The sequence below is a fragment of the Euleptes europaea genome, chromosome 3, assembly GCF_029931775.1.
Source record: "Euleptes europaea isolate rEulEur1 chromosome 3, rEulEur1.hap1, whole genome shotgun sequence".
NCBI classification, from domain to species: domain Eukaryota; kingdom Metazoa; phylum Chordata; class Lepidosauria; order Squamata; family Sphaerodactylidae; genus Euleptes; species Euleptes europaea.
This window is the reverse complement of record NC_079314.1, coordinates 25,649,405-25,793,163: the sequence shown is the minus strand read 5'-3', so window position 1 is coordinate 25,793,163 and position 143,759 is coordinate 25,649,405. Positions and strand designations below refer to the sequence as shown.

Here is a 143,759-nt window from a genome sequence, read left to right as displayed (position 1 = left end):
TGATTATGTGTAGACGCAAATCAAGATCTCCTTCCCCTCGAAGGCGCTCCTCCCCTGTGAGGAAAGAGAGGAAACGCAGCCATTCCCACTCCCCCCACCATAAAACGAAGAGTCGTAGTGTTACTCCTGCACCAGAAAAGAAAGAAGAGACTCCTGAGCCCGAGCCTTCAATCAAAGTAAAAGAAACATTGATCCAGGAGGCGACATCTACTAGGTATTCTTCTTTACTCTTGCTTTTTATCTGTCTTTCATACCACCGTTATTCTGAAATTCAATTTTCTAGTGTGTGGAGTCATTTTTTATCATAGTATGACTGGTCTCTTACTTTTGGGGCTTCACAAAATGTTGTTGGATGTTGTAGGGTTAATGCATGGTGGTATAGTACTGGGAGGGGCTGCTGCTTGGTGGTAGAGCAGCTGTTTGGAGTGCAGAAGATCCCAGGTTCAATCCTGGCACCTTCAGTTTAAATCAGGGGTGGGGAACCTTTTTTCTGCCAAGGGCCATTTGCATATTTATAACATCGTTCGGGGGCCATACCGGGCGTAGATCTCCTGGTGGTGGTGGGGGGAGAAGCTAGGGTTGCCAGGTCCTCTTCACCACTGGCGGGAGGATATGGGGGTGGAGCCTGAGGAGGAAGACTGCATAGCCATAGAGCCCATTGGCCAAAGTGGCCATTTTCTCCAGGGGAACTGATCTCTATTGACTGGAGATCAGTTGTAATAGCAGGAGATCTCCAGCCACCACCTGGAGGTTGGCAGCCCTAGGGGAGGCTATGCAGAGAAGGCTTGGAGGGTGCCTCTGCTTCCCCAGGTCTTCCCCCTCCTCCCAGGTGGGAGGGCAGCCAGCGGTGGGCCCGGGCAACTGAGGTGCCAGGGGGGCGCAGCTTGCAGCCTGCGATCGATCTGCAGGGAAGGAAAGAAGAAAAGAAAGGAAAGAAGGGAAGAAAGAACGAAAGAAAGAAGCAAGGAAGGAAAGGACAGAAGGAAGGAAGCAGGGAAAGAAAAGGGAAGGAGAGAAAAATAGAGAAAGAGGGGGAGAAAGAGACAGAAAAAGAGAAAGAATAGGAGAGAGTGACAGAAAAAGGAAGAAAAGAGAGAAAAGCCTCTACACACACACACAGAGGCGGCTCCATGAGACCAGGCTTCAGCCTTCCCCCCTCCCCCCCTCCCCAAAAATCCTCCACCTGATCGGCTCCCACGTGCATGCTCTGCTGCCGGGGGCGGCTGGCTTTTTCCTCTTCTTCCCCCCTCCCTCAGCTGCGAGAGAGGTTTAAACTGTTGACAGTCGACGAGAGGGGGTTTAAAGGGGCCACCGCATTCCTGCACTCTGCGGCTTCAGGGAAGGCCATGCTGCGCTGTGTTTCTGGCAGGTCCCTGGAGCTCATGGGGGCCACCGAAAATGGCCTCGGGGGCCGTAAATGGCCTGCGGGCCTGACGTTCCCCATCCCTGGTTTAAATGAACAGGCTGTAGGAGATGTGGAAGAACCTGGAGTGGTGCCAGAATAGACAGCACTGACCTTAATGGATCAGTGGCTTGGCTTGGTGTAAGGCTACTTCACTGATTGGTTCAAGCCATCTGTTTCACATAGTCTTGCCCAATTTCATCCCTTATAACAAGCCCCATCACTTTTGTCCGTGCAGGTCCCATGATCCTGTTGTAGTTTTCAACACACATAAGGTTAAAAAGAGTGAATATTGACAAAGTTCTGCATTGGATTAAATCTCTCTGATATTAACTTTGTGGTTAAACGGGAGGACAGCATCCGCGAGATCAGATTGCTTATAGAAAAAGAAAGCCAGGGAAGTATTTGATAAGACTCAGCTGTTAATCTCAGTTGGTTTTGCTGACACAGTAGTCTGGACAAGGAGCCAGCCTTTGAGATAGCAATGTTTACATTACAAGTAGAGAGACAGAAAACCTAGTAGGGGAAGTATGCTTTTAAAATCAGGTGTGTGTGTGTGTGGGGGATAATTCTCAGTCTTTGTGGTTTTCTAAGCATCTTTCTTGCTTTTTAAGTGCAAATATGTGCATTTGAATAATGATTGTTTATATTTGTGGTTAGCTAGTTCATTAACCTTATCATATTGCAACTTTGAAGAAGTTTGAATGTTGAGAACTTATTCTGAGATTGCATATAATCTTTTTCTTATGCCATCTATTCATGTTGCAAAAGACCACGGTTAAGGATAAATGTTTGTGGGGAAGAAAATTCTGTCAGATTTATATGTTTTGTGTCTTGATGTCTGAGAATACTTCAATAACAATATCTTACTGTTCTCATAACAATTGTACTCTGAAAAGCTATAAAAAGGGGATTGAGATTGTAAGGGGTTGAAGATTCTTAAAAAGAGGCTGTCTGTGGGAGTCTTTCTATATGGCATGCTGCAGGTAATGGGGTATGTAACTTCATATTTTTAATTACTGTATTCAGATCTGTATAATCTGTCATTTCTCATGTAATTTAGTTTTCATATACTCTATTGTGTTTTATACTTTTACATTAGTAATTTTGAAGCATTAACAATAAACAGAATTCTAGCACAATTCAAAGTTGTATCTTTACCTGAGGTGGCAACAGTTACCAAGATAGTGTATCTTTTAGTGAGATACAACTTCTAAAATCGTTGCCACTAAGCACGGTAAATGATCTGTTTCAATCCCCAATCGAACCCTTGCGGTGGTCAAGGGGGACCCCTCCTCTCTTTTTCAGCAGCGGGAAACCTCGTTGGATCAAACCCCATCCCCCACCCCCGTGTTCATATTTGTGTATTTGCACTGTTTGTTGCAGTTTTTGTGACAACAGTCACAAAACAATTAATCATTTTGGTTCCCATACAAAATTGGCTTGTGGGAAAATGTATCCCTTTTAATGTAGCATCTGTCTAGCTTGCTTAATTCAGTACTAGAATTAATTACTTAATACACATTGTATTTACTTAATACACATTGTAGATTAGCAGACAGTTTTTCGCACGACATTGGAGAACTTTGAAAACATTGGGTTGAAAAGGGAAGTCAAATAGCATTAGAGGATTTCTTCAGCTATCGTCGTCCAGTCGGCAGCTGGTCCAAGGGTTTATGCATGCAAACATCGCTATGAGTTCTTGCGTAAGATACAGGATGGAATTGAGCGACAGTGTATCTGTCAAGTTGTGCTTATGTCAGCCTTGTAGGAATTATTTTTGTTCTTAACCGAGTTGTAAATCATAAAATCGTTAAATTTCGATTTCCACAGTGATATATTGAAAGTACCTAAAATTGAGCCTGTGCCAGATACTAAGGAAATATCTCCAGAAAGAGTTTCAAAGAAGGAAAAAGAGAAAGAAAAGGACAAGAATCGTCAAAGGTCTCCATCTCGATCCAAGTCAAGGTCAAAATCTCGCTCACGCTCTCAGTCTCATACAAGACCAAGAAGGCGTCACAGATCACGATCCAGGTTAGAGAGTCTTAAAAAACTATTTTTCTTTTCTTTGAGCATATGCCATCTTCCTTAGTCACCTTGTGCTCTGATATGAAAACATGTGTGAAGCCGAATAAAAACAACATTCCCTTGAAGATGTTTGTTTTTCTCCATTGGTGTTATAATCCGTTAGTTACGCCTTCTTCCTCCAGCGATCCCATTGTAATGCCTGGGCTCGGTAAGGAACTGTATCTTGCTTTCTGTCTATGTGGTCTGGAGTAGAGATGATCCAAGTAACAAAGACAGCACACTGGCTATATAACGGAAATTAATCTTAGTGTGTTGAATAACACCAAGTAAATGACAACAAAAATACAGCTGGACTAACTCCAAGAATAAGCAAATGTACAATTAACAAAGCAGAAACCAAATTCAGGGATCCAGGTCTTCCACAACATACAATTTTCTCTTCTTAAACAATCCAATTCAATTAAGGACAATGTTCCAATGGCAGGTCAATCACAGGTAAAATTGGATCACTGGTAAGAATCAAGATCAGATGGAGATTCCGAATATAATTTCATCCGTTTACGCAGCACGCTTCATCAGTCAGTGATTGTCCAATTTCTTTACTCTTAAAGCTTTAAAGTATTGCCGTAGGCATAAATAAACATCTGGAGTAGAGATGGTCATAGAGCAGTCTGGGATCATCACACCAAACTCAAAATGTGGCCGCATCTTAATTACTTCTGTCGCAGTAGCTCATAGTTTAGTGTTGTCTGCCCCACAAATATGGAATCTTTTTCTCTGGCAACTTCTCTTAAGTCTCAACCTGAGTAACTTTTAAAGTCAGAAAGTTATTTCAGTGTTCATTGATTGTATTTACAGGTCTTATTCGCCAAGGAGACGGCCCAGCCCAAGACGGCGCCCCTCTCCTCGGAGAAGATCCCCACCCAGACGTATTCCACCTCCACCTAGGCACAGAAGGAGTAGATCTCCCGTGAGGCGGTAAGGATCCCTAATTCAGGAGCAAGAGTCACCAGCATTTAAAGTGTGCAGCAATATTTGAAGATGCAAATGTACACGTTTGGGCTCGTAAGATGCTTGGGGGGAGGAAGAGAGGAAGAAACAGACTTTGTAAGCTTGCATAAACCATTGCTACTTTTCATGACGGTTTGATTGCGGAATGACACAAAAACCTAATGGGGAGGGTTGGGGCGAGATAAGTCAGGTATCTTCCTGTCGCCCAGCAGTTCACACCCATTTTGTAATTTGGTAACAAACATGGATTAACTGATGTGTATGTGAAGGCTTCATTTCTACAAATAGCTTACACTGAAGGACAAGAAATAAACATCATGGAAAAATTACTGTTGTGCCATTCCAAGAGTTAAAAGGAAATCTCACCTTTTTATCTTGAAAGGCCCTGAACATGGTGGTCAGGTGTTCAGTCGTGACAAAAATGTTCAGCTCTGTTAAACATAATAATTTGTGAATCTTCCTCTCAAAGTCAGTTATTGGATTTGCTGTAGCTGACTTGCCAGCTAATGTGCAAAACCAAAATGTTTTGGATTTGTGGGGAAAAGGTGATTTTGTTTTGACTTGGAATGTCTTAAATTCCTTCCAAGAACCAGTTTTGTATCATCTTGTGTTAAGGTGCTCTTACAATTTTTTACGAATATTTTCTTAGAATTAGGCAGGCTAGGTTTCTAATATCACTGCCACAGCTTCCCGTTCTCAGGAAACCTTTTTCACATTAACTTGCCTACCTCAGAATGATCATGCAGTGATGAGAATTGTGGAATGTGTACTGGAGAATACAGTTCATGCAGGCCCTGTGAAGCCTTGTCTCTGTGAATGGGGATTGCCCTCTGTTGTTGATCTTTTTGGTGAGGTACTGCTGGTAGCTTCCAGAGAGTGCCAGGACTCCCTGGAATTCAGCTTGTAAACCATTTCCCTAATTAACATGGGCCCAGTTTCCTGATCATAGGATGCCGTTTGATGTTACTGAAATGTATATACACACTGGATTGGGAGCTGAATATTGGCAAGAGTTGTAGCTAGATGTAGCTGAGGCGTTCTTGGTCTTGTTTTTAATTAAGGTTGTGCTTAAAGTTTAATACAAGGATAGTGATAACGACTAGCTCAGGGCCTTCTTTGTTGTAAGGTTTGCACAAAATCTGCAGTGGGGTACATAATGGCAACAGAACTGCCCACAGTTGAGCCACACAATAACTGATACAATCTGTCTAATTTTAACTTGTTTTAGTGCTGATTTGTATTTTTATTTATGAAAAGGGGTATGTGTGAGTTATCTCCAGATTAAGTTAATTCCTTCAGATAAGGAACCCTTTAATAAACCAGAGGCTTTTGAAATCCACTTATTGAGGCCCTTGGAGAAGACTTTTTGGGCCATTCTGCTCCTCTAAATACTGAAAACCTCTTCCATATCACAAACACTTGTTGAGGAAATACAAAATTGCTTGTGTTTTGTAGGTTTAAAATGAAGGCAGACTAAAATAACTTGCTGAACTTGTGGGGGGGTGATCTTAAATTGGTTCCTAAAGTACAGTGGTTAGGAGCCAGTTATCTTTGTGATAATACAGGCCAATGTGAACTCCTTATGGTATCTAACTGCTTAGTCAGCGCGTACTTAACGACACCTTGAATTTTGCAGGAGGAGAAGATCGTCAGCATCTCTGTCAGGAAGCAGTTCCTCCTCTTCCTCTTCACGTTCCCGGTCTCCACCGAAAAAACCACCCAAGAGGGTTGTCTCCAGCCCTCCTCGTAAAACCCGTAGACTGTCTCCTTCTGCAAGTCCTCCTAGGCGAAGGCACCGGCCATCCCCGCCTCCGAGTCCGCCCCCAAAGCCACGCAGATCTCCAACCCCTCAGCCGTCAAATCGTGTGAGAAAGTCCCGAAGCTCAGCTTCTCCCAGTAGAACCTCAGGTGAAGTCAAATAAACTTTTCTTCAGGTTTCTTTGACAGCTGAATGCTTCTTTTGTGTAGATCTTGCTGTCTTGTGCCTGGAGCCATCGCAAAAGTCCTGCCTGTCCAGAGCGGAGAGGACGAAGACATTTTCGCACTAAATACTTAATTTCAAAGTGATTGTTCCACAATTATAAGCTTTCTCGTGCTGCAGATTATCTGGATGTGATGAGTATCCATTAGAAACAATCCAAGGCCTTTTAATTTATTTAAAGTGTTTTTGCTTTGTTTTTTTCCCTAACATTCCTATTTGCTTGCAGCATACTGACACTATCACAATAAAATATTTAAACTAATAATTAAGAAGTCAGATGACAACTGTTTAAATCCCAGGATATCCAACAACAGCTAAAATTTTGCAGACCAAGAAACTATTAGCAACAGCCTAAACATTTAATTTGGCCACAGTCAAAACTGAAGCATAATAAACAGCTCTGTCAAAAGCAAATGAGGATCTGTTCCACTAGCAGAGGAACTTCCACTAGTATAAGGAACCTTCCACGAAAAGAAAGTGTCCTCCTTAGCAGAATGGATTGATGGGATCCAATCCCAGGTCTTCCCTTGCAGCTTAAGCACAGATAGAGGTGAATCTTGATGGGGAGAGAATGCCCTAAGCTATCTTCATCCACTTCACTTCAGAGTGTAGAGGTGTTCCACCTTTGAGCACGGTCTCTCTAGAACAGGGTTCTGCAGGAAGTGCTTGTCTTTCTGATACCCTGGGCTCATATTGGGCCTAAAGCTCAAAACTAACATTTTTGAACTGCGTACTTGAAGCAGTAGACGCTGATCTGGAGAACTGGGCTTGATCCCCCACTCCCCCACATGAGCAGCAGAGGCTAATCTGGTGAATTGGATTTGTTTCCCCACTCCTCCACAAAAAGCCAGCTGGGTGACCTTGGGCTAGTCACTGCTCTGTTAAAGTTCTCTCAGCCCCACCTACCTAACAGGGTGTCCGTTGTGGGGAGGGGAAGGGAAGGTGATTGTGAGCCGGTTTGAGTCTCCCTTAAGTGGTAGAGAAAGTCGGCATATAAAAACCAACTCTTCTTCCTCTTCGTACTTGAAACCTCACTTTAAATCTCTTAACTGCTTCAGCCATGTAAATGCTGAAAAGCATGGGGAACAAAATAGAGCCCTGTGGAACTCCACCATAGGATTGCTGGGGGATGGGGCAGAACCAAAGTGCCAGCCTCTTCAGGAACCCACCCTTTGCTCTATAGTTGATGGCATCAAAAGCTGCGGACAGATCCACGTGAATCATATGAGGGTTGTGAAGACTTGTGGCGCGCTGCATGGACTACCGCGGTGATGCGAGTTGCAGTCAGACTTTCCTCGGCTGTTCCTTACGATTCTGTTATGTTCTTTTTCAGCACCCAAACATAAAAGTATTGAAAAAAGGGAATCTCCCTCTCCAGCACCGAAGACTAGAAAAGTAGAACTGTCAGAATCGGGTAAGATTTTTTTTGAACTTTTAAGAAAAGAAAAAGAAACTTGCACACTTTTAACAGTGAAACCTTGTTGGTATTTTTGAGATTCTGCAACTGGGTTAGCAGGGCTTTGATGCGCATGGGTTAGGGGCCTTCTTCATATCCCTCATAGGGATGTGTAATGTGTAAGAAGTAAATAGTGGCTATGTGAAGATGCATCATTAGCTCACTCTGTGAACATGGGCTACATTCTGTATTACTGATGAGGAATCGGCTCTGAATGTAGTCTTTCAATGTTATTTCAATTTGCATGCTTTTCAGAAGATGACAAGGGTGGCAAAATGGCAGCTGCAGACTCTGTGCAACAAAGACGCCAATACAGACGGCAGAACCAGCAGTCTTCATCGGGTACAGTATTTTCTGCCTTTACAGCCAGGCCCTACTCATGCAGGCCTGCTTGGAATTTTTCGTTCCATTTGGCAGGGCTGAGTTCCAAGCAGACATCCTTAAGATTGCAGTCTTGATGGTCTTTAATAAAAAACACAGACCGCTGTTATACTAACATGAGTTGTTTTTAAATAATGTCTGATCTAGACCTGTAGTTAAGTCAGGTTTCCTTTATGGGCCACGCCAGTAGGATTTCTATCTGGTATTCATTCCCAAAACATGCTTTCTGGAATTGTTTGCAGACTTAATAGAAACTTAAATGGCTTGACTTATTGGCGTTCTGCTCAGGAACGAGGGAGGAATAGCACAACTGTTCAAGATAGAGAGTGCTTTTTTTGGGAAGAAAAACTAAAGACGGATTGTCTCAGAGATTGGTCCCCTCTGCAGGAATCTGGAGAGGGAGGCAGATGCAAACTTGGGGCTAAGATTTTTTAAGAGACCTCATGCTGGGGGGTGGGGCACAAATACTCAGGCTGGATAAAAACCCTGAGAATTGTTCTGCTGGTGGCAGCAGGAGAAGTGGAGGAAGAGGAGCCTTGTTGGGGTCTGGTGGCTGGTGACCCAGGTCGGCTGAATAACTTCCTCGTTCTGCTGTGGTGGAGAAACAGGTGCTGGTGAGGCCCATCTCGCTAAATTGGGACAGAATTCATTGTCTACGTAGTGTATCTGTGAGGAAGATAGTTGATCTTGAAGCTATCCTTACTGTTCATGATTTGGAGACATACTTCAAGTCTAGTAGCATCTGTGAATATAAGCCGCACTGCCCTAGAGACCTATGGATGGTTTGTTGGTGGGTTGCGTTCTTTGTTGTACAGTATTTAGTTATTGGCATTTTGGAAGTTGTACAGCCTATTCCGTCTGACTTGATAGTGTTGAGTCTTAGGGCAAGTTTTTTCCCCGTAAGAATTTTGTTTCCTTGTGGATCTATTTTTGGGCACACATGGCTCTTATCCCGTTCTTTCCTCCTCTTAATTTGCTTATGCATGACCAGAGGGAAAAACTAAGCTTCTGTTTGTCATATAATCTGTTCACTTGCGAAGTGCTGCACTGTGGAACCACCTAATCACAGCACAAATTACACATATTGTTAGAAATGGCTTCCTTTCACCGGTACCCATGCATTGTTTGTGTGTACAACAGTTTGCCAAGCTTTTCTTAGAACCCAGCCACCTGATCTAATACGGTTCAAGCCTGGTCTTGTGTCTTGGTGAGGATGATAATTTTGCGTGCTGCTGTTACCATATGAAAAGAGCAACAATGGGCAGGCTGGTTTTTTATTGAGATCTCAGGATATCACGGATGCTGACTTTTAATGGAAGGAAGTTCCTATGTGAATTGAACAAGAACTCAGGTGGCTGCGTGAAAGTAATTTAATGATATGTGGTGCAGTGTGGTCGACATGATCTTGCACCATAAAATCTCTCCCTTTCGTGCATGTTGAAACGTTAAGGGGACCAAAAAAAAAAACCTTTCTACTCCCGTCCAGAAAGAAAGTGTGTCTCAAACGCTGCTATCAAACTGTTTGATGTCTGCTATCAAACTGTTAAATCAGGCACAGAAAGACAATTGTGTGCACTCACCCGTATGTTTTCAGTTTGACTTTGGAAGCATATGACAAAGTTGGCGAAACTCCCTATTCGCCCTCCTCTTGCGCCCCAGTGGCTTGCAGAAAGTCTTTGAAAGACAAACACAACTTAACACCAAAATAGCTGCTTCATAAATATCTTTTTTTAAAAAGATTACTACTACAAAGAACTGAGCATCATGTTTTTACTGCTTTTTAACTTCCGCCTTCCATTTTGTTCCAGACTCTGGCTCATCATCTTCCTCTGAAGAGGAACGGCCGAAAAAGTCAAACGTAAAGAATGGTGAAGTGGGTAGGCGCCGGCGGCACTCTCATTCCCGCAGCCCATCTCCCTCTCCACGAAACTGGCAGAAAGACTCTTCCCCTCGGTAACTTCCTTTCCTTTTGCATGCGTAGGGTGTCACTTGCTAGTAACCATAAAGTTACCTGTAACCGTGCCATCGTTGCTGAACTCCCTTACTGCATAGATTGGAAATAAAAGTGAAGAGAGTATCTGCCTGCTGCAAATTGAGAACATGTTACACTATCTCTGTCCACCAAGTTTCCACTGTTTCTGTCCATTCTCTTAGCGTTATCTGCTGATTTTAGTCATTAGGGTTCATAGAGGGAGGTTTTTCTCGAGCCAGCATGAAGGGATTACCCAGTTACTGAAAACTGTTAACTTGGTGACTTTCTGCCTATTTAATTCATCCTGCCAAAGTAACCCTTTGGGATGTTTGACTTCTTGTTTTCTTTTTCTTCACCTGCTGTCAGGATGCAGATGGGAAAGAGGTGGCAATCGCCAATTGTTAAAAGGTTAGTTAGCAAGTGAACCTGCTAATTAGGACAAGTTCCTAAAAGGCTCTGGAAAGTGTACACTGGTCACTAATTCAGTCACAACCATCCCTTTGTTTGCAATAAAGAGGGATGTACTGGGGGGCGGACTGAGGAGAAGAGTGGCTCTTAATCCCTCTCCCAAATCAGTGTCTGTCCACTGTTCTGTCTGCCAGAAGAGAGAGAGAAAATAGGATGATTGGATAAGCAGGTACAGCCCATTATATTACACCTGTTTTCCAAATACACATGGAACTGAAATTGGAAAGGGTTCTGATTCCTGAAGCTAAGCCAGCTGCCTATATGAAAGTCATAAATAGTTATCTTGAGATCATAAAATGGGCTGCCATTTTTAGGCACTAAATGTTTAGGTGCTATGAGTAATCTGGAAAAATCCGTAAAGCAATGTGAACTCTATACAATGTGAACTCTATACATTAAATACATTTTCACAAAATTAGTTGTGTACCTTTTGTGCAAAGTCATAACAGTGTAGCATAATGCTGTCACTAATGCATCCTGTTTCAGGCATCTTAAGTGGGTTTTTTTTTCTGGGTCACTGAAGTTCTTTACAACAATGCAAGATCTATGTAGGGTGTTGGAATCTTTCCCAGCATCCACAGTTTTTAGGTAAAGCTTAGTGCCAATCAGAGGATCTTGGCTGGGGGAAGATGCCGAAAGCTCACATATTTAGTGGATAACTAAAACTGTTGAGTAGTTATGAAAAGCTCATCATGAACTAAAATGCATGCTAAAATGACATAAATAGCTGTAAAAGAGTCAGCTCTGAACCAGGTGGTAGCAGCAGCAGTCTGTATTGAGGTGTCCCAGAAGCCTTGATTTGGTGCCTAAGAGCAAGCCTCTGTTCAGAGGGCGTTCCATCATTTCTTTGCCCCCCTGTATTCCAGCCAGTGGGGTCATGGAGCAGTGCCTCCTGAGGAAGATGGTAATGAGCAAATAGATTTACTTGGGCAAAGGGTGTCTTAAAACGTATCCGGGCCCCAGGCTGGTTAGGCCTCTAAAGAGTAAAACTAGCACTTCAAATTAATCCTGTAAACCTGGTTGGCAGCTGTTGAATGTTTAGGTTCCTAGTGGTTTTGCCTCAGTCGTTATTCTAGAAGCCATGTTCTGAACCAGTTGTCATTTCCCAAGCACTTTCTGGAGAGTGGACACTCTTCAAAAAAGAACCCCTTGTAGAGCTTGCTGTAGTAGTCTAGCCTTCGTTTTGCTAAATTGCTGTGAATTACTCTTCCATTTAAAATAAGTAAACTCGAGTTACTTGAAACTGAAGAGCATGAACATGTGGGTGGTCACAGGCAGGCTTCATCCTAGCAACTAAGGCTCAACTGCGCTGGAGCCCAGTTGCTCCCCCAGCAAGTCAGCTAATTGACCTCCCTGAACTCCAGCTGCTGATGTGTCCTTAGGTGCTGATGTTGTCAGGTTGCTCGGCCTTGGCATGTTTCTACACGCTGGGTTTGCCAGGCTGGCAAAAGGGTTCTGGTAACAAGCTGGTCTTGTTCGATTTTAGCGCAGTAAAAAAAAAAAGGCTCCAGGTTGTCTTTAGAGCACTCTCCTGCCCCATGACTATGGAAATGTAAGCCAGTTTTGAGATTTGCATACAGCCACGTTAGGACTGAAAAATAGACTTGAAGTTCAAAGTCTACCCAAGTCCTTGGCCAGGCTGACTTCAATCCAGTGCAGCTGTGGCCACTATTTAGATAGTTTTCTCAGTGTAATCGGTTGGGCTGTTTCCACAACTGCCAAGGAGAGCTGAGGCTTCCAGGTCTTGTTTCTTTTGAGTTTCTGTGCTGGTTAAAGAGTGGCATTCTCAGGACTGGTCCAGTGCAGCAGTTTTCCTTGAATGGTTCTGGAAACATGATGACTCTCTGGCCTGAGCTGCATTAGTCAGTGTGGTTGCTGTTGCTACATCTTCAAGTAGGCAGCGTGACATGGATCCGTTGCAAAACCCAAAGCTGCACGTTGCGAAAAAAATGGGGGGACAGAAAGGCCTGGTGGCTGGACGGCTGATCCTTGTGGCAGCAGTCAAGCAGCAGGGCCAAACATGCACACACTGTCATTAGCCCGCTTGTCCTTGCACACCTGTGCTTGACATGTTAATGTCAGCTAACAGAAGTTGGTTCCTTCATTTTCAAGCTTTCCTGGTATTCTGTGAGGGGATTCTTCCTTGGCCTAACCAGCCAGGCAAATAGCAGTTTGCCAGTGCATCCTAAAGGCTTGTTGGGAGCCATGCAGAACCATAACAGTGGCAGAGCCGTACCAACCCCATGAGACTGAGGTTGGGCATGGTGAGCGCTGTGAGGTTGCCTTGCTTAGCAATACCTTGAACCTGAAAGATGTGCAGATCTGCTGAGCTTGTTTTCCTCTGTTTAGTAGGAGGAGGCGAAGCCCCTCACCACCTCCGGCCAGAAGGCGGCGGTCTCCTTCTCCAGCCCAACCTCCGAGACGGCGCCGTTCACCTTCTTTACCACGCCGCAGGTAACAACTGTTGCTGTATTGTAGCCATAAGAATTCTCATCACTTAAACATCTTTAATCAGAAATGTAGTTAATGGGTGAAGGTTCTCTGGTACTTAGAACAGTTGGGTTGGATCAGTACATACAAAATTAGCAAATTCTGCTGATTGTGATGTGGATCCCCCTCCAGTTTCATTCCTTGGAGTCCCCTGTTCCTCAGGAGCATCAGTAGGCTGCAGTGGGACAGGGGAGGCAGGAAAGTTTCATTCAGCTGATGGAAAATTTAGTCTGGATCCAACCCATTGTGTGAGTAAGCACTGCATGGCCTTTCTAATCCCTTTACATCTGGTTCCTTCATTTTCAAGCTTCCCTAGTCATCTAAAATAAAATAATAAAATAACTTTGCCTCCCCCCATTTGTTTTGTGCATTCCCCCTTAAATAGTGTTTGGAAATGTCACCTCCAAAAATTTCCTTCCTGTATTTCTTAGGTCTCCATCACCACCTCCTCGCCGGCACTCTCCTACACCTAGGAGATACTCTCCTCCAATACAAAGAAGATACTCCCCTTCACCACCACCAAAGCGAAGAACAGCTTCTCCCCTGCCCAAGCGAAGAGCATCTCCTTCTCCACAGCCAAAGCTCAGAGTCTCTCACTCGCCGCCACCAAAACAAAGAAGCTCTCCACCTCCCAAGAGAAGGTCGCCATCCATATCTTCCAAGCGCAGGAAAGGATCCCCACCCAGCAGGTCTACCCGGGAAGCCCGCTCCCCGCTGCAGAACAAACGGCATTCTCCATCCCCACGGCCTAGGCCTTCCCATACCTCCGCAAGTCCCCCACCTCTACGCAGAGGACCTTCATCGTCACCACCACGGCGGCTGTCTCCCTCTCCAAGCACCAGGCCCATCAGGAGAGTGTCGAGGACCCCGGAGCCCAAGAAGTCAAAAAAGTAAGGTTCCCTTACTGGCTAAAGCTTCCTTTGGTTTTGAGAAGATAGGTGGGGTTAGTCCACCAAGGGAAGTTTGAGATAAAGGCGTATCCCAAGACAGTCTCAAGAATTTTTTTGTGAAAAAATAATATCTGATACTTACGATGAGGTATGATGACATTTTATTTATTTGTTTTATGTGGGAAATTTGCATGCTTCCTCTGCAGGCAGCTGCTCAAAGTGGCTTACAACTAATGAAACAAAACCCATTAACACACAAGCAGTAAAACAAAACCCAATACTGTTTAAACAAGCCAGGATATAACAGCAGTGTAAAATATGCGCTGAGCAGCCTAGAATGATAGCATAGAGCTTGTTGCTAACCTTTCCAAAAAGTAGTGTGTATATATTATTTTGTAATTTAAATTCTCCTTAAGACAGGCATCATGCAAACAATTTCCCCATCTTTCATGTTTGAGGCCCCTGCAGGCATAGTGGAAGCCAGCGTGACATAGTGGTTAAGAGTGGCAGACTCGAACCTGGTTCTCGCTCTGGGAGAGGAGGCCATCTTAAGTGTGGGTGTTTCCTCTTCCTCTTGTTCCGGGAGGCAGGACCTAAAAAATTTTTAACTGCCTATCTCTGGAGGGAACGCCCCCGCCCTTTTAAGTCTTGTTCCTGCCTCGCTCCGGGAGAGCAGTGTATTCACAGCTCTCTTACCAGAACAGAACTCTCCCAGCCCCACCTCCCTCACAAGGTGCCTGTTGTGGGAAGGGGAAGGTGATTTATACATAGCCTTTTATATGTAGGGATTAGCCTTTTATACATAGGATCAGTAAACCATGTGGAGTATTACAGCTGGTTAATTCTTGTTTGGAGGCTGTGCCTTCTAAGCTGGCTACGTTTTTCATGAAATGTCCCACTGTCTTTCGAAGGCCTTCCACACCAAGTCCGCATTCTGCAAGAAGGGGATCTTCATCCAGGTCTGCATCAGGATCACCCGAGCCACCCCCCAAGAAACATCAGCCCCCACCATCTCCTGCACGGTCTCAATCACCCTCTGCTCACTGGTCTCCGGCCCCTGCAAAGAAGGCTAAGAGTCCTACACCAAGTCCATCTCCTGTCAGGGTGCGTATCTTCTAAGGAAGGCTTAGAGTTTGCCTCTCAGATGTGTCCAAAGACACACAAACACTGGACAGTGCGTCGGCATGAGGTGTAAGTCGGCAGCTGACCCTCTCCCATGCTAATCTGACAGCTACTTTATTATAACTGGCTCCCTATTTTAATGTGGACCAGGCTTTGTTTCAAATGTGAACACCTTGCGTTTGACTTCTTGGCAGAGGTCTGGGTGGGGGGACAGGGCCAGTCTGCGCAATGGGTATTATGTGGGATGGGTTGTATCTTACCACTCAGAAGGGCCTCTTCCGCCCAGTGGTGAAAGCAGGGTGCAGCCTTCTTGTTTTTCTTGCCTTGGGTGTGTTCCCATGGCTTGCTCTCCCAAGTATTGTGTGTTGAACCAAGAGTTAAAACGAACTGCTTGACTTTGCAGAACTCTGATCAGGAAGGGAGTGGCAAGAAGAAGAAGAAAAAGAAGGATAAGAAGCATAAAAAGGATAAAAAGCACAAGAAGCACAAAAAGCATAAGAAGGAGAAAGCTGCGGCTGCAGCCGCTGCAGTTGCTGTGTTTACCACACCAGCACCAGAAGACCAAGAGAAAAATACAGAGCCCAAAAAGGTGAGGAGTTGGGAGACAGATGGAGCTGTTGATATGACACGCTATTAAGATGCCAAAAGATTCAAAAGCCGTTATAGTATCAGACGTGAAGCTTGCATCCTTCCTGTAGAGCAGTGGTTCCCAGAGTGGGCATTACCACCCCCTGGGGGGGCGGTGGGATTACCTAGGGGGGCACTAAGAGGCAAGGGGGCTCTAGAGGTGGGCCCCTTCAACTGTGTTATTGGATAGGGGGCACTGGGGTTGAGTTTGTGGAACCAAGGGGGCGGTGGCCCGAAAAGTTTGGGAACCACTGCTGCAAAGTTTAGGAACACCTTTGAATATTCCTTGCTGTGAACTCTGTGAACAGTTGTACTTTTTGCAATGTTTCTCCATCTTATCCACATAATCTTGCAAGCTCGGTTAGGCTGTAAGAGTGCATGACTGGCCCAAGGTCACCAGAGCAAGCTTCCGTGGCAGAGTAGGGGATTCGAACCTGGGTCTCCCAGATCCTAGCCCCACACGCTTTAACTACCACCCCACACTGGATACCAAGCTTCCTTTGAGTGTTTACTTTTCCCGTTAGAATTCCTGGCTAGGTACCGTTTAACTCTAGGAGTTTTGCTGTTTGTATTAGGCAAACTCTCTGACGGATGACTCCCGGGTTCACGTTCTGTGATGACAGAAGTAATTGCTGGCTTTCTGTTGTCTTCAGGAGACTGAGAGTGAACCAGAAGATAACCTTGATGATTTGGAAAAACACCTGCGCGAGAAAGCCCTGAGGTCGATGAGGAAGGCGCAGGCATCTCCACCCTCTTAGGCCGAAGTGGGAGTTTGATCTAATGTACATTTTGTTTGGTTTGTACTGAGACTTCAATTTCAAAATTGCTAAAATGTGTTTGAGCTTTAGATTTTAACATTGGTTGTAATAATTGCTTAGGTTGAAGTTCACCATGTTTAAAACAAACAAGAAGGGCATGGATCTTCATTACGAGAAGGCATTCACAGTGTACTAGTGACATCCTTTGACAGTTGGCATTTGTTTCACTATAATTTTTTTCATGCAGCGTTTCTCCCTCCTCTCCCACACAAGACCCCCCCTCAAATGTCCTCAACATTTGCAATTTGACTTCCTGCCACAGGCCATTTTGGCCTTGTATACAGAGGCAAGCCACTATTCGTGCATTTAAAAAACAAAAAGTACCCCTAGCAAGAACATTTGTGAATCCCCAGATTTAGTTTGGAGGAGATGGTACCTACTTAAGCCTGGATGCAGCGGGTTCATTCTAATGCAACAGGTTTATTTAGAACACTGGAATTTCATTTGTACCTTATTTCTCCTCCCCTCCCCCCCTTCCCTTTGGTAAAGGCAGTTCCCAGGATCAGCAGTCTCAGCAAAGTTTTGCATACAGTTTTGTTCTGTGAAATGTTGTTGTTGCCTCAATCATAGTTTTCTTTCTTCCCTCTCCTTGTCTTGTGGTCCTTCAGAAATAAGTGTGTAACTTTCAGAGCTGTGGTCTCTCAAAGTCGGAAGGACCTGAACTTTGGATATTGTCATGTTCTCACTGGGTTTTTTTTTTAAACTTAAAGCTATTATAAAGCTTGTGGATTAAACAAAATAAATTTCTAAATTTAACGGATGTCCGTGATTTATTAAGGTGACCGTAGTTATCAGTCTTCCCCCTTAATCTTCAATAAGCAGTCTGCTCTGTGTGCAGAAACTTGAACACATGAAGCTGCCTTACGCTGAATCAGACCCTCGGTCCATCAAAGTCAGTATTGTCTACTCAGACCGGCAGCGGCTCTCCAGGGTCTCAGGCAGGGGTCTTTCACATCACCTACTTGCCTAGTCCCTTTAACTGGAGATGCCGGGGATTGAACCTGGCACCTTCTCCATGCCAAGCAGATGCTCTACCAGTGAGCTATGGCCCTTCCCCAATAATAATAATAACGTGTTATTCCAGTCCTTTTAAATAAGATGAGAGTTTGGTTTGGGTCTCACACATTTTCTTCATCTCCTCAGCTCTTGCAGAGGCAGAACTCTGCTGCAAACTACCTTCCCCTGTTAAGTTCTTTTGACTTAAAGGGACGGCTCTTGTGTGAGAAGAAGCGCCCTCTAGTCCCTTAAAGCAATAAACTTGCCTCCATAGTGGAAAACTGCATTGCACGAGTGGAAGCAAGGCAGCAGGGTCCATGGGTCGGAGCCGGAGGTTCCATTCCACGAATGGCGGCGCCTTTCTCTTGTGGAGCCTGCCTCTTCCACCAGAGGAAGGCTCCACTGTTAGAGGAACCAGGACCTTTTGCAACCAGCCACAGTGTCTGAAAGTCATAAAGGAGAAGCAGGGAGCCATGCAGAGCGCAGGAGTTCTGCCTTGCCACTCGGGAGCCTTTTGCGGATACTGTCTCTAATCCAGAGCTCCGTAGGATTATGGTGCCCCTGCACAGCCAGACAAAAGAGAAGGGGCCTTCGCATATGCATCCTGTGGTAACCTCAGCATCCCTCTCCCCACTGGGAAAGCCATTACAAGTGCAGACGCACAGCAGAGAATCTTACCACCACAAGCCCTGTCAAGTATGTCTCCTTTTGGCATCAAAGGACGTCTTCCCTGTATTGAGTTCAAGCTCTGCTGTGCAGTCACCAGGTCTAGAAACTTGCCTCTTTTGCTCAAATCACCTGCGAGGTTGGGATGTTTGAAGCACTTTCCCCCTTCCCTGTCCTTTTTCACTGCATTGCCTGCTTCCTCTCTCTGGGTTCAGAATCGGAAACGGCTTCTTGAGCTTGGATTTCTACTTCTGCCATGCTGGACTTGAATCACTTGGGACACTGTGCGCAGTCACCCAACATCCCCACACTGACACGGCCATGTTTTCCTGGGTCTGCCAAACATGGAGCACTTCTAGTTCTTTGTGTCTTTACATATTCAACATGAGAAGGAAGAATGGAGTGTGGTGGAAGTGAACTCTCCTATACGATCTGTTATCTTGACAGCAGGGTTTCAGACTTGCCACTGCTGCACAATCATGTGGGACCTGATTGAGAAAATAATGGAATTGCCCTCTAATTGAGCATTAGCAAACAAGATAAACAGATATTTTTATTTACTTCATCTGTAGCCTACCATTATCCCTCAATGCGGATCCAAAGCAGCTTACATTAGGTTGAGTGTGACTGGCCCAAGGTCACCCAGAAAGCTTCCATGGCAGAGAATGGACTTGCAAAACCAAAACAGGGGAAGAGAATCTTTAACCCAGAAAAATCAGGTTAACCAGGAAGGTTGACAAAAAGCCTAATAATAGAATGAATATAGGGTTACACATGATAAATTAACAAAACTTTAATATAGTACAAGGAGTAAAATATTCACTAAAACCAGACGCGCTTCGGCCAATAGGCTTTCCTCAGTGGTACACGTTTTAAAAATACACACCATAAAGTCAAATTATTCAAATTAAAAAATACCAGCACTTCTGACCCAGCTTTAAAACTCAAGAAGTAGGGACAGTTCATTAACTAGACATGGTCAGATATGCTCTAACCACTACACAATGCTAGCTTTCACTGCCCTGTTTGAAAATTTTCATGGGCTTTCAGGTTTTTTCTATACATTCAGTGCTCCAATCTGTTACTGAACGCTCACCTTCCCCATCTTGAGGCCTCCATGGAACCAGTGAAATTGCTGTATAAACTATTATCCTACATTTCAAATCACCACAGCTGTCTAAGCCCGGGACTTCTGGCTCGTGAGTTTTCCAGGCTTCCAGAAAATGCTCTCGCTCAGATTTTTGAGCCCGGGGAACGGCTCCCACTATGCTGCACCGGTTACGAATCGGAAGGACTGATTTCAGTTGCAATCTTTGCAAGATTTTTGTGATGCTGCTGGGGAGTTTAAGCTTGAAGTATGTCTCCTTTTGGCATCGGGTGCTCGGAACTGTGCCCACCCCCATGTGTATTGGACAGTTTCCCAGCAACTGTACCATGCAGCAGCAGTTGATCGTCGCTAGAGGGCATGGTGAGACCAAATTGGAAGCCCTGGGAAAATGGCCTTCGCACGTGTGTACGAACCACTGGAGACTGAACTTTTATATCACCCATCGTTATGCAGCCTGGAATGTGCCCCAAAATGATGGCCTGGGAGACTGAGGGGTGTTGGGAAAAGCATAACCAGTGAATCAGAAGGCTGCAATAGGTGGCAGCAAAAGTCATCCCCATCTGTTAGTATCAATCTACCAGTTATTTCACACATTCAGCAGCAAATTCACAAGTGCAGAACACAAATCACAAGAAATCAACAGAACCATCTTTTATGTGTATGTATTGACCTGCCAGTGGGAAAACATACTGTATCAGACATACAGTAAGGATGGTAGATGCCCATGGATTAACGTGCAGTGGAAAATATTAAGATTTACATGTGAGGCCTAAATACCGGGGGGGGGGGAACTACCTCTAAAATGTATATGTGTATATTCTGCCTTGGTGAATAAAGCCAGTGGTCTCAACACACACAGTTGCAAGGGGGAAAGAACTAATTGGAACAGCTGCCACATTGTGAAAAGTACTTCACGATATTTCAGTAACTTTCACAACAACCCTGTCAGGTGGGATCTGTATTGCTACTGTGTTGCAATGCAGGACTAAGAACGTGCGCCTTGCCTAAAATAACCTGGTGAATTCATGGCCTTTTGTTATTCAGCTGTTACACCACATTGGACCTCAGGACCTGTCCAAATCAGAATTGCTACAGCACTTCCTAGTCAGAGAGAGCTTTATGGGGAGACTAGGGATTTTCACACAGCTTAGCGCTGACTTACTCTGCCCAGCAGCAGCGTAAAGAGCGTTCTCTTCCTTCCTTCCTCCCCCAGCTCTGTTCCGTGGTGTCCTTCTTACCAGAAGATGTTTGGGACTGAAGCAGGGAATGTTACAGATGTAAAACCACATGTTCTACTCTTCCTGATGTTTCCTTGTGATGTGGGAGAATTCTTGAGGAAGACTTGCTTAATGGAGGAAGCTGCTATGGTAAATCTCATCAAGAAATCACTTCTTGATGAGATAACCCATCCATGCAAATCCTGGCATGTCAAAGGGATGGTTTGCTTCCTTAGTTCAGGCTCTAGAAGGCATCACAGCTTGGAATCTCACACTCACTCTCTCTCTCACACACACACACATGTGTAAATCTGTGAAATTACTCCAAATAAGCATCTGAAGAAGTGAGCTTTGAGTTACGAAAGCTCATGCTGGAACCAATATTGCTAGTTGAGAGCCAGGGTGTTGTGGTGGTTAAGAGCGGTGGACTCTAATCTGGAGAACCGGGTTTGATTCCCCACTCCTCCATGTGAGCGGTGGATGCTAATCTAGTGAACCAGGTTGGTTTCCCCACTCCTACACATAAGGCCAGGTGGGTGATTTTGGGCTAGTCTAGTCACAGCTCTCTTTAGAGCTCTCTCAGTCCCACCTACCTCACAGGTGTCTGTTATAGGGAAGGGAAGGTGATTGTAAGCCGGTTTGATTCTTCCTTAAGTGGTAGAGATAGTCAGCATATAAATACTAACTCTTCTTCTTGTTGTTGTCTTTAAGACACCACTAGAGTTTTTGTTTTATTTTATGACAGTAGACAAACATGGCTTCCCCTCTGGATTCATAGATGCCTACCTCGAACGGTGCCCAGAAGCTACCAGGCAGCCAGTAGAATTAATTCCTTGCCTTCCCACTTTCTTCTGGAGGCATGTGACTCTCCTTGCATTGAGTGAACCTCATCAAGACTGAAGGCTTTCCTGCTAAGCTCACTGTCAGGGGAGAATGGCTGTGGCTTGCTTTGTAAGTAATACCAGCAAGGCTTAAAACCCTCTTTTATTTTCTACTTCTTCTTAATTGGGAACTGCCCACAGTGCCTGTTTCAGCTAATACTGAAGTGCTGAATTTTAAAAGCCAGGGCTGCGTAAACACATCTAACCACAAATAGGACCGAGGCCTATAATGAATGGGGGTGGTGGGGAGGGGGAGGAGGAGCCGAAGAAAATGGGTCCTTACTAGGAGGCCTTTTCGGAAAAAAAGCCTTTAGTTTATGATCTTCGTTGTGCAATGCTAGCAGTTCTCAGCACAATCAAACTGGGTAGATGGAACTGCCAGATATAAATAACTGTGTGTCTTTAAAGAGTGCAGTATGGCTTAGAGGCGTGGATGGCCATTTCGAAAATGGGGCTTAATCTTTAGCCTTGTGAAGGTATGGATTCACCGCCTCTTCCCTGTTACTTCTGGATGGCCCCCAGGAAGTTGGAAGTGCTGGGTACTAGCTGCCGCCAACAACAACTCTCAGAATTCCCCTGCTAAACAGACTCGTAAGTCTAGCATCCTTACCTGTGTTGCTGTTTAAAGGCTCTGCCCAGTTACTACACCTCCTGCTACAGTCCTACAAGCAAGTGCAGGGGCAGTCTACTGCAATTCTGAATGTTCTTGCTCCAGGGATGGTGAACTGACCTGCAAAAATGTTCATTGATTCGGCATTAGAATAATAGAATCATAGAGCTGGAAGGGACCACCAGGGTCATCTAGTCCAACCCCCTGAACAATGCAGGAAATTCACAACTACCTCCCCCACCCATACACACCCAGTGACCCCTACATACCCAGAAGATGGCCAAGTTGCCCTCCCTCTCATCATCTGCTTAAGGTCATAGAATCAGTATTGTTGACAGATGGCCATCTAGCCTCTTCTTAAAAGCCTCCAGGGAAGGAGAGCTCACCACCTCCCGAGGAAGCCTGTACCACTGAGGAACTGCTCTTACTGTTAGAAAATTCTTCCTAATGTCAAGACAGAAACTCTTTTGATTTAATTTCATCCCGTTGGTTCTGGTCCATTTGTTGTGGCATGTCTCAGGTACACCTTAAGGTCAGCTGGAGTCACTTGGGAATAGACCGAATAGGCTTTCTGTTGGTTTTCTACTGTTTTTTGCCTTTTAATGCTTTTACAGTTAAAGCGGAGGTGTTGACTTGGTATAATGTACTTATCTAATAATCAAAGGGACAGAGTTTTGTGCCCTGGCTTCTTTGTCCTGTTGCTCACCCCACATAGTTGCCCAACCTCCTAGCCTTTTACTCTTTCTCACATACTTTCTTGCTGTGACGGGGACTCGTGGGAGCCCCCTTGGTCTTGGAGCTGGCTGGAAGGATGCCATTTTAAAGTTCACAACATTGGCACCTGCCTCCCCGGCATTCATTCACTCCTGGAAAATGGGATTGAAACTTCCATTAAAGATTCATGAGCTCATCTGATGAATTTTTCATTCATTGAGCTGTTTGCCTACTCAAGTGAATGGACTCACCTTTTCTCAATAGGATAAAAGCTCCCCCGCCCTCCTTTTTTTAAACACGCAAATGAATTCTTAAGTAGTCATCCTCACTCATTCCTTGCACAGGAAGAAAGAACTATATTTTCACATTAAAAAGGAAAATACACTAGGATGGATTTTTAAAATTCTCTATGTAGCTAGCTTTTGAATGAGTCCTATTATGGAATGTCTTGGGGCCTTAATTAATCATGGCACAGGTAAAAAATACTGTTTTGCAGCTTCAAAACAGAAGACTGGAGAAGTGAAGCGTTTAATCTCTTCCCCATGATCTAAATTACGGTATGGTACAACTTATTGTATATAATCAAAGGCTATAAACATACATCAGAACAGCTTCTACTAAAAAAAAAAAAAACATGTAAAATCAAGTACAAATATACATTGCTATCAAATTATATTCAGTTATCCGGTTTAAGTACAATACTGGCTTGAATTTTTCTTACCACTAAGGCAAAAAGGAGCCCCGTGGTGCAGAGTGGTAAAGCTGCAGTACTGCAGTCCAAGCTCTGCTCACAACCTGAGTTCGATCTCGACGGAAGTCAGTTGCAGGTAGCCGGCTCAAGGTTGACTCAGCCTTCCATCCTTCCGAGGTCGGTAAAATGAGGACCCAGCTTGCTGGGGGTAAAGGGAAGATGACTGGGGAAGGCACTGGCAAACCACCCCATAAACACAGTCTGCCTAGTAAACGTCGGGATGTGACATCACCCCATGGGTCAGGAATGACCTGGTGCTTGCACAGGGGACCTTTACCTTTAAGGCAGAAAGAGACCAATTTTAAGAAACAACGGGATCGTTATCAGACAGGAGAAAATAAAGCTTCTCCTGAACATTAAAACAGCTGATAGCAGATAAAAAAATAAACCAAGTAATTTGGATCTGGGTTCACAGGATAAAGGGCAGTGCAACACATAATGAAGTAAGTCCTCCATTTCAGAGGATCCGCAGATGCATAAGCGGCCCCTGATCTAAATTGGCTCCCCGATGCAGCCGTAGGAGGAGAGAAGGAGGGACAGACTCAATATCTGTATTTGTTTCTCCCCCGCTTGTGGAGTGGATACGAATTGGGCAGGGGATAGTTTCGCTCAGGAGGCAAAGATGACCGACGCCTTCTGCAATCCCACTTCTGTGTTTTTTCCAAACTAGCTATCTGAGCACTAATGAGTTCAAACAATAACAGCAACAACAAATCATGGGAGATCCAAACCAGAGATCTCCTGTGCCATGTTCAGCTTGAGCTTAATGATAGTGGCATGGATTCTACTGCTCTGAGCACAGAGTGTAGAGTTTTCCTGCATTCTTCTCGATTCCTGCAGCCCCTTCTGACCCCTGGAAAGATCATTCGAAGGTTTGTGGGACACCGATGGAGGAATAGCTTGTGGTTCGGGGGACTGAACTGGGAAAGGGCAAAGGGATTAAATTGCTCTTCTGGCGTGGTGTAGTGGTTAAGAGCGGTGGTTTGGAGCGGGGGACTCTGATCTGGAGAACCGGGTTTGATTCCCTACTCCTCCACATGAGTGGCGGAGGCTAATATGGTGAACTGAATTTGTTTTCCCACTCCCACACACGAAACCAGCTGGGGGACCTTGGGCTAGTCACAGCTCTCTCAGCCCCACCTACCTCACAGGGTGTCTGTTGAGGGGAAGGGAAGGTGATTATAAACCGGTTTGATTCCTCCTTAAGTGGTAGAGAAAGTCGGCATAAAAAACCAACTCTTCTTTTTCTTGTTCCTCTCCCCCCCTCCGCCCCCCAGTTTCAATCAATCAGCGCCATCCGTCATTTAGGGCACCCAAGGAAAACAAGCCCACTCCCTCGAGGACTAGGTTTGACACCCAGGTTCCGTCCTGGTTTGTCCCCTCAGCTTGGAAGAGGAGGGGGTGTACAGCAGCCAACTCCTCTTCCTTCCATTAACCCCCACTCCATGGTCCCAGGGAATGGCCAGTTGAGTGTTCCCCTCTACCAGCCTCAACCCTTTTGAAGAACATGCCCAGCTAGCTTGGGGTAAGGTGCAGACAATTGGGGAAGACAATGGCAAACCACCCTGTAAACATAATCTGCCTAGTTTTACTGGAGAGCCAGTGTGGTGTAGTGGTTAAGGGTGGTGGTTTGGAGCGGTGGACTCTAATCTGGAGAATCAGGTTTGATTCCCCACTTCTCCATAGGGTGTCTGTTGTGGGGAGGGGAAGGGAAGGAGATTGTAAGCTGGTTTCATTTTTCCTTCAGTGGTAGAGAAAGCCGGCATATAAAAACCAACTCCTCCTCATCATCTTCTTCTTCCTCTTCTTGTAAACATTGGGATGTGATGTAACCCCTTGGGTCAGTAATGACCCAGTGTTTGCACAGGGGACTACCTTTACCTTTTATCTTCATGGCTTGTTCTATTATTGACAGTTCTGATGTGCTTCTTGATTTTATTATTATTATTTGGTGAGCGAATTCAAGCAGGTCGCTGGAGAGGTGCCATATACATTTTCTAAATAAATAAACAGGGTGGAAATAAGCTCAGCTTTAACTGAGGGAGTATGAACTTCATTCATGTAAGTTAAGAGATCCAATTTGAGTCCAGTGGTATTTTATGACTCGAGACTTGTCCTTGAGTCCCCTTGCTGGGAGGAATGCAGCATAATAGCTATGACATGAATGCTCAGCATCTGATGAGCCCCACCCTTCCTGCGCAACAAGGCTTAAACTCCCATGCTCATTGCAATGTGGGAAGGGAACAAAGGTCCCCACCACTATTTCAGGATGCATGGAAGTTGCTACACAGGCATTTTCACACATGCCAAATAATTAGGGTTGCCAACTGCCAGGTAGTAGCAGGAGATCTCCTGCTAATTCAACTGATCTCCAGCTGATAGAGATCAGGTCACCTGGAGAAAAATTGCCACTTTGGCAATTGAACTCTATGGCACTGAAGTCCCTCCCCTCCCCAAACCCTGCTCTCTTCAGGCTCCGCCCCCAAAATCTCCCGCCAGTTGAGAATAGGGACCTGGCAACCCTACAAATAATGCACTTTCAATCCACTTTCAATGCACTTTAATGATCCGTTTGCAAGTGGGTTTTGCCATTTCACACAGGAAAATCCAGCTTCGAAGTGCATTGGAAGTGGATTGAAAGTACATTATTTAGCATGTGTGAAAGTGCCCATAATAAATGCAATGGGATCAGGGCCTGTTTATTCATGACTGTGGTGAGATTTGAGGTGCGGTTTTCTTGGCTCGCTGTTTATTCTCTGAAGCACTGCAATAACCAAAAGGGAACTAATGGCTCCCTTTGTGGTTGAAGAAACAAAATAAAAAAAAAAACACACAAAAAAGACCCTCACCCAACTTGCCTGTTTGTTCAGCAGCACTCAAATGGCAAATGTGGATCTCACTGTTTCCAATGGAATTGTATATACAGAGAGCTTGTGCTGTGTGCCCAGGTTTCCAGGAGATGGCATGAATAATTGATCTGGCCACAGGGCAAAAGTAACCTTATTACAAGGCAGGTTGCTGGGGGCAGGGGCGATGAGTGAATTTCAATCACACTGTCCTTTTGAAAGTCAAGAGCTTTTCTGTGCAGGCCTTGTTTGGAACCATGGGGCACAATACCGTGGTTGACATAACGTGGATGGGAATTTTAAATAATATTATGACACATGGCTTGCTTTATTGATTCATTTTAAATGTCTGCTTCAACCCCTCTCGAAGAAGTGCGATACACTTTTCAGGACAAACAAAATCTCGCCCTTCCTCCAAAGAACTCAGACTGCCCCCTTTTTATCCTCACAACAATCCTATGAAATTGGTTAGGTTGAGATTCACCATGCCTGGGTGGGTGGACAATAAATCTGTACCCCCTGTGAGCATAATGCAAATGTTCAAAATGCCCCAGGTGAAAAAGATCGTGTCAAATCGTGGAATTCTTGAGGAGGAATCCTGGGGTGGCAAATGACCAACTCAACATGCCAGCTGCGTGTGGTAATCTGTACAAATGAACAAAGATGTCATGTGAAAGCAGTAAACTCGTGTGAGGAGTGTATCGTTTAGACCAGTGTGACCCAACCTGTGGGTCGAGAATCAAAAGTGGGTCACAAAGCCTCTGAAAGTGGGTCACAGGCCAGCCCTCCCTCATGGCCGCCCTTGCCCTTCCCATTGCTCTCTTTTGTATTTTGGAAACCGAGATCTATCCCTGGAAACAATGTCTTCTACGCCATACGTTAGTTGATATTTTTTCTTCACTGAATATACGTGTTGATCAAGTAAAACATGTCCTGATGGTTAATTGAGTTTCTTAGAACTTTAGGGGAGATTAGAGGGAGTATGGGAGAGAGGGTGGTCAAAGGAGGGCATGTAACCTCTGTATACAAAGGCTGTGTATGTTGGAATGCCACTTGCTTGGATTTCATAGTGAGGGAAGCTGTGACCTTTGTGCGATGTGTGTTGGTTTCCCAAAAACATCTGGTTGGTCACAATAGAAAATGGAATGCTAAATTCTATGGGTGCCAAGGTCACAGTATGCTTAGGGTGCCAAAAAAAACTTGGATTAGTCCTGGGTAGGTCACTATACCAAGAAAATTTGGGCTTGTGGGTCACCGTACCAAAAAGGTTGGGAACTGCTGGTTTGGACCAGAGATCCTTTAAATGAGATGCCAGGGATTGAACATCAGAGGGGAACTTAAATATGCAAAGCATGTACTGTACCATTTCAGATAGGGTCCTTCCCAATGCATGGATATCTTAAAATCGCAAAAATACCCCAGAAGGCAAGGACGGACTCAGGAATCTTTGTTACTTTATTTGAACCTGGATGGCCCAGGCTAGCAGATCTTGTCAGATCTTGGAAGTAAACTGGGTTGGCCCTGGTTAGTACTTGGATGGGAGACCTCTAAGGAAGTCCAGGGTTGCTATACAGAGGAAGGCAATGGCAAACTACCTCTGTTTGTCTCTTGCCTTGGAAACCATATGAGGTCGCCATATGTTGGCTATTACTTGACAGCACTTTCCACCACCAAGCCTACAGCAAGCTCTTACCTTCTCTCTGCTTCCTTCTGTAGCTGGGGAAACCAACCTTAGGAGCCAGTTAAACCACCAAAAGCATCCACATGGGATTAGAGAGAATGTATTGACTCAGGGCCGTTGTTTTAATTGGAAGTGTTCTCTCTGGACACTGTTATCACTCTGATGGAAAATGGCAAGCAGGGGAAACCGTCTTTCCAGAATCTGATTGCAAACAATCAAGCCAAGCTTGTGGATGCGTTAATGTGCCAGTGCGTGTGCGCATCTGTTGCCGTCAGAGGGGCAGTTGCAAAACTGAATATTAAAAGTAAACAGCTTTCAGTTTAGGTTTGAAAGAGAGAGTAGTTTGAGATGCTTAAGTTCCTCCCGGAATGACACATTTACATGCAGCTGCCATATTTGCATTTTGTACTCAGGAAATGCAAATTCTGGGATCCAAAAGAGTCAGGAATATTTGTACAAAAGTGCCCAGTCATGGGTTTCCCCAAGGGGCCAAACTGCACCCCTGCAGACTGTTTCAGGTTAGAAAAAATGGCCCTGGGGGAAGCAAATCCCCTTCTCCGTGAATGCCACAGTAATGAGTGGAATTGGGCACTGTGCACATGTAGGGTTGCCAACCTCCAGGTACTAGCTGGAGATCTCCTGCTATTACAACTGATCTCCAGCCGATGGAGATCGGTTCACCTGGAGAAAGTGGCCACATCTGCAACTGGACTCTATGGCATTGACGTCCCTCCCCTCCCCAAACCCCGCCTTCCTCAGGCTCCGCCCCAAAAATCTCCAGGTATTTCCCAACTCGGAGCTGGCAGCCCTATGCGTGTGGGCATTGAGAAGAATCTTCAATTCACATCTGACTGTTATTTATTTATTTCAATTTCTACCCCGCCCTCCCCGGCCAAAGCCAGGCTCAGGACACAGACCCTACACCCAACCATTGTACAACATAATGTGTCACAAACAGCTCCTTTCATCCCTTAGGGTTGCCAGTCTCCTGGTGGGGGTGGGAAATTTCCCACTATTTCCCAGCTCTCATTACCCACCAGCTCTCATTACCCACCACTTCTCTGAACAGTGGCAGGAGAAAAATAAAATAAAAAATGCCCCTGGGGCTATGGTGTGACGTCACTTCTGCAGTTTTCCTGGAAGTGACATCATGCCATCACAGCCAGTAGCCCCCCTCCCCATTTCCCTGCCCCCCCCCCATTCTGCAGCCCTCCTTGCTTACACTCTGCCAGGAATAACTGTTTTTAACCTCCGCCCTAGTAAGTGGTTATGACTCACCACCTTCTTGGAACAACCAACTGCCCATTGTCCCCCATCAATGACCAGGCTGAACCAAAGTCTAAAGGGGGAGAGTCACTTTACAAACAAGGCAGAATGACTTAGGAACATTGAAAGTTGCCTTATATGGAGTCAGATTATACACCTTGTTCAGTATTTTCTACTTAAGCTCTTCAAGCTTTCAGGCTGAGAAATGTCTTTCTCCACACCTACCTCAAATATTTTCGATGCAGGGATTTGGCCTGGGACCTTCTGCATGCAGAGTGGATGCTCTACCACTGAGCCACAGCCCCTTCCCACATTAGGCCATGCTAGGCGGTTTTTCTTTAAAACAGTCCTGTAAAAAATGGTGGAAGATGGACAACTGTAGAGCAGGGCTGTATGATTTGGAAATATCTGGAACTCAACGAATAGTGCCATTTTAAAAACGTTTCTAATATTCCCAAATGTACAAATTTTGAAATTTTCCAGTTTCTGCAATATACAATCCTGGATCTTCAGAATAGTTCTGGCTGTTCAAAATCCCATTGACTCAATAACCTACTCATCTCCATTGACAGCCTAGGTTGAGCTTCCTGGTGAAACAGGTTCCAGCTCTGGGTTGGGAAATACCTGGAGATTTTGGGGGCAAAGCCTGAGGAGGATGGGGTTTGGAGAGGGGAGGGACTTCAATGCCATATAGTCCAGTTGCCAAAGCGGCCATTTTCTCCAGGTGAACTGATCTCTGTCAGCTGAAGGTCAGTTATAATAGTGGGAGATCTCCAGCCATCACCTGGAGGTTATCAAACTAGTAATTTCAACTGTGTAGATAATGATAGTAATCAAGATTACAGTTGTAAGCTTATTTTTAAAAATTATAAACAACTTATGGGGTATAAAATAAATCAATAAATCAGTATATTTTGTCAATTGAATATTTATTTATTTATTTATTTACTAAATATTCAATTGAAAAAATATACTGATTTATTGATTCATTGATTTATTTTATACCCCATAAGTTGTTTATAATTTTAAAAATAAGCCTACAACTGTAATCTTGATTACTATTATTATCACCTGGAGGTTGGCAACCCTACCTGGTATCCAGGGTGGTCAGGGCACGCAGCAGACAGTCCCCAACTGGTTTTGCCAGGGCTTTTTTGTGATGGTAGTCAGCGGTACTGGTTTCAAGGCTCTGCAAGTCCTGAGGGAGGGAGGAATTGGTGGAAATTGGTTCAGCCTTATATACTTACTGGTACACTTTTTAAAACAAAAAAGCACAGGATATTCGTATGGTTTTGCCAGGGAGGGGGAACTGCAGCGGGAGCAACGCCTTTGCATTTAATTTAAAATACTTCTATCCTGCTTTTTTCTGTCCTGGGGACTCAAAGTGGCTTGGACAAAAGATGAGAAACATAAACATATAATTTTGACAAATAAGAGGGAGAAAGTATACAGCTCAAGTCCAACTCCTGAGCCGGTTTGGGTCAGATAGCATCCTTGTGTCTGATAACCAGGACACCACTGCCATTTTAAAACCTAAAAAGGATGATTTAAAAGTGCTGCAAGGACCTGATCCTGATTCTTTGTGTACCTAGCTTGTAGTTAAAAGTGAGTCATTATGACTATTTATCTTCCTTTATGTTTGATGCTATCATCACATGCCCTGCTCCCATTAATTTATTACGTTTTTTTAATATATATATTTTTGTTTTTGCTTTGCAAGAAAAGAACTGGGAATTCTTTCTTTTTGTCCCTGTTTCTCTGCAAATTTGCTTCAGCAGCAGCCAGGCCTGGACCAGCTGGCGGCCTTCGATGCAGGGGCTTGACCTAGACAAGGAAGCCTGCGAACAATGCTCTCTTTGTTTCCCCATCTTTCTGTGATCCTGGGGCACAATTGGTTGCCTGGCCTTAAAAGCACAAGTTTCCTTTCGCCCTGCTCCCCAAGGAAAGCAACGGCTGCATCAAAGTCTGTAGGGAAACTGGAAAGCTTCAGAGGAACAGCGTTAGGGTTGCCAGCCTCCAGGTGGCTGGCACCACCTCCAGGTGGTGGCTGGAGATCTCCTGATATTACAACTGATCTCCAGCCGATAGAGATCAGTTCACCTGGAGACCATGGCCGCTTTGGCAATTGGACTCTATGGCATTGAAGTCCCTCCCCAAAACCCACCCTCCCCAGGCTGTGCCCCCAAAACAGGTGGCCTACCAGAAATTTGCCAGTTGTTGTCTGCACTCTACCTTCCGGCCCAGATTGCACTTGAGAATCTTCCTAGGTTCCAGACCTTGCAAATTTCACGCATGTTTTTTTAAGCTGCTCTCTTCCTCCTCTCAAGTCCCTGCTATCAAGTGCGAGAGCTGGAGAAAGAATCTATTGAAACCGAATGAAAGGTCAGCCCAGCAACAAGTAAAAGAGTTTAATGGATGTCGGAGGAAAGCAGAGGCAGCTTATGCAGCTGGCCAGAAAGAACCTGGCGGGTGGCCACTCTGCATGCCAACGCAACACAGAGCTGTTTTTTCCAACAGAGGAAGAAAAGCTCAGCGGCGCCCAACTAAAGTGGCATGTCGGCCCTCTGGGGCCAAGCCTGCTGATAAGAGACGGAGTTACAAGGCACAAGAGGAGGACCTGTGAACTTGCAGAGGAGGGGAAATCCCTTCCCTCCTACTGCTTCCCGCCTGCCTCTTTATTGGTTGATCCCCTTCCACCTGTCCTGCTTTTTCTCTCCCCTTCCGACTTTCCTGGGAGGTTGGTAAGGCTGAGAGACTGAGTAACTGCAGAGGAGAGCCAGTGTGGTGTAGTGGTTAAGAGTGGTGGTTTCGAGCGGTGGACCCTGATCTGGAGAACCGGGTTTGATTCCCCACTCCTCTACATGAGCGGCGGAGGCTAATCTGGTGAACCGGGTTGGTTTCCCCACTCCTACACATGAAGCCGGCTGGGTGACCTTGGGCTAGTCACAGTTCTATTAAGAGCTCTCTCAGCCCCACAGGGTGTCTGTTGTGGGGAGGGGAAGGGTATAGGGTTGCCAGGTCTCTCTTTGCCACCGGCGGGAGATTTTGGGGGCAGAGCCTAAGGAGGGCGGGGTTTGGGGAGGGACTTCAATGCCATAGAGTTCAGTTGCCAAAGCAGCCATTTTTCTCCAGGTGATCTGATCTCCATCGGCTGGAGATCAGTTGAATTAGCAGATCTCCTGCTACTACCTGGCAGTTGGCAACCCTAGAAGGGAAGGTGGTTGTAAGCCGGTTTGATTCTTCCTTAAGTGGTAGAGAAAGTTGGCATATAAAAACCAACTCTTCTTCTAACTGGACCAAGGCCACTCCGTGAGCTTCCATGGCAGAACAGGAATTTGAACCCACGTCTCCCAGATCCTAATCCAGAATTCCAACTAGAGCAGCCAACAGGCCCGGATAAAACTGGCATTTCCCTTTAACAGAGGGACATAACTTTATGGAAATGGGCCGATGAAGCTTTTGCTGGCATGGAGGTAAATCACCACACCTGATAAATAAAAACTAATTCAGCCTCTGTTAGACAGAACAGTTTTCTCCAGGCCTGTAAGCAACATTCTTGTAGAGGCTCTTGGGGAGTCTCTTCCCTTCCTTTGCTGCCTTCTGGGGTAAACTCCTTGGGGCAGGGACCTACCTCTTTTGTACAGCTTGTACTGTGAATTGATGGTGCTATGCACATTAAACGATTTAAAAAAATGTATAGATAATCACTGGAAATGCTTGAGGCAAGCGACCAAAAATGAAACTCTTTGGTAAAACCTTGAAAGCTCTATCCTAAAGACACCCTCCAACACACACACAATTCAACACAATAAAATCAGCAAAATCAGATGATCTGCCTACCTACTGAAAGGCACACTGAATAAAATGCAGACACCAGCCAGAGTAAACTGTAAACTGATTTAAAGAAGGTTCAGCTCATTGTTCAGTTAAAAGGCAGGTGATTGATTTCATTTAATTTTATTAGCAAAGTCTTAGGGGCTTGTTGAAGCTACTAAATACAAAACAATCTGTGCTGCAAACTGATACATTTTTACATGGGAGGAATATCCGCTGACTACAGTGGGACTTAGTAAAGATGCAGTGGCTTGGAAACGATACTTTCCTGCGAGTAAGTCCCACTGAATAGAATGGGTCTTACTTCTGAGTATACCCTAGGGTTGCTCCCTAATGCCCCTGTCCTGCGCATGTTTACTCAGAAGAGCCAGGGTGGTGTAGTGGTTAGAGTCTCAGGCTAGGACCTGGGAGACCCGGGTTCGAATCCCCATTCTGCCCTTGGAGCTTGCTGGGTGACCTTAAGCCAATCACACACTCAGCCGAAGCTACCTCACAGAGTTGTTGTGAAGATGAAACGGAGGAAAGGAGAGTGATATAAGCCGCTTTGAGGTCCCCATTGGAGAAACGTGAGGTATAAATGAAGTAAATACATAAATGCTGCATTCAAAAGGGCTTACATCTAAATAATGGCATACAGGATTGCCGCCTTACAGAACACTCCTAAACAGTTCTAAGTTCACAGTCTTAGAAGAAGAAGAAGGGTTGGTTTTTATATGCCGACTTTCTCTACCCCTTCAGGGAGAATCAAACTGATTTACAATCCCCTTCCCTTCCCATCCCCACAACAGACACCCTGTGAGGTAGGTGGGGCTCTTGGAGAGCTGTGATAGGATTGCAATCTGATAAACACAAGGCGTCCCTTTCTTAGAAGCAAAGTCTGTCTTTAAATATATTCTTTGTAATTCTGTACCAGAATAACACAGCAGAATCCCAGAAAAATAATCTCAAACCTGAGTGATTGATCTGCCTCGGAAACTGATGGAAGGAAACTAATACAAATCACAGCTACTCTTCTGCCCCATTAAAGGCAGCTTCTTAGGAATTTTGCACTGGAGCTGTTTGGCTTTGTATTTCTGGTTTGCATTTTCATGATTTTATTTTAGGATCGCAAGTTGTCTGGGGTGTTTTATATAGAAAGTCGGATTGGGAATGACCCACATACAATAATAAACAGAATGGGTCTTTTTACTACCCAAAGTAGATGAGTTTATGTTGGGAAGTTACTTTGCCTTGTAGATAGCAGAAGCCACTCTGAGAAATAACTGACATCAGGCACGAAGGAGAAGCAGGGGGATATTGCCAAGCTTCTGCCTACGTGCGAGCTGATCCCAGACATTAAGTCACTGGGCTTGGCTCTGCTGGTCCGTTTGCGTCCCTTCCTCCACACAGGAAAACTGGAAGTTTTCCACTCAGAGAAACCAAGCTCCACACGATCCCATATTAGTACAGGGCGCGGTCTAAGTTTCATGTTCCTTTTTTGGAAGTTGGGTCCCAAATTAACGATTGATGTAGTGATGGAAGCAAAGGACTGAACACCAAAGATGGCAAAAGGACTTCATGATGGGCGGCCGTCTGTTCTGTGTCACTGAATGTGATTGAATCCTTCTGGAGTTGCCTCAAAATGACATTTCTGAGAAGTCAGAAGTTACTGCTGTGCAAATGAATGCGATCAGAATTCCACGCTGCATTTTAAAAGTATTTCAGAACGAAAGCTGCAATATTTATTAAAGAGACGTTTTGTGTCATGTTATATTTGCAAAAGTAAATTGCAAGAGTCAAAAGCTCTTAGTAGTAAAAGCTGTCAGTCAGGGAAGGGAGATGGCCAAATTCAAGACGGAATCGATCCTATTAGGTAAATATTAGTCCTATTAGGTAAATATTATGTTAAGCCTGTATTAAAGGGACAGGACAGTTTTCTCCAGGCCTTTTGGCAACTCTGCATGTATTGATAGTTACTCACCCTCGTGGCCCAAATTCAGGGAAGGGGGAAGAGGATAAAGGGTAGAGGTATTTTTACTGGGTCTAACTAGACTCAGCCCAAACTGCAATATGGGCTATCTTTGACATTTTAGCAACAGTCTATTTTTTTCCCCTTTCATCCCCTGCTCTGCCATAAAACTCAACTCATGGCCACATGCCAGTCACTCACTCAGCCTAACCTACCTTGCAGGGTTGATTGTGCGGATAAAACAGGAAAGGGTTCCGTGCTGCACTGAGTTAAGAACATAAGAAAGGCCATGCTGGATCAGCCCAAGGCCCATCAAGTCCAGCAGTCTGCTCACACAGTGGCCAACCAGGTGCCTCTAGGAAGCCCACAAACAAGATGACTGCAGCAACATTGTCCTGCCCGTGTTCCACAGCACCTAAGATAACAGGCATGCTCCTCTGATCCTGGAGATAATGGGCGTGCATCATGACTACTATCCATTTTTACTAGTAGCCATGAATAGCTCTCTCCTTCATGAACATGTCCACTCTTCTTTTAAAGCCTTCCGAGTTGGCAGCCATCACCACATCCTGGGGCAGGGAGTTCCACAGAAGGCTGTCAAAGTATCAGAACACACATGACTGCCCATATTTGATGGGGATCATTTGTTCATTTTTTTGCACGGGCCACTAGTACAACTGTGATCTGGGCTCAGAGCAATGATGCTTCGGTGCTACTTGCCTAATTGCCAGTGGTGAATCGTAACTGCAGCCTTACTCCCTTTACTCCCCTCCTCCTCACCCTCTCTCTCCTGCCAGCATCCTTCCAGCGAGGCAGATCCAGCGTGGTGTAGTGGTTAAGAGCAGTGGTCTCTAATCAGGCGAACCAGGTTTGATTCCCCACTCCTCCACATGAGTGAGCTGGATTTGTTTCCCCGCTCCTACACACAAAGCCAGCTGGGTGACTGTGGCTCAGTGGTAGAGCATCTGATTGGCATGCAGAAGGTCCCAGGTTCAATCCCCGGCATCTCCAGTTAAAGGGACTAGGCAGGTAGGTGATGTGAAAGACCCCTGCCTGAGACCCTGGAGAGCGGCTGCAGGTCTGAGTAGACAATATTGACTTGGATGGACCAAGGGTCTGATTCAGTATAAGGCAGCTTCATGTGTTCATATGACCTTGGGCTAGTCACAGCTCTCTTCGAGCTCTCTCAGCCCCACCTTGGGTGTCTGGGGAGGGTGATTTTGATCCAGTTTGATTCTCCCTTAAGTGGTAGAGAACGTCGGCATATAAAAACCAACTCTTCTTCTTCCAACTCCATTTTCCCAGATGGAACAAAGATTACAAAGAGAGTTTAATACGGTCCACGACCAGCATAAAAACATACCAGATATACATACATAACATCACACATATAAAAGCGCATCAAGTGTGAGCCCCTATAACATCTTACAATCTCTCACTCATAAAAACCGTTAAGCGCTTAATTAAAAAATATTACATGTTTGGAATTAGTATAAATATAAAATCGCTCAACCATTCAGTTCCCAGATGGAACTTTTCTTGCATCAGCCTCCTCCGTCATCCCACCCCAGACGTGCCAGGCGCCGCAGCTGCCATGAGGGGTAAAAAACAAACACTCCCCTTGGCACCGCTGCCCGCCCAGCTCAGGACAAGCCACGCCCCCCGTGCCCTAAACCACGCCCCTCCTCGAGACCACCCCGCCCCTTTATATAAATAGCCGGCGCCTCTTTCCGTTGCCTTTCCGTCCTCTTCCCGCGCGGGGGCGCCTGGTCGACGGCTCGCGGCACTAGCCCCGCCCCTTCGTATAAATAGCCGGCCTCCCGCGCTTCGGCCGCCCAGTCGCCGCCCAGTCGCCGCCTCTTTGGGCGGAGCTGAGGGAGGCGAGCGCGTGCGCGAGAGGGGCCGCGAAGGCGGGGGGGGAGGGACGAGGCGGGCGCGCGCGCCGGCCAGCCAGCCAGCCAGCCAGCCAGCCAGGCGGCGAAGCGACTCTTTTGTAGGGGCGGCGGCGGCTTTTTCCCTTCACACAGCCGAGGAGAGAAGGCAGAGGCCGAGCATGGCGCTCTCGATGCCGGTGAACGGGGTGAAGGAGGAGGGCGACAAGGAGCCGCTCATCGAGCTCTTCGTCAAGGTAACGGAACGAAATGAGCATCATGAAACGGTTCCTCAGGTGGACAGAATCTCCTCCCAGTGCCCCCCCCCCCCATCTCGGCTTTGGCTCTCCTTCGGTCCCCAATGAGGGAATCGACTTTGGGACGAAAAACGCGCGGGAGGTTTTTTGGCTTTGGATCCGCCGCTCTCTAAATGCACATTTCCCCCATCTGAATCCTCAAAACTCTGCATGGGGGGCTTATTGTTGAGTTTTGAGAATTCAGATGGGGGGGAAATGTGCATTTAGAGAGCGGCGAACCCAAGGCCAAAACCACCCCCCCCCGCGTTTGACTGGGGAGCCCTCTTCTCCCCGCCGGCGACTCTCCCGCTTTCATACTGGAGAAGTTTTTTTTGCCCTCCTTCTTTATTCCTTTTCTCCCCACTACTTTTCCTTCTTAGGGTTTCCTCCGGGAATCGGTTTGATGGGGGCTGCCCTGCAAATCCCGTCGCGGAAAAGGCGGGTTAGGAAGGGTGCAGATGTTTTAACAACACTTTTCTTCCCCCATCCCCACCCCATGTTTTGAAGAAGTCTTATTTGTGCACGGGAGCTTTCGCCTTGGGTTTGCCGCTCTCTAGATGCACGTTTTCCCAATCTGAATTCTCAAAATTCTCCATGAGGGGGCTTATTTTCGAGTTTGGGGAATTCGGATGAACAAAAAATGTGCGTCTAGAGACCCAAGGCGAAACCTCTTGTGCATAAATGGCCTTAGAAATCCCGTGTCTCACCCTTTCCGACATAGCTGCAATGAAATTAAATTTTAAAAAAAGTTTTCCCCTCCTCAGATGCTGCAAAGAAATGCTATTTCTGTCCTTGGGACCATCTCTCTCCCCCCCCCCCCCACCTATAAAGCTAATAACTTAACTCTTCCCCCTCCCCAGCCTTCAAAGAATCACATTTCCATCTTTAGGGATTCTCTCTTCTTCCCTCCTCCCAAGGTACATACAGCAGCAATAAAACTGATTGGTCCCCCATCTCTCATTTGCAGATTCTGTCCTTGTTCTGTGTTATGGGTCCAGTGAGGTGCCTTCCCCCTAAATTAACAGGGGCCCATGGCTTTGGGGAAAGGCTGAAGCATTCTGTCCCACCTTTTGAGAAGGAATTTTAAAAATTTTTCTTTTAAATTGTTGTACTTCCGAAAAACGACGAATGTTTTGTAACAACAGCAACCCAGTCGTAAAAGCAGCTGCATCTAGAATGTTATGTATATTAAATGTGTGATTGCTTTTTGGTGTCGGAAGAAAGGTGTGAGTCATATAGTTTACCAAGGTGCTTTTCTAAGGGAAAGAGATTACAGAAGTCTTAGGGAGCATGTTTCATGACTAATATATTGAGATGAATGAACACATTTGGTTCATGATAGACATGGCAATCATTTTTAATATACTTGAAGCAAGATTTATTTGGAAGTACGGTAATAGTCTGAGTCTGCATAATTTTACTCTGACTTGCTATGTGGAGCAACACAAGTTTAATTATTGTGTAAGTAACATAGGAGTTTCAAGTCCTGTTTTGGGTAGAAATCTGGATCGAAACATTTTAAAATAAAAACATGTGTCTCTTGTTCATACAATCTGTTTTTCTGTGTATCATCCCCCATCATTTCCCGGTCTTCACAGATATTATTTTGACAGTTTGCTTGCTTCATTAAAGAAGTAGGAATTTAGAAACTTTATTAAGCCTGGTCATTGCCTAAGCAGATCCTCTTTCTGCTGCATATTTTCTAATATTTCTTAGTTTAAAGAAAAAAATTCCTGCACAGTATTGTCCATCTTTTGATGGTTTCTCCTCTAACAGACGCCTGCTAGATTCCTCTTCATGTTTTGGGTATATGCAGCTCTAAATTGTCTCTTGCCTCCTTCACAATGCCAGTTAATGTATTGCCTCAAGGTTGAAGGCTTATAGTGCATAACTCCAACCCCAACAGTTGTGTGAGCCATTAATATTCCCCTTTAAGAGTTTCCCTACAATTCCTTTCCATAATGAGCCATAGTGTCCTCTTACTCCAAGGAGGGACCTCTTAATTTCACAACCTCTGCCACAAGCTCTGATCTCTAACCTGTCCCTCAACTAGTTCTTAAACCAAATTTGGTTCCTTTTCTCCTATTCTTAATTGATCATAAAGTTTGGGAGTGTGGTCATCATAGGGAGCAGGGCCCATCCCCAAGGGTCTTGGCTTAGATTTCCACACTCAGTTGCAAATCGCTTGGAGGTGCCTTGTTCTAGACTCAAGACAAGCAAACCCTTATGCTTTACCTGATACCTTCACTCTGTGTCCCAATTTCACTATCTTTTTGTTACCCGAGGATGCTCCCTTAGAAGCTGTCTGATGAAACTTCTTCTTAGCCTGTGATAATGTCTGGAACCTACTTCATGTACAGTTAGTAAGTAGCCTTTCTCTTGAGAGTTAGATCATGATGGGTAGCCGTGTTAGTCTGTCACTAACAGTAGTAAAGAGCAAGAGTCCGGTAGCACCTTAAAGCCTAACAAAATTTCTGGCAGGGTATGAGCTTTCATGAACCACAGCTCACTTCTTCAGATACAGCTAGAGTCACATTCTAGCTGTATCTGAAGAAGTGAGCTGTGGCTCGCGAAAGCTCATACCCTGCCAGAAATTTTGTTAGGCTTTAAGGTGCTACTGGTCTTGAGTGTTAATTTACCATTCTGGGAAGATCTTAACTTTTGGTCTGGTTTTAGGAGGGTGTCAGACTCTGCTATTTTATGATCACTTTGCCTTGTGAATGTGTTCTCTCTGTTGCTTTGTACACTTCTTGTGGAATAGTGTAGAACACTTGAGGTCCCAGGATTCTTTTGCCTGGTCTTCTTCCTTTCCTCATGTGCCACCTCTGGGTTGTGGCAGAGATCAGATAGGAAGCATTTAACCAGATGCTGCTAATGAGTGCATGATAGGTCTGGGTGGGCTTAAAGACATGTAACAGTTTTTGAAATGTTGGCAATGCAGCTCCAGCCCACTTTGTTTGAACATGCAGCATTGCTGGAGTTACCCCGTTCATTTGAACTCTAAGATGGGCTTTCTTCCAGCTGCTGGAATAATACAGACTTCCTTCGGGTGCTGCCTCTCAGGCCAGCTGTGGTTTCCTCCTTCCATTGCTAAAGTTTTGATCCTTCTCTGTCTCTCTAGGCTTGGCAGAGATTAACTTCTCTTTCAGTGAGAAAGAGAATGGAGAAGGGTGAATCTTCCTCCTTACTATTCTTTTTATTGTCTCTCCAGCTCTTGCGGTTACATCAACGGAGTTCGTTAATGTTAGACGTGGTTTTCAGAAGGGTTAAAGACGGCTCTGCAAAAGTCCCCCGCCCCGAAAACAGCTACATGCCTCACTTCTTGCAGAGTGAAAGAGGGCATCATATGCTTCACAAAATGCCCATTTTAGGAGTCAATTCTTTGTGTGTGTTGCCTCTAGCCCAGGCTCTTGCTTGTATGATGTTTGAGAACCTACCAGATACTCTGGCTTTAACACCCATCCAGGACAATCTTGCTTTGAAAAAAAAAAGGCTTCCCAAAATACAGTCTGATCCCGAGTTCTCTAAAGTTAATGAAGTGAATATTTCCATTGCATTCTTCTCTGTCTCTGTAACACCATCACACACCCCATTCCTCTGGCATTTCAGGGGCACAGTTGAGAGCAGAAACTTTGAGCTGGAACCAAGGGGTGGGGCCTTGAGGCGTCTCGATGAAGTAATGTTCTCCTGCTGTCATTACTTCATTCAGGCTATGAATAATCCATTACTCACATACTCTTGGAGATAGTGTGAAGAGGGCTGAATGGCGTTCTTCCTTCCTCTTCAGTGGTTTGGTTTTAAGGACTAAGGAGCCATTTGGGCATTCAGATGTCCAACATGCCTTTGAGATGTTCACATATGACCTGTCCCACCTCTTGTTCCCTTGCCTAATGTACCAGCAACTTTGCATTACAGACATAGGACATATCAACGTAGCATATAATTCCTAGTGTCTGCCACTGTGGAGAAATGACATCTTGGAAACCGGAAGGCTAAAATAAGACCTTTAGTTTTGCTCTTGACATCATACATCTAGAATTGTCTCATGACTTGAGCGGCTGAACAGATTTTTTGTGCGTGGAAAACTTGGGGGAAATGATTCAGAGACTGATTTGGACATGGGTAACTTTTAGAAGGCCCTGACCTGGATGGCCCAGGCTAGCCTGATCTCGTCAGGTCTCAGAAGCTAAGCAGGGTCAGCCCTGGTTAGTATTTGGATGGGAGACCCCCAAGGAAGTCCAGGTTGCTGTGCAGAGGAAGGCACTGGCAAACCACCTCTGTTAGTCTCTTGCCATGAAAACCCCAAAAGGGGTCGCCGTAAGTCAGCTGCGACTTGAAGGCACTTTACACACACACACAACTTTTAGAAGACACGTTGTCTGAGGCATCACCTTGTGCTTCCAGCATGCTAGAGATTGTCTGAATCTTGTGCCATATGTGATGTGGAGTGGTGCTTTTGGAGAGTTTTCTTGTTGAGTAATTGAAGGGAGATGCCTCGTGGCACAGATTGGTAAGCTGCAGTACTGCAGTCAAAAGCTCTGCTCACGACCTGAGTTCGATCTCGACGGAAGTCGGTTTCAGGTAGCTGGCTCAAGGTTGAATCAGCCTTCCATCCTTCCGAGGTGGGTGAAATGAGTATCCAGCTTACTGGGGGTAAAGTGTAGATGACTGGGGAAGGCACTGGCAAACTACCCCATAAACATTGTCTGTTAAACGTTGGGATGTGACATCACCCCATGGATCAGTAATGACCTAATTGAAGGGAGATACCTACAAGTGCCCCACAATGGGAGCCAAGCTCAAAAACCTCCTTTTGCATATAAACAAACATGAGGGCTGAGTACGTTTGTATTTGCATCACCTGGGCAGTTGTGTTTTTCCTTATGGAGGGGAAGGGGGACTAGGCTAGGATTCCAGTTCATGTGAACTGGGGGGGAAAGCAGTTGTGTGTACACTATAAGTCTGTCCTAAGCAATTATATCTATGCATGCTATGCCAGCAGGCAGTAGCTATGGGGCTTGCAAACACAGGAGGCATTGGGAGCTAAGATGGGTGGATCCATTTGGGAACTAATGCATTGAGAAGCTCTTAAAAAGCTGGTTTTAAAAATGCTTTGTTTGCAATGGGTGACAACTCCGGGGAAGAAAAACAGCTGGATGTTTCTAGTTCCCAGTGCAGAGGGATGAAGCATACTCATGGGGGGGGGAGTGGTGAGAAAATATTTACACTTGGGGTTGCTATAATTCATGGCCTTTTCCTCCTCTAAAGCATATTTGCCAAGCAAGCCCTGGATGTATAGATGAAATACAGCATTGCTTTGTAGCACTTACGCTGGTGGTCTGTGGTAATGAATAACTTGAGTCTTTGTGCCTTGCCTCTAGTGGTCTGCCTGCAGTCCATGTTAACTTACAATGCAAATATTTGCTGCCTGGATGCTGATAAAGCAGAATTGGCTTAATAGATCTCATTCCCTAAGAGCTTCCTAGCAGGTTCACATGTATAATTGATACAGGAGGATTGATTCCAGTCTGTAGCTGCAATATTTAAAATACTCAAGCGGAATGTAATGAATGTCTGGTATTTGTAGCCTGGTTTGGGTATATGTTGAAGCAAGGAAAGCCAAATTTTGAGATTCGGTTACATATTATTCTTAATACGTACAGCTATTTTCCTGACCCACAACCCTGTGAGGTAGGTCACTATTTCAGGAAGGCAGCAAGTGGCAAAACAGTGCTGCTTCATTGGGTGTGCTCTGGTTATGTATGTGTAAATTCAATTTTTGCTCACATCTGCTTAGCATGTTGATAACTTAGCATGGTTTTTAAATAAAGATATAGGTGTTAAAGGTGAAGGAGGGAGCAACACCTGAGCCAAGGGAGGACAGTGCCTTTGGATAGGTAGGTTTTTTTTCTAGTTCTCCTAGTGCAAGTAGCTGTCTCCTGATCCCTCTTGCAATAGGGAAGGATCCTTGCACAAGGGGAAACTGCCGCCGTTAGCAGTGAAGATCTACCTTATTGATTTCATTGAAAAAGTAAAGATAGTCCCCTTTGCAAGCACCAGGTTGATTTCATTACCTTTAGCTAAAACTGTAACACCAGCCTATTAACGCCTTTTAATTTCTGAGCTGTCCCCAGGTATAGTGAACACACAATTTTTTCTCCGCTTCCATGAAATCTAGAAATATATTAAGGAAAATCCCTTATTCTTTGGACGCTAGATTGCTAGAGGCTGCAAGGCATATATGCTTCCTGCAGTTCAGTTACTCCTCTTGCCTGAGTCTTGATATTTAGAAGGAAACAGAACTGCGAATGCTGACTACTGTATCACACTACAGGTTGAGTATCCCTTATAAGGACATCCGATATCTGGACTGATCTGAAAACCGGACCTTTTGAGCCAGCATACAGGCATTACGCACAGGCCCTCAGCAGTGCCGTTGATGGTTCACTGTACACAAAATTATTAAAAGATATTGTTTAAAATTACATGCAAGCTTTGTGTATAAAGTATATATAATATATATATAAAACATAAATCAGTTTCATCTTTAGACTTGGGTGCCATCCTCGCGATATCTCATTATGTGTATGCAAAAATTCCAAAATATGGAAAGATTCGGATAAGGCATACTCAACCTGTGTATCCATTAATATGGGTTTGTAATGCTGGCTGCTTTTGGCAACTACAAATTGCTTTCTGGTTTGAAAGCTTTTATGAACTGGACGGATTAGTTCTTTCCCTCTGCCCCTAAGATTCTTGGTATAAAGTGGATAACTTTTGTACACTGATTTTAAAGTCTGAATTAACCGAAGGATTAAAAGTGATACCTCCTGTATTCCTGATTACACAGTTGTTAGCATCCATCCCCTGGTTTCTTGTGTAGATACAAAGGGAGAAGTAGCAACCTCCCCTCCCCTGGTGCTGGCACTGACAGACGGGAGGCATTTCTCTCACTGGGTGTGGAAATATCCCTGAATCAAACAGAAACTCCAGGCCAGAAGGAGTGAAGTGAAACTGTAAGTCTGATATGTAAAAACTGAAATCTGTTTGCAGCTGCCCACATTCTAGAAACTGGCTGGTGCCAAGCCAATGTTTTTGGAATTTTAAAAACACTGTGGTAGCGAAGTTTGACTCATCTCGGCAAACAGTACAACGTATGTATATATGAGTTTTGAGGAACTTTGAGAAAAGCTGGCCTTCAACACAGGCCACGTCAAATTCTGTTTGGCTCCAGGAATCAGCCCCAAAATTTAAAAGCCAGATTCATTTCCCAAGGGTCTGTATTTTAATGACCATATTGTCACTATTGAGTGGCATAAGGTTAACATATAAACAAGCAACTTCATGCATATACATGTCATACAACAAAATATATTCTGGTGTGAAATGATAAATAATCTTTTACTTCTGAGGATCACTGAGACATACAGTGCAATCCTAAAGAGAGTTACTTCAGTCTAAGCCCATTCATTTCAATGGGCTTAGACTGGAGTACCTCCACATAGGATTGTACTGATAGTATAATAAAATCGTTGTTGAAAATACTAGGCAACACAACGTGAAGCAGGGCCTCTGAAGACGACCGTAGTGGTTGGCTAGGTTCATAGGGCAGCAGGTAGTCTTTTAAGGTATTCTGGACCCAACTTGTGTAGGGCTTTAAAGTTCAATACCAGCACATTGAATTGAGCCTGGAAGAAAATTGGGAGCCTGGTGTAGGTGGAACAAGACTGGAGTGATATACCCCCCCAACCCACTCCAGTCAATTCTGGCTGCAGCATTCTGTACCAACTGTGGCCTCTGGACTCTCTTCAAGGGCAGCCTCATGTAGCGTGCACTGCAGTATAATCAAGATACTACTAGTAAAAATGGATACTAGTCATGATGCATACCTATTCTCTCGAGGATCAGAGGAGCATGCCTATTATATTCGGTGCTGTGGAGCACAGGCAGGATAATGCTGCTGCAGTCGTCTTGTTTGTGGGCTTCCTAGAGGCACCTGCTTGGCCACTGTGTGAACAGACTGCTGGACTTGATGGACCTTGGTCTGATCCAGCATGGCCTTATGTTCTTAAGATGTTCCTAATGCTCCCAGCTACTGCTGCCATCTGCTTTTTCCAACAGGAGGTCCTGGAAATTTCTGTGTGCCCTCGTGCTTGCCCTATTCTAACAGTGTTACAAGAGCACAAGTAACCCACAGGCAGAAGAACCCTCCTGCTCTACCTGATAGTATCCTCCACATACTCACCTGTATGCTCATTGCTCACTAACTAACTTTGGATCTTGGACTGTGGATAGAGCAAGAGAAAACGGGCTCTATTCCTGGGGCAGTGTTGAAGGCCTTGTCAAATGTCTCCTGCAAGTGAATCAGTCTGGATCAGTGGGTAGTCTTAATCTGCAGGGAAAAATCTGCTTAGTCCTGGGTACCTTAATTAACTTCGGTTGATTTCCCCCTCAATACCTAATGTTGAATGTTTTAACATCAGGCCAAATCAAGACTTGAGTTTCTTGAGTTCAGAATATGTGGGAACTGGTACAATGTAATAGAACCTATCTTAAATGATAGTCTCCTCTTGAACTGCAATATAATAACAAAGCATTCACCAAGGAATGTTAACTGAATATATAATGTACTTCAGAGCCATGGAATAAAATCAAAAATAGGGCAGGAAATAAGCAGTGCTTGTTCATTTCTAGCGCTGCTGTCAGAAGGTAATCTTGTTGGAGGTTTGGCTTGCCTCCAAAATAATCCCATTAGGCGTAGTCCTTTTGTGAGGCACAGTTCTCGTGCTGAAGGATAATCCAGAACAAAACACCTTCACCTGAATCTGAAATACAACCAGGCTGTGGCATTTTCAGGAGTTGGGGATTTCAGATCCAGGGACATAAACAACGGTATCCAAATGTAGACCTGGTGGGTGAGTTCTTCAGCTCAGGCCCCCAATGTCTCTTTTGGAAACTGAGGCCCGAGGTGCAGCTTGCAGAAGTGGTTGATTTGTTGACCCAGACTAAGTGCTTGGGAGCCAGGGTGGTGTAGTGGTTAAGAGCGATGGTTTGGAGTGTGGACTCTAATCTGGAGAACCGGGTTTGATTTCCCACTCCTCCACATGAGCAGCGGAGACTAATCTGGTGAACTGGATTTGTTTCCCCACTCCTACACACAAAGCCAGCTGGATGGCCTTGGGCAAGTTACAGCTCTCTTAGAGCTCTCTCAGCCCCACCTACCTCACAGGGTGTCTGTTGTGGGGAGGGGAAGGGAAGGTGATTGTAAGCCGGTTTGAGTCGCCCTTAAGTGGTAGAGAAAGTCGGCATATAAAAACCAACTCTTCTTCTTCTTCTTCATCTTCTTTATTCCAGGTCTGGCAATCCCAGTGCTTCGTATTTTCTGCCAGTCTCTGGAATCAGCCTTGCCACCCCCTATTTGGTTATTTTTTATTTATTTTTTAGCAAAATACTTGCTTAAAATATTTATGTCCTGGCTTTCTCCAAGGATTCAGCAACTAACAAAATGTCAACAGGCAATAAAAACAATGTAAAGCAGTCAATAACAGCCTTGCATGTTGCTCTAAGAAATGACCCTGTTCTTCTTGCTCAGCTCCAACAAGCCACTTTGCCACCAGTTGCAAGTAAAGGTCCTTTGGAAGAGAACTAAAATGAAACGCCAGGATGCCTTTTGAGCTTCCTCTGGCAAATTGCTCCATAAAATTAGTCCAGTGCCCCAAAATGCCCTGGAACTGGCAGAAGATTCAGCAACTAACAAAATGTCAACAGGAAATAAAAACAATGTAAAGCAGTCAATAACAGCCTTGCATGTTGCTCTAAGAAATGACCCTGTTCTTCTTGCTCAGCTCCAACAAGCCACTTTGCCACCAGTTGCAAGTAAAGGTCCTTTGGAAGAGAACTAAAATGAAAACCCAGGATGCCTTTTGAGCTTCCTCTGGCAAATTGCTCCATAAAATTAGTCCAGTGCCCCAAAATGCCCTGGAACTGGCAGAAGAGGCGCATACCACTCTGTGAGATAGGTGTAGTGAAAAGGAGATGACCAGGGGAGTGTAAGCTGCAGGTAGTTAGGCACATTACTGAATGGTGCTCTTCTGCCAGCCAAGTAGATGCATTGGATGGTGTGATTCACGCCCAGAAGCCAGCAGTACTGAAGGGAGGAAATAAGTGTTATAATGTGAGCTGCATGAGTTCATGCGAGGAGAGGTGGTCGTTCAGATATGTGGTCCCGCATGGTGAAGAAGAAGAGTTGGTTTTTATATGCTGACTTTCTCCACCACTTAAGGCAGAATCAAACTGGCTTCCAATCACCTTCCCTTCCTCTCCCCACAACAGGCACCCTGTGAGGTAGGTGGAGCTGAGTGGGTGTGACTGGCCCAAGGTCACCCAGCTGGCTTCATGTGTAGGAGTGGATCAACAAATCCAGTTCTCCAGATTAGCCTCCGCCGCTCATTGGAGGAGTGGGGAATCAAACCCGGTTCTCCAGATCAGAGTCCACCACTCCAAACCACCTCTCTTAACCACTACACCACACTGGCTCTCTAAAAGGCTTTAGACATAAGAATCAGCAGCTTGCATTGAACTTAGAAGCAAATGGGTGTTCTTATGTTCAAAATAGCCAGCTTCAGATGAAAGACGAGCTGTCGCGTTTTGTTCTACTTGACACTTCCAAGATGTTTCTATGGGCAGCCCCTATGTAGAGCACGTAACAGTCCTCCAACCTAGAAGTTACATTAGCACGGATCACTGTAGTCTGGCTGAGTGAGTCTGAGAAGGAAGGTTGTTTATGAACAAAGTGTAATGGAAAGAAGGCGTTTTGGGTTGGCGAGGATGGATCCGGGAGCGCTCCCAAGCTCTTGACATGACTTGTTAGAGAGTTGCACCCTATGCAGAGCTGGCAGCTCGGTGCCTTCCATGCTACCGTCCTTCCCCACCAGCATAGCCTCTGTCTTATCTGGGTTCACTTTTGGCTTCACTTGACCGCCGCTGCAGCAGGATGTTAGTTCAGGACAGCCACAGCAACTTAATGGGGGTTTAGAGTAATTCAGAGCTGGGTGTTGTCAGCTTACTGATGAGCTATCTCTCAAATTTTTGTGGTTGTAAAGGGCTTTAAGCTTAGCCCAGGGGCCAACCTGAGATCATGAGTTTTTCTTGGTCCCACTGGACAAGACTCTTATCAGCTTGGTTTCCTGCTCTTGCATTGCTTTCAACACGTGTGGATGAAATGGCATTTGTAATGGAGCTAGTTGATTGTGGCTGCAGTGGTTTGGTGAAGCCAGGGGAGGTGTGAGTCTCTGGAAGAGGATTTGATTGCCCTTCAGTGTCTGAGATGCTTGGGGAAGGGGCTGGAAAACAAACTGCTCCCCACAGTGGCTGGCAGACTCTTCCCAAATTCTGGGACCTTGATTGTGACATGCACATTTCCGTACTGCCCTGAAAATGCTTGCCTGGAAATCCAGTTCACCAGATTAGAGTCCACTGCTCATCAAATCCGGTTCTTCAGATTAGAGTCCACCACTCCAAACCACCACTCTTAACCACTACAACACGCAGAGCAGATGCTCCACTGCTGATCCGTGGCCCCTCACCTTAATCTTTAGGACAGTAACTACAATTATGTTCATCCTTAAGAGGTAGAGAAGCCAGCTATTACCATGGGCTCCTTAAATAGCAGTAGAAAAATTTGTCTCATATTTTGAACCCAGCAGCTATCAAAGCAGAACACTTCAGAAAAGGAACTTCCTCAAACTTCTAAAAATATTGGTTTGGATCCCCTTGGAGTAATTTCTTGGATGGAGGGGATTTCTGTTCATGGAGTGCAGCTTCCTCCTCCTTTTGCAACCCAAAATATCCCCCTAAGTGTCCTTGGGGAAAGGGGACCCCCCCCCCATGGAACAGCATAGGGAAGGAGTCAGAGATCTGCAGTCGGAGGGGGGAACTGGTGAAAACTATTATTTTTATCCCACCTGGCTTCCAAGGACATCAGGGTAGCGTACACTGTCCACATACTCCTCTCCCCTTGCAACACAAGTGTAAGATAGATTAAGCTGAGAATACGTGACTAGGCCAATGTCACCCAGTGAGTTTGTGACAGATTGGGAGTTTGAATGTAGGTCTTTCTAGCGCTAGAATGCTACTATAACCACAATACCTCATTGTGTAAGTTCTGCATAAACAGCAAAACGTGATTGGTAGGTATTAAAAAGGCATGATACTAGAAGGACTTCACCTTCTGATACACAACCTTCAACTTCAGGATCTTTGGCAATTCCACAAATTTAAAAAAGTTGTTCAGATGTCTCAGGAATAGGTAAGCTTTCTCAATGGATATGAGAGGTGGTACAAGACCTGGTTGGAAATGTATTCAGCAGTCGTTTTTATGTGAGTGGTGAAAGTGGAGCACTTATGTAAAACACACTAGCTACACTTCAGAAGTAAATAAAAAGTCTTTGGCTCCAGGTACTCTTTCAGTGGGCAGGTCAAGAAGACAATGTTAGTTTGTTAAAATCAGAGCTGGGAAGTGGCTCCAGTTCAGAGGACTTTGTGATTTCTGGAGGAGAAGAGCCAGGCTTTTAAAGCCTCCCCTTGAAATTTCTTCACCTTTGACATCCATCCTTGAGGTGGTTAGAGAGGAAAATCTCATTAAACTTCCCTCACCTCCAGCATCTTTGTTGGTCACAGTTGGGCCTAATCATTGTCTGAAACCTTTTGCTCAACCAATAATGTTGAGATCTGCAAGTCTCATCTTTCATTTAAATTCACCATTAAGCCATTGCTTCATAGATTACCTGTTGTCTCCTGGTTAGCCTTTATGTCTAACAACCCTGTAAACAAAGTTTGCCTAGTAAACGTTGGGATGTGACGTCACCCCATGGGTCAGGAATGACCCGGTGCTTGCACAGGGGACTTTTACCTTTACCTTTTTTCATGGATTATCTGTTGTCTCCTGGTTAGCCTTCATGTCCTCTGTTGTTCTGTTTCTGAATTGACACCATGGCTTAGAGGAGCTCTTTTGACGAGAAAAATTCAAATACTGGATTTGGTGTAAACTATGCCAATTCAAGTTTTAGAAAGAACATTCTCTTGCAAAAATATGGGGCAGTTCTACACTTTGACTTTCAACAAAAAGAAAAAAAAGGACCTGAATTTTTCCTTTATCCCTGATGTGTAAACATACCAAGACTTTTCCCACATTTGGATATTGGGAGGCTGTTTCACATGATACTTCTTGCATAATAGTAACCATTAAGTTGGGGGAAACGTGTGCCAAATTTATATTTTGCTGTTGCTGTAGTCATCATCTTGCTTCAGCTTCTGCATGCTTGGCCTAATGATGGAGAGCAGATCCAGACAGCATTTTCTGCTAACAGAAGGGAAGGTATAATTTCCACCAATTTCCCCTTTCTGCTGCAGACCTCTGATTTGTCCTTCATACTGTTCTTGATGGTCCCTTGTCCCCCAGGAGCAGCATTTTGGGGAGGTCAGTGGACTGTGGTGGAAGGTAGAGAGGCAGGAAAGTTTGGTTGCCTTCCATTAGGAGACGACTTAGTCTGGATCCAATCCTGGCACTGTATCGCTAGGAATATTTCCCTGAAAACCAAATGATACACAAATGCATCAGTACGTGTGGCCTTGATGAGCTTTTACTACAACAGACCGGGCCACAATTGCATTTCTGCAGAAAACACTGGACAAGGAAGAACATCATAGCTTGTGGAGCCCTGTCATTCCTAGGTTGCTTGTTTCAGTTGTTTGCTGTGGCTTCTGTAGTAGCCTAGAGCCATATTTCCATGTTTTGTTTGTTATCAAGCTTAAATTCTTGCTAACATATGCAATTAATGGCTAGGGTTCTTTTTATAAGTCACAGTTTTGTGGGTCTGGCTCTGTTTAATTTGAGGTAGTAGCACTTCAGAGTGTTTCAAAGAGCTTGGGAAGCTGAGAGGGAGGTGCTTTGCTCTCTGTAGATCCTGTTTTAGTGTTCCTATTTATAGTGGTGCATGCGGCTTTGTTAGCGCACCTGATGAGTCTGTCGTATGCAATTTGTTTTTGAAATGCTTTGAAGATAGAAAGAACATTATAGAAAGGTTGTGTTTACTTCTATTCATAATGGTCTTGTGCAGACACTCCAATATAACTGTGCATGAACATGACTTAAAATGAGGGTAATGTGCACTCGAAGGTGTGTTGCATACAGAACGTCCCAAGTTCTACCTCTGTCATATCCAGTTAAAGACATTCTTTGATTGAGAGCTCCGAGAGCTGCTGCCAGTTGAGAGTAGGCAATGCTGAGCTTGATAGACCAATGTTCAGACTTGGTAATAAGGCAGCTGCAGCAGCAACTTGTTCAGTGCTGAGGGCGTATTTTGGAAATTTAAATTGGAAATAATGGTAATGAGCCATAGGGCAGCAGTGAACTTTGCATAATAAAGTGAACTTTGCATAATAGAGGTGTATATATTTAGCTTCAACAGTGGTGGTGTGTGTCGCTGCTTGTATTCCACTTCCCTGTTGAAACATGTGGCCTCCTGAAGCAGATCAATCATAAAATATCTGCCAAAACTATAGGAAAACCAGACAGTGTCCAGTTAAAATAAATTAAATGGCAACTTAGGCCAAAACTCCAATAGTCAATTAGGGTGGTGTCTGTTTAAGCGGTTAAGGGGAAGAAGCCATTCTAAAGAGCCAACCTCTGAACACCAGTGCAACGTCAAGGGAAGGCCTTTGGCCTGGTCTGATACAGCAGGGCTATTCTTGCAGAGGAAGGTTGAAATTACCTTCCTGCATGCGGGGTGAGAGGTGGTCAAGTGGTCCTCCCGAGGCAGGGAGTCCCATAGGAAGGCTGCTGTTGCGGAGAAGGTCATTGATTTGGCAGTCCTATGCGGATGGTGCCACAGCCTTTCCACCCAACTGTATTTGCAGAACGTTCTTCAAAGGTAACCCCATATAGTGGCTTGTATCTAACTACAGAGCTAAGAAATGTATGTGTCTTTAAGTTTTCTGAAGCAGGCATGCTCAAGTCTCAAGTCAAGATTATTGTATAAGGCCGTAGGCCATTACAATCTAAAACAGTATAGCAACAGGTTAAAATATACAAAACCAGAACCATTAAAAAAATACAAAAATTAAAATACGTCCATGCGGCTCTATCCAGCTTTACCACCTTTCATGGTTTTCTTCGCCCTGATTTTGTTGGCTGCCAGGCCATACAGTGCCATTCTTTGGGAAATATACGGGTCCTTAACTGACAGCAAATAGATTAATCTGTCACCATCAGATGATAATTGTGACGCTGGAAGAATGTTTGCCAGAAACATGTTCGGGGGGTGGGTGGTGGCCTGTGGTGGAATTGCAAATCACTGTTGCTTAAGAAAATTTAAATACCGTTAAGCCTTCAGAACATGGTTGCTGCACTAGGGGAGGCTAATGAGATGTATTACGGTAGCCAAATGTTTTGTTCAAGAAAGGTTGCAATTGGCATGTTGGGGAAAGGTGATCCTGTTAAATATAGTGCACACCAATCATGATCAAGTCCAAAGGTAAGCTTGGGTTTTTGATTTCAACACTTGAATGGGGATTGAAATATTCTTCACTTTGGGTCATGCTTTTGCTATATCTAGCTGTATCTGAAGAAGTGAACTGTGGCTCACGAAAGCTCATACCCCTGTCAGAATTTGTTGTTAGTCTTTAAGGTGCTACTGGACTCCTACTCTTTTCTTCTGCTTTTACTGTATTAATGTAGTGTCATAACTTCCTGAGAAACAGCATCAGTTTTGATAAATTTGAACACGAGTTATAAGCAGTATGCATATCTTTGTTTTACCTTCTTCTCAGTCTTCTACATGGCTGTCTTCATGTTCTCAAACTTCTTTAGTGAGCTCTGAGAACATCAGCTTTGGTAATATGACAATGGAGGGTGAGAGGTTCAAAACTGATAAAAGGAAATATTTCTTTACACAATACATAGTTAAATTGTGGAACTCCCTGCCCCATGATATGGTGATGGCTGCCGACTTGGAAGGCTTGAAGAAGGGAGTGGACATGCTCATGGAGGAGAGGGCTATTCATGGCTACTAGTAAAAATGGATACTAGTTATGATGCATACATATTCTCTCCAGGATCAGAGTAGCATGCAGAATATATTAGGTACTGCGAAACACAGGCAGGATGGTGCTGCTGCAGTCGTCTTGTTTGTGGGCTTCCTATAGGCACCTGGGCCCTGACCTGGATGGCCCAGGCTAGCCTGATCACGTCAGATCTCAGAAGCTAAGCAGGGTCAGCCCTGGTTAGTATTTGGATGGGAGACCACCAAGGAATACCAGGGATGCTGTGCAGAGGAAGGCACTGGCAAACCACCTCTGTTAGTCTCTTGCCATGAAAACCCAAAAAAGGGGTCACCATAAGTCGGCTGCGACTTGACGGCACTTCACACACACACACATAGGCACCTGGTTGGCCACTGTGTGAACAGACTGCTGGACTTGATGGGCCTTGGTCTGATCCAGCAGGGCCTTTCTTATGTTCTTAATACTGTTTGGATTGGAATGCAGCTACCTCCATGTGAACCTACGAAGGTCTCTCCTTTTCTGCTGCTTCTAGTAGAAATGAGTTGACTGGCCACATGGGTTTAGGGCTCTTTTCAAACTTGGTACGAAGGCAGTGGATTCATTCCCTCAGGGAAAACTGGCCATGCACCTTTCCGTGTGACGTTTCCTATTGTAATATAAAACTGCTTTTTGGGATTGCTGACCTGCCTATTGTTTCTGTGCTACTCTCTCAGCTAAGGCTTTCCAGGGAACTCACCCCCCCAAAATACTAAAACAGTAACACCAGTAATGAAAAGATTAAAATAGCAGCGCTGAAACTAAGGATAGCAATAGTTAGGATAAAAATAGAATTTTTAAAAAGGCAACAAAAATAGTGGCTTATGTCCAATAAGATCCTCTCGTGGGAGCTGGTCCCGCAGTGATACTTTCCTACTTCCCCTCCCTTCTGCTGCTCACTGAGTGCTCTTTGGATCCCCCCCCCTTGGAGTGGGGATTAGTACACCCCCAGGAACAGCATGAGGGACCCAAGTGGGCATCTGAACTGGGAGGGGGGAATTGGTGGAAATTGCTTCCCCTCCTTCCTTGTGGAGTTGGAAATGCCCTTAAGTCTTTGCAACTGTGTCACTGGATGCAGGCCAGTGAATTTGTTTAAAAAATCAGATAGTAGATGAATACAGTAACATAAAAACATTTCCTCGGGAGGTGGTGAGCTCTCCTTCCCTGGAGATTTTTAAGAAGAGGCTAGATGGTCATCTGTCAGCAGTGCTGATTCTATGACCTTAGGCAGATCATGAGAAGGGAGGGCACCTTGGCCATCTTCTGGGCATGTAATAGGGGTCACTGGATGTGTGTGGGGGGGAGGTAGTTGTGAATTTCCTGCATTGTGCAGGGGGTTGGACTAGATGACCCTAGTGGTCCCTTCCAACGCTATGATTCTACTATCTAATATAAAGGAGTAGCAATCTAAAACAGTAAAGGCCACTGCAGCTCAGCTGTTAAAAGGGGTTTCCAACAAGCCCTTAATAGCTGCTATCGGATCCTTCTAGCTCGCTGAATTTGGTTGGGGCTTTCATTTTGCTTTGTGCTTTCATGCATATTTAGTTTTGTTTTTTTACAGTACCTCTGTTGGTTTTTAATTGTTTGCTTTCAAGGTCTTTTAGCTTCCCCGAGGGACCTTCTGTAAGCCACAAAGTGGGATACACGTTTTAAATATGCACGATTTTATGTTGCTAGTTCTAATTGCCCTCCTACTAGAATGATAACTATGAATGCGTTTTTTTATTTTTGAAAATGATTTCTCTTGGTTTCTCACAAGTATGATGAGAGCCAGCTTCCTAAGTCAGCGACTTTATGATTTACTAAGGTAACCCAAGTTAATCCTGTTTTCATTCAGGAACTCTGCCCAAATTCTGACCTAGAAATTTAACTTCCTTAGCCACATCCAGGTAGCCTGTAATGCTTCTAAGTCCTGACCACTAATTCAGAGGAGTTGAATTAATATACCATTCTTAAAATATCTTGTAAAGCTTCCAATTTCCTCACTTCCAAAGTTACTTGTTTATGCTAAGAATAAAACTCCCTGGTAATTACAGGTTTGTGCAGTGCTGTTCTCTAAAGGCATCATTTAATCCTTGCATTGTTGGCTAAACAAAGGGCCAGGAGGTTTCTTTACTCGGAGAAAGGAAGTAACTGCCTGATCTGGGCTTGACATCCATATTAGGCATAAACTAAATATAGGACTGTAAGTGAAGTAACATCTGTGGATTTTCATGAGGGCAATGAGATCAGTCATTGCTACTGGATAGCCTTCAAGTTCTTTCCTCCTATAGTTCTAATTTTTTTTTCTTGCCGACTGTATTAAAGAGTTTTTGTTCTGTACTTTGCGGTGATTTTTTTAAAGGTTAGTAGCTTTTACAGGGAATGGATTTTGCTAAAAATACAAGTTTGAGGTAAAGCGACTGATATGGACGTACAAAAGACCACGGTTCTTACCCTGCAGGTTTTCATTGTGAAGTAAAACGTGTGAAGTTGATAGGCTGACTTTCTGATTTTCATGGCTGGTGATCTTCATGGCTGTATACAGGGTGAAATCTGGGCTGAGTACTTTTAAAAAGACATGTCTATCTAAAAAAATTATACTGCGCTTTTCTTACCAGTGGGGACCCAAAGTGGCCTCCTCTCCTCCACTTTATCCTCACAACAACCCTCTGAGGTAGGTTAGACTGTGAATGTGTGACTGGCCCAAGATCAACCTGCAGAGTGGGGATTCGAACTTGGAGTCTACCAGAATCTAGAACCCAGCTACTGTAGAACTAGTATTCATCCAGCATTGTTAACCCACTGGTAACTTTACAAATGTAGTGGGGTTGGGCTGGGGTTGCCAACCTCCAGGTACTAGCTGGAGATCTCCCACTATGACAACTGATCTCCAGGCGATAGAGATCAGTTTCCCTGGAGGAAATTGGCTGCTTTGGCAATTGGACTCTATGGCATTGAAGTCCCTCCCCTCCCCAAACTCCGCCCTCCTCAGGCTCTGCCCCAGAAACCTCCCGCCAGTGGTGAAGAGGGACCTGGCAACCCTGGGTTGGGGTGATAGCTGAGCCTGGATGGAGAAGAACCTGCTCACTCAGATTTCCTGACTGTAGCCGTTTCCCAGTCCTTTGCTAGCTGAGATAAGTGAAATGGATTGGACCGGATAGCAAGCAGCAGCCGGGCCAAGTTTGCTCCTGAGCAAAACTTTCCTTTTCCCATTTCATACAATTTCATAAGTTCTCCCAGGCTGTTATTTTCTTAACTTTTAAGCCATTACAAGAGTGCTAAGATCATGGGTTTCTTGCTAACGTGCATATATATCGTTTGCGCAAGTGCTGGTCACACAACTAGGGGCTTGCTTTAGCTTTTTCTCCCCTGGATGTACTGTGAGGTATTATAAAAATCTCCAGAATTGATTTGACCAGCAACCAATGCCGGACACACAAAAGGAACGTGTACAGAATTCTGTACAGAGCTACATATTCCAAATCCCAAGGAGCTGTCCACTATATCATACTGTGCGTGTGTAAAGTAATTTTACTTCTGAGTTGGTCTCTGAGCAACTATAGTCTGGAAACTATAACCTGGGTTAGCAAATATATATGATGCCTATAATGTTTGAGAATCTGTAGGCTGTATTGAAATTCAGTTTTGTACCTGTATCCAGCGTGGTGTAGTGGTTAAGAGTGGTGGTTTGGAGCGGTGGACTCTAATCTGGAGAACTGGGTTCGATTCTCCATTCTTTCACATGAGCGGCAGACTCTAATCTGGTGAACTGGGTTGGTTTCCCCACTCCTGCACATGAAGCCAGCTGGGTGACCTTGGGCTAGTCACAGTTCTCTCCGAACTCTTTCAGACCCACCTACCTCACAGGGTGTCTGTTGTGGGGAGGGGAAGAGAAGGTGATTATAAACTAGTTTGATTCTTTCTTAAGTGGAAGAGAAAGTTGGCATATAAAAACCAACTCTTCTTCTGCTGCTTTGAAGCCTGCTTTTAACTACCCATCTCTTTTTTTTCTTTGTTTCTTTAATTCGAAACTTAGAAGAACATGACTGAGTTAGCCTGTGTGTAATAGCTTTTCCTAAGAGCTGTAAATCGACTTTTTATGTGAAATCTGGTATATGTGTGTTTCTTTGCTTAATCTAAATTGTAAAATGTTTCCAGTAGAAATATCTCTTTGGAAGAGCTGTGATGCCATAGGAATAAAAGCTGAGTGCCAGGAGTATAATTTGCTTTGTATTTCAAAATTTGAAGAAGCTGGAAGGGTTAGCCGCTGTTGTTTTAGTATGGATTTGAAAGCTTGTCTTGTTTTTTTGCAGTGAGGCCAGGTGAAAGCTTGGGGGGGGGGGGTAGGGGTTCTTGTGCTGCTGCCAAAGCACATACTGTACTGTGGTTACTAACACAGAAGAGCAAAGTACTTGGACAATAGCTCTTTAGCTCTGCTCCCCCCCCCCATACATAGCATTGAATCCCAAGCATGTTTTTAAAGTATAGAACAAACAGGCCTGCTGGCAACCATTTTTTGTAATCTTCCCTCTTCAAATACTGCAATGCTTTATCTTGAGCTTGGCGAGACAGAGGGGCTGTCGACAACAATCGTACTGGAGTACAAGAACCTAGTTTATGATAGCAAAATAAATACCACCCCCTTAAACATGACAGGCCCAGATCGACTCCGGAGGGACTGCAGCATTTCTGGCACGATGGTAGATTCTTCCATTGCTTGTTTAAGTTGTGATATGTTTATATTTGCTATGACCTCGAGAGAGAGTCGAAGCCACCCAGTGAGCTTCAAGCCTGCATGAATTCAAGTCAGGGTCTCCCAGATCAGAGTTGGTGAGTGGTGTCCTACCGAAGATACGGTCTGGGTGGACCCTAAATGGGGTGAGCCATCCTGCCGGATTTGCAGGAAGATAGCTGGCGGTTCCATGTGTTTCAGTGTCTTTGTTTTGCTCCCGAAGATGATATATCTCGGTCCACCAAAGAAATTACTGTGCACTTACATCTCGTTCTTCAAACGTTTACCAAATCAGAGTTGGCAGCCATGACCTGTGGAGTTTAGATAGTACGAATGCCCACAGGGCTAATCTTTAATTTTGACTTTATTGTATAGTGCTTTGCTTTGAAAGGACTTCAGAAACAGTACAGTAATCCAGCCTTTTCCCCGAGGTACGATGCTGAATACTCAAGAGATTCTGAACAACTACAGTATTTTAATTGTGCAGCTATTAATTGTCTAATGGCAAACCAACCCATAAACATAGTCTGCCTAGTAAACGTCGGGATGTGACATCACCCCATGGGTCAGAAATGATCCGGTGCTTGCACAGGGGACTACCTTTACTTTATTTAATTGTCTACCATGTGAGAGCTTCCCTTGGGCTAGTGCTTTCATTGCAGGGAAACGACCACTTTAAGCCCCCCTCTGCTGTGTTAAAATTGATAATATTTCCCCTCACTGATTGCATTCACACATAACAAACCATAGCTTGGTGTTACAGAAAATGACATCTTGAAATCCTCGGGTCTCTGAGTGTTCCTTCCTCACCTCCTTCCTTTTTGTAGCTTAGAAATGAACCTCTTCCATGCTTTTTTGTGGTTTCACCTTGGTCTCAAACTGTGGTTTGCTTTTGGGCCTCCAAAGCATGGTTTAATCCTGGTTTAGGAGGCAGGTGGGAGTATGCTACCCTGATGACTTTCATATGTGAACACAGCAACTGAATCAATATTTTGTCACAAAAATGCCATCTTTCCCCTCCCCCCTCTGTCTGTCTGTCTGTCTCTGTCTCCTCCTATTTGATTAACTTTTAAAGACCTGATAACCAATCATTACAAGCACAGGCCTACCAATGGCAATGGATTCTGTATGTGTTTGTGTGGATTTAGACTTTTTTTGTTTTGCTTTACATAAAGTCCCTTTGTTCTTCATTAATGTATGCACTTGCCGTGTGTCGTCATTCCTGTATTGTTGTGGTTCTAGCTACAGATTTATTGTATCTAGCCGAAGGCCATTACAATCAAGTAGACACAGTCCACTCAGATTCAACAAGAAAACAGTTAAGGTTGTCTTTTTGGTACTAAATCTGCCCTTACCTTACAGATGGCCAGAGCAAGCCTTTGTTTAAGCGTAGTTTGCCAGACATCAATGAAATTGGGAGTGGGGGGTTCAGAGGAGATGTAGGCTACTTTTTTTGAATAAATCTGCATGCCATACCTACATGTATTGATGGAACTGGTTCCATATTTCTAACTGGTAATGCATTCTTCTTTGTTCTGCTGGTTCTCACTAGGATAGCTATGTTCTGCAAAACACTGAGTTACTGGTTGTGTGTGTGTTTTTAAAAATAAAACATGTGCATTTCTGTGGGAACCAATATACATTATCTTCTGCACTTAATCAGACAAATGTATGGAACTAGGGGTTCCATCCTTTTTCCAGCTTGTGGGCACCTTTGGAATTCTGACATAGGGTGGGTGGCTGCAGCCACAGAATAGCTATGGCAGGAGATGGAGCAAACAGAATTAAGGGAATGAGCTTACACATAACTAATAATAACTCTTCACCATTTCTGGTGGAATATCTGTTTAACAAGATGTCTTTTAAAATGTACACAGTACATAACCTCTGATTTGTTTTGATGCACAACCTGTACTCTGTACAAAAGGCTACTGCTAGGACAGAATATGGAGAAACAGAATGGTTTCCAGTTGGCAAAGGTATCAGACAAGGATGTATTTTATCTCCCTATCTCTTCAATCTTTATGCAGAACATATCATAAGGAAAACTGGATTAGAATTAGGTGAAGGTGGAGGGAAAAATGGTGGAAGGAACATTAACAATTTGTGATATGCAGATGATATCCCATTACTGGCAGAAAATAGTGAAGACTTGAAACGACTCCTGATGAAGGTTAAAGCAGAAAGTGCCAAAGCAGGATTACAGCTGAACATCAAGAAGACAAAAGTAACTACTACTGGGGAATTTAAGGTCGACGATGAGCAAAATTGAAATTGTTCAAGGAATGTGGGTTCCTTTGAAATGTTGTGTTGGAGGAGATTTTTACAGATACTGTGGAGCACCAAAAAGACAAATGTGTGGGTTCTAAATCAAATCAAGCCTGAACTCTCCCTCAACGCTAAATTAATTAGAGGATATTATGCTTTGGTCACATTATGAGAAGACAAGAGCCACTGGAAAGACAATAATGCTAGGAAAAGTTGAAGTCAGGAAGAAAAGAGGAAGACCCAACATGAGATTGATGGACTCAATCAAGGAAGCCACAACCCTCAGTTTGCAAGACCTGAGCAAGGCTGTTAATGATAGGATGTTTTGGAAGTCATTAATTTATAGAGTCACCATAAGTCAGAAGTGACTTGCTGGCACTTAACACACACATGAGTGCATCACATAATGAAGAAAAGGTGGTGAAATAGTAGGGCTTCTGCATTTCATGTCATGAGTATCTAAGGCCAAGCTGGACTGAAATGAAGCATGTGTAATATCACTCTGGTCTCCTTTAGAAAAAGGCATTTCTTGTGGGGCATTTGGGATTAGAGAAGTAGAAAGGGATCTGGGGTTTTCCCCCCGACCAGCTGTTTATCTGGTCCAAACTGACAGAGATCACAAAAATCACAGGGAGGGGGAGATGGTTTTCTGTGGAGAGGAAAGGGTCTCCTTCCCTTTGCTCTCTCTTAGATCTGATTCATCCCTCCAGGAGTGGCTTTTCCTGCTTAAAGTAAAAAGGGCAATGATACGCATATCTGCATGTGTAAAGTCTAATTCGATCCTGATAATGTTGGCTGTTTTGGCCAAGCAATATGTTTGACATAAGCTTAAGAATGTGACTGAATTAGCTACTGCTTCTGGTACTGGGAGTTCTCATTTTAAATTTGGAACCCAAAGAAAAGGAGTAACTTAGGAGAAAGTTGGATTTGCAGAAGCTGAAACTTGGTAGGCGATTTCTCTGGTGCTCCAGTTGACTCTGCTGCTGTTCTGCAAAAGCTGGGCCCCATGACCTTCAGCTTCCATCTTGTGTATTTCTGCAGAGAAGCGTTTTTTTAAAAAAAGGCTTTTAGCAGTAGTGACCTCATCTGTCATGAACTTTTCACTCTTGCCCTTTTAAACATTTGGTGGACCGAAGTAAGTGAGATGGAAACAGTTCATGAACACATGAAGCTGCCTTATACTGAATCAAACCCTTGGTCCATCAAAGTCAGTATTGTCTGCTCAGACTGGCAGTGGCTCTCCAGGGTCTCAGGCAGAGGTCTTTCACATCACCTACTTGCCTAGTCCCTTTAACTGGAGATGCCGGGGATTGAACCTGGGGCCTTCTGCATGCCAAGCAGATGCTCTACAAACTGAGCCACAGCCCCTCCCTCCTCTCTCTTGGAAGCTTGGTTGTAGAACGCTGGCTGTAAAACTGAAAATTGGAATATGGCGCCCGTTGTCCCACTTTAAATAGCAAACTTGCCAGCCAGTCTTGTTGGTGTCAGTTGAGTCCAAAAAAGTATGCAGAGTACGAGTGAACAGAAAAGGTTTAGAGGTAAAATTAAGTAGCAACAGTTTCTAGTCAAATTGATTGCCTACTTTGCTAGAACATAAGAGCAGCCTTGCTGGATCAGACCAGTGGTCCATCAAGTCCAGTATCCTGTCTTACACAGTTGCTAACCAGTTACTCTGGAGGGCCAACAAGGCATAGAAGAAGAAGAGTTGGCTTTTATATGCTGACTTTCTCTACCACTTAAGGAAGTATCAAACAGGTTTACAATCACCTTCCCCTCCCCAACAACAGACACCCTGTGAGGTAGATGAGGCTGAGAGAGCTGTGACTAGCCCAAGGTCACCCAGCTGGCTTAATGCATAGGAGTGGAAAAACAAATCCAGTTCTCCAGATTAGAGTCCATCAGAGAATTTGGAAGAGCGTTACAGTGCAATCCTAAAGATTCTGGGAGTAAGGCCCACTGAAAAGACCTGAGCACAATTCTGAGTGCACCTGCTTAAAATTGCTTTCTTAGAACTTTATTTTCTGTTGACTGATTTTTCTAAACACTTGCAGTTCAATCTTAATAAATGCTTATGTATTCATGTAGAGGTGTGCATATTCTAATCCATGGCGGCCTTTGATTTTATCCCCTCCACAAAAACAACAACAACTCAGCTTTGCTATTCTAGTTGCAAATCTGGTTCAGGGGGAAATGGCAGAGAAGAAATAAAAACCATCCCGAGTCCTTTTTATTGAGTTCGCAAGGATGAAAAACAAGCTACAAAAGCAATTTGTGGTGCTGACTGTTCCGGACTGCATCACGCAGAGTCTTATGAAAACACACCTGTTGTGGTTTTGGGCTGAAGCCGTGGAAGGATCACTGACTTCAGCCAGGGCATGTGGTTAATGTAACTCTGTAGACAGCTTTCAAGAACTGAATAGCGCTCTCCTGGAAAAGCTGCTTTCTTTGGATGAATTCAGACTTGGCGAAAACAGTCTCATCAACTAATTGTTAGTAATCAATTTAAAAAATATATATATTTTAAAAATAATTTTTATTAAAAAAAATTCCAAAACAAACCAACATAACAATCTCAATCATTCAGATACATACAGTGTGAGCAATCTTTCAAGGAGTTTGTTTTGGATTAATCGTGTCAATGCTGGTTCTGTGACCTTAGGCAGATCTTGAGAGGGAGGGCATCTTGGCCATCTTCTGGGCATGGAGTAGGGGTCACTGGGGGTGTGAGGGGGGAGGTAGTTGTGAATTTCCTGCATTTCCTGCATTTGTTTAATCAATAATCTACCTAAATCCTTTATCCATATTTCCACTACTTTCCGGGCTATTGTAGCAATACTTGATACTTTAATTCTATTTCCCATTCTATACTTCACTTTTATTCTTTGTCTGCTGAATTTTTAAAATATATTGGTGGGAGATAGGAATGGCATGGGAGGGAAGAGAAGACATAAATGGTAGGCTCTTCTCCGTCCCCGTACCTGTTTGCTTGAGTGTAGGGTTGCCAACAATCTGGAGGAAAATGTCTTGCCCCCTTAACAGAGGCTCAGTGGGATGTTACTTACCTTTGTTCTGCGAAAAACTTCTGTTGCCCATTTCTGCACATCGTCTCAAATTATAGGAGTATCCTACGTGGAACTGAATACTGTGTGTGATATATAATTGATTGTTTCATAACTGAAAATGGAACTTTAAATGGGGCTGAAGAAAAGAATCTGAAACAGCCGTCCCCCATCTTTCCCCCCCAAAAAAAGGCATCTTTTGGGGAATTTTGTACCATTCATGGACTTTTGGATGATCAATTAAGAGATATATACCCAGAAGATTTCAACACCAATTTGAATTGCATAGAGACTGCATCAAACGTACACGTGTATATATTGTATATATTCTCTAAGATTTATGTTTATGTATCCCACTGTGTTCTGTAGATGTCATATGTTTAAACACCAATAAGCATTTTGATACTTTTGTACTTGGAGACTTGTGCAATTTTTCCTAACCTACGGTATTAGCACAGAGGTGCCTTCTTTTTGGATTGCAACCTCCAGGTACTAGCTGGAGATCTCCTGCTATTACAACTGATCTCCATCCGATAGTGATCACTTCACCTGGAGAAAAATGGCCGCTTTGGCCATTGGACTCCTTGGCATTGAAGTCCCTCCCTTCCCCAAACCCTGCCCTCCTCATTCTCTGCCCCAAAAACCTCCTGCTGGTGGCAAAGAGGGACCTGGCAACCCTACTGTTAAAGGGGCAGGACTTTCCCCCTAAATTGTTGCAAGCCCTGCTGGTTATATTGTCCCACAATTCCATAGGGCAGGGTAGCTGTTTCTATCTGTCCCCATTTCTGGGTGACAGTCCCTTGGGAAATTGAACTGGATGGAAAATATACATAACCCAGACTGTCGCTTGCGTAACTGCTTGCAGGGTCATGCCTTGACACACCCTATTAGCAGAGATGCCCTAAACATGAAGATCGTGCCTTTTTATGCAGAATCTAGCAACTGTGACTAGCCTGGCTGGTCTGTGCTTTGATCAGCTGGCTGATGAGTGTTAATTCTTAATCTGTGCAAGTCTGCTGTCTGCTTTGGCATGAGAGAGAGAGAGGCTATCAGCATTTCAGAAATATTTTCCACCACCCTTTTGTCAAGATGCCTTGGCACTCCCTCCCTGGCTTATTGAAAATGCTAAATATTTTGATCTCATTAACTCATCATTATGGAGAGCCCATTAAGGAAAATGCAATTTTCTGAATTTCCTAAGACTTCTGTTGCCTCTCTTTTCATTGAAGAAGCTGGGGATGCATGAGATTGTTTCTAGAATGTGGGTTCTAAACTCAACTAGCTTGTTCTGCCTTGCAGCTCCACAAAGCTTGCCTCACATTTCTGTTGTATGTTGAAGCAGTCAGTCCCTAATTGAACCCATATTTCTATTGTTGGGCTATCCTGTTCCTGCCTTTGGCTACTTCCATCCTAATCACGCTGGCAGGGATCCTGCTTTCTGCAGCTTTCCTGTATCATTCTCAGGAGTTACATTTTTAAGCAATTGCTTTGTGTTTGTTACTTCGTAATCCCTCCTTGAGACAGATGGATTTCTCAAAGGATTTCACGAAAGGCAACCAACCGGAAACAATAAGTGGCTACCATTGAAGAGTGCTCAGTTAAAACTCTTGCCAAACAATTTTCTTGCATGCCTGGTATTTTTATTTTGTGTTTTTCTTCTCATGTTCAGTCTTGTGTGTGTGTATTTTTAAAAAGGACTCCAGGCACTGTAAATGTAAAAGTAAAGTGAATGTCCTCATTAGTGTGAGAGAGTATCAGTTGTAGGGTTGCCAGGTCCCTCTTTGCCACCGGTGGGAGGTTTTTGGGATGGAGCCTGAGGAGGGTGGGGTTTGGGGAAGGGAGGGACTTCAGTGCCATAGAGATCAATTGCCAAAGCAACCATTTTCTCCAGGTCCAATTGCCGAAGCAACCATTTTCTCCAGGTGAACTGATCTCTTATCGGCTGGAGATCAGTTGTAATAGCAGATCTCCAGCTACTACCTGGAAGTTAAGTAATCAAAGATTAACACCTCTGTACTAGTACCTAAGGTTAGAAAATAAGTACAGAACAAATCACTATAGCCAAATACTCAAAAACTGTAATAAGCATAAGCAAACATCAAATATTATACAGTAACTATCAATCCAAGGTAAGTGTCTACAAGAGAGTAACAATCAATCCAAAGGTGAGTGTCTACAAAAGAGTAAGTCACAGTCAATCCAGCTTGGAAGTCTTCAAAAGAAGAAAAGGTAAATAGGGATATGATCATTTCAAGTCTTCCTCAGTCCCGTTTAGTTTGAGTCTTAACAAGTACACGTGTTTCAATGCAAGCTTTCAAAGCCAGTGGTAATAATCTCCCATAGGGATGAAGAAAAGAAGTAGAATTAATATTTCATATCTTATGATTTCCAAACAAGGATATTCTCCAGTACATGGTTGCACAGACAAGTTCAATAATTTACAATGTTCCCAAATAGGATACAATGAGTAGCCATATTGTCTAGTTTGACTTAAACCAGCTCTCCAAGTTCTTGGGAACAGAAAGAGCTTTCCTATCACCTGCCACCAGAAATCCCCGGCTTCTCTGTTAACGGGATTGTACCTGGGACCTTGTGCATGCCAAGCAGGCACTCTGCCACTGAGCCACAGCCCTCCCCTGGACTTGCTGAAGGCAAAGGACAGCTTCATGGGCAGGCAAGGACTGGAAATTTTCTGCCGTATCCGAACAAATCTATCCACCATATATTAACTCCTGTGAAAACAACAACACATACTTAGAACCACCACTTACAGTTCTTGGTTTTGCCTGTTGGCAGTTGAGTTTAAATGCCATTAAGGTGCTTTTTAGTTGCTTTGCCAGTTACATGGTAGCTCTGGCTTGCTAGAAGATCATCTGCATAACCCAGTGCTGTGGACATGACCACATTCACTGGAGTCTTTCTCAGAGAATTTGGGGGCAAGCACAGTACAGAAATGGCAGAGTCCCACATTTGAGGGGATATTCTCTTCAGGAAGTCTGTCTTCCTCTTAGTTATAGTGCGTGTGTGCGGTCCCCCCCCGTCAAGTCACAGCTGACTTATGGTGACCCCTTAAGGGTTTTCAAGGCAAGAGACATTCGGAGGTGGTTTGCCACGCGGGCTGGGAGAAGTTGGAGGAAACTGACTGGCCCAAGGTCACCCAGCAGGCTTCATGTGAAGGAGCAGGGAATCCAACCTGGTTCAACAGATTAGAGTCTGCTGCTCTTAACCACTACACCATGCTGGCTCTTAGTTATTGTACATTGTAGGAAAGACTTTTGTTTTGTATTTCTGCCTGACCTCCTTGCTGTATTGAGATACAAAATAAGAAAATCACTTTACTATTACAATGCATGGCTAGCTGCGCAAATGTCTCTCTTCAGACGTGAAGCACTTTAGAAAATTGGATTATTGGTCTGTAAGAAGAAAAGTTCTCTTGGGTTCTGTGATGTAATCCTTAGAATTGCTCATGAAAGTCTTTGTAAACCTGTGAAGATCTTGTTTTTGCTATAAGCAAACCTTTGTGACGTGCAGTTTAACTATTTTGAGGACTTCGAAGACTGGCAGAACTCGCTTACGGGGTGTCCCTTGAGCTTCCAGGTCCCTTCATTTTATGTTAACATTCTTTTACTCCTACTCTAAAACCCTAGCCCTTTTTCCTCCTTGCTGCCCTCCTGATAAACTAGCGCAGCTTACAGTAGTTGCAGACTTTGGTATTTCAACTTCGAATTTTTAAAAAATGGCTCTTGAATGCAAGCAGTTGCTTGACAGAATCCTTTTGAGCAACGAAGCCAGAATTTTCTTGGCATTCCTATGCCATTCTTTTTGCACTGTGTGATCAGAATATTTTGGGATGCTTTGAGAAATAGCAATGGAAAAGACTGCATGGATACACAATGTTTATTTATTTTTCTTTTTGAAGGGAAGCCTTCTATCCAAAACTAGGTTCGGGTTATATTTTGCATCTAAGTTACTGTTTTGGTAAGAGATGGCATTTCTACATATTTGGAAAGTGCCTTGTCTGTTAAACTGGAGGCAAATGATGATCTGGGTTTGTACCCGGTAAAGCTGCCATTTGGGTAGGACAAAACGGCTTTGGAAGTTTGCTGCTCAGAACTAGTCTGCTTAACAAATGTTGAATTCCAGAAATGCTTTACATCTGCAAGCAATTAGGGTTAAAATTATTTTCTCTCCTGCTTTCCTAGAACAGTAAGGCTTCTCTCCCTTTCTTTTGAGGCTGAGGCTGCAGTAAAGGCTTGTTTAAGAATCTCCGTGAGCTGTACCAAATGTTGTAGAATCATAGAGCTATAAGAAGGTAGAATCCTCACCTAATTGTGGCCTTGGCTGAGGTAGAGATTCTCCCACCTGAACATCCATAGCAGCAGACCTTCAGTTCATCAGGCTGATGAGGGGCCACTGTTTACCAGTTCATAGGTGACGTGTAAGGATGTGTCACTGGCCACCAAGAATAGATTAATTCATGCCATCGTATTCCCTATTACTATGTTTGGGTGTGAAAGGTGGACATTGAAGAAAGCTGATAGGAAGAAAGTAGATTCCTTTGAAATGAGGTGTTGGAGGAGAGTGTTATGGATACTGTGGACCGTCAAAATAACAAACCAGTGGGTTATAGATCAAATCAAGACCGAATTGACCCTAGAAGCTAAAATGACTAAACTGAGGCTGTTGTATTTTGGTCACATCATGAGATGACAAGAGTCACTGGAAAAGACCGTCATAATACGAAAAGTTGAGGGCAGCAGGAAAAGAGGAAGACCCAACAAGAGATAGACTGACTCAATAAAGGAAGCCACGGTCCTCAGTTTGCAAGATCTGAGCAAGGATGTCAAAGATAGCACATTTTGGAGGACTTTCATTCATAGGGTCGCCATGAGTCGGAAGCGACTTGATGGCACTTAATACACACACACACAGGTGACTGGGAGAAGTAATAAGTTTTAAAAGTAACACCGAAGCCAGATGGCGTGAGCAGGTGATCTTTTATGTGTTGAGTTGCACACCTTCCCAAGCTGCCATATGCAGCTTGCATTCTAAATGCTGAATTTTGAAATTCAGGCTTTTGCTTACTGCTTCAGCTCATCTAGATAGAGATGCTCTGTTATGCAAACTTCAGCTCATCTAGATAGAGATGCTCTGTTATGCAAACTTCAGCTCATCTGGATAGAGATGTTCTGTTATGTAAACTCAGCTCATCTAGATAGAGATGTACTGTTATGCTCTTGGTAATGAAACATTTGCCAATACCTTGCAAGTGCAAGCTATTTGTGTGTGAAGTCCGACTCGTGGCGACCCTATGAATCAGTGTCCTCCAAAATGTCCTATCTTTGACAGCCTTGCTCAGATCTTGCCAATTGAGGGCTGTGGCTTCCTTTATTGAGTCAATCCATCTCTTGTTGGGTCTTCCTCTTTTCCTGCTGCCCTCAACTTTTCCTAGCATGACTATGGCTTAAATTGTATTTTACCTTTGGGAGGGGGAGCAGCCCTTTTTTTCTGTCCTGGATCAGGAAAGGCAAGGTACTTCCTGAGAAACTTAGTGTCTTGGGATTAACCACAGTACCACATGGTCTTCTGAGATAGATAAGCATAAAATGCAGTAACAAGACCGCTAAACAAGTTATAGGGAACATCGTCCTGCTAGTGTGGGAAGAGCTGCTGATTGACTTCTGGCCACAGTCAAAATCCTGGTTCTTGCCTTTAGATCCCTTGGCGGCCAAGAAGCCCGGGTGTTTAAAACTGTTCCTATAGGAATCTGTGCCACAATCACCTTTGGAAACCTGGTTCTGTCACTGTCTTTTCATCTTTTCTTTGTTATGTCCAGACTCTGGAAAATAGGATTTTCAGGTCCCTCAGCCATTGGCGGGAGATTTTTAGGGTGGAGCCTGAGGAAGGTGGGGATTGGGGAGGGGAGGGCCTTCAAGGCCATCGAGTCCAATTGCCAGAGCAACCATTTTCTCTAGGTGAACTGATCTCCATTGGCTAGAGATTAATTGTAATAGCAGGAGATCTCCAGCTAATATTGGTGGTTGGCAACCCTACTGGAAAACCCTTTCTAGAACTGGTTGGCTGAGGCTGCTGAATTTGGCATCAGGTTAAAGCTTTAAAAAAAACCTTGGGCGTGTGTTTTTGTTAAAGGTAAAGGTCCCCTGTGCAAGCACCAGGTCATTCCTGACCCATGGGGTGACATCAGATCCCGACGTTTACTAGGCAGACTATGTTTACGGGATGGTTTGCCAGTGCCTTCCTCAGTCATCTTCCCTTTACCCCAGCAAGCTGGGTACTCATTTTACCGACCTCGGAAGGATGGAAGGCTGAGTCAACCTTGAGCCGGCTACCTGAAACCAATTTCTGATGGGATTGAACTCCGGTCATGAGCAGAGCTTGGACTGCAGTACTGCAGCTTACCACTCTGCGCTACGGGGCTCCTGAGTTTTTATTAACCTGTGCTTAAACTTTACCCTTTGGGTTTTTGCTTCCACTATACTGGTTTTATGATGTGAACTGAAAATGCTTCAAGGATAAAATGTTAGAATGGCAACCGCAGGAGGATACTCTTGAGAGAGATGTCTATTATGTGGGTGGCCATTTTTCTCAGTGTGTTTGCTTGAGTTGGGGTACAGTCTCAGTGGCCAAGGTCTTCCTGGAGCTGCTAATTTGGGTCTGTTCAAAATACCTTGGGTTCTGGTCAGACTTTGCAGAGATTTGAAAGCATTTGGCCTTCCTAATATGCTTTGACTCCCCCCCCCAAGAAAGACAGATCAACATTATTGACTTGAAGTTCTGATAATTGTCTTGCTGAATTGCTCTGTTCATTGTATAAATGTGTCAGATATGAAACTGCTGGTTTATGCCTACTGTGCGTTTGATTGTGACAATTGTAATTATGTATTTAGAATGTTATCCCGCCTTCCATCCAAGAAGATAAGAGCAGAGTAAAAGGTGCTCCCCCACCAGCAAAGTTATCTTTTGAATAGCTCCTTAAGATTGGTTAGTCTGAGAAAATGGCTGGCCAAAGATCACATAATGAGTTCTTGGTAAAATGAAAATTTGAATTGGTCTAAACTAACCGTTGTACCATACTATGTAGTCTTGACAGTGGCTGTTTTACAGTTGGTAGTTTATAGAAGAGTATCCATCTGCCTAAATGCATGGAGGGTTTGGATTAGATTTTTGCATCTCTTATGGCCCTGTGGTCTTGTGACGTGGGAATTGTTAGGTTACAGCCCTGGTAACTTTTTCCAGCCACTGCCCGCTTCTGTTGAATTTGCTACTAGAATATCTTTTATGTTTCTTTAAATTACTTTCGAATTTCTCCACTGGTAGCAATTGGCTCACCCAAACAATACATCTCCTTGTATGAAGTTGAGCCGAATGCATACAAAATGTCATCATTCAGTCCAAAAGAAAGGCAGTTTTGGGCCAAGCAAGTGCACGGCTGAAGCCACACAGCCCTGATATGTCTCTGTATTGCATGATAAGGCTATACCAAAAAGGGCAATCTTGTCACTTCCAGGAATTGAACTAGCTGTGTCAGGGAGGGCCGTGACATTGCTACACAGTATAGGTGCTTTGATTTGAAAGATGAATGGCTTTCCATGGCACAAACCTAGGCAAGGAAGTCTCTGGGTCTCATGCTGGATGCAGTTCAATAGCTATTTACAGAATTTTTGTCACTGGCAAATGCTTGGTAATTAGCAGCGCTTTCCAGGCTGAAGTGCTGAACCCTCATTCCAGACTCCAGCTGCATACCTGCTTCACATTTCTTAAGAGCCCCTTTAACACAACTATGAGAGGGAGGGGCATCTTGGCCATCTTCTGGGCATGGAGTAGGGGTCACTGGGGGTGTGTGGGGGAGGTAGTTGTGAAATTCCTGCATTGTGCAGGGGGTTGGACTAGATGACCCTGGTGGTACCTTCCAACTCTATGATTCTATGACCTTTTGTATTTGCTCCGCCCCGCATCGAAACATTCACTGAAGGAATCATGAAGAATCATAGCAGCAGCCTAGCTATGCAAATGACAATCGCTAATGACTATGCAAATGAAGGAGCAGATGAGGGGGGGTGATGGAATTTGTTTGACTTTATCCTCTTGCATCGGGACCGTGATTAGTTATTTTAAAAGTTGGATTTTAAAAAAGAGCTTTGAGCGAGCATCAAAATCGACCCTGCATAAATGGCCACTAAGTTTTTTGAGAGCAGGGCCTATGCAGCCCACAAGCCCTGTCTGGGGGGCTAGCAGGTGCTTGACACACACCCCCGCCACATTTTTGTGCCACACAGACCACTAAAACAAGAGATGCGCTGAACCCTTGGTAGGTTTGATTTGCATCACACGCTGTACAGCCCTGTCTCAAAGTTTGTGTGGATAACTTATTTTGTTAGTGTTAAACAGCCATCTTGGGCTGCTTTTGGTGAGCCAGCTGTAGTTTATTTACTCTGGCACACCCTGGCAATATGGGTTTTACTGTCCTGTTTACTGAATTGACACTACCCAGGGTAATTCTTTTATTTTTCAGAGGAGTGCTAATTTTCTAGGTCCTTCTCTTGCAGAAGAAGGACCATTACGCATTTTTTAAAACTTTTATGCGGGAAAAATGGGTTAGAATAGTCACCTGCTCATTTGGGAAGATTTGAGGGGAGCTTCTAGTAACAAGTTAGAAGATAGATCTGCACATATGGTCCAGAAGAAGAAGAGTTGGTTTTTATATGGTGACTTTCTCTACCGCTTAAAGGAGAATCAAACCAGCTTACAATCACCTTCCCTTCCCCTCCCCACAACAGACATCCTGTGAGGTAGGTGGGGTTGAGAGAGCTGTGACTAGCCCAAGGTCACCCAGCTGGTTTCATGGGGAGGAGTGGGGAAACCAACCCAATTCACCAGGTTATCGTCCACCGCTCATGTGGAGGAGTGGGGAATCAAACCTGGTTCTCCAGATTAGAGTCCACCGCTCCAAACCACCGTTCTTAACCATCACTCTTACTAATGGCTTTTTCTTCTTTTTCTGCAGGCTGGCAGCGATGGAGAAAGCATAGGAAACTGCCCTTTTTCTCAGAGACTCTTCATGATCCTTTGGCTCAAGGGCGTGGTGTTTAGTGTTACGACAGTCGACTTGAAAAGGTAGGATAAGTGCAATTTCATGAGACCTCTTCCTCCGTATCTAGTTGTCCGGATTCTAGTTGTGCCCTGGTGGTTGGGGGGTGAAGGAGGGGAGTGGAACCAGTGTGGCTGCTTATTCAGACGCTTTTGCTGCAGCTCAGCTAAATATACATTACACTGGGATGTGAATTTGTATCATATGACTTTTTTGTTCCGCTATGCACTGTTGGTGGAGCTTTGTTGACGGGACTCGAGTAATCACGTTAGTTGGCAAGGATCAGTTGCTGGACTTCAAAATCCGCCAGGTTCCTACCAGTACAAAAATTCATAAGCGAGTGCTTTGTGGAGTGCAGGGAAAAAAGTTAATCTTACAGATTTACGGTTCTGTGGCAGGAGCTTTCCTTAGCGAAGTCTTGTTAAATATAGTTATTTGCGAACAAGAGGGTATTTCCAGTCCAGTTTCTGTCCGTAGCCATGGACACAAACAAAAATATTCATGGAGTTAATGGGGGCATGCCAGCTCTCCCCCCCCCCCCCACTGAGTGCTCATATGTTTTCTGCCTCTCTACAGTCACTAAAGACAGAGGCTTCATTCTTTTTCCTGTTCTGGAATGCAACTTGTGTGCAGGAATTAAGACTTCTTTTGTTGACAGGAGCAGGGCTGCAGAATTGAGTTTCTCTGGGAATTGAGGGCAAGTTTGTGTTTTGATTTTTTTAATATCCTCTTTCGTAAAAGTCTAATCCAGTGGTGTTCTTGGGTTCTTCTGAAGCTTATGGGGAGGGTCCTCTGGCAGCGATGTCTGACAGAGATCCCTTGAAAGGCAGCTTGTTGTCTCCTGCCAACCTTACCCTGCAGTGTGCAGCTACTATTTGTTTGGTGCATTGGAAGGCCTCCTCGGTTCACACAGGGTGACGGCCAAGCCCAGTGTTCCCCTGTGCCCAGAACACTCTTGGTTTCTCATATCCTTTCTAATGCATGATGTTGCTTCAGCGGTCAAATCAGTGGAGAGGGAATTCCCTGAAGGTAGGAAGTTTGAAAGCCTTTGGTCTAACCTGCTGACTGCTGCCTTAGTAATGCTTCCAGCCAGTGTGGTGAGCTGGTTAAGAGTGGTGGTTTGGAGCGGTGGACATTAATCTGGAGAACCAGGTTTGATTCCCCACTCCTCCACATGAGCGGTGGACTCAGATCTGGAGAACCTGGGTTCGATTACCCGTTCCTCCACATGAAGGGTGACCTTGGGTTAGTCACAGTTCTCTTAGAGCTCTCTCAGCCCCACCTACCTCACAGGGTGTCTGTTGTGGGGAGGGGAAGGTGATTGTAAGCCGGTTTGATTCTTAAGTGGTAGAGAAAGTTGGCATATAAAACCCAACTCCTCCTCCATCTCCTCCTCCTCTTTCTCCTCCTCCTCCAAAATTTATAATTGGAGGGGTTTAGAAATGGAATCCTCCATTCCAAGGTCCCAGAGCTCAAACCTCTTGGAAAGGTGAGAGTGGTTTGGCCTTCTGCAGTTCCTTTCTGCTGCGATTGCACCTTTTCCCTGCAAGTGTATGTGACTGCAGTGGGAAAGAACAGTGGTTGTGGCCTCCTTTAAGCCAGCTGGGTACCATGGGGTCTCCCATTTCCCATGTTTTCCCAGTAGTGCTGGGTGCTGCATGCCAGCCTAACAGAAGCCATCCAAATAGACTTGGGTGGGAGAGCAGTAGGGGACTGTGTCATGAGTCAGCCTGCAGAGAGTCAGCCTGCAGAGACCTCCTCTGACGAAGAGGAAGTAGAGGCCAGAATAGAGGTTCAACCAAAGTCAGGAGATGACTCGCCATGCCTGCAGTCTGCCAGCTCAAGGACTCCAGTTGGATCTGACACCTTTCAACATGCAGTGTCTCCAGAGGCCTCGCCAAGGCCACTGGAGCAGAAAAGAAAACAGGTTCGTCTGGCAATGCAGCAGAGACGGCAGAGTGTTAGGCTGAAGGCTTTACACAGGAACCTCCCCAGTAGCAGTGATGAGGAAGAGCAGGGCTGAAGCACCACCTGTGAACTCAGCCTCATCAGCATCAGCTGGCTCTGCTACAGCAGCAGGGGAAGGGATTTAAGCCATCAGTTAGGCTTGGCTGTTGTGCAAGCAACTTGTCACCAACCTCCTGGTATACAGGCCTTGTTTCCCTGCTGTCCTTTGGATTCCTGGTACCCTGACTTCTTGGACTGGCTCTGACTAACACCTTGGACATCCCTTGCCTGTATTGATATCTCGGACTCTGCCTTCACTGTGAATGACCTTGGACTGTTCCCCAGACTACGCTTACAACTTACAGCCCTCGCTCCTCGCCTGCACCACGACAGACTGCGGGTGAAGGTTAAGGCAAGCAAGCTCTCCTGGGCCTAAAGTGGGCTAGACCCAAGTTTCAGTGAACTCATACCTGTTTAAATTGAGCCTGGAGGATCTCACCCTCCACTAGTTTCGGCGTCTGTCCCATAGTTAAAAAACAAAACAAAAGAAACACCTATGATTAGGCTATTCTCTGGGCGTATGTCCAGGGAGTCTTACAAAATCCCAGGTGACACACACCATGATGACATGCAGCTAGTGCTGCTGCCCCCTTGCCAGGCTGGCAGAGACGGATACTCTTTCGACTGGCATATTTATAGCAATGTTCCGTGATTCACTGCTGTAGCTGGTCTCCTTCAGGCAAAACGGCCTCCACCCCAGACACTCAGAACTTGCTTCTGTCCCCTTTTGGCCATGTCTCTGTTAGGCTTACCTTAATCAGGGCTGGGGGGGGGGGTGGCGTGGATCCCAGGGGCTTGATTGCCCATGCGTCTAACTATTTGATACCTGTGCCTGAAAAGTCCTCCTCTCTCCCTTCCCTAGAAATTGGAAATAATTCTCCTAGTTTGAATTTCTCACCTTGAAGCCAGCGTCATGTAGTCATGGATAAAGTGTAGGCAATGGACCTAGAGATCCATGTTCACTGTAGCTCATCGGGTAACATTGAATAAATCTCCACGTCTCAGCTGGATCTACCTTGCAAGGCTATTGTGAGTGTACAACAGGATAAGATCGTGTATGCCAGCATGGTGTAGTGGTTAAGAGTGGTGGTTTGGAGCCGTGGACTCTGATCTGGAGAACTGGGTTGGTTTCCCCATTCCTCCACATGAAGCCAGCTGGGTGGCTTTGGGCTAGTCTCACTCTCTCTGCCTCACCTACCTCACACGGTGGGGGAGAGGAAGGGAAGGTGATTGCAAGCCGGTTTGATTCTTCCTTAAGTGGTAGAGAAAGTTGGCATATAGAAACCACTCTTCCTCCTCCTCTTCCCTGAACTGCTTGGAGGATAAGAAGACCAGAAATGTAAGGTACTGTTGTTCACATCACTTACAAGGAAAAAGGGATGTAAATTTCCTCCCACTCTTGGCACAGAAGCTCTGGGAGTTCCCTGGTTGTAATGTGGCTTTCGCCATGCCCATGTTTCTGGGATGCAGCTGAACCATTTGCAGTGTGGGTGGAAGTTCTGTTGAAACAGGGGTGTGCGTGTGTGTTACAACCATGGGGGTATAACACAGGCCTCTAAGTAGCCATTCCCTGCAGTGAGTAAGACTGGTCTCTAGCTGAGGAATCTTTCTTTTATTTAATTGGATGAAGGTGGCTTTTTCAGGTGAGTGATGTGTCTGAAAGAGGCCATTCCTCAGTCATAGAGCTACTTTACACGCAGAGGGTCCTGGGTTCAAAACTTGGCATCTCATATGTGTGGGTTGGTTGGGGTATGTTTGTGTGTGTGGTAAGAATTACTTTTTAATAGAAGAAGAAGAGTTGATTTTTATATGCTGACCACTTAAGAAAGAATTAAACTGGCTTACAATCACCTTCCCTTCCCCTCCCCACAACAGACACCCTGTGAGGTAGGTGGGGCTGAGAGAGTTCAGAGAGAACTGTGACTAGCCAAGGTCACCCAGATGACTTCATGTGGAGGAGTGGAGAAACAAACCCAGTTCACCAGATTAGCCTCCGCTGCTCATGTGGAGGAGTGGGGAATCAAGCCCGGTTCTCCAGATCAGAGTCCACTGCTCCAAATCACTGCTCTTAACCACTACACCACGCTGGCTAATAGTACTGCTTTAAATGATGTGTTAATTACCTTGAGGAATTTTCTGCTACTGGCTTTAAAATGGGGCTGGACTCATGGAGAGATAGATCCGTCAGCCGTGGTTAGACACGATGACTCCATGATCTCCATGTTCAGAGGCAGTGTACCTCCTGAATGCCTGTAGCTGGAGGCAGCAGCAAGAAGGCACTTTGGCTTTTGATCTTCTGCTATGGACCTTCTGGGGTGGCTGATTGGCCCCTTTGGGAAATGGATGTTAGGCTACATGGACTACGGGCTTGATCCAACAGGGCTGCTCTTACATGCTCTTATGGGCATGAATAGCTTGTACTAGTATGTGTAGGCAGGCTATCAAGCAGGCTTACTACAGATTTTTTTACTACTGCCATATTTTTTGCTCCATTAGACGCACCGGACCATAAGACGCCCCCCCCCCAGCTGGCCGTCGGGGCAGGGAACGCTGGCTCATGTTGTTCTGGCGCTCCCAGCTGCTCTGTGCGCCCCCCCGCCTCCCAGCTGGCCGTTGGGGCGGGGAACGCCGGCTCGTGTCATTCTGGCGGGCGGGGCGCACAGAGCTGGGCGCGGCAGAACAATGCGAGCTGGCGTTCCCCGCCCCGAAGGCCAGCTGGGAGAAGGGCAGGCCCGCTCTGTGCGCCCCCCGCCTCCCAGCTGGTTGTTGGGGCGGGGAACGCCAACTCGCGTCGTTCTGGCGCGTGGGGTGCACAGAGCTGGGCGCGCCAGAACGATGCGAGCCGGTGTTCCCTGCCCCGACGGCCAGCTGGGAGGCAGGGGGGGAGGGCGCACAGAGCGGGCCCGCCTGCCTCCCAGCTGGCCGTCGGGGCGGGGAACGCTGGCCCGCGTCATTCTGGCGTGCCCAGCCGGCTCTGTGTGCCCCGCCCACCTTCCTTCCAAGCTAGAATGTGCGTCTTATGGACTGGGCTAGGGTCCATAAGACGCACATTCACTCCATAAGACGCACCTACATTTCCCCTCACTTTTGAGGAGGAAAAAAGTGCGTCTTATGGAGCGAAAAATACGGTACTTGGTTCTAGTTTACAAGGTGGGTACATTGCTTCCTTCTTTTGGCAGCAGCCTCTTCTATTCCACAATGTGACCATCCCATGCTGACGTGATGGGAAATGTAAGTACAGTCATCTGAGTTCTGCTGTCATTCCTCCCTGGGATTTCCAGCTTTTCCACATGCATGTTCTCCCCAACAGCACTAAAGTTATCTGTAAGGGTGCCTGGGCGTGGCTTTGCTGTGTGGGTGCATAGTTGCGAACACAGTCTGAACTTCAGCATTAAACTGGAAGTCACGGTTGCGCCATGATTCTCTAGGGAAGCAGAATGGTGCGTCTCATCCCTCTGCATCTCTGTGGTGAATGCCATATATGCTTGGCTTTGGAAAACTTAGCGAAAGACAAGTTTTAATTTTTGTATCAGAAGTCCTACTTGGGACTGCATTGGAATTGCTCTTCGGCATTTCCTGGTATTAAAAAAAAAACTCAAGTCGTGCAATCCTATATTTATCACGTCTGATCTAATAACGAGCCGCATTTGCATCTGCTGTGTTTTGTAGGAGCTTATCTTGTCTATGTGTGTCTGTGTGATTGCACCAGTCCAAAGTAGACACACCTCGCAAGGTATGAATGGGGAACAGTGAGGCAGAGAAAAGGAAACACAAATGGACCCGCCTGGCTCTACACTGATTCAAACTAGGGATGTTGTGCAAGCTAGCACTTAGTTTTCGAAGGTGCGTTCTTCTCCCTCCCCTCCCTTTGCTCTTGCTTTGCACAGGTAGCAGCCCAATTTAAGTGACCTAGTATGCGGGTCATTAAGACAAGAAGACAAAAGTCACTGGAAAAGACAATCATGCTAGGAAAAGTTGAGGGCAGCAGGAAAAGAGGAAGACCCAACAAGAGGTGGATTGACTCTGTAAAGGAAGCCACAGCCCTCAATTTGCAAGATCTGAGCAAGGCTGTCAAAGACAGGACATTTTGGAGGACATTGATTCATAGGGTCGCCATGAGTCAGAGGCGACTTAACGGCACAACACACACACACAGTGTGTGAGTACAGCTCCATGGGGGAGGATGTTTGCCTCGCCCCCATCGTGTTTAAACCAAGCCTGCATCTTTTTGGCAGAATGCAACCTGATCAACATAATTTGCGACATTTACCTTAAGCTCTTTTCTTCAAAAGGAACATTTTCCCACCAGTGGGGAGACATTGGAACAGAGCCCTGCTCGTAATTTCCTGCAATTATGGTGGGTGTGCACAGCAGTTTGTAATTGAAGCTTAAGCTACTTAAAGTAGGCAACTGACTCTCAACTCAGCAGCTTTTGGAGGAGAACAAATTAGGGATGCTTAATGTTTGTGTACACCGTTGGGTTTTCACAACGATCGAGTATTCTGCCTGCATTTTCCACTTTTCTCCAAAACCATAAGAAAGGCTCAAGAACTAAGAACAGTGGATTTAGCGTGATATTTCATATAGCTCCTCTGCCAGGAGATTTTATGGTCCAGTGTGATGTTCAAGGGAAAGGTAGCTCAGTGGCGGGTGTCATTGGCACCTCCAAATGGATATTATTCGATCTGGTTTAGGAGCTGTTTCAATATGCTTTCTCCAACTGGAAAGTGCTGCTTCAGCCTAATGCTTTTCCTTTAAAAAATAATAATTTTATTAAGATTAACAATAATTCAATAATACAACATTAAAAACAAACTTCTTTCCAAACAAACATCGACCAGTACTTATAAAACATATAACTTTCTAAATAATAACTCTCGTTATGAACCATCACCAACAGAATCTAAACTTTTAAGCGTGTTCTCCATTCTGGATATTGTGGGATTCCATATTCCATCTAATTCCTCTATGTTTTTGTTATTTTGATAGTAAGTTAATTTAATCAACACATAAATGCCCCTTACTTCGTCGAACCAACTATTTGAGTTTGGAGAGTTTGCTCCTTTCCAGCATCTGGCAAAATTTATCCTTCCTAATGTTACCAGCCTAATGCTTTTCCATGTTCTCTCTGCCAGAAGTGAACTTGACAAAGAACGGAGGTCAGGCTGTTCGTTGCTTCAACTGTTTGTTTATTTAGCATATGTATATTCTGCATTTCTTCCCTAGAGGGACCCGAAGTAGCTAACCATACACACAGGGGGAGAAGAAACCAAACAAGAAAGAGGCTTCTGGTTGGTGAAGCATGTCCTCTCTCAGTGGGCTGATCTACTCAGTTCTAGGCTTGACCTTCAGGCTTAAAGCCAAAGGACAAGAGCCCTTTGGCTCTTGCCCATCAGTTTATGCTTCTGGGCATGCCTGGGCCTTATAACTGATGCGCAGCGAGAAGACCAAACAATGAGATGGTGTTCAGCTGCTGCAAATTAGTACGATCTCCTCCAGTTCCTCCCCTGCCAGAGTAATGATAGTGATGGATTTCTGGGTGCCATAAAAGGGGGTGAAGCAGGAGAACTAACTTTTGCGGGAATGATACCTTGTGGATTTCAGTAGATCTTCCAGAAGAGAACTTGAACTGCACAAGAGCATTCTTGTAAAAAGCACTTGGGGGTCTGTTCACCTGCAGAGATCCACCTCCCGTTCCGTTGGCATCATTTTCTTTTTTTTTCTTTGTTTATTAGTGTTTCAAATTCTGTACTTTCTTTTAATTTACCTCATTGATAGCAGTCTTGTCTACATTTCTCAATCATTCTGTTATATGTTAACCAGTCTGTTTTCTTATTTTCTCTTTTAATTTCTTCCCAATATTTTCTTTTCTTTTGCTTATTCAACATGTCCTGATACGTTACAAAGTCTATGTGCTTTTTTTCTCCCTTGTTTAGATACACATCTGTTGGAGACATTATAAAGGGTGGTGATAAACTCAATCTATTCCTGTTTCTCATCCAGATTCTCATCAGTCCGTCTATGATTACATGTCTCTGTCCAAAGATTTCTGACTTCTTTGCCTTCCATAAATAATAATGTAATCTGTGGTCCCATGATCCTTTTCCCATCTTCAATTATTTCTGTTCTGGGTCTTTAATCCAATTCACAATGCAAGCTAATCCCGCCGCTTGATAATAAAGTTTCAAATTCAGTAAAGCCAATCCTCCCCTTCTTTTTTCATCTTGCATAACTTTGAAGTTAATTCTTGATTTTTTTCCGCCCCAAACAAATTTGTTGATTTGTCTTTGCCACACAGCAATTATTTTCCCCTCTATATGTATAGGTAACATTTTAAATAGAAAATTTAGTCTTGGGAGTACATTCATTTTTATCACTGCTATTCTTCCCATCCACGACAGTTTCAATTTATCCCAGTTCATCAAGTCTTTTTGTATTGTCAACCAGATCTTTTGATCATTGTCCTTAAATAATGTCTGATTCTTCCCAGTGATGTTGATCCCCAAATATCTTAAGGGGTCATCTGTTATCTTGCATCCCGCTTTTAACTGTATTTCTGCATTATTTCTGCATTATCTAAATTTTCTAATATTATATTCGTCTTCTTTTTATTTATTTTGTATCGAGAAAATTGTCTATATTGTTCTATTTGTTCCATAAGATATTCTATTGAGCTTGCAGGATTCTCCAAGGTCAGCATTACATCATCTGCATAACACTTCCATTTGAACTCCTCTCTGTGAGTTTTAAGACCAAAATTTTTTCCATCGTTTCTTATTCTGGTCACTAACATTTCCAGCGCTAGATTAAACAATAGCTGAGATAGTGGGCAGCCTTGTCTGGTACCTTTGTCGATTGTGAATTTTTCTGTTAACTTTCCATTGATTATCAGTCTTTGTTGGCATCATTTTCTTAAACCCGAGCAGCATTGGCTAAGTATCACAGTCACTGAGACTGCAGCCTAATCCCCCCCACACACACCTTGAATTCCCTGCTGCTCCCCACTGAAAGAACCAGCAGCTTTCTGCGATGCCCTTAAGCAGCTAATATGAACTCCTGAGTGAGGGCAGAGAAAGGAGGCACAGCTTACCCCAGCTCTTTTCCCCCCAAGCAAATCCACACTTGTCCTGATTGGAGAAATTATTCTGAGCCACAGGGTGCCATTGAAGAAGAAGAGGTGTTAGTTTTTATGTGCTGACTTTCTCTTCCACTTAAGGAAGAATCAAACTGGCTTACAATCACCTTCCCTTCCCCTACAATAGACACCCTGTGAGATAGGTGGGGCTGAGAGAGTGTGACTAGCCCAAGGTCACCCAGCTAACTTCGTGTGTAGGAGTGGGGAAACAAATCCAGTTCACCAGATTAGCCTCGGCTGCTCATGTGGAGGAGTGGGGAATCAAACCCAGTACTCCAGATCAGAGTCCACCACTCCAAACCACTGTTCTTAACCACGACACCACGCTGGCTCTCAGTGTTAATGAAAGTAAACTGGTGGAACACAATGCTTGGATTATTTCCTGTTACCTTTTCCCCTCGGGAGGCCTTTGGAGGGGGAAATTATATTTCAAAATCTGCTTTTGCACCTTAACCTTGAGTCTGTTATAGTTTAACAGTATAGTTCCATATCTGGGTTTCTAGATGTCAGCCTATTTGCGTGCTGTTTATTTCCTGAGAGACAGGGGCAAGATCGCCGAGTCTTGCGCATGCAGGCAGTGCCTGTACTATCTGGACACTAAAGCGGTTGTGGCACATCGCACACAAATGAGGACAAAAAAGTCTCAGAGGGTAGTCAGCCAAAGAACAGTCTACACAACATAACAATGTGTATCTCACAATGATTATATGTGTGCCTCTGAAGATATGGGTCTTTAGATGCATGGTGTATGAAGTGGCCCTTTTGTAACGAGTGTGCGGGTATTCATGAAGCTTTTCTTAGAACTGCAAGATAATCTGAGCACAACCAGCCAAGTTTTAAAATTTCAGGCCTTTCACCTTAATTGCAAGATTATTTCCAATCCTTTGGAGAAAAAAAGAATACTGTGAAGCACCTCGCTGATTAGCGGATTCGTCATCTCTCAGATATTTTAGCGGCGTTCTCAAAGTTCTGGGTTCTTCATAAGTTGCCCCCTGTCTTGGGCATTTTGCTTTGGGAGCCCTCAACCTTGGGAGCAGGGGTACTCTTTGGAGGCAGAGTCCTTAGGCATGCTCACCACATAACAATCAACAGCATTAGCTGACGCAGATACAGATTGATTTTGAATTTTCTCTTGTTATTATTAGCATCGTTATTATAATGTTCATTGAGCAGCTTATGCTGTTGTTTGTTGTAGCACTGTTTTGCCAGCATAGGTCCTTCTTTTGTTTGATACATCACCTCATAACAATAGCATTAATTGTAGTTTGCTAAAAATTAATCATGTGGAATGTTTTAAATGTAGGCAACGTTCTTTGCTTTTACACCACCAGGAAGCCTGCGGATCTCCAGAACCTGGCTCCAGGGACTCACCCACCCTTTATCACGTTTAACAGCGAAGTCAGAACAGATGTGAACAAGATTGAAGAGTTTCTCGAAGAAGTCCTCTGCCCACCCAAGTAAGTGTCAGTGAGGGGGTGGTGGTGGAAGGAAAGTGTGATGTGGGAAGTTGTCGTTGTCTGACCTCTGGGTGGTTGTGTGTTCCCCCTTCCTGTGGCCACAAACAAGGGTTAAGGGGTAGGCCATAGAAGCAGCATCTATACTTACTGCAGTCTAAAACAAATGGGAACCTGCTGCACATTATCAAGGATGTATCTGCGAAGGTTTTATATTGGCATATGCTTTTGTGGATTAAAGTTCAACGTGGGGTTTTTTTTTCCTGATTAAGCAGACATCTACATACGAGGTATGGAAAAAATAGCCAGGTGAAGAACTTCAGAGAGGGAGACTCCAGGGTGAAACCGCCAGTGTAGAGTTCACAAGATGGTTTGATGGCATCTTATTCTGAATAAGAACTTTGGATTCTTTACACACTGTAGGTGTTAAATGTCTTAGTAAATCCTGTTAACTAGCTTAGCAAACCTGGAGAAATGCCCAGTTACTGTTGTTGTGAATTGTTTCTTTACTTTATCACATTTTGAATGTTATGTGCATTTTAAGGGCCCCCTTGGCCTTGCTATTTATTTATTTTTTCCATACTTAGACGTCTGCCTGGTGATGACCTACTACATTATTTGACAAAGGGGGCTCTAAATCAGTGAAAGTGGAATAAAAACCTTTTTGATATTTAAGGTGCTACTAAACTCCTATTTACTTCTGGTAAAGTGCTGGCATTCTCAGTGCTTCCTGTGAAGTTTCACTTTCCCTACACAGTGAGGTGGCTCCAGCCATTTCCAACTTAAGCCTTCCTCCAACTTAAGTGGCTCTTCCTCCAGAAGATGGCTAATTAAATTGGAAGAAGGCTTCAAATTTGAGGTAGAAGGAAAGGCGGGGTATAAATATTTTCATAAATAAACTTTGCTCAGTGGAGTGGTAGGACAGAAGAAGAGGGGTTGGTTTTTATATGCTGACTTTCTCTACCACTTAAGGAAGAATCAAACCGGCATAGAATCACCTTCACCTCCCCACAACAGGCACCCTGTGAGGTAGGTGGGGCTGAGAGAGCTCTAAGAGAACTGTGACTAGCCCAAGTTCAGCCCGCTGGCTTCATGGGTAGGGGTGGGGAAACAAATCCAGCTCACCAGATTAGCCTCCTCCGCTCATGTGGAGGAGTGGGGAATCAAACCCGGTTCTCCATATCAGAACCCACCGCTCCAAACCACTGCTCTTAACCACTACACAACGCCTTCAGCCCCTCTCCTAGCACAATCCTTCCTGCCATCTCAGCCAGCTTCTCTGCTGGTGACCCAACCCTGATTCGCCACCTTGGTTTCTTCCTCTTATACTTCATGCTCTGCCTTGGGCCTCTGACACTCTTGGCCGGTCTTTCTTCTGCTGTTGTGAGTGAGTGGAAATCAGAAAATTAGCATCAGGAGAAGCCTTTAGCTGAACTGTAAGAGGCTTTTTTAAATATACCCCATCATGAAAAGCCAGCGTGGTGTAGTGGTTAAGAGCAGTGGATTGGAGCGGTGGACTCTGATCTGGAGAACAAGGTTTGATTTCCTACTCCTCCACATGAGCGGCGGAGGCTAATCTGGTGAACTGGATTTGTTTCCCCTCTCCTCCACATGAAGCCAGCTGGGTGACCTTGGGCTAGTCACAGCTCTCTTAGAGCTCTCTCAGCCCCACCTACCTCACAGGGTGTCTGTGCGGGGACGGGAAGGTAAGGTGATTGTAAGCGGGTTTGGTTGTTCCTTAAGTGGTAGAGAAAGTCGGCATATAAAAACCAACTCCTTCTTCTTGTCCTCTCATTTTACCTGTTATAGGAGAGGCCAAAGGGGATTGGTGATGACTGCAAGGACTTGTTGCTTGAAAAACTCTGCATGAAATCAGGCCTAGTGAATGCTCTCTAGTGCTTGGGGATGAAGCCAAATGTATTTCTCAGATATGAAGGTTTATTTTCCAGGACAGTGTCACTAAAAATTTTCTAATCTATTTGAGAGATTTTTTTTTTTAAGGGAAAAAATAGGTGGAAAGTCCTTTCTTTTTGAAAACAGTTTGCTCCCTGAATTAACTCTTTGGGAGGGGCTGTGGCTCAGTGGTAGAGCCTCTGCTTGGCATGCAGAAGGTCCCAGGTTCAATCCCCGGCATCTCCAGTTAAAGGGACCAGGCGAGTAGGTGATGTGAAGGAGCCCTGCCTGAGACCCTGGAGAGCCACTGCCAGTCTGAGTAGACAATACTGACTTTGATGGACCAAGAGTCTGATTCAGTATAAGGCAGCTTCATGTGTTCACGATATAGACCCTCCACTTTTCAAAATTCTGACTTGATGCCAGCAAGGGTTCCTCTAACTTGAAAGGAATGTCTTTTTAAAAAACACCTCAGGGTTTTCAGGAGGGTGTTAGGAGACCCAAACAGCACAGTTTAGCCTGAGCTTGTCAAGGGTTGGGAGCTAAGCAGGGTCAGCCACAGTCAGTACATGGATGGGAGACCCCCAAGGAAGACTGGGGTTGTGATGTGGAGGGAGGCTATGGCAAGCCACCTCTGCTCCTCTCTTGCCTGGAACACCCTGTGGATGGAGTCGCCATGACTTGGTTGCGACTGAGTAGCGCATTCTTCTTCATTAGGAATCCTGGTTGGATGCCTCGTAAACAAGTCTCCATCTCAAAATTAATTTGAAGATGTTCTGGGCAGTGCCTGTATCTAAGCTAAGGCTGTAGAGGAGCTGAAGCGTTACTCTTTTACTGTGGAAGAAACACTGCAGCTGCTGAAATTGAAGGGCTCAGTGGAACATGACATGAGCAGGGAGGTTAGTGTTACAATCCAGCCATGGCAGGGTCTGTGGTTTTGAAGTGGGGCATGCAGCATTTAACCTGTTTTCCCAGTAGAAATTCCCACAACCCTATGGAGCTCCTCTTAGCCTTGGCAAGGGGAAGAGGCAGATATAATACTACTGGGCTCCCCCTCAAACCAGGGTGGTAACAGTATGTTCTTAGCGCCAAAATCTTAAAAGGCTTGATGACCAAGTAGCATTGTGTTTAAATGGCATCCTGTTAACTGTTGCCTGAGGGGAGCTGAGAGCATAAGTGTTGAACGCATAAGAGGCCAGCTAGCGCCTAAGGGAAGCTATAACACTCCTCCTTCTAATGTGATCCGTCACTGCTTGCTTTGGCAAAATTTCAGACAACTGCTGGCAGAGTTAATGAACGATCTTCCTCAGTACAGGCAGACAGAACCTCCTCCCATGAGGTCTCAGTCCTTGTGTTTAGCAGAACAATGCTGAGGGCTAATTAAAATGTTGGTGTCTAGATTACTGGATTTGTCTCCGCTTGGAGAAGCAAAGATACTCAGGACCGCTGTAGTAATTCTCAGGAAAATGAGAGAACAAACCGAACCCAAGTGAGGTGCAGGGGGATGAGACGGGGGTGGGGGGTGGGGAAGGAAAGTGTAGCGAACTCCCCATGCAGGTCACAAAAGTACCACTTGGGAGGGTAATGATGTGGTGCCTTCTAAATTTGACATCGTTTTGGGCCTCAGAATGTCTCAATCCATCCCTGAAAGGCATCCTTATATGACAATCATATTGCCTATCAATGAGTAAATTCAACAAGGTTTCCATCAGTAACAAAACGTGCGTGATCTATGCTATGAAATTGGTTTATTTGGTATTGGAGTTATAGTTTCCCAATTGGAAAGGATCAATGCTGTGTTGTAGCCTAACCCACACTGTAAACTTAGAAATATATCTTCCTCTTCAGGTATGCAAAGCTTTCCCCAAAACATCCGGAATCGAATACTGCTGGAATGGATATATTTGCCAAATTTTCAGCATTTATCAAGAATTCCAGGCCAGAAGCTAATGAAGGTAGGGAATCCATTCTTGGCTTTAGTACCTCGTGTTGAGTTGAGCTAATTTGCTCTCTGTTTTTTTGTTGCTCATTAATGCTTTTAGACTTTGACCCTTGCTGTGATGTGCAATTCTGTTCTGGGCACATGATGATAGAGCAGCCGCGAGCAATTCTGTTCTGGGGGGGTGGGGGACACAGGATGTAACTGCTGCAGCATATCTTGGCTGCCTCCAAGGGCAGCAGAATGGAAGATGAATCTGACATGTGGCGAGTGCCTTCCTGCCGAAGCTGTCCTACTCAAGCCCTTTTTGTCCGGATGGAAGCAGACCCAAGAATGGTCTGTTCTTGCACTTCCTTGAGTTCTGCATAGTTCTGGAGTGGCATCCTTTCCTCAGCTGTAGGGTTTGTTCTATTTTTAAAAGCTCACATAACACCTTTCTGGCCAAATAAGGATATTCATGGAATCTTCCAATGCATACAGATAAAAGACATTAAACTACGTTAACCAGAAAATCAGCTCAATTAGATGGCAATAAAAACTTCCAGCAAGACATGTAAACCAAAACATGCACACTTTAATCAGCAAAGATGCTGGTAAATTGTTTGCAGATTGTGCCCGGGGGCCTCAGTGACTGCCGGGGAATGTCAGTTGGGCCTGAAGGAGCCCTTCTAGGCTTATTTGGTTGCCTTTTTGAACCCAGCTCGTAATCATGAAAGGGCTGTGCCACTCTGCTCTTGGCCACGAGCAGCCAGTTTTGCTTTCATTGTGTTTGCTCGTTCTCCAGCAAACAGCGGCTTCCTTCATCTTCGCTCTTTAAGAATAGTCCCTTCCTGAAATGAGGCTTGGCCTCTGTCCGTCACCCGAAAAATGTATTGTGGAGCATGGGAACAGAGGCCGCCTTCTACTGCGCCAAGGCACAGCTGTTTCCTCTGCGTCCTTTGATTTACACCTGGGTGTTTTAACGTACATGAAAGATGGAGGCCTTTGTGGCTTGTGTGCAGGCATGTGTGCATTGGCAGGGGGCGTTGGCGATAATGCACAGAACCATTTAACGCAAACAATCTCCCAGCTGCCAAAGCTGCTGAAAATACAAAGCCTTACATTTGCTAAAGAGCCCTTAACAGGCCTTATGCAGCCTTTATACGTTCTCAGAGCATTTGTATACGGAGACAGCCATATGTTCGTCACTGTGGCATTTTTATGTTTCCAGCATGGTGTAGTGGTTAAGAGCGGTGGTTTGGAGTGGTGGACCCTGATCTGGAGAACGGGGTTTGATTACCCACTCCTCCACATGAGCAGCGGAGGCTAATCTGGTGAACCTGGTTGGTTTCCCCACTCCTACACATGAAGCCAGCTGGGTAACCTTGGGCTAGTTACAGTAAGAGAGCTCTTTCTCTCAGCTCCACCTACCTCCCAGGGTGTCTGTTGTGGAGAGGGGAAGGGAAGGTGGTTGTAAGCCAGTTTGATTCTCCCTTAAGTGTTGGAGAAAGCCAGCATATAAAATCCAACTCTTCTTCTTAAAATGGGAGCAGCCATACCTCAGGCTTCTTTTTTTTTGCAGGATAAGGACCTTCTCCTGACATGATGCAAGTGATTGTGACAGTTACAAACCAGACTCCTGCTGGCTCTTTGTATTGAGATCGCCATCCACGGGCGATTGTTTGGTTTCTGGTTCTGTAGGGTTGGTGGGTGGGGGGAACCACAGAACAGAAGCTTTCAGTAGCTTTGCCTGGAGCAGATTCAAAGCAAATATCAGAGAAGCAACTTTGTGGAATGGCATGCCACATAAGCAAGGCTGGCGCGCAGCGTTCCTAGTGCATGATTTGCATGGCATGAGCAGTCTAAAGGGGTAGGGCAAACCCGCCCTTGCGAGTACAAAAAGAATGGTTGGAGTAATTTGTGTTAATATGTCTTGAGCCCTAAAAATCTAACTGGAGCATTTTCTCCTAAAAGCAAGGGCACATGAGCTCTCTGTAGAAAGTAACGTTCTGTATTATGGGTGGCACCTTCACTGCTGCCTCCCAATGCCTTCCACATAAATACATGAACACATGAAGCTGCTTTATACTGAATCAGACCTTCAGTCCATCAAAGTCAGTATTGTCTACTCAGACTGGCAGCAGCTCTCCAGGGTGTCAGGCAGAGGTCTTTCACATCACCTACCTGCCTAGTCCCTTTAACTGGAGATGCCAGTTTTTATCAAGGGAAGCAGTTCAGCTGTTCCTTCTCCAAATCATTCTTCCTGGGAACTTAAACTTTATTGCCTTATCCGAGGCATGTGTACTCCTTCCAGAGAACTTTCTGAATGCAGCTTTAGCACCCCCCCTCCCCTGGTCAAAATCCACCCCATTCCGTCAATTGATTTCGAAGGTCACCCATAGATTTCATACCAAACCGGACCAGTTCACCTATAATTAGATGGCTTAGTAAAAACGGGCTTCCTGAGAAGCTGTTAAGAGTTTGGTATATTTACTGTTATTCAGTTGTGTTGAAAGCTCTGCATAACTGACCTCCTGCACAGAGTGATCTGTGACCCTTGGCAATCTCGAAATGACTTAACCTCTCAACTGGATGCACAGACTTATAGATCTTGGGTTATGTTTCATCTTGGTAAACAAAAGGCATACCTGGTTGCCAGGTGACCTTTTGCACAAGGACATGATACAGCAGCTCAGTTTACAACTACAATATCATGAGAAAAGCCATGCTGGATCAGACCAAGGCCTATCAAGTCCAGCAGTCTGTTCACAGGGGCCAGCCAGGTGCCTCTAGGAAGCCCACAAACAAGATGACTGCAGCAGCATCCTGCCTGTGTTCCACAGCACCTAATATAATAGGCATGCTCCTCTGGTACTGGAGAGAAATCGGTATGCATCATGACTAGTGTTCATTTTGACTAGTAAGCCATGTACAGCCCTCTCCTCCATGAACATGTCCACTCCCCTCTTAAAGCCTTCCAAGTTGACAGCCGTCTCCATATCCTGGGGCAGGGTGTTCCACAATTGAACTATGTGTTGTGTGAAGAAATACTTACTTTTGTTTGTTCTGAATCTCTCACCCTCTAGCTTTAGCAGATGACCCCGCGTTCTGGTATCATGAGAGAGGGAGAAAAGCTTCTCCCTGTTGACTCTCTCCATACCATGCATAATTTTTAGACCTCTATCAGATCTCCCCTTAACCACCACCTTTCTAAGCTAAACAGCCCTAAGCATTTTCACCACTCCTCATAGGGCAGTTACTCTAGCCCCATGGTCATTTTGGTTGCTTTTTTCTGCACCTTCTTAAGCTTCGCAATATCCTTTTTTAGGTGTAGTAACCAGATCTGTGCACAGTATTCCAAAGTGTGGTCTCACCATAGATTTGTACAAGGGCAGTATGATAGCAGCAGTTTTATTCTCTATTCCTTGTCTAATTAGAGCCATCATGGATTTTGGCTTTTTCACAGCAGCCGCACACTGGGTTGAAATCTTCATCAAGCGATCCACTACCACCCCAAGATCCCTTTGTTGGTCTGTCACTGCCAGCACAGATCCCATCAGTGTATATTTGAAGTTGGGATTTTTCGCTCTAATATGCATCACTTTACACTTGCTCACATTGAATCGCATTTGCCATTTTAATGCCCTTTTGGAACTCTTCACAGTTCGTTTTTGTTTTAACCACACTAAATAATTTAGTATAATCTGCAAATTTGGCCACCGCGCTATTCATCCCCGGCTTCTGGTCACTGAGAAACAGGTTGAAAAGCACCAATCCCAACACAGATCCCTGAGGGAACCCACTCCATTGTGAGAACTGACAATTTATTCCTACTCTCTGCTTCCTATTTTTTAGCCAGCTCTCAATCCATAAGATGACTTGTCCTCTTATCCCATGACTATGAAGTTTGCTTAGCAGTCTTTGGTGGGGGACTTTGTCAGAAGCCTCTTGGAAATCCAAATGCACAGTGTCCACAGGCTCATTGACACTTTCAAAAAACTCTAAAAGGTTAGTGAGACAGAACCTACCTTTGCAGAAACCATGTTGGTTTTTGCTCAGTAGGGCTTGCCCTTCTATATGCTTCACAATTCTGTCTTTAATAACGCTTTCCATCAATTTACCTGGAACAGACATTAGGCTAACTGGCCTGTAATTTCCTGGGTCCCCTCTGGAACCCTTTTTATAAGTGGGTGTTACATTGGCCATTCTCCAGTCCTCTGGTACAAAGGCTGATCTAAGGGACATGTCCTTTCCCAGACACATTTCCCTAGTGGCCTTTTTTGCTCTGAGTCACAGCTAGGGTTACCAACAGGCCTGGAGAAAAATATCCTGCCTCTTTAACAGAGGCTTAATGGGATGTTATTTACTAGGTGTTGTTTTCCTCCCTGCCATGAAAAGCTTCACCTGCCCATTTCCACATATCAAGGAACAGGATGTTTTTCTCCAGGCCTTTTGGTGACCCTACTCACAAAGCAGAGGAGCAAAAATGTTTCCTGGACTGCTGTAGGCTGTATAAAGGGCTGGCAAGGAACTGGTTCCTTTTACGTGTATTATTTTTTAAAATTATCACTTTATAGTACACCTTTCTCACTGAGGATCAAATCAGATTATACGGTGTAAATCAACACATTCAATAGGGCAAGACATCTAATAAGCAGTGTAGTAGGGCTAGGATTATTCTCAGCTCTACAAAGTAGTCTGAGCTGCTGAGGGCAGAGCATAGCCCTACCTAAACCACAGTCCCACTTCACATGTGTTTAAAAGAGCAAAATCCTCAGTTCTTACATCGGTGTGAATATGTACATCTATCTGATCTTTTTCACCAGGTGTTACCCATAGACTTTACGTCTATCTTTGCAACTTTTATGGACTAGTTCTGCTTTACTTAAAAACTGGATTTTACTTTTAAAAAGGAATCTCAATATTTTAGGACAATGTCATGTTTTCTGTGCATACATGAAAATGCAGCCTCAGAATCCTGAATGCATAATTAGTGAATGCATAATGAATGCATAATTCTGGATTCAGAATGGATGTATTCTTTGAGTACATACAGTTTTCTGATGCCACTGGTGTAATGATTTTACTTCTGCATTCAGGCATCTGTGGCACTGGGCATTTTCCGGCTGTCGTGCAGCAGCCTGCAAGACTTCTATGCAAAGTCTGCGCTCATGAAGGGCTCCTCTTCTGAGCTGGAATAGGCTTTTCTTGGGGAGATACTGCACTGAGAGTGCCAAGCGTTCCCTAAAGAGGACAGGGAAGGGTGTGCGTATGCACATGTGAACTCCTGCACACATGGAACTGCTGGGTTGTAGCCACAGGCTTGAAGCCCAGCTTCAGTTAGTTTGGACAAAAGTTGGGAACTGCATCTCTGTAACTAATTCAGAATGCAGACAAGAGATGGGAGCGTGTATATGTAGATGCTCCCACAGAATCATTCATAGTTCCCATTCCAGGTTACAAGCTGCTGCTGCCCCACTTAGGATAATAGTGTGCAGAAAGCTTTAGCTGGGGTCCATCTTTACTCGACTGCATGTTGTTCGCTCCTTGATCTCTATAAAACACAACTTTTGTACATTGGGCCAGAGGGGAACGAAGGCTAGCTGTGTGCATATCGGCTGCTGATGTGGACAGGAAACTGAGTTCCGTTTGTAGAGCTGTTTATAAGCTTGCAGGTATCATGAATCTGGAGTCGAGCCTGCAAGACGTTGAGCTAGCTTTGCAAATGGTTTGTTTAGAGGGTTGCCAACCTCCAGGTGGGGCCTGGGGATCTCCCAGAATTATGGCTGATCTCCCGAATAACAGATATTACTTCTCCTGAAGGAAACAGCTGCTTTCGAGGGTGGACTGGCATCTTGGCCATCTTCTGGGCATGGAGTAGGGGGTCACTGGGGGTGGGTGGGGGAGGTAGTTGTGAATATCCTGCATTGTACAGGATGTTGGACTAGATGACCCTGGTGGTCCCTTCCAACTCTATCTGTGACTGTATGGCATTATACTCTGCTGAGGACCCTCTCCTCTCAAAACCCTCCCCTCCCCAGGCTCTGCCTCCAAATCTCCAGGAATTTCCCAACCCAGAACTGGCAATCCTATTTGCTTGGTTTGTGTGTGTGTTAAGTGCCGTCAAGTCGCTTCCGACTCAGGGCGACCCTATGAATGAAAGTCCTCCAAAATGTCCTATCTTTGACAGCCTTGCTCAGATCTTACAAATTGAGGGCTGTGGCTTCCTTCATAGAGTCAATCCATCTCTTGTTGGGTCCTCCTCTGTGCCTACTGCCCTCAACCTTTCCTAGCATGACTGTCTTTTTCTTTGCTTGGTTTAAGGTAAAGGTCCCCTGTGCAAGCACCAGGTCATTCCTGACCCATGGGGTGACATCACATCCCAACGTTTCCTAGGCAGACTTTGTTTACGGGGTGGTTTGCCAGTGCCTTCCCCAGTCATCTTCCCTTTACCCCCAGCAAGCTGGGTTTACAGAAACCATAAATCCCTTCTGCTGTTTTTATTTTTATTTTTAAATGAAACTCCCTTTGAACGACTCAGCTCTGGGCTCCTTATGCCACTTCAGAAAAGTAGCTTCTTGAAATATCCTAGAGGAACACTGCTGGTATTTTCTTATTTACATAAGTCTGCAAACGTCAAATTCTTCAGCATTCCAGATTGCAAGAGCAAAGGTCTCTCTTACTCTCCCTCCCTTCCTCTGTCTTGTGCCCTGGAAAGAGACCCATATTATATGCAAGACTGCCCTCTGCTGTTACACGCTGGCCTCGTTCAGGAGCCGATACACAGCAATACAATTTTAAAGCAGAGAATTGTGTGCTTTGGCTCTTGACCTCTGTGAGATTAAAGGGGCCACCTGTAGAGAGGACATATTCCTCCTGGGTGAAATCTTGTGGTCATCTTCTCTGACTGTTGCCTTCCAAATCACAAGGACTCAGGGCGAATCTGGCACGATCCAAAGGAACTGGATGGGGGCATATGGCAAGGCGAGGGGATCCTTGGTGGCTTGGCTCAGACATATGGACACAAAGATATTTTTGAAAATAAATTTTATTAAGTTTCCAACAACTTTAAACACAGCATGCATACAAAACACACAACATACATATTTAGTAACATAATTTGGCACATCCTAGACAAGATATATATGGAGTGGTTCTGCAATCAGCCTCATTTCTGTTATTGTTTACAAATTTACCTTATTTTACAAAATATAATTGAAAAAATATATGAACTTACTTCCAAACAATTCTAGACAATAAAATAACCTATGTTTCTAATCTCCATCTTTCTGCTCAAAGGTCACCTAAGGCGCAACTTACGATAGAATAGGTACAGCCTGCACTACAGTAAAAAAAAGGCGAATCACTGATTTAAAGAAGAGAGTCGAAGACGAAGAAGAGGTGTTTTTTTTTAATATGCTGACTTTCTCTACCCCTTAAGGAAGAATCAAACCGACTTACAATAAACTCCCCTGAACACTGCTAAAAATACAGACTTGCACATCTTTCTAATATCTGTATGCAAGACTGCTGTTACATGCTGGCCTCGTTCAGGAGCCTCTGGGAGGCTGTTCTGTAACCCCCGGACCACCTTCCCTCCTCCCTGAAAAGCTCTGTTGCTCTCCGAGGATTTTCTGCAAAGATGTCTTTCTTCATGTGCTGCCCTTAAGGTGGGGGGGGGGGACAAGGGGGGAGAGCAGAAACAATGATCTTGCAGCAACGTTAGGCGAGTTTTTCTTTTCAGGTTTGCGGAGCTTTTTTCCCTTTCCATTTCTTACACAACCGCGTTTTCTTTGCCCCAAGCCTTGGAACGAGGCCTTCTGAAAACTCTGCAGAAGCTGGACGACTACCTGAACACTCCTCTCCCTGACGAGATTGACGAGAACAGCATGGAGGACGTCTTGGTTTCCAGCCGCAAGTTTCTCGATGGCGATGAGATGACATTGGCCGATTGCAACCTGTTGCCCAAGCTACATATTGTCAAAGTAAGTGTGACTTGGAGTGTAGAGGCTGGCTCATGAAAGCCTATTTGGCATTTGCCTCTCAAGACAAACAGAAAAGAGCAACCAAAATGATCAGGGGGCTAGAGCAACTGCCTTATGGTTAAAACATTTCGGGCTCTTTAGCTTGGAAAGAAGGCGGTTGAGGGGAGACATGACAGAGGTCTATGAAATTATGCATGGTATGGAGAGAGTGGGCAGGGAGAAGCTTTTCTCCCTCTCCCATAATACTAGAACACGGGGTCGTCTGCTGAAGCTGGAGGGTGAGAGATTCAAAACAGAAAAAATGAAGTATTTCTTCACACTACGCCTAGTTACATTGTGGAACTCCCTGCCCCTGGATAGGGTGATGGCTGCCAACTTGGAAAGCTTTAAGAGGGGAGTGGACAGGTTCATGGAGGAGAGGGGTATTCATGGCTTCTAGTAAAAATGGATACTAGTCATGATGCATACCTATTATCTCCAGGATCCGAGGAGCATGCCTGTTATATGAGGTGCTGTGGAACACAGGAAGGACAATGCTGCTGCAGTTGTCTTGTTTGTGGGCTTCCTAGAGGCTCCTGGTTGGCCACTGTGTGAACAGACTGCTGGACTTGATGGACCTTGGTCTGATCCAGCATGGCCTTTCTTATGTTCTTATATGAACTCTGGTGAAACGTATTATAAGCTGGGTGATAGGGAACTTTGATCAGGCTGTGGTCTTTGCTCAGTGTTATGCTCGTTGTGTGAACCAGTCTGAAGTTTAGGCTATATGTCAGTTTGTCCCCAGACTATGAGAAACGAACAAACCGAGGAGGTATTTTGACTGCAAATGTTTGCTACTGCTCTTCTGAAAAGAAACTTGAGACTCCCTGAATAAGGGGCAGTTCAGAGACTTTTGGAGGGAATTGTTGCTGTGGAGTTTGTTTCTTACTTCTTGCTTTTATACTCTCCCCCAGTCAGTGGCAATCTGATTCTTCTTTGCCTGTCAGCAGATCACCATATGCTGGCATGTGGAGGTGGTCTTAACACGATGACCTGAAAAATCTGCTTAAAATTTGCTCCCTCGCCCCACTTTGCAACAACCCGACCTGATGAAGAGTTCTGGGAACCCCAAAAACTTGCATACCGTTGTGTGTCATTGAGTTGGTCCTAATTAAAAAAAAACTACTACATGGGTTACTTTTGTGGCTTTTGGGACTTCAGTGTCAGACCAACCTAGGTTCAAACAACTTGCCCACTTGAGAAATAGCCTGTAGTTGCCACCTGGAAGGAAATTTGTAGGCTAGTTCAAAGAAGCAGGAACATGGAGCCAGAGGGTCACCCCACTTGGTGCATTGTATATGACGCGTTTGTATAAATGAGTGAAAGACGGTGGGGGTGTGTGCTGCCTCTTGGCCACACATTGACTTGAAGAAGAAGAGTTGGTTTTTATACGCCGACTTTCTCTACCACTTGAAGAATCAAACCGGCTTACAGTCACCTTACTTTCCCCTCCCCACAACTGACACCTTATGAGGGAGGTGGGGCTGAGAGAGCTCTAAGAGAGCTGTGACTAGCCCAAGGTCACCCAGCTGGCTTCATGTGGAGGAGTGGGAAAACCAACCCAGTTCACCAGATTAGCCTCCGCTGCTCATGTGGAGGAGTGGGAAATCAAACCCAGTCCTCCAGATTAGAGTCCACCACTCCAAACCACTGCTCTTAACCACTACACCATGCTGGCTCTCTTGGAAGGAGCCTCAGCCCCCTCCCCTTACTCACAGCTGCCCATGCCAACTCCCCAAGTGCCTCTGCCTCCCTTTTGAACAAGCCAGTCTTCTGCTTGAAGAAGCTAAGAACTTGTGTCTTTTTAGAAGTGATATCACCATTAGGCAGCTATTCTTAGATGTCCAAATTTGAGCTTCATTAAGGGTGGGAGAAAAAATCTCCTCTGGAATAAAAGTGGGAAAAGTCAGATCGCTCCCCCTCCCCCCCCATGGGCATGGCGTACCGTGGGATTTTCTTGCCTTTTCCAAAGGGCATCCTAGCAGGAGGCTGCATAGTTGCATAGTAACACTTTCATTCCAGTGGGGTTTGTTCAGGGCAGCTTCCGTGCGAGTTATGTCTCAATCTGGGGTGCTGTTTGGATCCAAACTTGTTGGGCCAGCCCTGAGCCACTCAAGAGAGATTCTTCCCTTTCTTTACTTCCAGGTTGTGGCCAAAAAGTATCGCAACTTCGATATTCCCAAGTCCATGACGGGGATATGGAGGTACCTGACCAACGCCTACAGCCGCGATGAGTTCACCAACACTTGTCCTGGAGACAAAGAAATCGAGATTGCTTACAGCGACGTAGCTAAGAGACTCACTAAATAAGCAGCCCTTCATTCAACCTTCATAATGAAATGCTTCTTTTAACAGACTGCTCTTTTGTTTGTGTCTTTTTAAGATAGCAATTTACTTTTGCATGAACTTGCAGTTATTCAGTGTTAAAGTTTCATAGGGCCAGGGGTACAGTGATCTGTTTAAAACTTGCAAATTGAAGTTTGGACGTTCTGCCTCCTGTAGCAGTTTGATTCCGCAGCACACTGATTCTGGAATCTTGCCCAGGAGTGCCGAATGGCTTGTTGCTTTCACTACCACGAGCTACAGATAAAACTTGCAGGTACCGGGGCCCATATTAGACGAGGGCCAGTTTGTTTCATCAGCAGAACTGAGAGGTAGAGCTTTTCTGGACTGAACCACTTCAGACTGTGGGAGTGAGCTCCAGATGTGTTGGGAACTATGGTTCAGCCTAGCTTTTTCTGCCTTTTAAGAAGTTGTTCAAGGAAGGTGTTTTCTTTGGAGAGCACGCAAAACAATACTGCATCTCCACTTCCCACCCCCCGCCACAATCTGCAGCCTGAAACGGTTCACTTCACAAAAAGCTTTACTGCTTTGATCCTATCGATTGTATATTACTAACCCTTTGATCTCAAATTGCAGTCTCAGATCAGTCTAAGAGGTGTTTCTTGATGCGGCTCAAGGATTATTTATGTATTTTTGGGATGTCTTTGGAAAGCTTTGTGTATCGGAGCTCTTTGAAATGCTGTATCTGTCCGACTGTCTGCACTGTATCCCTAAGCTGCTTATGGCCTGCCCCGAAAAAGAGCAACTTGCAGAATTACTGGGGAGAAAATGGGAGACTGCCTTTACTCCCAAGGAGAAGTCAGCGAGCAAGGTCAGACGCCAGGAGGCTGTACCGTAGGGAGGGGGAGTTAGTTGTAATCTGCACATATTTGCATGGGTCATTTTTTTTTCCTGTGGTCCTCCTGGACTTCCACGTAGCTGGGCCAAAATCCCCAGAAATCTTCATTGGGGGATGACTTTAAGCAGCAGCATCAGTATAGAAAAGTCTGGCCTTTGTGACAAAAAACCCCCACAAGCTTATTAAGAATAGGAAGATGCTTTTTTTCTTTAAGGCACTAAGAGCTTTGTCAATATGCAGGACTTTCTCCTGAACAAATCTTCAAAACCCATGCTGTTAAACGCGCTAGATAAGTGCTAAGTTTCTACTTGACGTAATGCTACTCTTACGTTGCTAGCTAGAAGTATAGCAATTGTTGCAGCCAATGTTTCCTGCTCGCTGTTGCTAACATCAGAACTTTGCTGAGAACAGTTTTTTTAAACAGTTTTTTTTAATATGTTCAAGTGGCCTTCAAAAAACCAATGTGGTTGCCTTAAATGGACCATAATTCCCAAAAGATTATTTTCTCTTCTGAAGCCATGGGGCGTGAGGATATTGCGTTAACTCCTCCTGCCCTTCATGATAACTTCACTTGACCATTGGATAAATATCCCTGACCTGTTGTTTTTCATGCCACAGTTATTAGAGGTCAGGATTTTTTTCTTTCCAGAATGGTATCAAGGAATAGCACTGTAACTTTGATAAAAGCAAAACTTTTTTGTGTTCTTTAATAAAAACAGGCAAGCGTTTGAGGCATGGAGTAACCTTTCCATTTTTCACAAGCCATCAAAGACTACTCCAAAGAATGTGCCTCACCAGTGTACTTTTTTGTAATTTTTACAACAAAATGTAATTTTTTAAAGACTATAACCGGGTTTTAGTTGTCTAGAAGTGCTATTGCTTTCCAGTGTGGAGTTACTCAATACAAATCAGTTGCACAGAAGAGCAGATGTGAAATCTTTTAGGATTATAACTTATTGGTAAGAGGCGGTAAAAGCCTTGCTTTTTTTATTGTAAGCTTCATGCTATTACTGTGATCTATCATGAAAATTAGTGGAAACAGGTGTTTTGGACACAGGCTTGAATTTGTTATCCGTGGCTTTTTTGGTGCCTTCCTTGCTTTCCCCTAGATTTAAAATGCCCAGTGTTATTGCAGAATCAGTTCTATGCTTGTCTTCTTGCTAAGGGGCAGATGCTTAAAGCATTCTCTGGTTTTTGACATACCCTGAAAAGGAGAGGGGTGAAAATGCTTTTGTAGCATTTTTTTTTTTGCTGGTACATCTTCATCTTTAGTTTCTCATGCCTGAAATCTGTTCTCAGTTCTTTCTGTCTGCTCCACGCTGCCTCTCAATTTCTGACATGTTGCACAGTTTCCCCAGTTAGATGCACACTTTCAATATTGATGTGGCAAAATGCATCATGGTGAACTCTGAATAGGTTGCTGATTATAGTTCCAAACGTAAGCATAGCTTGTTTGCCATGCTGGTTGTGCTTCCTCTCCATGCACACTAGCAGAAAGTATAGTGGCGGAAAACTGACCCTTTTGGTAATTTGGTAGGTGTGTGTAGCTGGGAGGGCTATGATCCAGAGTGGTCTATCTTTTCTCTTGGAGCTGAGCAGTTGCTCCCATCTATCTTTTACCTAGCTGACATTTTTTGGGCTACTAAATCTGTTTAGCATAAAGCAGGTAAAGTTTGTTTTGTGGATTTTGGACAAAGTAGCCCTAACAACTGAGGATCCGAATTGAGGTCTTCTCCGAAAAGTCCATCAGCATTTCCCAACTGCATGAGTCAAAAGAGAAGTGAGTGGCTTGCCGTCTTGTTTTAAACGGCGCTGTAAAGTAAGGTAACCTTTCATCCATCACTTGGTGCTGATATTATGCCTTAGCACAGTTGAAAGAATATTTATTATAGGAAGTGGGTTAAATCTTATGTTCTTGATCCTGTTGAGCTGGAACCAGGAAATCCTTCGGGGAATATATTTTAGAGAGAAAAACTTGCCTCCTTAGTATTGATATACAAAATTATGATCCCATTTAATCCTTCTTGTATGACTCCATCATTCCCACAAAGTATATATATATGCCTTCTTGGCCCATGTGGATGAAAGAATTCAGTTCTCTTCCCTGACAGTCAAGGGATTGGGGACTTCTGGCTTCAGACAGGGCATAAAAACCCAACATATCAGCTTCCGTTTTCAGTGGTGATGTAAAAGAAGTGACCATCGGATGGCTGTCTAGCCTGACCACTTAGTCACCGTCATTGGTTTTCTAGGACATGTAGTTTGACTGACTTCCTGGAAGTCTTGTCTGGTCACCCGCTCTTGACTGTGCTTTTGTTCCAAGGCTTGGGGAGGAAGGAGCATTGTGGGTCTATCCCAAGGAAGGCCTCCCTCCTTCGCATGGGTATACGTTGTTCGCCCAATTGAGAGATTGTAGTCGAGTTGCAAATATACTGCTTTCAGCCCTGCATATTTTTAAAAAAGCACTCTTGACGGTGGGCTTGGTCACCCTTTCCTTCCACTTGATCATCATCAACTAGAAGTACAAGCAAGGATGACTTCTCTGGGATGTAGCAATTCCTTATTTGGACGAGAACGGGAATTGTCACAATCCTGTGGGAACCATGCACGTATGCTTCTGAACTGAGCAAAGTGGGAGACAGTGTCATATTTGGAACCGAAACATCTTGCCACATGTGTGAAGTGGCCACTAGTGTAAAAACAATGTCCCAGTGCCATATTGGCTTCACTCCCGAAACAGATTGTGTGTCTTTTGTGTGATGGAGTTGCCTCTGTGTCCGTCGAAGATGCTTTCAGTTCCTTCAGCTTGACAATTTAGGATATCGTAAATGTTCAGATGGAGCCTTCTTGGAATTTCTACTTTGCTTAATCATAGGCAGGAGCAAAATTTTTCTGAGTGATAATCTTGGGGTTGGCTACATGGGCCAGCAAACATGAGTCTGAAGGCCATGTCCCAGTCAGAGGTGACCCTTCTGTAAAGCAAAACTAGGCTGCCTGGTTGTCTCTCACTCAATGCCCAATCTGTCCAATGAGGTACAGTTACCGAATAAGTTCTCTTGCATAAATGCCATTGAAATCAACAGGGCAGCTCTCTTGTGCAGTTCCTGTTCCTTTATGTGGAGCTTGCAAAGAAATCCCCAGAGGTTTATCAGTGTGTGTCTGGAAGCACCAGTTGGATTTTCTCCCTGAAGCATCAAAACGCCTTGCAGATACATCTGTTCTGACGTTATGAAATATGGCTTGAAAAGGAAGGCTTTGTGGCTTCAGTCCTTTCACCCGCTTCAGTTGTTTTTTTGACATCCAAATGAATATGCTCCTGTCAAGTGATCTGGTTTTAAGGTAGTTTGCTCTTCCTATAAATCTTCCTGCTAACCACTTGTATCAAAGTGTGGAGGGTCTTAAAGTTGCAGGATATAACCGCTGATTCCCCTGTGATCCTTTGTGTGTATTCTGAAGGTGATGAGCGCTAAGCTCATTCGCCTGCTCTGGCAGAAGAGTTGTGTGAACCAGTGCCTACGTATATTGGAACACGTATCTTGGTCTGCTGCCTCAAAATAAAGTGACTTTACAAGTAGGTTTTGCTGATTCTACCTGGCCCAAGCCGACTCTTGTATCTTTAAAGCAAGCTTGATCTAAAAGCAGCTTTATCTGGAAGCGATAAAAGCCTCGGTTGTAACAGCGGATTGAAAAAATTGGCTGCCGTCAGCCCTACTCATGTGCTCAAGTGTGTGTATGTAGTCATCAGTGTCACACTGGAAAGTGCTGTGTGCAGCGGGGGGCATGCATAGGAGCCCAGAGGTATCTCCCATGCTCTGATGCATGTGAGTTGGAGTCATGTGTTAACATGACAACTTTTGGAGGGTCACACAGGGCTATTGTTTGCCTCGCTGTTCCCACGAAACTGTTGCTTTATCTTGGAAGACACGGTAAGAAATTAAGTGTTTGTGCTGAAAGCTGATGACAGTTTTCTTTTGGCTGTGACTAACGGTAGATGTCTTGCCCGAAACCACAATTGAGCAGATACTGTCATATTATTTCCCTGTCCTTTTGAGCACATCTTGACAATGTTCCAACTTTTTTAAAAATAGAATTTTTGCAACTTATCTTGGTCAGCTGTTGCATGTGAGGAACTGAGGGGGGGGTAAGCGGGTGGGAACGGGGGGCATAAATTCCCAGAATGGGCAGGAATTAATGTGGCTTCAGTATAGAGGAATACTCGGAGTCTCCATACAACCTATTGTAATATTGCTTATCTTTTCACTTTTCTGGAATATCTTTTACGGATATACCGGCAAACTGCTGGCAGCTATTGTTTAAAAAATAAAATTATATTTTCACTTATGACCATGGCTGTATTGCATTTGTGACACAATACATCGGGTTTATGTATTTAAAAAAATCACTTACCAAATCATCTGGGAAGAGTAAGAATCTCTTTCAGGAGGCGAATACGAAGCAAGCTTTACAACAGTTGGGAGATTTCCCAATTGGATCTCAGACCTGGTATGCAGGAGTACTAAACTTTGGACTGATACTTTCTAAGCTGTCTACACAGACAGTCTCAGGTCTTTAGCATAAGGGTGGGGGAACATCACAATAACCCCCACAGCTGCAGAAGGCTTCAGATGTATTTATTTATTGTAGCCCACCTTTCTCACTGAGACTCAAAATGGAATATACAGTTAAAAACAATGCAGTAATAACAGTGCAATAGGTACAAACAATGCTACAAAACTAGATTACAGAATTAGAGAACAAAGTGGTAAAAACATAGTATAATACGACATTAAAGCAAGATTGGTGACCAATTTAGTAGACAATATATTACATACAAAATTAGAGAACAGTGCAATGAAAACTGCCAAAAAAGGGGGGGGGGAGATTGTACTTCTATTAATAGGAATACATCACAGTTCAATGCTTTGGTTGAAATGTTGTGACTAAGATGTCCCTGTAAATACAAGATTTCCTAATTCTATTGTTTATAAGATCTGTTAGTCAAGTGCTTGGGGGTGGGGGTGGGTCTTCCCCGATGCAAGAGAGCCTCTTATACAAAAGGAAAGTGCCACAATTCTCAAATGGATCTGCCGGCTCCAACCCAAGGATCCTGTTCTGCTATGCGAGGGGTCATTCTATGCTTTGTGAGGGAGTGGGGAGTGACCATAAACATCCCCGATTTTGGAGGACGGCGGGCTTAAATCTAAAGCTTCTTCTGAGATTTCAGGGAGTGTTTCCATCAGCCAGCTTCGATAACAGTGGTTGTTCTGAGCAGTGTCTTGAGGTTTCCACAGTAGTATCCATTAATCTGTCCATTATCAACACCAATAAAGAAAAGAATACCCCAAATATTAAAATTATCAACTATTATTATATCATGCTTACACATTCACGTCTATGTAAAGTAATGGAAATCACATATATTGATCAGGCATTACAATATTAAACAATGGTTACAAAAGATGTTTTAAATACAGACACTGCAATTACACAAAATAATACTGTAACTGGCATCGAAATATCAAAACAGTTTAACAGCTGTGACCTTGTTCCAATTAGCTGTATCAGAGGGATCTGTACTGGCAGCAACAGCAAGAAAGGGATCTTGGGGTGGTAGTGGATAGCTCGATGAAGATGTCAACCCCTGCTGGCCATAATTAGACAAGGAATAGAGAATAAAACTGCTGCTATCATACTGCCCTTGTACAAATCTATGGGGAGACTACCCTTGGAATATTGTGTACAGTTCTGGTCACCACACCTAAAAAAGGATATTGCAGAGCTTGAGAAGGTGCAGAAAAGAGCAACCAAAGTGATCAGGGGACTAGAGCAACTGCCCTATGAGGGATGGTAAAACGCTTAGGGCTCTTTAGCTTGGAAAGAAGGTGGTTAAGGGGAGTCATGATAGAGGTCTATACAATTATGCATGGTTTGGAGAGTGGACAGGGAGAAGCTTTTCTCCCTCTCATAATACTAGAACGCGGGGTCATCTGCTGAAGCTGGAGGGTGAGAGATTCAAAACAGACAAAAGGAAGTATTCACACAACACATAGTTAAATTGTGGAACTCTTGCCCCAGGATGTGGTGATGGCTGCCAGCTTGGAAGGCTGGAGGGGGTTATTCATGGCTACTAGTCAAAATGGCTACTAGTCATGATGCATACCTTTTCTCTCCAGGATCAGAGGAGCATGCCTATTATAATAGGTGCTGTGGAACACAGGCAGGATGCTGCTGCATGGCCTTTCTTATGTTCTTATGACAACAATCTTGTTTCTTCTTAACAAGTACCTAGGTTTCTCTCTTCTTAACAAGTACCTAGGTTCTTGTTTTGACTCGTTTAGTCAAAAAACTTCATTGAAAGTCTTGCAATAAACTACAATTATATAATCAAATGAACACATTATTTCATTATAGTCAAAACTAGCCCACATAACAGTATTATTGAGAAAAAAATTTTTAGCTCACAAAGAAATAATACCTCATGGGACCTTGGAGACTACCTCCAAAAATTTAAAGGGTATCTCTTGATCCTCAACATTACTCTGTAATTACAATAGCGTAATTCATCATAAAGGCTTAGAAGTTGAACAATATAGGTTTAACAAAATATAAGTGCAACATAAAGACACATCTGTCCATTATCAACACCAAACAGCTATTATAAGTTGAGGGATTTTTTAAAAAAAGAACTCTTGACGGTTGACCTTGCGGATGTTTGCCCCCCCCCCCTCTCTCTCGTTCTATCTCAAAAGCAAGAATGTGGGTCGCAAACCCTGCTGGAACCTTCCAAACTTCCAACAGGATTCTCTGCCTTCTTACACATTTTTAACTGTTCCTGTTTACTGTGATGGATACCTGTGGCCATTAGAAACGATCACTTTGTGCCCATGTAGTTTTTGCACTTTTGAAAAAGTTTTTTTGGGGGATTTTTTTTTTTGTGTGGGAGGGTGGTCTCCATAGGAAATGCTGGAGCAGGGCTGCAAAGTTGAGAGGGCTAAAACTGGGGGGGGGGACCCCCCACCAATTAACGCAGAGCCACCTAAGGACTCCAAACTTAAAGCAAGGTGTTTAGTTTTTTTACGGGTATTTCGGTTCTTCTGCATTACTGTAATAGAACAAAAAGCAAAGTGCAGAATGACCTTTTATTTATTTAGGAGACTTCTATGCTTCTTCATCAGAGTTCTGCTTGAGGCGGCTTGCATTTAGAATCATAATTTGCCGACATGAAACCACAAACCATTAAAACAAGGCATTTCCCTCCCTTCTAATATTGAGTGATGCCTTGATGTCTGCCAGTGCAAAAGTTAGGTAATGTTGTGTAGATGTATATAAAAAGGTAAAGGTCCCCTGGGCAAGCACCGGGTCATTCCTGACCCATGGGGTGACGTAACATCCCGACATTTCCTAGGCAGACTTTGTTTACGGGGGTGGTTTGCCAGTGCCTTCCCCAGTCATCTCCCCTTTACCCCCAAGCAAGCTGGGTACTCATTTTACCGACCTCGGAAGGATGGAAGGCTGAGTCAACCTTGAGCCGGCTACCTGAAACCAACTTCCATTGGGATCAAACTCAGGTCATGAGCAGAGCTTGGACTGCAGTGCTGCAGCTTACCACTGCGCCACAGGGCTCCTGTGATGTATATACCCAGTGACTAACGCACGTGTGAATTCAGCCTACGTCCCTGAAAAGGTGCCCAGGGCCTGTCCCCTCGGCTGCTTCACCACCAAGAAACAAGCTGGAGCCCACAACCGACCCCATCTATCCCTAACCCCCTGCCCCTTGGAGACTGTTATAACCAGGGTTGCTTGGCTGCACACTTCCTGGAGCAGCTGTTTTCTGTGGGCTCAATGGGGTCTCTTGTATGGGCAGCAGTAGGAAATGCCCAAGTTGGAATGCGGCTTTAACACGATGGGTGTCTCTGAATTGTGCCACTGCCAAGAAGAAGAAGAAGAAGAAGAAGAAGAAGAAGAAGAAGCTGTCAGTGGATCCAAAGCTGACTCTCCGGCAATATGGATGGATTACAGATCCCGCCAAGAAGGAAGAATTGATTTCATTTCCATTCTGACGGTGGCAAGATTGCCAGTAGCAGCACAGTGGGGAAATAAGAAAGGTCCATCTGCACAGAAATGGCTTGATGGTATGAATGTAATAGATAAAATAGCACCCTACCCCATTGGCTTGGCTGTCAATATTAAACATCAAAAATTAATTGCAGTCATAGACCATCAAATAAAGCAAATTTGCATAGTTAAATGTGTGTGTGTGTTAAGTGCCGCCAAGTCGTTTCCGACTCATGGCGACCCTATTAATCAATGTCCTCCAAAATGTCCTATCCTTAACAGCCTTGCTCAGATCTTGCAAATTGATGGCTGTGGCTTCCTTTATAGAGTCAATCCATCTCTTGTTGGGTCTTCCTCTTTTCCTGCTGCCTTCCACTTTTCCTAGCATGTTTGTCTTTTCCAGTGACTCTTGTCTTCTCATAATATGTCCAAAGTACAACAGCCTCAGTTTAGTCATTTTAGCTTCTAGGGTCAGTTCAGGCTTGATTTGATCTAAAACCCACTGATTTGTTTTTTTGGCAGTCCAGGGTATCCGTAACAGTCTCCTCCAACACCACATTTCAAAGGAATCTACTTTCTTACTATCAGCTTTCTTCATAGTTAAATAGTGTAAGATAAAAACAAATACAAAATGGATTTGCTATTAAAATGGTTAAAAATGGCAGGATTATCAAGATGCATAATTAATACTTGAACAAATACTAAATGTGGGTAAAATTAGAATGCTTGATAATATCCTAAAATTACAGAGGTTAAAACTAGAAATAAAAAATAAATAAATAAACATGCATTCAATCTGTAGGGTCAAACAGTATTCATTCTCTATTTCCTTGGCTATTGCGGGTTCTTAAGCAAACTCTGCCTGATTTTAATTGCTAGCCAAGCAAATGTAGCCATGCTTGCAGGTAAGTTAGCTGTCAAATCTATGACACCACCATTTATGGAATGACAGCTCCCTTTTATAACCCCACATGAAAAATATTTTCAACACATTCTCCTTTGTTTTCCTTTTGCTACAAATGTTTGCTGTTGCCGCCGCCCAGCGTTTTGTTTTTTTGCCCTTAATGATATTCTTTCATCTGCCAGAATTAATTCACGTGTAAATGTGTTTTCTCTCCGGAGTTCTACATTTGGTTTAACTGAAGAAGAAATAGGTTTTTGAAAAGAGAAAAATGCAAAAAACCAAAAACACACCCCACCCATTTTACTGCCCTCCCCCAACATTCCAGCCCCTATTTTCTACTTTCCACCCACACATCCGATCACAATTAGACTTCTCTCTACCACAAGGCTGCGCCTCTATCTCCAATTACACTTATGTAACTGAAAAGCTACCACTGGCAGCACAAGGCACCTCTATATAAAAATACATATAATTCATAAAATGTATTAATATAACTGGGGAGGGGGGGCATGGCTCAGTGGTAGAACATCTGCTTTGCTTGCAGAAGGTCCCTGATTCAGTCCCTCGCATCTCCAGTTAAAAGGATCTGGAAGAAGAAGAGGAGGAGGAGGTGGTTTTTATATGCCAACTTTCTCTACCACTTAAGGGAGACTCAAACCGGCTTACTATCACCTTCCCTTCCCCTCCCCACAACAGACACCCTGTTAGGTAAGTGAGGCTAAGAGAGAGTGACTTGCCCAAGGTCACCCAGCTGGCTTCGTGTGTAGGAGTGGGGAAACCAATCCAGTTCACCAGATTAGCCTCCGCTGCTCATGTGGAGGAGTAGGGAATCAAACTTGGTTCTCCAGATCAGACTCCACAGCTCAAACAACTGCTCTTAATCACTACACCAAGCTGGTAGTAGATGATATGAAAGACCTCACTCTACTTGAGAACCCGGAGAGCTGCTGTCACTTTTGAGTGGACAATAATGACCTTGATGGACCAATGATCTGATTCAGTATAAGGCAGCTTCATGTATGAACACATGAACACATGAAGCTGCCTTATACTGAATCAGACCCTCGGTCCATCAAAGTCAGTATTGTCTACTCAGACCGGCAGCGTCTCTCCAGGGTCTCAGGCAGAGGTCTTTCACATCACCTACTTCGCCTAGTCCCTTTAACTGGAGATGCCAGGGATTGAACCTGGGACCTTCTGCATGCTAAGCAGATGCTCTACCACTGAGCCACAGTATGTTGTTAACTACTATTGAAATACAGCAGAGAATAATCCATGTGACAATACTGCATGTGACAATATCAGTCCCTTCAAAATGTGTAATAGTGCTAATATAACACATGAGAATTCTGGGGATGGGGCAGTCTCTAATGGTTTCTATGCAGGACTTCCAGTTTCCCAGTATTGGTGCTGACGGGCCGTGTGGAACCTACAATTGAGTTCCAAGCTACACTGGCATGAAGCTCTCTGGGTGCCCTTTGGCCAATGACATTGTCTAGCCTAACCTACCTCACAGTTTACGATGGGTAGCCGCGTTAGTCTGTCGCTAGCAGTAGAAAAGAGCAAGAGTCCAGTAGCACCTTAAAGACGAACATCTCTCTATCTATCCATATCTATCCATCTATCCATCTATCCATCCATCCATCTCCATAGCTCTCTCTCTATCTCTCTCTCACTATCTCTAACTCTCTATCTCTCTATCTATCTCTATATATCTCTGTCTCCAACAAATGTTGTTTTACCAACATGCAGATAATGCTAAATGTGTGCAGATGGGAAAATTTCATATGTGGAAAGAGAAAATGGTTCAAGAGTAAAGGAATGTAGGTTTAATTCACGCGAGACAGAAGCAAGATCACAGTTAGCAATTTAGGGGTTGAACCAGTAAAGATGAAAAAAAAAATCAAAATTCTTCCCACTCAGAACATAGGCTGGGATTTGCTGCTGGAAAATCCAGGCTGGTTTTGTACCACAGCATTGGTGAGGATCTTAATCTAGCCACTGTTTGTACCTTCATCCACTAGGTGTCACTGTCCTGCTTTATTCCTTGTTGGATTTGAGGACAGGTAGAGTGTCCCAAGGGGAGTGTGGGTTTAAATCTAGCACATAATTTTACATAAATCTAGCACATATGATTCACATAATTTGCTGCTACTTCAATCCTAAGAATCCCCCAAGGTGGCTCATAACAGACTAACAATACATATGTTAAAAAATAACCCGATGCAAAGTAGAAAAGTAGAAGTACAGCGCTATCATGGTGTAGTGGTCAGTGTGCTGGAGTAGCATATGGGAAAACCAAATTTGAATCCCCACTTTGCCGTGGAAGCTTGCTGGGTGACGTTGGGCTAGCTGCTCCCAGCTGAACCTCCCTCACAAGGTGGTGGTTGTGAGGATAAACTGAGGCAAGGAGAAGTTTGGCCAGATGAGGATAAACTGAGGCAAGGAAACTTTTGGGTCCTCATTGGGCAGAAGAGTGGGGTATAAATGACAAAGCAAATAACCCCAGCCCCTAGAGCAACTCGGCTTGGCAAAGCAGCATCTTTCGGTGTTCTCACCTTCCCCATGAGGATGCAATCCACTCTGGCCTGGTCATAGGGTTGCCAGCTCCGGGTTGAGAAATACCTGGAGATTTCGGGGTTGAACACATGAACACACATGAAGCTGCCTTATACTGAATCAGTCCCTTGGTCCGTCAAAGTCAGTATTGTCTACTCAGACTGGCAGCGGCTCTCCGGGGTCTCAGACAGAGGCCTTTTACATCACCTACTTGCCTGGTCCCTTTAAGTGGAAATGTCGGGGATTGAACCTGGGACCTTCTGCATGCCAAGCAGAGGCTCTACCACTGAGCCACAGCCCCAAGAGGAGCAAAGCTAACATTATGCTTTTTTAGTTATTTAACTCCAGGGTGGAGCCTGGGGAGGGCCGAGTTTGAGTGAGAGACGTCAATGGGGTATGATACCATAGAGCCTACTGTCCATTTTCTCTAGGTGAACTGATGTCTGTTACCTGGAGATCAGTTGTAATAGCGGGAAATCTCCAGCTACTACCTGGAGGTTGGCAACCCTACCTGGTTATGGCCATTTGGGGTGGCACCCTGACACTTCGGCATTCTGGAAGAACTGGGGATGGAGCCCTGATGGAATCTCACAAGGGCTGCCAAACTGAGTGTTTTAAGATCTTCAGTGATCTTTAAGAGCTCAGTCCTGGGGTTGAATACTCTTTAATGGATTATAGACTGTTTGGGATTTGGTTGGACAGGGCTTGGCTAAATCGGCATTGTCAGTGTATATTTTAACAATATTGATATTTTTGTTGCTGCCCATCGATTATTGTCTCGGTGGTTTCTACGTCTGTTACCTGACTTGGGTCCCAGTTGTCTTGGGAGAAAGGTGGGATTGTAGCTATTTTAGTTAAATAACTAAAAAAGCATAATGTTAGCTTTGCTCCTCTTCCCCTCCTGCAAATGATCTCTGCATCAGGACATGTTTTGTCTCTCTCCGTGATAAGAGAAGCAAAGAAGCCCACTGAGCAACTCCTTAGACGAAAATTCTGTAATCAGGGGGCAGCCACCGAAAAGGCTCTGGTACAACTAACTTAGCCTCTGAGAAAGGTGGACTTTGGAGTAGGCCTTGGCTGGTTATTTGAGAATGGAAACAGGGGCCCCTTCAGGTATCCTACTCTAGACAGTTGATTGGTGATAGACAAGTTGGGTTGCCCGCTCCAAGTTGGGAAATGCCTGGAGATTTTGGGGGTGGAGCCTAAGGAGGGAGGAGTTTAGAGAGGGGAGGGACTTCAGTGCCATAGAGTCCAATTGCAAAAGTGGCCATTTTCTCCAGGGGAACTGATCTCTATCTGCTGGAGATCAGTTGTAATAGCAGGAGGCTGGCAACCCTATGAGAGAGGTGTGACTAGCCCAAGGTGACCCAGCTGGCTTTGTGTGTAGGAGTGGGGAAACCAACCTGGCTCACGAGATTTACCTCCTCCGCTCCTCCTCACCCCATGGATCAGTATTGACCTGGTGCTTGCACAGGGGGCTACCTTGACCTTTTAACCTTAGTTGGGGCTGCCAGATCTCCTGAAAGTCTGAGCTTGAGCTCCAAAGGCGGAGCTTGTGAGTGTAGGCAGGGAGGAGCCTGGTGGAGCAGGGGCGGAGTCAAGCACTTATTATTTGGCATGCATGAAAGGGCCCTTAAAGTTGGGGTGTACCGCAATTAAATTTGTATGAATGTCCCCAAATAAGGCTGCCAATTTGTGATTTCAAAAATCAAACACAGGCTCGGATCCAACTAGCATTCTTGCTGCTTGTCACTGGACTCCCTTTTCATCACCGCCCCAGTCTTTCCAGGGGGTCAATCATGCCCTTTCCTTCACCAGCAGAAAAACTGGTAGGATCGCACCCACTAGTTTCATGGCGCAGCCCCAGAAGTGGAGTCAGCCAGGTCCATGAACGCATGAACACATGAAGCTGTGTTATACTGAATCAGACCTTTGGTCCATCCAAGTCAGTATTGTCTACTCAGACCGGCAGCGGCTCTCCAGGGTCTCAGGCAGAGGTCTTTCACATCATCTACTTGCCTGGCCCCTTTAAGTGGAGATGCCGGGGACTGAACCTGAGACCTTCTGCATGCCAAGCAAATGCTCTACCACTGAGCCATGGCCCCTCCCCAAGCATCTGGCCAAGCATCTGGATGGTCTCTTCTGTTCAATGCAATATATTCTTTCAGGGCTTAGCTGAGGGATCTGTAGGAGTGGTAGGGTTGCCAACCTCCAGGTACTAGCTGGAGATCTCCTGCTATTACAGCTGATTTCCAGCCAATAGAGATCAGTTCACCTGGAGAATATGGCTGCTTTGGCAATTGGGCTCTATGGCATTGAAGTCCCTTCCCTTCTCAAGTCCCACCCTCCTCAGGCTCCACCCAAAAAACCTCCCGCTGGTTGTGAAGAGGGACCTGGCAACCCTAAGAAGTGGGTGGACCCTTTAACCTACTGGGATAGTTGCTGCTGACCTGATGCTGGCTAGGAATGTCCCTGAGCTGCTTTGCTTGGTCTGGGCCCATGGTGGCAACTATAGTGGATGTTGACTCACCTTTCACCTCTTCTGGACTTGTGGCAGCGTCTCCAGATGGCACGTGGGCCATTCTGAGTGGGTTGTTCCTGAAGTACTTTCCTTAAGTACTTTCTGTCCTAATCCATCCCTGGTGCCACAGAGGACTTTTCATTGGTGCAGGCCTGACAGAGGCCCATCGAAGGAACTAACCTTTTCTATAACTTAAGACAGAAGAAGAAGAAGAATTGGTTTTTATATGCCGACTTTCTCTACCACTTAAGGCAGAATCAAACTGGCTTACAATCGCTTTCCCTTCCCCTTCCCACAACAGGCCCCCTGTGAGGTAGGTGTGGCTGAGAGAATGCGACTTGCCCAAGGTCACACAGCTGGCTTCATGTGTACGAGTGGGGGAAACCAACCCAGTTCACCAGATTAGCCTCCGCCGCTCATGTGGAGGAGTGGGGAATTAAACCCGGTTCTCCAGATCAGACTCCACCGCTCCAAACCACTGCTTTTAATTACTATACCACGCTGGCTCTCACCACACTGACAGATGGAAGGTGTGTATGCTACAGGAACAGTGTTACGTGAAACAGAAACCCGATGGCATCTTACAGACTCTCCAAGTTTTATTTACCACATAAGCTTTTGTGATTCAGCGCTTACTTCATCAAAACGCACCTGATGAAGCGAGCGCTGAATCACAAAAGCCCCTGTTGAAATGTAGTTAAGGTTTTTTTAAGGTGCTGCTACAGACTAACATGGCTATCCATCTGGAAGACTCAAATCGTGTTAATTTGCTTCTTTCCACAAAAGGGAGGCCATGGTTGAGCCACACAGGGAAGGGAGTCGTATTTGATGCTTGCCATTCTGTCCTGCCTGGAGAGAAGAAGGGTGCATGACGCGAATTTGGGAGCCAATATCTCACCAGATGTACATGGTGCAAATCTTATGGTCGCAAATGGAAGCCAGTCATGATCACGTCACTGCCCGTCATCAGCCTTCAAATCTGGGCAAACAGCTCTTGTCAAACACCACATCTGGATTTTAGAATTCAGAAAGGCTGAAATACAGTTGCAGTGGCGCTATTAAAGGAGCACAGGGGTGGGGTCGTGAGACCCTTGTACTGGAAAACGGGGGTGGTGGTGGTGGTCTTCATAGTCACCTGCATGTTTGTGGTCTAGAAATACAGACACACTGGCTAAGAACCCCCCCCCCCATGCATTCTGGCCCTGCCCCCTTTAACCCCTCCATTGTCGCCACTTCCGCCCCCAGCTCTCTTGTAGTACAGAGGGAATACATTTCTCCATGGCCCGGATGGGAAAGGGTTAACACAGTTTCTTGGGCAGTCTTAGCAGCTCCACAGCTAACGACTCTTCTGCGAGGGGAAATATAGGTTCCTTTTCTCAGCAAAACAAACTCACACCCGCCTTGAATCGAGGCTAATTCTGCTTCCGTGGGAGGGGGCAGATCACCAGTCTTAGATCCTTCTGAGCTAGAGATCTGTCAGGACCCACAAAGGGCCAGACCAAATGATTTTGCGGGCCTTAAACGCCCCCCCCCCGGGCCTGACGTTCCCCACCCCTGTTGTAATTGAAGATATACAATACATGTTGAGAGGTTTAGTCTAGTGCTGGTTTATTTTTGTTGCATAGTCTACATATAGCACTGATGAATTATTCTTTTGAACTACCTGGAGGTTGGCAACCCTAATTGGAAGGGTTAGTGGTAGCTGAAAGGGCCGTGGAGAAAGTTACCACCCGCTGACCGCGCTGCACTCTGGTGCCAGCCCTTGAAGATGCCCGAGTCGCCCCACCATCTGAGCTGCCCCTTCTTGGGCACTTCGGCAGGGTGTTGTGCTTTGGCTTTCTCGACCCATAACAGCCTGTATCTACAATGTTAGATTAAAAGGAAACTCAGGAGCAAGCACCAAAGCACTCATGCTTTTTATGAGCTGGGTTCTTGTGTCTGTATGTCTTTTTGTTCTTGGGCTAGTCCCTCCCAGACGATACTGGAGATGTTCCAGAGATGGAGAAGGGGGGAAAAAAGAGGCAAACTCATGATCCTTTTGATGGGAGGCTTGTGTTTTTACCGCCGGACCCACAGATGAATAAACGGGTTTGAAGACAAAGATCAAGCATGAAACTTCAAAACGGAGGATGCCAAGTGACATCTCCGCATCTACGAGGCCCCGGGCAGAGGGCTTGGCAGGGCACCGTTGGAAAGCGATTTTTGTCAGTTTTCTTTTAATAAGGCTTCCGCCTAGCAGAGGCTCTGATTGAAGCCAGATTGCTCTTTTAAGCAAGAGCTGCGGCTGCTGGCGCAACCAAGAGAACTAGAGTAGCTCTGCCAATTGCACTGGGGGGGATCTTTATCCAGGGGACCAAGTGGGGGGCTTCCAAATCTATTTGCCACCATAGGTTTTTTTTGGGGGTGGGGGAACAAGCTCTGTACTGGCTGGGCAGGCAGGCAGGGCTGCGGCACGGTGCAGGGAGAGCTGAGGAAGCGTGTGGCAGGTCACTGAGGGGGAGGAAACTGAAGCTGCTGCTGCTTTTGCAGCCGGCTGGCTGCACCGGGTGGAAGAGATAGCGGGGAAAGCACAAGTCAAGTCCAGTCTAGAAGTCAAGCCGGGGGAGTACTTATCAGGAGCGAGGCAATAGCTTGAGTAGGCAGGTCACTAGCAAGGCAGCCCGTAGTTCCAAGTCCAGGCTGAAGTCAAAAGCAGGCAGGGCAATCCGAAGTGGAGTGTCTGATGCCAGAGATCAGTAATCAGTGGGGTATTTTTCACGGTGGATTTTGCTTCGGTTTCGAATCGGAGCAAACAATAAACCTATTTAAATAGCTTTTTCATGGCAGCGCAGATTCTCCCCCCATCCTGAGGCATTTTCAATTTTTCACGGGAGAAACAGCGCACTTCTCTGCGCTGCTTACGTCTGCTGCCGCTCATGACTCACCGCTCCAAATCCGCCTAATCCCGCCCACTCTTCCCATGATCCTGTGTGTGTGTGTTTTAGGGGAGGGGCATCCTGAGAGCGGCAAATCCAAGCCAAAACCCCCATCACCCTTCTGAAGAGGGGCAGCCAGTCGGCTTTGGGTCTCCCTCCAGCCGGTGCGATCCTATGTGTGTGTGTGTTGGGGGGGGCATCCTGAGAGCGGCAAATCCAAGCCAAAACCCCCATCACCCTTCTGAAGAGGGGCAGCCAGTCTGCTTTGGGTCTCCCTCCTGCCGGTGTGATGCTGTTAGAGTGGCATCTCCCCCAGCCAATCACCGTTCTTGGGGGAGGAGAAAGGAGACGTCCCGGGGAGCGAAGCAAACATTTTTTCATGGGCATCCGAGCAACAAAACGCTCTTCTACTGGAAAGTACGGCTCAGAAGTGGTTTGGATTGCCTCTCTTTTAACCCAGCTTATTTTGCTCAGTGGGGGAAAACATGGATCTGCAGTGAATAACCAAAATTTGCCTCCGACGCAAATCAGCATCGAAACAGCAGCAAATCTCCGTGAAGAATACCCCAGTAAGTCTGTCTTCCTGTTCCTTAAATCAGGCCGGTTTCCAGAACGAGGCAGGTGTGGCAATTAATCACTGTCCTCCTCTTCTGCAGCTGTTAACTCTCGCCGCCTCGCTTGGAGGCGTGCTGACCTGCGTCGGTCGCTCATTAGCTGCCTCATCTTCCTCCGTCTTTGTTCTCCCGGAGAACATTCTTCCGAGGGGACCTGCAACCCCTCTGTCGGCTTTGTTCTTTCCATCGGCTCTTTCTCATCATCTGCTGCTTCAAGAGATTCGGCCACTGTGGTCTCCGGAGAGACTGCTAATTGTTCTGATTCTTCCTCGGACGTGACGGAGCCTGGGGCCATGACAAGCTCCTTTGGTGGTTTAAAAAAAAAGAGAGAAATACTTTTCTGTTGAGCATCTTCCTGAATGGTATGAGTTGGATTTACAAGGCTCTTAGTACCCAGCTTGCTGGGGGTATAGACAACTAGGGAAGGCACTGGCAAACCACTCCATAAACATAGTCTGCCTATCAGGATGTGACATCACCCCATGGGTCAGTATTGACCTGGTGCTTGCACAGGGGGCTACCTTGACCTTTTAACCTTAGTTGGGGCTGCCAGATCTCCTGAAAGTCTGAGCTTGAGCTCCAAAGGCAGAGCTTGTGAGTGTAGGCAGGGAGGAGCCTGGTGGAGCAGGGGTGGAGTTAAGCACTTATTATTTGGCATGCGTGAAAGCGCCCTTAAAGTTGGGGTGTACTGCAATTAAATTTGTATGAATGTCCCCAAATAAGGCTGCCAATTTGTGATTTCAAAATCAAACACAGGCTCGGATCCAACTAGCATTCTTGCTGCATGTCACTGGACTCCCTTTTTCATCACCGCCCCAGTCTTTCCAGGGGGTCAATCATGCCCTTTCCTTCACCAGCAGAAAAACTGGTAGGATCGCACCCACTAGTTTCATGGCGCAGCCCCAGAAGTGGAGTCAGCCAGGTCCATGAACGCATGAACACATGAAGCTGCCTTATACTGAATCAGACCCTTGGTCCATCCAAGTCAGTATTGTCTACTCTGACCGGCAGCGGCTCTCCAGGGTCTCAGGCAGGGGTCTTTCACATCACTTCCTTGCCTAGTCCAGTGATGGCGAACCTTTTAGAGACCAAGTGCCCAAACTGCAACCCAAAACCCACTTATTTATTGCAAAGTGCCAACACAGCTAGAAGTCCACATGGGGCTAGGGGTTGCCAGGTTCCTCTTTGCCACCTGCGGTTGGTTTTTGGGGCGGAGCCTGAGGAGGGTGGGATTTGGGGATTTCAATGCCATAGAGTCCAATTGCCAAAGTGGCCATTTTCTCCAGGTGAACTGAAATAGCAGATCTCCTGCTACTACCTGGAGGTTGGCAACCCTGCATGGGCAGCCGAGTGGGGGAAGGAAAGCAGCTGGAGTATAGCCCCCACCCATTCAGTTTGGTTCTTTTTCCAACTGTTATCTTCATACAAATTTAAAAAGACTGTTATGTGGGGGGGGGGCTGTTGTTGGGGACAGCCCTCTGCATGCACTAAGAGGCACCTTCGGTTACATGAACTAGCAAAGTGGAAACCCGAGCTAAGCGAAGGGCTTGGCTCCAGCACAAACGCCAGGTGGGCCCCCATTCGGCCCTCACCGCCAATCCCCCACGCTGCAGTCACCAACCAGCCCGCCGCAGACGGCCACCCAGGTGTCCCACTCCCGGTCCAGCCCTGTCCCAGCTCCGCCTCTTCCAGTCCTTGGCAAAAAGCTCGTCGTTGTCTTCACTTCCAGAGCGCGCAGCCAGCGACTGCGGAGAAGGCGCTGGGAAGGAGCCCAGTGCTTCCCAGAGGAGCCGGGAAGGCACCGCTGGTCCCCAGCCTCCTCAGCCGAGGGAACGAACTCAGGCGAACTTTGTGCTGGGGCGATGGCGCGTGTGCCCAAAGAGGGCTCTGCCACCTCTGGCATGCGTGCCATAGGTTCGCCACCACTGGCCTAGTCCCTTTAACTGGAGATGCCGGGGATTGAACCTGGGACCTTCTGCATGCCAAGCAGATGCTCTACAAACTGAGCAACAGCCCCTCCCCGATGCAGAGCTAAGAAAACAATCAGGAGTGCTGAGATTGATCTTGAGCTTACCGGCTTTTCAGACCTCTCCTTCCTGAATACTGGTTACTGGCCACCACACGATTGTGTTACCTGGCTGGCAAGTCTATTCCCAGTTTCTTGATAGCAAAAACAGTCTTGTGGCACCTTGAAGACTCATTTTTTGTAGACTTTCTAGCAGTGGCAGAATATATGTACTTTCACATAAGCGGGCATAAAAGAAGAAAACAATTGTAACCAGTGATGAATGTTAAGTAAAAGAAGAGCTGGTTTTTATATGCTGACTTTCTTTACCACTTAAGGAAGACTCAGTCTGGCTTACAATCACCTTCCCACAACAGACGCCCTGTGAGGTAGGTGTGGCTGAGAGAATGCGACTTGCCCAAGGTCACCCAGCTGGCTTCATGTGTACGAGTGGGGGAAACAAATCCAGTTCACCAGATTAGCCTCTGCCGCTCATGTGGAGGAGTGGGGAATTAAACCCGGTTCTCCAGATCAGACTCCACCACTCCAAACCACCGCTTTTAACCACTATACCACGCTGGCTCTCACCACACTGACAGATGGAAGGTGTGTATGGTACAGGAACAGTGTTACGTGAAACAGAAACCCGATGGCATCTTACAGACTTTGTAACCAGTGATGAATGTTAAGTAAAAGAAGAGTTGGTTTTTATATGCTGACTTTCTCTACCACTTAAGGGAAACTCAGCCTGGCTTACAATCACCTTCCCTTCTCCTCCCCACAACAGACACCCTGTGAAGTAGGTGGGGCTGAGAGAGTGTAACTTAGCCCAAGGTCACCCAGCTGGCTTCATGTGGAAGAGTGGGGAAACCAACCTATTTCGCCAGATTAGCGTCTGCTGCTCATGTGGAGGAGTGGGGAATCAAAGTCCAATTCAGAGTCCACTGCTCCCAACCACAGCTCTTAACTACTACACCATGCTGTCTTCCTATGAAGAAGATTCCTATGGTACCCAAAGACTTACACATTGATTGTGTCATAAGATTTCAGCAGTCATAGAAGCTGATGCTATGCTAAACATGTTAGTCTTTACGCTACCACAGGACTCTACTTGTGTTTATTCTCCCTTGCAGTACACTAATGCCCCACTGGCTGTGATATCCATGGAAGGCAGAGGTGATGTTGGAGTCTGGAGCCAAGTAAAGATGGCCCATCCCTGCCAGTGCTCTTGTTTCCATGACAGCAGCCTGAGTGGGCTGTAGCTCAGGGGCAGAGCATCTGCTTGGCATGCAGAAGGTCCCAGGTTCAATCCCCAGCATCTCCAGTTAAAGGAACCAGGCAAGTAGGTGATGGTCCCTTTCCTGAGACCCTGGAGAGCCGCTGCTGGTCTGAGTAGACAACACTGACTTTGATGGACCAAGGGTCTGATTCAGTATAAGGCAGCTTCATGTGTTCATGAGTGCCCATAGCCGTTTGGCCCGTTGGAGAGCAGGGGATCTTGGGAAGATGCTGCTTATGATAACTGGGGAAACCCTTCTTTTGTCATGCTTGTACAAAATGGGAAAGTGAATTTGTGGGACGGGTTGCTTTTGAAAAGACTCCCAAGGGCTTCTCTTGCACACTTGCCTGACCCTGGTCTGGCTTTAAAACCAAGAGATGGGTGTTTAGCTGCGCGCCAGAACGAGGACAGCTTGCCTTTCTCTGTGGGGACGGCCTCATATTGCTCTTCAGAACAGCTGCAGGAGAGTGACCCTGGGCTTCATAATGTGCCCGCCGTAGCTAGATTCTTTGATGTTTCCTTAGCCTGACACCCACCTTGCCCCAAATATCTTTCATCCCTCACCAGTGCTTCACTAGTGAAAACTATTAAAGGGAAATGCCTTTTGTGCTTGATGTTTTTTTTTTTTATGCAGCTGGTAACATCTCCCTGTGGTCACGATTTCATCACCCAACCAAGCCACTGCAACAAGATGAGCATGGGGGGGGGGGGGAGAGGCATGCCCAGGCTGGTTGGCATGAGGGTTGGACTAGAGGAGGAGAATTGCCCAACCCCCTGCAGATGAAGGCAGAGGTTTTATAGGTACAGCTACAAAAAGGAGAAGCAAGGGGCTGCAGTGTTGAGGACGGGTGTGTGTGTTAATATTCTCCCCCCCCCCGTAGCATTTTCCCAATTGAAAGTAACCCCCCCCCCCACTGCATGGTGTAGTGGTTAAGAGCAATGGACTCTAATCTGGTGAACCGGGTTGGTTTCCCCACTCCTACACATGAAGCCAGCTGGCCATAGATCGAGTTGGTGCAGACCTTGGGCTAGTCCCAGTTCTCTCTGAACTCTCTCCGCCTCACCTACCTCACAGGGTGTCTGTTGTGGGGAGAGGAAGGAAAGGAGATTGTAAGACAGTTTGATTCTCCTTAAAAGGTAGAGAAAGTCGGCATATAAAAACCAGCTCCTCCTCCTCCTCCTTCTCCTCCCCCCTCCCCCTCCCTCTCTCTCTCCCCTCAGGAGATGGAAAAAGACTGGATCCTGAATGGTGCCTGTCTTTCCCCCTTCCTGTGGTTTAAAGCATATTGGGGTAGATTTCCATGCAGGGCAACGGTGTAGTGGGAAGTGGAAGCAGGGCGGACTGGACATCAAGGCGACTGGGGAAAAGTCCTGCTAGGTTGATGGCATGGGCCCTCTGCACCAACTCTATCTATGGCCAAAGTCACAGCTGTGATCAAAGAAGTATTCAAAGGCTATATCCAACCTCTCAAAATTGGGAGAGCATCAAAGGGCACCTCTTATAAAATGCTCCGTGTGCCACATTCATCAGGGCGAGGGTGGTTCTAGGCTGACTGTACCAAACGCTTGTCAACCCAGTGGTGCCGTCTGCCCAGCACAGACTGGCAAACAGGTTGCAACTACAGCAGGGTCCAATTACTTTTGTAATGAATCCTTTGGAGAGCACCTTATGAGCATTATTCTCATCAGTCCTCACAACAGTCCTGTAGGCAGGCTATTCATGTCCCCATTGGATAGAGAGGAGGCTTTTAAGTGGCCTGTGCTCCCGATGGCTGGAGGCTGCAGGGCAAAGAGTCAGCCGGCCCCAAATGGGAGATGTGAAGATCCATAAAGCTGCCGAGCAACTGCTGACTCTGGCCACCATAAACCACCTGAACGCTCTATTCCATTTTTCCTCTAAAGATCTCAAGCAGACACACTGTTCTCTACGCTTCCATTTAATGCTCACAACAAACTTGTAAGGTAGGTCAGGCTGAGGTAGGGTTGCCAAGTCCCTCTTTAACACCTGCAGGAGGTTTTTGGGGTGGAGCCTGAGGAGGGCGGGGTTTGTGGAGGGGAGGGGCTTCAATGCCATAGAGTCCAATTGCCAGTGTGGCCATTTTCTCCAGCTGAACTGATCTCTATCGGCTGGAGATCAGTTGTAATAGCAGGAGATCTCCAGCTAGTACCTGGAGGTTGGCAACCCTAGGCTGAGGAACAGTGCCCAGTTCAAGGTCATCCAGTGAACTTTGGTGGCCGAGTGGGGATTTGAACCTGGTTTTGATTTTGGGACTTCACAGCACCAGCTCTCAAAAGGGTGGTAAGCCGAAAGCTGAGTGTGGAGTCAGGCCTTGCCTAACTGCCTCATATGTGCCTCACCAGCTCTGTTTACCTGCTTTGACCCTGGCCCTATTCAGATGTCGTTTCATGCTGTTGCCAACTCCAAGTGCAACTTGACCATTTCCCAGAATCCACCACAATGTTACAGAGGATTCTGGGCTTCATGCTCAGTTCATTCAGGGAACTGGCCACTGTAACGGCAGAACGGTGAGGAACAAATTTTGGAAACAAACAAATAAATAATCTGTCCTGTGCTCTGCCGGCCAGGTAGTCAGGTCTCCTCTGGAGCATAGATCCCTAGAGTTGGAAGGGGCCATACAGGCCATCTAGTCCAACCCCATGCTCAATGCAGGATCAGCCTAGAGCATCCCTGACAAGTGTTTGTCCAGCCTCTCCAGGGGAACTGATCTCTGCAGTCTGGAGATGAGCTGTAATTCTGGGAGATGCCCAGGCTCACCTGGAGGCTGGCATCCCTCCTTTGCCTCCTTAGGGCCATGTAAGCCTAGGCCTTCTGCGGCTGCCGTAACTGCAGAGTGAGAGCATCCCCTGAGGGGCGATGGGCCTGGGTTCACGCCCTGCCCTGCAGACACCTGCTGGTTATGTTAGGGGCTGGTGGCGAGGTCTCCCTTGCAGGCTTCAGCGGGGGGGGGGGGGCTCTGGCTCTGCTGGAACATTGTCAGCAGGTACCTCTGCAGTGCTGGTCCTTACCTGGTCCCCCTGGTCCTCCTTGATCTCTTCTCCTGAGGACTTGGAGTTAGAGTCACTTGTCTGGGCACAGGAGGTCATGATATAGGGTTGCCAACCTCCAGGTACTAGCTGGAGATCTTCCGCTATTACAACTGATCTCCGGCCAATAGAGATCAGTTCACCTGAAGAAAATGGCCGCTTTGGCAATTGGGCTCTATGGCATTGAAGTCCCTCCCCTCCCCAAACCCCGCCCTCCTTAGGCTCTGCCCCAAAAAACTTCCCCCTGGTGGCAAAGAGGGACCCGGCAACCCTACCATGATACCAGCAATCCTGACGGTAGGGCAAGTTCCCGGATTCCCTGTGCCAATATCCAAGATGGTAGACAACATCCTTCCTGTTGTGCCATTTCAGTCTATCCGTAAGGCAAAAATTGCCCTTCTGGTCATGTTGTAAAGACATGTGCCCATGTTGCAGTGATGTAACAGAGCTCATTTCCAGTTAGACGTATTAGAACAAATCACATGCAAATTGACCAGAGTGGTTACACTGAGTTTCTGAGGCTCAATTCCAGAGAAACTTGGCATGGAGCATATTTGACAAGACTAGATTGATGGGACACCAGACTATTGGGATACAGTTCGCATAAGAGGAAGAATACGCAAAACCACCCTCATTTGTTTTGTGAACATAAGAACATAAGAAAGGCCGTGCCGGGTCAGACCAAAGTCCATCAAGTCCAGCAGTCCGTTCACACAGTGGCCAACCAGGTGCCTCTAGGAAGCCCACAAACAAGACCACTGCAGCAGCACCGTCCTGCCTGTGTTCCACAGCACCTAAGATAATATGCATGCTCCTTTGATCCTGGAGAGAATCTAGTCCAACCCCCTGCACAATGCAGGAAATTCCCAACTACCTCTCCCCACACCCCCACTGACCCCTACCCCATGCCCAGAAGATGGCAAAAACAACAACAACCCCTCCAGGATCCCTGGCCAATCTGGCCTGGAGGAAAATTGCTTCCTGACCCCAAAGTGGCAATCGGCACTACCCTGGGCACACAAGAAAGGGCCACGAGACAAACACTGATGCAAACCTTCCTGCCCTCCCTCTCATGATCTGCCTAAGGTAATAGAATCAGCATTGCTGACAGATGGCCATCTAGCCTCTGCTTAAAAACCACCAGGGAAGGGGAGCCCACCACCTCCCAAGGAAGCCTGTTCCAGCGAGGGACTGCTCTAACTCCCCTTGCCAAAAATTGACCTCATGCACTGTTTTGACGAGCCGGTGTATCGTTTTCACAATAGGTCTTTCCAAACAGTTTATTTGAATGTTGTTTTGGAGGTTGTCCAGAAGGCAAACAAGTTGGGAAGCTTCCTAATGTGCAGAAGATAAGCGATTGAACATACAAAGCGGCCTTATGCTGAGTCAGGCCATTGATTTTATCTACTCAGACTGGTGGCAGCTCTCTGGGGTCTCTGGTTGAGGTCGTTCACATTACCTCTTACCTGGTCCCTTTTACTGGAGATGTTGGGTGTTGAACCTGGGATGTGCTATATGTCAGTGATCCACTACTGAGCAACATTCCCTTCCCAGCTGCCTTTCGTTAGTCCCTTGGTCTATCAAAGTCCCTCTTGGCTACTCTCCAGGGTTTCAGACAGACATCTTTCAAAGTACACGCTACCTGATCATTATAACTGGAGATGGTGAGGATTGAACCAGTTTCCTTCTCTACCCCTGAGGCATGACCTTTCCCCAAAACAGAGGTCCCATCATGGCTCATGCTCCCCAAACGATCTTGACTGGCCTCATTTCAAGTAGCTTCTTTAAATGCATATACTACTTTTTAACAAAGGGTTTACATTACTAAAGGTAAAACAATGAAAATATCATATAAAAGTCCAAGAGCGAGATTGGCAACTGCTCTTGGCACTATGGAGGAATTCTTGACTGCTACTTTCCACCACCACCACCCCGATACCCTCGGATATTTGTGAGATATGTTTGGAAACTTGCCGCTCTGTTTTTGGAAAGATATCCTCATGACCTGAAAATGAAAAGTACTTATATTTGTTTCATCCTTGCGCAAGACCCACAATTGAAAGCTACAGTGCTAGGTTAGTTCAGTCCATGCAAGGTCCTGTATGGACACATTCAGATCTTCATGGTGTCTCTTGATTCTCACACTGTGATCACATTATTGGGAGGTGTGGCAGAGACGATGGGTGCCTGGGAAACTTCCCTGCCTTGAAAGGGGACATTGTTAGCGGAGGGTGGGAATCGACATTCTGCTCGCAGTCTCATTACATACCAGTTGTCATCTGAAGTCTTTCCCAAACCAAGAATATGTGTCCCTGCAGTTGCAAAAAACACCTCTAAACAGCTTGAATCGCTTTAAAGTGTGTGTGTGGGGGGTGGTCCTCAGCTCCATTGCATTGTCCAAAGCTGCCAAAATCTTGTGAGATTCGGTACTGTCACAGTCAAGGCCCTGATGTAATATAATCATGAATAGGTTTGTATTTACAGGGAAGCATGATCTGCTAAAGTCGATGTGGTCTCATTCTTATTAAGGGCCTTAATCCAACTAGAGTTTGTTGCTGTTAAGTATGACTGAAGGCAGCAGGAAAAAAGGAAGACCCAACATGAGATGGACGGACTCAATCAAGGCAGCCACGGCCCTCAGTTTGCAAGACCCGAGCAAGGCTGTTAATGATAGGATGTTTTGGAGGACTGATTCATAGGGTCGCCAAGAGTTGGATGTGACTTGACAGCACTTAACACACACACACACAAACACACACTCAACTATGAAGTCAGTGGGACAAACTGGTGGCTATACCCTTTAGCTCAATTGTGATGGACTGGCTGGTTGTCGTACATGGTGATTCTTGTGGAATTGGATTGGTTGTGTACCTCCCAATTTGGTGAGGCTAGATCATGCGTACGCGGCTGCACCAACGCGATCACATCAGTTCCAGTTTACACCCAGAAGTTCTGCATCGCAAGAGGCCTTTGGGAGTTTGAGTGGTAAATGGCCTCTTGTGATGCCCAAACCAAGAATATGTGTCCCTGCAGTTGCAAAAAAACCCCTCTAAACGGCTTGAATCGCTTTAAAGGGGGGGGGGGTGTCCTCAGCTCCATTGCATTTTCCAAAACTGCCAAAATCTTGTGAGATTTGGTATTGTCACAGTCAAGGCCCTGATGTAATATAATCATGAATAGGTTTGTATTTACAGGGAAGCAAACTCTGCTAGGGAGCCCCGTGGCACAGAGTGGTAAGCTGTAGTACTGCAGTCAAAAGCTCCGCTCACGACCTGACCGACGGAAGTCAGTTTCAAGTAGCTGGCTCAAGGTTGACTCAGCCTTCCATCCTTCCGAGGTCGGTCAAATGAGGACCCAGCTTGCTGGGGGTAAAGGGAAGACGACTGAGGAAGGCACTGGCAAACCACCCCGTATACAAAGTCTGCCTTGGAAACGTCGGGATGTGATGTCACCCCATGGGTCAGGAATGACTCGGTGTTTGCACAGGGGACCTTTACCTTTTTACTTAAGCTCTGCTAAAGTCAATGTGGTCTCATATAAAACATAAATGAATTTGGGTCCCATCCCCAAGATATCTCATTATGTCTATGCAAAAATTCCAAAATATTTTGGTATATGGAAAGATCCAAAATACAGACCACTTCTGGTCCCAAGCAGTCTGGATAAGGGATACTGATAGGGTTGCCAGCTCCAGGTTTGGAAATACCTGGAGATTTTTGGGGCGGAGCCTGAGGAGTTCGGGGTTTGGGGAGGGGAGGGACTTCAATGCCACGGAGTCCAATTGCCAAAGCGGCCATTTTTCTCCAGGTGAACTGAACTCTACCAGCCGGAGATCACTTGTAATAGTAGGAGATCTCCAGCTAGTACCTGGAGGTTGGTAGCCCTAGATACTCAACCTGTAGTAGGGTTGTTGGATGCCAGCAAAGCGGTCTTGAGCTGGCAATGGTCAGTGCTGGGGTGGGCAGGTCTCACCAGTTGCTGACACCTGGGCCTTTTATGGATGGTTGTTTCTGCATGGTCACCCCACAGACTACTTCGGGACTTTGGGCTTCGATTATGGGTGCATTTTCCGACCATCACAGGTTGCCTCGCTCTCCCTGCACGTTTCTGCGCGTTTTGCCTGTGTTTTCTGGATTCGTGTTTAACCAGCATCTAGAAAACATGGGGGAAACACGCAGGGAGAGCCAGGCAACCTCTCATGGGGTGGCCGCGAGGAAACAGCCATGCATAAATGGCCCTGGTATTCACTAAGCGGAAAGGGGGGAAATATATATTTTTTATTTTATTAAAAATTACAAATATACAATATTAAAAAACTTTGAATAAACGAAACTCAACCAGTACTTATACAACTAATAAAACCTATAAAACATAACGTTCTAAATAAACACTCTCTTTATGAACCACCACCAACAGAATCTAAACTTTTAAGTGTGTTCTCCATCCTGGATATAGTGGGTTTCCATATTCTATCCAGTTCTTCTATGTTTTTGTTATTTTTATAGTAAGTTAATTTAATCAGCACATAGGAAATAATCTTGTAGACACAATTTTACTGGGAGACATCTCATTCCCTTGACAGCAGGGTTCTCTTTGTCCCAAGCGTCTTCATATCCTGCCCTCTTTTCAACCACCCAGTTATGAGGGGCAGGGATATCTTGCCAGCGTTAAGTATAGCCATCACAGGAAAGTGTGGATTTTTAAATCTACACCAGAGAAGGCTCTAAGCCCTGTGGGAAAAGATCTTCGCGAAAAGCATTCCTGCAGAAAATTCCTGCAGAGGTCACTCTATACTAGCAATTTTGAAAGGGGGGTTTCAAAGCAGTGGGAGTGGGTGGGATGACGCATGTCGAGGCTTACAAAAAAGCTGCATTCATAGATCTACTGTACAATTTGTTACTTTTTTTAAAAAAAATGTGCCAATGCAAGAGGATTCATCTATCAAGTAAAGATTTTGTTTTTTCATCCTGGATTTTTAGGGTTTTAACCAGTAGCTCTTAAAGGTATATCTACAGGGCTCCTTTATAGTCATATAATGTAAGTCATGGAGAGGGGTATTCATGGCTGTTAGTTAGAATGGATACTAGTCATGCTGCATACCTATTCTCTCTAGTATCAGAGGAGCATGCCTATTATTTTGGGTGCAGTGGAACACAGGCAGGATGGTGCTGCTACAGTCGTCTTGTTAGTGGCTTCCTAGAGGCACCTAGTTGGCCACTGTGTGAACAGACTGCTGGACTTGATGGGCCTTGGTCTGATCCAACAGGGCCTTTCTTATGTTCTTATGATTCCTCCCAAAAGAACCTTGGGGATTGTAATTTGATGGCTCATAATTCCTTGCTTTCTGTTCCCCTGAATTGCAATTCCAGGGTTCCCCTGAATGAATGATTAAATAATATGTCTGTGGCATAGGGACACCCTGTGGGTTTTTCAAAAATAGGAATCAATTGGCAATTACAGCTCATAAGGACTTTGTGCCGCAATTTTGGGGCTATCCGATTTTTCCCAGCCTTTCAAACCACACTATTGTGTTCCTGGGAAAATGAAATTTTTTAACCAACCCATGAATTTATTGCAGTTGTGAGTGGTGTGTAATTAAAGCTCTATTATTCACAAGCCATTGTCTCCTGAGGCAGCAGGGAAAAGGTACTGCTCTGCTACCCAGGTAAGGGCAGAAAGACAGGCCTGGCCAATCCAGAGCTTTGCCTACAGATGCAGAATAGGAGAGAGTTGGGAAGATAAAACGGGCCAACTTCATTTAATTATTTGTTTACATTGATCAAAGGGGATCTGCAATGCCCGCAGGCCAAACCCCATTCCAAACCCATTTGCAGTCAGGCCTCCTCTTAGGTCGTTTATGCATGGGTACTTTCACTCATGTTTACCCCCCCCCCATCTGTCTCTGTTGTTCCTTGGAGTTATGCATGAGTTTTCCCTCCATTAGAGATGACCTTGCTGCCAGCCCTCACAAATCCTGGGACTTCCAGTCCCTCTATTAACCCGATTCTTCCCTCTTCCCTGAGCAAAACCTGGGTGAAATCCCCATGCATAAGGAAAAGCACAGGACACAGAAGCTTGGTTTCTCTCACAGCAAGCAGACAGCCAATTACAAAGCAGCATGTCAAGGGGCAGGGATTCAAATGCTCCCTGTTTCCTCTGAGTTCTTTCTGAGCAGAAGGCTTTTAAAAACGAGGGTTGGGTTTCTCCCTGCCCCGTTCCTTTCACATAGCTCAGTTTTTTGTTTTTGTTCTTAAAATGCTCTTATAATGCTTTTTTATGCGGCAATTGGGTTGGGGGGAACTTTTCTCTTACTACAGCCAATTTCAGATCAGCATTCAAATACTTCCTGATTTGAGCTTGGAGACCACTGGTGCATATATTCCCAACAGGAAAGTGTGGGTCCAGCGAGCATCGAACCTCAGGTAAAACTCCCATGCATAAATGAGCTTTTTCTCCTGGACTCTTAGAGCCTCAGTACAGTGCTGCTTGCAACATAGCTGACTTCTGACAGCCTGGACCATCGGGCTACTAGTCATTGGGATTCTGAAAACCACGTCCCATGCCACCTCTGCAGGTCAGGACAGGACACTGCTTGTAGCAAACATACAATGGAATAACATCTTGCACGCACACCTTGCCTCTCTGCAAGACACTTGAACCACATCTGGAAGGTTTGCAGTTGTGTACAAAAATTCCAGTTCACTCTCATGATTCACAGTGCAAACATATGCAGACTACACCAGCGTGGTATAGTGGTTTAGAGTGGTTGACTCTAATCTGGAGAACTGGGTGTGTATGTGCGTGTGTGTTTATCTCACACACCATGCAAAGGGGCCTGAGATGTTGGGGGTGGGGGAGGAAGGCATGGAATGATTGTGTGAAATGGGCAGGTATAAGATTGCTTCCATATGGATGTTTTGCTCTGGTTTGGCATCCCAACTAGAGTGGGGGTTTTTTGGTTGTTTTTTGAGCATCCTTACCTTAATTGGCCACTTCCTGAGTTTTCCTCTGCTTTTTTGTGATCTAAACCTAGCCCGATCACATCTAGACCTTGGAAGCTAAACAGGGTTGGGCTTGGTTAGTATTTGGATGGGAAACCACCTAGAAATTCCAGTGTTGCTATGCAGAGGAAGGCAATGGCAAACCACCTCTGTTAATCTCTTGCCTTGAAAACCCCACAGGATCACCATAAGTCAGCTGCGTCTTGATGGCACTTTACACACACACAAACCTTGCTTGAAATGATCTTTTACAGAAAGATCACAGTCACAATGCATTTGTTCATCTCATGGGTGAGAAGGTGCACATTTCTCCATGGGTGTGTGTGTCATTGGTGCCGTTTTCCTTACTTCATCCCCACATGGTTGCCTTTTGCCCCCTATACCACCATAGTACTTTTGGGGCAGTTTCAAGTTCCTCTCTGCAGGATGTACAGCTGTGAGAAATAGTAATAGTATAAATGTTTTAAAATTAATATACAGGCTGTCAGCATGGTGTAGTGGTTACAAGTGGTGGTTTGGAGTGGTGGACTCTAATCTGGAGAACTGGGTTTGATTCCCTACTCCTCCACATGAGTGGCAGATACTAATCTGGAGAATGGGTTGGTTTCCCCCCTCTTACACATGAAGCCAGCTGGGTGACCTTGGGCTAGTCACAGCTCTCATAGAGCTCTCTCAGCCCTACTGACCTCACAGGGTGTCTGTTGTGGGGAGGGGAAGGGAAGGTGATTGTAAGCTGGTTTGATTCTTCTTCTTCCTCCTCCTCCTCCTCCTCCTCCTGAAGGGAGCTGATCTTCATAGCACACAGCCCCTGCTAGCATACGGCTCTGTGGGAATGTCGACATACATCCAGAGTTTTGGAGGTGGGCAGACTCTTGTCACACTGCTTTGCCAAGAGGAAGAAAGAGAGCCTGGGAGTGTGCCTGGAGTCCCAGTGAGGCAATCCGGATGTGCGGAGGCTTCACATTTAACTAACCAAATAAGTAGATCCATCTGTCATTGCATCGTACTAGATAACGCAGTAGGTGTGGGTAGTCGGATGAGGCCCCAGCATGTTGTGGTCAGAACGAACACGTTGGATGCTCGCTTCTTCTCTGGTTCCTGTTCTGGAAAAGGTTTGTGCAGGTAGCATTCCAAAAGGCTCAAATGCATACCTGCACCAAAAGATTTGAGTATGCTCTAGGGCATACCTCTAATACAGACAGTAATTTATCCAGTGCTAACATACTGTGGGGAGTGTGCCTGGGTAATTCAGTTGCCAATATTGTTAGTGGTCCAGACAATCTTACCACACTTGTGCACCTGAGGACCGAAATAAATGATATAGTGTTCCCAGGGACATACTGCCATTTTGAAGCAGTGAGTTCCCACTCCCCCCCACCATGAACGCTCAAGGGGTCAGGGGATAGTTCAGGGTAGATAGTGGAAGAGAGGAGTATTCATGCCTACTAGTAAAAATGGATGCTAGTCATGATGCATACCTATTCTCTCCAGGATCAGAGGAGCATGCCTATGATATAGGTGCTGTGGAACACAGGCAGGGACAATGCTGCTGCAGTCGTCTTGTTTGTGGGCTTCCTAGAGGCACCTGGTTTGGCCACTGTGTGAACAGACTGCTGGACTTGATGGACCTTGGTCTGATCCAGCATGGCATGAGCTAGTGAATCGATAGAGCCAAAAGAGCAAGGACAGGTCCTGTCTGGATATGGTATATTCAAAATTCTGCCCTGCATAACCATAGAGGGGTTAGCATTCGGTCTAGCTAAACAAAAGGCCTTAAAGACTAACAACATTTCTGGCAGGGTATGAGCTTTCGTGAGTCACTAGTCACTTCTTCAGATAACTTCAGATAGCCGTGACTCATGAAAGCTCATACCCTGCCAGAAATTTCGTTAGAGAAATTTTGCAGAGCTTTCTGGAGGACACATGTGCGTTGATTCCATTCTAGCCAGGCTTCCACCCTGGCTATGGGATGGAAACGGCTCTGGCCGCTCTCACAGACAGTCTCCATAGGCAGCTGGATCGAGGCAGGTCGGCGCTGCTGGTACTTTTAGATCTATCAACAGCCTTTGACGTGGTCAATCATGATCTCTTAGACCACCAACATCAGGATCAGCCCTTCAATGGCGGCACTATTTTCTCCAAGTTCAGGGACAGAGGGTGGCTCTTGGGGAGGAAGTATTGCAGCGGCATCCTCTCAGGTATGGGGTGCCGCAGGGCGCTATTCTCTCGCCTATGTTATTTAACATCTACAAGTGCCCCCTTGCCTAGCTTGTCAGGAGTTTGGGGCTGGGATGTCATCTGTATGCTGATGACATCCAGCTTTACCTGTTGATGGACTGCCATCTGGACACTGCCCCGGACACACTGTCCGGGTGCTTGGATGCTGTGACTGGATGGATGAGGAAAAGCCGGTTGAAACTGAATCCATCGAAGACAGCGTGGTATAGTGGTTAAGAGCAGTGGTTTGGAGCAGTGGACTCTTATCTGGAGAACCGGGTTTGATTCCCCACTCCTCCACATGAGCAGCAGAGGCTAATCTGGTGAACTGGATTCGTTTCTCCACTCCTACACACGAAGCTAGTTGGGTGACCTTGGGCTAGTCACAGTTCTATTAAGAGCTCTCTCAACCCCACCTCCCTCCCAGGGTGTCTGTTGTGGGGAGGGGAAGGTGATTGTAAGCCGGTTTGAGTCTCCCTTAAGTGGTAGAGAAAGTCGGCATATAAAAACCAATTCTCCTCCTCCTCCTCCTCCTCCTCCTCCTCCTCCTCCTCCTCCTCCTCCTCCTCCTCCTCTGTCTTGGTCGGGGCGGCCTTGGGATGGGGTGCCAGCTTCCAACTCTTGACGGCGTTCAATTAACACCTGTTACTGCCGTCAAGTGTCTGGGTGTGATCCTTGATGCCTCCTTAACGATGGAGGCTCAGGTCACAGCCATGGTCAAGGCGGTCTTTTCCCATCTCCACCGGGCCAGGCAGTTGGTACCTTATCTTTCCCGCCCCGACCTGGCCATGGGGATCCACACGACGGTCACTTCTAGGCTGGATTACTGTAACTCGTTCTACACAGGGCTGCCCTCGAGGCTGATCCGGAAGCTCCAGCTGGTTCAGAATGCCGCGGCGAGGCTTCTCATGGGAACCTCGCTGCGAGAACATATTCAACCAGTGCTGAGGCAGCTGCACTGGCTCCAGCTGGAGTATCGAATCAGGTTCAAGGTGCTGGTTTTGACCTTTAAAGCCTTACACGGTCTGGGATGTTCATTCCTTCGGGACCGCCTCTCCTGGTAAACCCTCCAAAGAGCTTTATGTTCACTGAATAATAACTTGCTGGTGGTCCCTGGCCCTAAGAGTGTGCTGCTGTCCTCAAGAAGGGCACTGCTTGATCTTGTGGGGATGTTAATTACTTGGCCGTGCTTTCAGTGCCTATTATTATCAGTAGTGCCATCTTGTTATTTATATTTGTATGTGGATTATTATGTTACATTGTTTTAGAGTTTTATGAGAGATTTTATGGTTTTACTACATCTTCTTGTTAGCTGCTGTTACCCGCCCTGAGCCCGGCCTAGTCGGCAATGAGGGCGGGCTATAAATGTAATTAAACAAACAAACAAACAAACAAACAGTCTTTAAAGTGTTGCTGGACTCTTGCTCTTTTCTACTGCTGCAGACAGACTAACATGGCTACTCGTTGGGATCTCGCATAAAATTGAATCTTGCGATCCCTGCAAGAGACTGTTTTTTACAGTCTCAGTTATAGTTTACAAAATATAAAATTAAAAAGCAAGGAACTAAAGAAGAGACAGTAAAGAATAAAGCTCAATTAGATCTGGGAACATTCAGTTGTACTATATTATGCCTCTCATGCGCAACAAGTTACACAGAGGTCCATCTAACTGGAGGGTTCCAGAAAGTATGCAGTTTAAAAAGATAGACTAAGGCTAGACAGACCACAAAAAATGCCCATGCTCTGAGTGGGAATGATGTAGAAAATATGAAGCCATTTGGTGCAAATCCAGAGGTTAACAAAGTTAGTGATTAATACAATCCCAAACATTAGAGTTTGGGTGGACAAGTGGGGGATAGTGAGGGGTAGGGGTGCCTCCATGGACTCTCTGCCTGGGGTCTCCCCAAACCTAAGTTTGGCCCTTTCCCCTAGGTTTTCTCATCTGCACGGAAATCCAGGAGGCGAACTATTGGAAAATACAATATGTAAACAATATGAGAATTGTACCATTAAAAGGTAAAGGTCCCCTGTGCAAGCACCGGGTCATTCCTGACCCATGGGGTGACGTCACATCCTGATGTTTCCTCGGCAGACTTTGTTTATGGAGGTTGTTTGCCAGTGCCTTCCCCAGTCATCTTCCCTTTTACCCGCAGCAAGCTGGGTACTCATTTTACCCACAAGGATGGAAGGCTGAGTCAACCTTGAGCCGGCTACCTGAAACCAACTTCCATTGGGATCGAATTCAGGTTGTGAGCAGAGCTTGGACAGCAGTATTGCAGCTTACCACTCTTCACCACGGGGCTCCTGAATTGTATCATTACTACATATTATTTCCCATCCAGTGGTAAGAGGGAAATGGGGCATACTTATAACCAAAGCTCATATGAAATAGGAAGAGTCCAATTAATTGGAAAGGGACCACTCAAAAAGTGGATGGTGGAGGGGACACTGGTAACTTTGTTTGTGAGGCACAGGCAAAAATTGTTCATTGTAATAGCTGACCACTCAGGGAGCACTAGAGCGACTCGTCTTTCTAACTTGCTCTCAGTTAAAGACACCGAGCTAACTTTTAAAATGGCCAAATTTGGATGGTGAATTATGAAGGCTAGACGAGCATGGGTCGAACCCAACGAATGAGTTTTAACTGTGTTCTAGTTACGCTAATGTTTTTAATAGTTCCCCTACGAATGTTTGATTATATATTTATTGTTGTACTGATGTATATAGCTACTATTTTTATTATGTAAAAGTTTTTTATTGTTGGTCTGGGACCGTATTAAACATTTCGATTCGATAGGAAGAGTCCAATTAATTGGAAAGTGGATGGTGGAGGGGACACTGGTAACTTTGTTTGTGAGGCACAGGCAAAAGTTGTTCATTGAACAACAGCTTAGTAAGGCCTATGTAAGAAGTACTCCATAATTCCAATCACTATATTTTGTGGCCTCAGTAAGGAAGTCGGCACTGTATAGCCCAATCTGATCAGATCTCGGAAGCTATGCAGGGTTGGTACTTGGATGGGAGACCACCAAGGAAGACTCTGCAGAGGAAGGCAATGGCAATTGAACCTGAGACCTTCTGCATGCCAAGCAGATGCTCTACAAACTGAGCCACAGCCCCTCCCCAACTTGCAACTGGTAATATGGTAAGCGTGAAGAATGATGGTTTGGTTCGTGTCTGTTGTGTGTTCACAGAGAAAAACTGAAGACATATCACAAGAAGAAATTTATGAATTAAGTCATTTACACTTTAGACAAAATCTCCAAAAGATACAACTTCTTGTACAAAGAACAATCCACTTTGCATTTTATTTCGTTTTAAGCTCCAGACAGGATCTTGGCTGACTTCAGATTTTATGCCTGCAACAAAGTTAGAGAATAAATTCTATACAAAATTTGTGAAAGGCAGGAAGAGGGGGATTCTTTGAGTCAGGTTGAATTTTTGTTTGAAAGCTTAGATCGGAACTCCAGGAACTCCTTAAAACCCAACGAGATTTCCATTGTATCAGCTTTCAAGAATCAAAACTTCATCAGATGTTCGCAAGGCTGACTATCTAGATTCCTGCGGTTTAGCAGACAAACCAAATCTGTTTTTTTTAACAATGTCTTAAGCCTTACTGTATTGTTTTTAAATGGGCACATCAATCCTGTTCAGAAATGTATATCAGGATGAAATGCACCATGCCCCACCCATACAGGCTCCTGTGGCCCTCGTATCTCTTCAGCGCCATGTACTGGAGTATGGGGTACAAAGGCCGCATGCAGAGATAAACCTTGTCTCCGCCTTCAAAAATGATTATTATTTTTCTGGGTACGCCTTGCCTGGCCCAGAGTTCTACTCACGAGAAGATATGAAAGGCATTCTATTCTTAGCTTGCTCTCGCACCTGTGATGCTGGACACAAAATGTTTGTTTCCCAAAGTGGGGGGACCAGCAGAAAGAGCAGCATTTGGGCAAGACTGAAGATTCTATCTGCCGCCCCACCCTCGGGAGTGAAAAGACAAACCATGTTTTTGGCAGGAGGTGGAAAAGGATATGCAAAGATAGAATCAGGGCATGGATTCGTTCTTGGTGATCCTTATCTGCCATTATCAGAAATCTTTGCATTTGGATCATATGTTCAGTAGGGAGGAGTCCCTTCTAATGGTTTACAGGAGACCAAAGCCGGTTAAGGTTTCCGAGTCCATACTTCCAGGCACTGCTACTGCTTCCGATCCTCATCTTCCTTGAATCCTTTCGCATGGGTAGGATTTAGGGTTGCCAACCACCAGGTACTAGCTGGAGGTCTCCTGCTATTACAATTGATCTCCAGCCGATAGAGATCGGTTCACCTGAAGAAAATGGCTGCTTTGGCAATTGGATTCTATGGCATTGAAGTCCCTCCCTTCCCCAAACCCCGCCCTCCTCAGGCTCCACCCCAAAAACCTCCCGCTGGTGGTGAAGAGGGACCTGGCAACCCTACTCATAGGCCATAAGTGGTCCCAACACTAGATCTTTTTAATGCTGTACCTGCCCTCCCCCAGCTTTTATTTCTTAAATTTCCACCCCACTTCCTTAACAAAGTTCACTCAGTTAAAACAGGACAAGCAAACACAACACAGCTAGGGCTGCAAACCTCCAAGTGGGCAATTTCCCACGTAGAAGCTAAACTTAATAAAATTTCAAAAAGAAGGAAGACCAACAAACAGATGAAGTATAGAAACGTGCACCAACCTGGGGTGGTGTCTGAGTTGGACTTCACATTGCCAATTATTATTATTCTTTCTGCATGCTGCGGTGTCTCCCAACGGGAGATATCCTGGAGCTCCCGCCCACCGGGAGGCACGTCTTTCGCTGTGGAAGACAGCGGATCCTTGAGAGCCCGGGAACCTATTTGGGGCGTTCTTCTTTCCTGCTTTCCCTTCGTTACGCAGCTGGTTTGTGAATGAACACTTCACGCTGTGGAAAGGTGGTCGCCTTGCTACTTTTGACTTGAACTTTTTGTTGCTGTGTTATATCATATTTGGGACCGCGGTCAACTCAGTTTGAGTGGAGAATTATTTTGGGACATTGCTTTATTCTAGTTGGAACACTGCTTATAAGAAGTACTGAACTCGGTATTGCATATTGTGTGATTCAACACAATGAAATGTATGCAAGGTATCTTTTTTGTATATATCAGTAAATTGAACATTAATGAACTGTGAATTATACCTTGCATCATTATTACAGATTAATTAGAGCCCACGTGCTGACTTTGTTATACATCCTCCAGATGGGGCCTGGAGTTCTCCCAGAATTACAATGGATCTTTTGACTACAGAGCTCAGCTCCCCTAGAGGAAATGGCAGCTTCAAATGGTGCACCGTATGCAGTGGCGGACCTACATTTTTGGGGCCCTGAAGCTTGAACTGTTATAGGGGCCCCTTCATAACCAGCAACAACAGGGCAACATCCAGCAAGGTCCAAAGGGCCTTGCTGCCCTTGCGAGGACCTTGAGGCCCAAATGGTGGAGAACAGGGTGGTGGGGTGGAGTCCTTGAAAATGGGCCATACAGAGATGGAATAAAACTATAGAACTATTAAGCCGTGCATCAACAAAGGATTTGAGGATCCAGCTGCCAAAATGTAGGCTATGAATAGATTCTGGCGAGCTCAAGGAGCCCTTACAGCTGGGGGTTCGAGCTAGGGCTTGAACAAAAAAATTCGGTATAGTTCGGATCCGGCCGAATTCGGCCTGTCTGGATTCAGGATATGCCGAAGTCCGAACTCCCCCGCTTCGGGTCCGTGCAATTCGGCGCGAATTCAAAGTTTGGGGAAAAAATTCGGACGAATAAAGCCATTAAAAACACAACCGCGCCTTTCCACGGCTCTGGGGGGCATTTTTTGGGGTAGAGGTCCCAAACTTTCAGCGGAGCTTCAAAGGACCCTTCTTGCAAGATCCCCCAAGTTTTGTAAAGATTGGGTCGGGGGGGCTGAGATATGGGCCCCGAAAGGGGTCCCCCCACCCTTAATGTGCATCTCTGAGCAGAGCTTGCCACCCACACACAAAGCTCCCAGCCCCGACAAACAGCTGAGCTGCGGGGAGCAAGGGCGGGGCAGGTGCGAAGAAGTTTGCAAAGCAACACAACTGCAAAGCAACGCAACCATGCAAAGCAACACGTTTGCAACCATGCAAAGCAACACCTGACACCTGGGAGTTTGCAAACCATGGAAAGGGACAGAGGCAGCTAGCTATGCATAATGAGCAGGAGGGGGTGGAATTTCCCCTTTTGCATGGGACTAGAGTCGGGACCAGGCAAATGCATTCTTTAAGTCACCATTTGAAAACCAGTTTTGAGCAAGCATCAAAATAGACCTAACCGATCTTATGAATGAGGAAAAACCTGAGGACACACAACTGAAGCCCCCCCTCAAACCAGGGAGAGAGAGACTTGAGGGGGCACACACACCCCAGGCAGAACGGGCGAAAGCCCCCTTTGGCTTCCCCCCCCACCCACAGAAACTGCTCCCTCCCCACACACACACAGACTCTGCTTCCCCCCCCCACACACACACAGGAGAAAAATTATAGATTAAAGCCCCCAAAGGGGTCTTACTGTTCTGTCTTCTGTTCCATCAAGAGGGGCTGGGAGGACTGGGTAATCCAATACGATTCTATTTAAGCACGGGAGGTTTTGCCTTGGATTTGCCTCTCTGGAGATGCATACAGGATCGGGTGATCCATTCATCCCAATAGGGAAAAGGGGAAAGCCCATATCTCGGGAACCCCTGACCCAATGTTTACAAAGCTTGGGGGGTCTCTTAAGAAGGCTCGTCTGAAGCTATGCTGAATGTTTGGGGGCTTCACCCCCCAAAATGCGCCCCTTGCAGCCACAGAAAGAGAAAAGGGGGGAGCCCAAATTTCTGCCCCCACTGAACCCATCTTTACAAAACTTGGGGGGTCTCTTAAGAAGGCTTGTCTGAAGCTATGCTGAAAGTTTGGGGGCTGCACCCCAAAAAAAGCACCCCCTGCAGCCACGGAAATGGAAAAGGGGTGGAGGGAAAAGGGGTGGAGCCCATATCTTGGGTCCCTTTGACCCAATGTTTACAAAACTTGGGAGGTCTCTTAAGAAGGCTCGTCTGAAACTCTGCTGAAAGTTTGGGGTCTCTACCCCCCAAAATGCACCCCCTGCAGCCATGGAAAGGAGCGAATGTGCACACGCACCCCCCACGAGGATTTCTCTCTCTTTCTCTCCCCGGCCGGGCTGCGCAGCAGCTGATTCCTCCAGTACTCAATCCTGACTGATTGGCCAGAAGAAGACCCAGCTTGGCCACCGATTGGCCGGGGGAGAATGCTGCTTACTGACGGTTATGCTGCTGCGCCCCGAATTTGCTGAATTTATTCGTGAACTCCCGAACTCGCTGAATTCGGCTCCCCCATTTTCCCGCCATTTTTGAGTTCGGTTCGTCCCGAACTAAAAACCGTCGAATCAGGGGAAATTCGGCTGTTTTTCGGTTCAGGCCGAACCAAATCGACAGCCCTAGTTCGAGCGCTGCAAGCCCCTGAGAAAATTTTGAAATTTGACCAATTACAGGGACATTTCCAGGCCATATGAAATGGGTATTAGAGCATATTCTAAAGTCGGTATTAAGTACTTCAACCCATTGGCTTGTGATTCTATCGCTAAAAAACTCCATCAATTTTGCTGAGAAATTCACTCATTAAAAAAAGTTGCTTCAGGGGGCCCCTCCGGGATTAGGGGCCCTGAAGTTTAAGCTTCATTAGCTTCATAGTAGATCCGTCTCTGACCGTATGGCAGCCTTCCCATGATCCAGCAAAGAGCATTCTCTTTTCTTCTCAAGGTCAAAGGTGAGCTGTCCTGCTGATTGGAGGTGAGGATGGAGTACACAATGCGGGTGCCACCACGGAGGAGGCCCTCGCTTCTGTCGAGACACGCTTGGAATATGCTATACGTGCACTTCTTGTTATTAGGTTCATCCATGGTAGTGGGGAGACATCTGAAAGTTAACAAAGGATTGATTTCAGTGGGGAGGAGAAGAACGTAGGCCAGACCTCCAGCTTGCTGAGGGAGTCCTGTCATACCTCAAAGAAGGGGAAAGAGAGAAGCGTTAATTCTTCCAGTCTCCACAGAAACCCAACCCACGCAAGCCTCTACCAAGAACTTTACTTCACAGAAACCTCCTCACCCACACAGCCTCAGAAGCTGCCGATTGTGCCCTGAGGGCAGGATACTGTTGCAGAGCAACTTCCGGAAGCTGTCAGCCCAACTGATTGATTACTGTTCATTGTATGGGTCTCCAGCACACCTGCGGGCACACGGCCGCTCCGGAGGAGTCAGGCAGCAAACGGAGCACCTGTCTTCCCTGCGAGTGAACTTCCCCTGGAGGAGAGAAGAGCCACCAAGGAAACTGGTGCAGCTGGAGCCCGGTCATGCCATGCGATGGAGCGGGTGGATGAGTTCCCATGGCTTTTTAATTATGCCGCAGTAAACAAACACCTTATCTGTCAGGGAACGCTAAACAGGCAGAGTCAGTTAAGTGGAGGAGTGCTCTTTGAATTTCCAGGAGGCAAGAGCCAACCAATCGTACCCTCCAACAATTCACAGATGATGGCGATTGAGAACATCCTTTTTTTCCCCCTAGAAGAAGAAGAAGAGGGTTTTTATATGCCAACTTTCTCTACTATTTAAGGGAGACGCAAACCGGCTTACAATCACCTTCCCTTCCCCTCCCCACAACAGACACCCTGGGAGGTAGGTGGGGTTGAGAGAGCTCTAAGAGAGCTGTGACTGGCCCAAGGTCACCCAGCCGGCTTCATGTGGAGGAATGGGAAAACCAACCCGGTTCTCCAGATCAGAGTCCACTGCTCCAAACCACCGCTCTTAACCACTATACCACGCTGGCAGTAGAAAAGAGCAAGAGTCCAGTAGCACCTTAAAGACCAACACAATTTCTGGCAGGGTATGAGCTTTTGTGAGCCACGGCTCACTCCTTTTGCCGAAGGCTCTGCTCTTCCTGTGGCGATGGTCAAGTCACAACCAAATCATGGCAACGCCTGCAGTTTTTCCAAGGCAAGAGACCTTCAGAGGTGGTTTGCCATGACCTGACTCTGGCTAGCTACCCTGGACTCCCTTGGGGGTCTCCCATCCAAGTACTAACCAGGGCCAACCCTGCTTAGCTTCTGAGATCTGACACGCTTGGGCTAGCCTGAGTCATCCTGGCCAGGGAATTATACAGTAGCAGCCTGCTTTAAATGGTTCTTGACCCCCCCCACACGGTGTCCCCTTTGAGCTGGATTAAAGGAAGCTTTCCTGGAACCTGACTCAAAGGAGAAGGATCTGGGAGGCTCATGGGTCATACTCATTTTTTAAAATTAATATTTTTATGTTATAATCAGAAAGGTTCAGAAGGAAAAAAAAGCAAAAGGGGAAAGATAAGGATATCCAATATACAATTAGGAAAGGAATGAGCACAAATATTTAGAAACAAATTGAGCAGACCATATTACCCTGCTATTCTATACCATTTCACAGTCGAACGATTGCCCAGGTTATAAAAGGAAAAAGGAAAAAAAAATTTGGGCTGGTTGAACATATAATATAGGAAAAAATCACCTATTATAGTTATCAAATATATTTAATATCTCTACAGTCAGGGTGATTGTCTAGCTTTGAAATTAGGATAGATATGCCATTGATTAATATTTTGCTTTAAAAAAATATTTTGTTGATATTAGTCCTCAACATATTTATAAAATAGTTTCCATTTCTCGTGGAACTGCTTGTAGCTCGTATCATTACTTATGTTTATCATATTGGTCATTTTTTGCCATAGTGGCATATTCCGTTAGTTTATCTTTCCATTCTTCAATATCTGGGAGAAGCGGTTGTTTTCATTACAGGTCATACTCATGATGAGCGTGACATCATGTGGAAGCTCTAACCACAAAAAATGTTGGTCACGTCGGGTTGCATATGGGGGTAAAAAAAATGTGGAAGCATCATTCTTGTAGAGGGAGCAGAGCTGTGGTGTAATGCTCTGTGGGTTGCCAGCTCTAGATTAGAAAATACCTGGAGATTTTTGGGGCAGAGCCTGAGGAAGGCAAGGTTTGAGGAGGGACTTCAATGGAGTATAATGCCATTGAATCCACCTTCCAAAGCAGCCAGGTGAACTGATCTCTATGGGCTGGAGATCAGTTGCAATCCCAGGAGATCTCCAGCTAGTACCTGGAGACTGGCAACCTTAGTAATGGATCAGCTTGGGAGGTGACCTCTGTAAGGGATAGGGTTGCTAACCTCCAGGTAGCACCTGGAGATCTCTCGTTATTACAATGTACCTCCAGACGACCAAGATCAGTTCCCCTGGAGAAAATGGCTGCTTTACAGGGTGGACTCTATGTCATTATACCCTGCTGAAGCTCCTCTCCTTCCCAAACCCCACCCTCCCCAGGTTCCACCCCAAAATACCCAGGTATTTCCCAACCCAGAGCTGGCAACATTAGTTAGGGGTAATGTCTTTTTCTTCCATTTTCTCAATTCCAGCCCAATTCCATGATGATGCTTTACTAGGAATCTTTGCTGTTAGACTCAAATGTTATCCTATTTTGCAATTCACTTGCAGATTGACTGAATAGCTGTGATTTAATAGGAAGAAGAAGAGTTGGTTTTTATAGGCCGAACTTCTCTACCACTTAAGGCAGAATCAAACCAGCTTATAATCACCATTCCTTCCCCATATATTAAGAAGGTAGGGTTGCCAGGTCCCTCTTCGCCATCGGCGGGAGATTTTAGGGGTGGAGCCTGAGGAGGGCGGGGTTTGGGGAGGGGAGGGACTTCAATGCCATAGAGTTCAATTGCCAAAGCAGCCAATTTTCTTCAGGTGATCTGATCTCTATTGGCTGGAGATCAGTTGAATTAGCAGGAGATCTCCTGCTACTACCTGGCAGTTGGCAACCCTATAAGAAGGTAGAGATATGACATAATATACTCTCTGAGTTGGATAGAATAATAGTATGTATGAGGTAGTTTAATCAAAATTTTGTATATTTAGTGGCTTAGTGGCAAATTTCCTCTCCTCCCTGCCCTATTTTGGTATCACTTGTTTGCCAAAACTGCCTTTAAAATATGTCTTGTACTTTGTATATAGTGCTATTTCATTGCTGGATTTCTGTTTTTAAAAAATTTCAACAGTAGGGGGACCCTGGTGTTTAAGGACCAGAGAGAATTGAATTGTTCACATTTATTTAGCTTGTTCACCTTGCTTAACACTGTAAAAACATTTCATTACTATTTTTCAAAAAAAAGTTACTGTCCTTGTTCGGCAAGAACATTGAACTATTTTTTTTTTTTGGGGGGGGGGGTTAATTAACGTAAGTATCAAACCTAGATGGAGCTCAGTGGTGCAGAGTGGTAAGCTGCAGTACTGCAATCCAAGCTCTACTCACGACCTGAGTTCGATCCCCACAGAAGTTGGTTTCAGGTAGCTGGCTCATGGTTGACTCAGCCTTCCATCCTTCCGAGATCGGTAAAATGAGTACCCAGCTTGTTGGGGGTAAAGGGAAGATGACTGGGGAAGGCACTGGCAAACCACCCTGTAAAACAAAGTCTGCCTAGGAAACGTCGGGATGTGACGTCCCCCCATGGGTCAGGAATGACCCGGTGCTTGCACAGGGGACCATTACCTTTTATCAAACCTAGGGATGATCAAAGTTTCCTTTAAAAAAATTCTAATGAAGTGTTTTAAATCCTGGACTGTTATTTTATAGGAATTGACCAAATCAGATTGATTAAATATGTAGAGAACTTGAACAAAAATTAAAAACCATTGTAGACTCCGTGGGAAGAGAAGTGTGTGGGTGATGTCACAGATGCTAGCCAATAGGCAAGTAGAGAATACTGCAAAGCAAAGATCTTGCCACTTTTGATGGGTGGAGGCGGCAGCGGCTGGAAGCGTGCGTCATTGGTGCCTGAAGGAGCCGCCGCTGCTCGGCCTCTGACGGTGAGGCTCTGGGATGCAGGCTGCCAGAAGGTGGGCTGAACCCCCGGCTGGCGCTGGGAGGAGGTGGGGGAGGAAGGGGCGAGGGGAGATGGGGAGGGAGAGAAGCATGGGGTCTGGCGGGCAGAAAGGTGCCGCTGCTGCTGCTGCTGCCACTGGGGCCAGGCAGTGGCTTCTCCCGGCAGGGAAGGCGCCCCTTCTTTAGATTGTCATTTGTTCATCCCTGTCCCCATGCGTTCGATTTTTTGAACGCAGGATAAAAAAGTGCGAGACAGAACAGGGACAAACAAAAGACAACCTAGCCATGCGTTAATGGCCTAATAGAACATTTTTTTTGCAGGCTCATCCCAGGATGAATGGGGGGGGGAGCAAGTGTTTTTTTTCAGGGGGGTGTTATTCTGAGAAACTAATGACCTTTTAAAATGTTGTCCCTGTCTTGTAGCCAGTGATAGATACCATTGCTGGGATAGCTGATCTCA

General features: G+C 45.4%; 2 protein-coding genes across 4 annotated transcripts in view; both read left to right on the top strand.

Moving 5' to 3' along the window:
- The window catches only part of SRRM1 (serine and arginine repetitive matrix 1), a 29,428-nt gene extending 12,577 nt beyond the window's left edge, over positions 1-16,851 (top strand). For 2 of the 3 annotated variants that reach the window (XM_056845761.1, XM_056845764.1), the window contains 13 exons: positions 14-214; positions 3,236-3,436; positions 4,289-4,408; positions 6,078-6,349; positions 7,756-7,836; positions 8,134-8,220; positions 10,068-10,212; positions 10,598-10,639; positions 13,049-13,153; positions 13,621-14,079; positions 14,991-15,183; positions 15,605-15,790; positions 16,482-16,851. In XM_056845761.1, coding sequence (XP_056701739.1) covers positions 14-214; positions 3,236-3,436; positions 4,289-4,408; positions 6,078-6,349; positions 7,756-7,836; positions 8,134-8,220; positions 10,068-10,212; positions 10,598-10,639; positions 13,049-13,153; positions 13,621-14,079; positions 14,991-15,183; positions 15,605-15,790; positions 16,482-16,586 — 2,197 coding nt within the window. In that variant the 3' untranslated portion in view covers positions 16,587-16,851. The remainder of the gene's footprint in view (positions 1-13; positions 215-3,235; positions 3,437-4,288; positions 4,409-6,077; positions 6,350-7,755; positions 7,837-8,133; positions 8,221-10,067; positions 10,213-10,597; positions 10,640-13,048; positions 13,154-13,620; positions 14,080-14,990; positions 15,184-15,604; positions 15,791-16,481) is intronic. The other variant, XM_056845762.1, reaches the window with a different exon arrangement.
- A 20,348-nt stretch (positions 16,852-37,199) lies between these two features.
- CLIC4 (chloride intracellular channel 4) lies at positions 37,200-97,522 on the top strand. The gene is made up of 6 exons (XM_056846694.1): positions 37,200-37,292; positions 72,496-72,605; positions 83,053-83,178; positions 86,917-87,023; positions 94,790-94,971; positions 97,156-97,522. Exons 1-6 carry the CDS (start codon positions 37,218-37,220, stop codon positions 97,318-97,320), a joined length of 765 nt encoding a protein of 254 aa, XP_056702672.1. The 5' UTR covers positions 37,200-37,217; the 3' UTR covers positions 97,321-97,522.
- Positions 97,523-143,759: the final 46,237 nt, after the last annotated feature.

What these genes read in the sequence shown, in the direction of transcription:
- CLIC4 (XM_056846694.1), top strand. Translation starts at nt 37,218, where the DNA reads ATGGCGCTCTCGATGCCGGTGAACGGGGTGAAGGAGGAGGGCGACAAG. An exon ending in ACGACAGTCGACTTGAAAAG is followed by an intron (nt 72,606 to 83,052) that starts GTAGGATAAGTG and finishes TTACACCACCAG; the next exon opens with GAAGCCTGCGGATCTCCAGA. An exon ending in CAGGCCAGAAGCTAATGAAG is followed by an intron (nt 87,024 to 94,789) that starts GTAGGGAATCCA and finishes CTTTGCCCCAAG; the next exon opens with CCTTGGAACGAGGCCTTCTG.